This window comes from Conger conger, chromosome 2 (genome assembly GCF_963514075.1).
Source record: "Conger conger chromosome 2, fConCon1.1, whole genome shotgun sequence".
Taxonomy (NCBI): domain Eukaryota; kingdom Metazoa; phylum Chordata; class Actinopteri; order Anguilliformes; family Congridae; genus Conger; species Conger conger.
Genome location: NC_083761.1, coordinates 72782878 through 72927056, shown reverse-complemented (window position 1 = coordinate 72927056; position 144179 = coordinate 72782878). Strand labels below are relative to the sequence as shown.

Below are 144179 nucleotides of genomic sequence, written 5' to 3'. Positions count from 1 at the left end.
GGGCGACGCGGCCCAGACAGCTGGGGACAGCGTGCGCCAGCCTTTGAACTCACCCCGGCGCTCGGACTGCCGCGTGGAAAGTCCGCCCTTGAAAGAACTTGAAGGAAAAACAAAATATTTTCCGATTGTCCAGCGAAGAGGAAGGGAGAGATCAGATAAAGTGCCTCCCCAAACCCCACGTCCTCCATCCAGTGATGGCGGTTGTGCTGATATGTATACTGTACCCACATACCTCACACACACAGGCCCAACTGCCGTTTTTTAAACCCGTGGTTGTGCTGATATGTATACTGTGCCCGCATACCTCACACACACAGGCCCAACTGCCGTTTTTTAAACCGTTGGTTGTGCTGTACACGCACAGGCCCAACTGCCATTTTTTAAACCGCTGCTTGTGCTTTTCATACTCTGCGCTGCGCGGCAAATCTGTCGTTTATTTTGTGTTCTCTAAAGAGAGTCCAACCCTGGCTGCATCCCATCAGGCCAAGCAAACGGAGAGCGAGGAATCTCTGGATTCCAGTTCCTCATCAAAGGGTGGTGGTACAGCTGTGGAACAATAACACACTTCTCCCCGCAGCAGACAATAGGCCAATTGTTGAAGACTGGCAGAACTGGTCCAGTAGGTCTGTGTGTAAAATCCTCTAAACAGAGGAAGCACGGCCGCTCTACAGGTCTTGGGTGAGAATGTGAACACTTTGAGCCTTTTTTGAAGGGTCTATTTTAGTCAGACCATCTCCTCCTCTGTCTATAGGCCTCATTATTCATGTAATTGAATGTTACTGTCAATATTTTTGGAAAACTGATATTTAATGATGTCAATATTTAATGAAACAGAAAAATAAGATACAGATTATAAGACTTGGTCATTCATTTACATGCTATTGTCCAGTCCAAATATAAGGTCAAGAATAAATACAGTCCTATCATGAGAAATTCATAAATTAATATTTGTTGAATCCATTTTTTTGATATAAGCCAGGACAGGTAAATACGTATACTAATTCAAGGACCATTACAAGTTTATCTTCTTTTATCTATGTCGCAAGTATGAAATTCATTGCCTCATAGAAGCATTAAAGTGAGTAAATGGGGTTGAAAGGAGTCTAGTGCTGTTTCAAAACTTTCCCTGGTTTCTATCAAAGATTCAACGTCATGTTTGCTTTGATCTTTGGAGGTATCTTCACTGCTCAAAACTCAATTTCATAACTGGTGCAAAAAGCCACAAACCACTGTGAGCTTACTTGTGAAGGTGTGTATATGCCCTACATAATTGATCATTTTCTGTATCAGCTTGATAAAACAGGACTGATATTTGTTTTTGTGATTTCACAGTTAATGCTTCTGAGTAAAGTAAATTACCTCTTAATTCATTGACATTTACAAGGCTACCAACTAATATTGGGGGGATTAATTCACTGCAAGCTTTGCTCTTACTGTACATATGCATGTTTTTACATAGAACATAATTCATACAGCACATTAATTATTGAATGAATTCAGGTTAATTACTGTACCTTGCTCTAGGATAGAAGTAGTCTCTTCCCCCACCTGGAAATCAATCCAAATCAACCCCACAATGGCAAACCAATTCCCTGACCAATATGTTACTGCTGCCCTAGTGGCAGAAAATGAGATGTACTCTCTGTATACCAGGTTTAGTCACAAATATAAGAACTCTTTTGAGAAAGTTTGCAAGCCGAAGCAAAAAGTGGCACAACATGACATCAGGTGGGTCTGTCAGGAGGATTCTGCTTCTGCTTTCGCTGCTCGATATGACAATCAGGGGGGACAACATTGAGCCCACAGCTCTGCCTGATATGTTCATCTAAAAAAACACAGGCCTTAAATGTACAGCCAACGCCCTGCATATACAGTAATGGGCCAATTTGGGTCCTGCCTCCATCATGGCACAGGGGGTTTATGAGCACCAAGCCCCACATACTTGTGTGACCTGATGCTTCATCAAGTTAATGAAAAAAACTTATTTATGTACATTACATAACATTTAGCTGATGCTTTTATCCAATGTCCAGTTTAGACAATCTCCCCTGGAGCAATATGGGGTTAAGGGCTGTGCAGATCTTATCATGGCTACACCGGGGCTTGAACCAACAACCTTATGGGTCCCAGAACCTGAACCACTAGGCTACAGGCTGCCCCATACAATTAGAGCATCGATATTTAAATGAGAAGGTATCAATTCCCTGATGTTTGGGAACATTATCTGAAACAGGAGGATGGTGGACATTTAATAACATTGAAATATTGTCTTAGTGGACCAGTTCTGTACAATACAAATAATACTAGTACTGTACCACAATAAAATGCGGGTCTGGGTACACACTCACTGTAGTGTAATTGTGAATGGTTAAATTAAAGAGTTTGTGCGCTGAATGATTGTCTTATGCTCTAAATTATAATGTTATAATCTTATTTGGAGAATCTGGAAACAATAAATTCACATTACAGGCATCTTCAAATCTGTCAGTTCTTACCGATGAAGCTAAATACATCCACAGATTGACTCAGTAATATAGTTATTTGCAATTAATATTTTAATTAAACATAATTCCACTTGTCGTGATATTTGTCCAAAAAGCTATTGATTTACTGAATCCAAGAGCGATCGAAAGCTGTGTGGAGGAATTTGAATCTAATTTCATTTCGGCTAAAATAGGAAAATACTGTATATGTTAATGCTTCCAGCTTTCAGTGTACCCTTATGTCTAGATTAAATAAAGCCTTTACTTCATTCATTCATTTTGTAATGACAGGAACCTTCCATATTCCACATGTTCTGGGTAGAGATCGAGTTTGACATCAGAGACTAGAGTTCTTGTTTCACAAAGTAATGGAAAATCCCGGGGACTTGTTCGCTACAGTGTCTTGTCTATAGTTTCCAGTTTTTGGTGGAAAAACTGATAACTTACTTGCTTCCAAAGAGACAGAGTGTGAGCTTCATTCAAGAGCACTACACAGTGTACTAGGCACGGCCTTAAAAATACATTTTAAGGAATAATGCAATGTTTCCTCAGTATGAAAAATCTAGAAATCTATTTTCTAAGCTGCGCCTGAACTCTCTAAGTTAGAGAGAAACTACGTACTGTGGAGAAGCCTATTGAACAGAATATACGTAGCACTTCCGACAGGTATCCCTTGGGTGGCATCACAGAAACAAAAGCTTTTCGCGATGTTCGAAAAAAGAGAAGACTGACGGAAAGTGTAGAACTCTTCTGTTTTTCTAACATTTCAAAACATTTTCATATAAGACTGTCAATTCTTGTTATATTTCTGTTTGCTGTTTCCTTACTGAAGTTGTGTTTACCCCCAAAAAAGTTTCACAAGACTTGGACTTTAAATTCAACTCCTCAAAGTTGAGAACAAAGTGCAGTGTGGTTAGATTAAACTTAGGGCTAAGTTCACTCTAAAGATAATGACTGAGTAGGAGGCAGACATTAAGAGGCAACTTCTCCATTAAACTGTTGTGAGAGACATGTTGTTGTGGGTGTAATTTAAACATAATTACTAACTGTATGACCTAAAGGCCTGTGCTTGGGAAGTTGATTAGATACAGATTTGTAAAACTCCATTACAATTAATGCTGCTTTTGTACTTTGCATAAATTAAAAACAAGGCTGTGTACATCATGGGTGAGAGTGGAATGTGAGGGTTCAGGCCAAGCCCGTGTGAGAGGACCTGATCTTGTGTGATTTTCCATCACTTAAAAGCCTAGCACGAGAGTCACAGGTTATCCACACGAGCACTGAGACGCACATGACAGAGTTAACAGATATGTCTCATCAAAGTGCTGAGTGCCTGAAAAATGAGTCTCTCTGTGTGTGGAGGGGGGGGGGGGGGAGGAGACTCTGCAGGTGCTTGTTTTGCTTTGGACAGTTTGCTATGGGCAGTTTAACCCTGTGTGTGCCAAGTGTAATCCATATTCCTTTACTGCTAGCTTTTGCCTTTGCCTTACAAAACCAGCATGAAAAAGGAAGGGGTTTGGGGAATTCTTGCAAGACCACTAGCTCACATACTGTACTCTAATACATTTCATCTTGTTTTTTGTTCAACTGAGGAGTTGAATCAAAGAATAGCTGAATAATGCATGCGACTGTTTGACCAGATTCAGTGGAGAGGTGTTTAGTTGACTATTAATCAAGTTCATTGTTTCATATAACATCATAAAGGAAAATTGTGTTTCACTAGACATTTTCCATTTAAATACAAGGTCCAAAAATTATTTGGTAGATTTAGGCAGTGGTTTCTCAAACTGCTTCATGCTAAATGTAACAATATAATGTATAAAATGTTCAGGAACAAAATTAAAGCTTGCAAGTTACTTCCTCCAGATATTATGAAAACAGGTGAAATTAAATATATTTTCATAAAACTCAAAAAATGCACAGTGGTGATGTTCCAAGCAGTTTATTTTTGAAAGCCTATTGTTTAGCCATTGTCTCTGACTGTATTCTTTTCTCATTTCGCATAATGGATTCCTTGACTGTCATTAGCACAATACTGGGCCTCATGTTGATGCCAACATAAGAGCCTCCAAAGGCAATCAAGACTAGAAACTGAGAGCTTTCTTATACCTGCACTCAGGAAGCGATGGCATACACCTGACTACTTAAATTAAGTGTACTTCAGTGTTCTTTTTTCACCAGTGTATTCAGATAAAGCTGAGAAGCCAACCGTCCAATTTCCTTTGCTCCCCTGAAACGACTGTATAAAAAGGGATGTGATTCCTACACACTTAACCCGATATGCATGTAAATACTCTCAAATTAAAGGGGTCAGTCTGCAATGTAACCTCGCATTTGCTGTTTCATTTCAAATCCTAATCCAAAAATCAACTTGAAATGTTCTGCAAAGAGGGATGGTCAAAAATCCCTCCAAACGTGTTATTTAACCTTATCACAAATTTAATCTATTTACTAAGGGTCCAGTAATTCTGGACCTGGGTGTATTAGGCCCTTTACATCACCATCAATACTTGTTAAAACGTTGCACAAGATGGAGAGTAATTATACCATTTCTAATACTGATTGATTTCTGTGGACTGCAACGTGTGGTTTTTAAATAGGAGCAAACAGGGAATTAAAAATATTATTGGAGATAATAAAAAAATGCATTTTTGTACATATATATTATGGCATTTGAAGCATAATAAGGACTAAGGAAAAATTACAAATCCATAAACAAATTTAATATGGCCTCTTATTAAAGGGCAAATTGATTGAATCCAGACTGTTTTGTGAAATCCAAGAAAATGTTTATGGCAAGTTTCCAGATGTATCGACCAAACCAAGAGTACACTGCTCTGGGATATGAACGTTTTCCTACTTTTTTCGTACTTGAAACCAGCTGTGGAGGTTTTAAGGCATAAGAGTCAACAGCCTTCATAAATCTCATCATAACTAAAAATGGCAGAAATTAAACAGTCATATGTTTATTGACTTGCTGACAACCTGAGCTCTCGGCCTTTGCAGGCTAAAACGATGACTGCTGCCTCAGGCCAGTGCCCTATGCCTGAAGGCACTTGACCTGGATCCAGAGGTGGGGTTTGGATGAGCAAATTGGGAGTCGTCTCTTGTTGAAATCTAGGGCAATGAGAGGGAATTCCAATGGGATTTCTGTTGTATACATTGCCCCTTCCATACAATTTCGGCGCAGCCCATATTGAGTGTGAGAAGTTAGAGCCAAGATGGAGTAACAGCACAAGGCACATGAAAACAGTAGGACACAGTGAGAACAACCACTGTGGGGTTATGGCCTTTTGTTCAACTCTATATCCTATCAAGCATTGCTGGAGGGTATTAATATTTTCTATCAAGGACTCGATTGTGGCTCTGCTCGTGCTGACTTCGTTCCATCGGGGTAATGATTGCCGTTCACATAACCCATGCCTTTTGGAGCAGAGCAGACTCTCCTCTCCGTGGAATTTTGGCACCGCGCGATTCAGATCTGTCCAGCCTTTTTTAATCTTTACACTCTTTGACTTTTTTTTTTTTTTCACCTTGAAAAAGTTTCAGAGGAATCAATATCCCTCCCAAACTTCAGGGCATACAGTACACTGAGGCTGGGAGAGCACAGACGGAGGAGGGATCACAGGCTAACGCAGGACAAAAAGAGATAAAGCTTTTACAAGCAAGGGATGCAAAGCCTCATGCTGTCATTAATGCATTGAAAATTAGCATTCAGCTGCTGTCCCAGGTAAGAGTAAACACAGGGGCCGGTGGCCGCGGTCTGTCAGCAGGATCGAGTTTAAGAACCATCAAAAGCTGCCGCATCCTGCAGAGCAAACTCCCTATTTAATAATTAAACAAGGTGCAGTTCAAGCCAGGGCTTAAGATGAAAGGGGCTTCTGTCACTGAAAATTAGGCACTCTTAGTTTTATTTGAGTGTGTGTCTGCATGTGTGTGTGCATGCGTGTGTGTGTGTGTGTGTGTGTGTGTGTGGGGGTCTGCATGTGTGTGCGTGTGTGTGTGTGTGTGCGCCTATGTTCTCAGTTTATTCTGAACTGACCTCCCCTTGCCTTTCATAAGTTTGAGGCTGTCAATATTTCCGTTGAAATACGACGGTGTGCTCTGCTTCCCTGTGGTTAGTGATCCATGCCTTGATATCAAAATCTTTGAAATCTTTGTTTATCCTTCTTTTCTTTGATTAGCACACTGCATGCTGTTGTTATCTTTGCCCGCACATTAAGCAATGCACATCAAAGATATGCTACAGTGGTGATGATGTCACTGCGGCCTTTTGAGCTACTTACTGAGGAGAAGCAAAAAGGTAACAGTGCCTCATCAAAGGTTGTTTTTTTATTTCATTTTTGATCATTTGTATCTTTAAAACTTACTTATCAGTTTAAAACAATATGACCTGCCAGTCGCTCATGATTTGACGATAAGATATTGCTTTCCACTCTCAGAAATAAAGGCACAACGGAGGTACATTTTTGTTTGTTTGTTCGTTCGTTCATTTTTGCACATTTCCCAAACATACCCAGATTGTTCTCTAGGTAGGTCTACTAATAATCACATTTTTTAAGCAAAATAAGTCAGTAATATTAAACCACCCCAGTGACAAGCTCATGGCCTTTATTTCCTGCCTTTTTTTTCTGGGAGTGTAGCTACAGAAGTTATTTGTGGAAATGTTTCAGTTGCATATACATCCTTATTTACTTTGATTGACAGTACTGTATTGTTTAGTCTGTATAGAAAAGAGAAGAGATTAGGATTAGTGACTGACTCATATGCTGTGCGTTATTTTTCAGATACTTGAGTATCTTTAATCGATAAATAAGCTTAGTATTTTTTTCCCCAGGATCCAAACACAACATCAAAGGTGTTGCTAAGAAGCTCGCTCAAAGAGACTGTAAACATAATGCAAGAGCCAAAGAGCTTTTAAAAAAACCCTCCACCCTCCCTCCTGGAAATTTCTGAAATTTGGAATATGAAACGTACCTCTGTGTTCACGAAAGTTCTGCAGGACGGTCTGTGTACTTTTGGACTGACACACACGGTGGCAGGACATGGGAGAAGATCCCGTGTTGGCTGCAGTCTGCTGTGATGCTGTCCTGGGCAGATAAGAGCCTCCAGGCCTTTCATCTCCCCTCTCCCTGCAGCACAACACAAATAAAAACACTGACGTAACACTCCAAACCTTTCCACTTTCCACTCACAATGCAAAATTTTTACATTCACGCCCATTTGCTCATTTGCTTTATGATTGGTCATCCTCTATGTAATATATACTTCTCCTGTGTCCACTCATTTGCATTCAGTCAGATCCATTGTCTGGTGTGGAGATTCAGATCATGCTCCAGAGATTAAACGGTGTCTTCTGATAATCCTCACATATCCTTCAGATGTGTTCCATCTCCACATGTTTGCGTTTTTCCCAGATGTCCTCCACTATAAACTTTCCAAGTATTTTCAGTATTCAATGCACAGAATAGACAGTGGGCCATATTGGTGTGGGAGCAAGACCTGTTAACACAAAGCCGCCAATTTGAATCCCAGAATAGGCACTGTTGGATTAGGATGGTACTTAACCTTAATTACAACAGAAAATATCCATATGAATAAAATTAAAAATGCCCAGTAAGTCACCTTTGAAAGATCATTTGCTAAGTGAAAAATTAAATAGATAACCGAAATAGAAAATTGATAGCCCAATAATTAGGTTGGACTCTCCTTCTTTCCTCCATTGCTGACAGGTGTTGAGGGGGTTGATTACGGACAGAAGTGGAGTGTTCAGCGTTATTAGACATGAAAGAACCTCATAAAGTACCTCATATGTCACTGAAGGTTTCCTTTCATGGTTTTTGTTGGACAAAGACCAACTATCAATGTAAACTTTGCTGACTATTCAAAATGCAACTTCCATCAGCACCATTCATTTTGGTGAGTGCAAAAGGCCGTATGCGCACATCTCTAATCAAACATCTGTCATCGGGCATATGAACCTGCTCCTTCTGCATTCCAAAATGCTAGGAGCTATGTGTAGGACATTAGCTGCTATAATTACTTTTCATTAGAGGGTATTACAAGGAAAATCCGTTTGACTGTACCTGCCAAGAAAACCACAAACTGACTTGAAAATGAGAAATTGTAAATCTATATATAAATCTCTCATGGCTCAGATTCTTTGAAAATGAACTTCAAGGTTAGGTTGTGAAAGATTTTGCTTTTTTACGTCTGCTCTCCTATGCGGCCTGTGTGAGTACCAACTGATTCCTTGGAGCTTCTGCCGATATATTTTTCACAGCAAGGTTTCAGAACAGATTTGTAGGAGCCTGTCCTCTAGCTTTTGAATTTAGAGGTTAATGGAACCTCAAACCAGGTAGAGATGAGCTGTTTAAAGTCTGTAGGCGCTTATTGCTAACAGTGTATCTCTGGGACACAAAATTCTATTGAGGGGGGGGGGGAAATTTGGAGCTTTCAAACGGCGAGTGCTGCAAGGATCGTTGTCAGACATTGTTCGTTTTCGAAGTCCCTTCATGTTATTCTGAGTACAAATTTTGTAACATTTATATTTTGAATAGACCAAGAGATCATAGCAACATCAAAGGTAACTTTGGAAAATAACATCAGATAAAATCTGAAAGCCCCATAATGCAAGCCTCTGAACGCCGCATGACATTGGAATTGGGTTTGTGGTCCACAGTACATAACCTGCTGGGTCTGAATGGCAGGAAAAACAGGCCATTTGCACCGAAATGTGTTTCCAAAGAACGTGTCGGGTAACGTTTCTCAAACGTAAGGAGGTTTCATGCATGGCACTGAGCAGACTAAAGCAGCCGGTCCCCCATAGACTGCTCCTCCTGATTAAAAACAATGGCCCTAAACAAAGAAGAGAAAAGTACTATCACGTGTATCAGCTGAGACAACACAAACAAACCCTGAAGCCTGGGGACACGAGTCTTTGTTTTACATAATGGAGGTTTTTAAATTTAATTTTCAACTTACATTGCAAGGGGATTTTTGAGTTGTGGCTGTGGTTAAAAAACCATAATTGCTGTTGTTTAGTATGCCTTTGAATTCCTCAATCTCTAAGAATATTTGTTTTTATTTTTTCCATTTCTAGGTTATGGACTTTGGATGAAGTGAAAATTCATTCACAATCCTTATCTTTCTTGCTGTTGATACATTGTGAGTGTATGTGTGTGTGTGTGTGTGTGTGTGTGATGTAAAATACATTAGAAATATTTATTTGCTTATTTTTTTCTCTTCCTATCTTCAAAAAAGAAAGACGCATTTGGTCATGATCTTGTGCCCTGCTCACACTGAGAGGGGCAATAACTGAGCCTGTCGACGACTCGCTTATGATTCTGGACTTGTGTCCGCAGGGCCTTGGGTTCAAATCCTCTCTGTGGGGACTGCTGCTTTAACCTTCAGAAAGTCGCTTTTCTCTTACTGCTCCAGCGAAATACTCAACTGGATTAATGGACTTCAAGACATCTGCCAGTTCCTCCAAAGTGAAAGCAGAAAATGAAAAAGCTTTAAAGGCGTGAAGAACTGCTGTTGTGAAGTGCTGACCTTGGGAGCGGGAGAGGGTGGTGAGCTGTGGGTGAACAGAGCCATGCTGTGTCAAGAGTGAGTTGAGAGGGAGAGGATGGTGAGCTGTAGGTGAACAGAGTGAGTTGTGCACAGGAGAGGATGGTGAGCTGTACGTGAACAGAGTGAGTTATGCACAGGAGAGGATGGTGAGCTGTAGGTGAACAGAGTGAGTTATGCACAGGAGAGGATGGTGAGCTGTAGGTGAACAGAGTGAGTTATGCACAGGAGAGGATGGTGAGCTGTAGGTGAACAGAGTGAGTTATGCACAGGAGAGGATGGTGAGCCGTAGGTGAACAAGTGAGTTATGCACAGGAGAGGATGGTGAGCTGTAGGTGAACAGCGTGAGTTGAGCGGGAGAGAATGATGAGCTGTAGGTGAACAGAGTGAGTTGTGCACCGAAGAGGGTGGTGAGCTGTAGGTGAACAGAGAGATGCTGTGTCAGAGTGAGTTAAGAGGGAGAGGATGGTGAGCTGTAGGTGAACAGAGAGATGCTGTGTCAGAGTGAGTTAAGAGGGAGAGGATGGTGAGCTGTAGGTGAACAGAGCCATGCTGTGTCAGAGTGAGTTGAGAGGGAGAGGATGGTGAGCTGTAGGTGAACAGAGCCATGCTGTGTCAGAGTGAGTTGAGAGGGAGAGGATGGTGAGCTGTAGGTGAACAGAGCCATGCTGTGTCAGAGTGAGTTGAGAGGGAGAGGATGGTGAGCTGTAGGTGAACAGAGAGATGTGTCAGAGCGAGTTGTGCACAGGAGTTCCCTGTCGTGGCCGTCGGTCTTATCCAGAGTGACTTACAGTTGATTAGACTAAGCAGGAGACAATCCTCCCCTGGAGCAATGCAGGGTTAAGGGCCCATGGCTGTGCAGATCTTATTGTGGCTATACCGGGATTAGAACCACCGACCTTGCGTCATTTACCTTAACCACTACGCTACAGGCCGCACTTACCCACTGCAGGTATGCACGTTCCCACTGCTGCTCATCACTCCGCATCGGCCTTCCTACTGGACAGGGAGGGGGTGGTCATGTGACCCGTGACTCATCGTGGCCCTCATGGGTCACTGGGCAGGTGGGCTCAGATATTCTGAGCGTCCATCCAGAGGTTTCCAATGATATCTGCTTGTATACGTGGAGATAATATCACACCTGATATCACAATATCAATCACAATATCACAATTACGGTTTCAACCAGAAAAGGGGGTGGTTCTGAGTCTATTGGTCCCATTTATATGTGCTAGCATGCCAATGGCTGAGATGTAAGATTTGTGGATGATTTTATGGACCTATTATAGCCATGATTTGAATGAGCTTGAATTATAGCATAGCCAAGATATTAAGCAAGCCTGTTTGTTGTAACTTCACTCAACCTCCCCTCTTATGTGCCATGGTCTTGCAGACCTTTCCCCCATCCAATCGCCACTCAATTCACAGTTCTGCAGCTCGTAAATTCTGATCCATAAGAAACGTCCTCCGGACATACCCTGCCATGAGAAACACAGCCAGCCAGGACCTTTCACACATTCTTACGGCTTCATTTCATTGCTTTTTTGCCTTTGAACTTGCCTTGCTTTCTTTAACCTTAATATGTATTAAGCTAAGGGACATTAGATTCGTTTTTTTTATTCAGAGTAGCTGTCTTCTTTGTCTTTGCTTTTCTCTGAACACTCAGGAGAAATGCAATGTGGCCCTTGTGAAATTTGGGATAGATGTTGTTACTGACTGAAAGTGTGCATGTGTATATATGTCTCCTGTAAGAGGTGCTGGGATCCAGATCCAGGCCTGGCGCTGTAGATATCCTGTCCCCGCAGATGGTCCCCTCAGGCTACTTTTCTCCAGTTTGGGCTTGATGATAACAGTTCTCACTGTGAGAGAAAGAGGCCATCAATCAAAGAGCCAATATGTACATCGGCACTTTATTAGTTATTTATTTGACTTATTTCTTCGACTTATTAAGTCTTCTGCTGCTGTAGCCTATCCATTTAGATTGGCTGATATGATAATAATATTAATAGGCAAGTGTAGAGGTGTTCCTAATACAGTGCTCAGTGATTGTATATTATTGGCATTTCACTTCGTTCACTGGTAGCTGCATAGCTCTTGAGTGCACAACCAGAATACTTAGACAAGCCAATATATTTTTGTAGATTTTACATGTTTGTGAGCCTATGCATTTGTAGCATGCCCTATGTCCGGCTAACCACATATAAAGGTTCAACTTAATTCACCTTTTAGTTCGACTCTTCTCTATATACTGTATCGACTTACAATTGCATGTGTTAAACATAAATTAAATGAGTGTGGTGCATATGTTGAGATCAGATGGGAGAGTATTAGTTTGGGGAGTACACTTCTGTGAGAAGATTGTAATATTTAATCTCTGTCTGTGACAAAATCAACACATTTCAGATCAGTCTGGCCGACGTCAGTCAGATATCAGTCACCGATGACTTGAAAAAGTTTGTGCCCAAACTGAAATAGCAGTTGCAAGACATCTAGTGCAGAATGAAGCAGCCCTGTGTGAGATCAGAGGCTCCACTCAGTTTTTTCATGTTTTCTAAACCAGGTCAGATTATCCTTACACCGAGTTCAGGGTGCGTTCACTGAGAATGCGTCAGCTCCAGAAGAGGCATTCAAAGCCATTTCCTAAAGCCAGCCCAAGACACCCACAGTTTTCAGAAGTTCACATGAGAATCCTGTCAGACTGCCGTGTGTTTGTGCGGAGTTGGTTTTGGATGCAGAATATAGAACACCGGAAAAAGAAAGAGACGTCTTTCATGTAACTGTCGACATTTGTCTTCTTATTTTTTAAAGCACCCTCTTGTCTTTTTTTAACCAGAGACTAAGAGGGCACATTTCAGCGGGGGAAGTGGGATCTTCAGCATATGTGACCACAGCCAATCAGGCTTGTTTATAACAGTTTCTCAATTTTTAAACAAGGAAATGCCTTCTCTATATAGAGTGATTTATGTTTCTACACACTAAAAAGGGAGTACATAAAATAAATAAATAAAAAAGATAACTTCCAGTGAATCCCATGGAGCTGCACAATGCTCAGGTGTGTTTTCACTGGTGAGAGGGAAGGTGACAGAAGTGTGTGTGTTTTTGTGCTGGCGGGTGGGGCGGGCGGGGGTCCAATGTGCTCTTGTAAAATGCAATGAAAGGGACATGTCAGAAGCACAGGGTCTGATGCAGATGTGTTGACAACAGTCCCTGCAAAGATCAAATGTGCCTTGGACAGATCAAAGCAGACAGAGCCCAGTAAAAAAAAAAAAAAACTGGGGAAGACGCCGGCTAAATGAATTGGGCTTAATGCACCACATCATGTGGCAGGAGGAAGACTTCATCTTTTGAAGGTGGTTTGCTCCCGTTCTCTGGATGTAGCTGTAACTGGGGACAGTCAGGTGGCTGCCTGTCATGTGCACAGCTGTGGCTTGTGCACCCCTGGCAGCTACTAGATATCTAAGCCACCTCCAGCCACATCACACCTGCGACTGACAAGCCTCTGAATGTTGCTGAGCAACCAGGCTGTCTGTTGCTGCTCTGCTTGTTCCGTTTGTCTTGGAGTGCTAATTAGGCTGCTACTGTACAGGTTTCCCTTTGCTCCGGCGGACATTACGTTACTTTGATTTAGACAACACTCTCAGTTGTTGGCTAAATCAATTCTGCATCACAAAGCAAGGTACATAAATGCACATAGCCTTGCAGGAACAACTGTAATCACAGAAAGGGCAAGCAATAATCAGTTTCACTGCAATAGTAAGTGCGGGAATCATACCACATTGAACAAATTAATTCTTGCGTGGGTATATTTTTTTAAGAAAGGGGTTTGGTCAGATATAGAGACGGGGGAAACCTGGGGAATGATTTAGCGGTAAGACCCAGACCCAGACCCAGAGTGCCACAAGCAGTCCAATCCCCTCAGGCGAGTGTTCGTCCCAGCCTCCTCAAACCAAGACCTTTATTTGTTATTTTTTGTTTTAGACACATTTGATAAATTCATTAAGTAAATGTAATTAAGGCTTCCTCCATTGGCAAATTTGTTGTGTCTTGAGATACACCTGTCTACAGGCCAGTGACTGTTTTCTACGCTACAAGCCACATAGCATACCAGTGTCTTTCACTGACTGCAACCTGCAGTCTACAGGTTTCCGAGTGAGAAGCTAGAGGGCGCTTTTGCCGCAGTGATCCTTGGATTCCTGACCAGCGGAAGCCTCTCGTACCCCCGGCAGATGAATCAAATTGTGACCAGCCGCTGAAGACTCCTGCTCTTTATTTGGCAAACGAAAAACTAGCAATGTCTTCACAATAGCGCTGCTATTGTGCGCTTGTATTTTTAATGACTCAGGAACCCTGCTTCCTTCAATTATATATTTTCCTCCATCTTGTAATCTGCTATTCAGTTCCCTTCTGTTTAAGTACAGGTCCCATCAGAAAATATTTTCCTGTCTTAATGAGTTTCTTTGTATCAGTTCTCTTTGCGTTGAGAATGAATAATTTATTTAAGATGTATATGTTTCTCTCATGCGCCCCTCCAGTCCCCAGTAGGGGACCACATTCTTTGAGTGTACACACATGCACGCATCATTACGATGGTATAGGACCCGCCTACCCTGGTAAATATGCAGAATGGACCCCCGTTCCCATCTTTCTCTCCCCCCATACAGAGCAGAACCACTGCATGTTACCCACACCTGTCCCTCCAGGGGCTGTACGCTGTCACTGGGAGCCAGTGTGGAGACACATGACAATCAAGGTGTAAGTTGCATAATCATTTGTATGTGCTTTATGGACCTAGCTTTCCTCTAATTGGACGCTCGCTACAGTGATATCTTCCGAATGAATTGTCAGTTTAAGGATTAAACTGATTTATATTCCAGCTCTCTGAAAGTTTGTCTTAGCTATGCAAATATGATGTTTTGAAATCGTGTTTTTGTATAAACACAGATAGGCTGTTAATTACCTGTTCAAGCACAGAAGAACTTGGTTACATTTCTGGCAGTGACATAATGTTTTTTTTCTGAGGATCATGTCACATTATTTCATATTCAGCTGCACAATTAAATATAACCGCATATTTTCCTTTCAGGCATTTTGGACAATTCTCACTTTTTTGCTCATATGAACTCATTGCTCATTTGCTCATTTTTTTTGGACTGCATTCTGATCAGTATATCTGTGGTTCAGTATTTTCAAAAGCAGGCTGTCATATATTTTGCCATCATTTTCAATTACTTAATCAATCGCACATCAGTTGTCCATTGTGCAAGTCTATCTACAGCTCTTGGGTATGTGGCATGGTAGGAAGAATAGATTTACTTTCTCCCACTTTTCCATACTTAGGGTACAGCAAATTACAGCAAATGTTAGTGGCTTCTTGATTGTTCCATGTAATGTAACATTATAAAAAAATGTGTTTTCTAGAGATTATCTTACAAAATCAGAAAATTAGATACGCACTATTGTTAATAATGAGTTCATGTAGCATATGTATAGAAGAATCTTCTATATTTTTATCTTCGAGGTCGTCAGTTGTACATTTATGGTTAGTTACAAACCTAATTAATTCCAGTTCCAGCGCTATTCATTTTTCCCTCCGTTAAATTCGTTATAACTTGCCTATTAATTAGGTAGAATCTACATGTCCGATTGATATGCTAACATAAGCGCTTCATGAATTAAATTAGATTAGAAATGGTTAGAAATTTGTTCTTTTTAATTTTATGCCAATCTGCCGGTTCACCTATTGTTCCGAGAGGTACATTGGAATTCTGCTGGAATAGATATGATTAACAACTTGGTCTTGCAATTTTGGAAATGGCAGGTTCAATTTCTGGCCAGAGTGACCTCTCTGATTGTCACTCTATCAGGTTATCAGTCAATGACCCTGTCAGACCCACAGGGTGAATTCAATGTCGCTGTGCTAACACTCCAAAACCACCAGAAGAAGCTTGTGTGAGATTATTGGGAGAGCGATGATATGAAATGAAAACAACTGACTGTTGTTAATTGACTGTAGTCTTGTAGAAATGGTCATTTCATTGGTTTACGGTATAGTGTTGTCGTTGGCATTTTTGGCGAGTGCAGTCCTTCATCGCTTCCGACCCAAGAGCCCACTCCTCAAAAGGTTTGGAGTGATGTCATTTTTTGGTTTGTTCCGACATATCCTACCCATGATGTCATTGTTTACTGTTTGTTTGTTCGGCTTTCGTCTGTGAGATATCACACTCTACAAGCATTAGCTTTCCAGACGCAATTACTGCAAACGCCGCCGTGCTCAGACCAAGTCCTTATTTGGTGCCAGTGTTTGGCCTGGGAAAACAAAGGTGACATCATGAAAATACATTTGGCTGCTTGTTTCCAGCATGGAGAGATGGACGTCCTTCTCACCAATTTCCTAATCCCATTTAGATCCTTTAGGCCTGGTAATATTAGAGCTTAGTGTTCACCTGTACTGGAGAGAGCCCAGCTGAGGGACCCTGGGGTTCTCTAACTTTTCAAATCAATATCCCACCTGTCTGTCCTGGCATTGCAAAGATGTTTCATGGCGTCTTTTCACAGGGCTAACACTAGCCTACTCAAAGGCATTATACTTTGCTGCTTATAAGTTTACTCTTGCCCCGATGAAAGAATATTGCTCACTCCCATCCTATGGGAATTTTTGTGGGCCCCGCCAAGCTGTGGGCCCCCAGAATTTGTCACCCCTTTCCACTAGCAATAGCCCGCACTCTTCTTCTGATATTTTTCTGTGATTAATATCAAATATTGTATATTATATATAACAGCATCATATAGAGCATATGGAGCCCCTGACTACATTCCTGGCAGGCATCACACGAATGGGGCGGCCTGTAGTGTAGTGGTTAAGGTAAATGACTGGGACACGCAAGGTCTAGTCTGGTTCTAATCTGGGAGTAGCCACTATAAGATCTGCACGGCCGTTGGGCCCCTGAGCAAGGCCCTTAACCCTGCATTGCTCCAGGGGAGGATTGTCTCCTGCTTAGTCTAATCAACTGTACGTCACTCTGGATAAGAGAGTCTGCTAAAATGCCAATAATTAATGGCAGTCAGACTTGCTTTGTTCCCTTATGCTGTGGCTACTACTACACCGTAATGTCGCTGATCTTGTGTTGATATTGAAAGAGCTGCTGTGAATTGCTCATTTCCCGTCTCTAAATGTCTGACGGGATTGGAGCAGACCCTTACCCCGCCCACATATCACAAACTGCATGGTCCCTCTTGGATGAAGTTCATAACTCAGCAGGGAGCGGGAACCAGCCCCACTTCCACATGTTGGTAATGCGTGATTAGCCAGTGGAAACAAGCGTTGGTTTGGTGCCAGCCCCAGCTATATAAAAGATTGCTCAATGCTAATGAACAAGCAAGTGCCAGGGAAAGAGATGCTCTTGTCATGACATCAGCACACCCTGGCTTCTGCCTTGTGTTTTCCTTTCCTTTTTCATTTTTAACATGTTTTTTTAGCAGGATTTGATTACATTTTAGGAATCCAGCAAAATGCATTTCATATAATAGTACTCATACTACTACTACTACTACTACTACTACTACTACTACTACTACTAATAATAATAATAATAATAATAATAATATATACTAATAATATATAATATAATAATAACAATAACAATGAATATGCCATGTGATGGACCAGGATGCATGCCCAATGCATGTTGGGATTGGACCCCCCATGACCCTGAACAGTAATAAGTGGGTTAGACAATGGATGGACTGCTACTGCTATGACTACGACTATGACTACTATTACTAATAATAATACTACTAATACTATTACTACTACTACTAATAATAATAATAATAATAATAATCATCATCATCATCATCATTGTAAAACAAACTGTGGGCATCTCTGAAATGGACTGGCTTTTAGTCTGCTCCCATAGTCCTCACAGGCAATGAGGACAGCGATGCTGAAATTACAGACAGATTGGAATGAATAAATTACCCATCTTCAATAATGAGGTGCGCAAGCTGGGATTTGCGTAAACTGCAAAAAATGGCAAGTGGTGCAGTGGGCGCTGGGGAAATGAAAACACTCAGCAGGTCAATGAGGTGAGCTCTGGGAACAGTGCGACTCCGAGTTAGACTCTGAGTTAGACTCTGAGTTAGACTCTGAGTTAGACTCTGAGTTAGACGTTAGACTCCGAGTTAGACTCCGAGTTAGACTCCGAGCTAGTAACGAGCTGTGACTCTCCAGCACACCCGGGCCAGAATCTGCCCGCTTTAAAGCCTGCCCGGCACTTCAAAGCAGAGCGATCGTATGCATATCAAGTGAGGACGAGGAGGATGTGAGGACGAAGACCAGAATGAGAGGGAAGGGAGTGCTGAGCGGAAAAAGGAAGCTTCCCGTTGTTGATGCGGCGTTAAATTCGCCATGCCCGTGCCGTTTCGCAGCATAGACTGTGCCTGCACTCGCCACCAGTGTGTTCTAAGGGCTTACTGCTGCTGTTGTTGTTGTTGTTGTTGTCATTTATGTATTGCTGGGCAAGGTGCCTTTCTTGGGCAGCAGATTCTGGTTCGTCCTTGTCTCCCTCTCGTCCTCTACTTCATGTCTCCATGCAAATGAGAGATGGCGCATTGATTTGATTTCCAGTTTCATGTTACTATAGCAACAGCGTAAAGAACTACAAAGTGCAAAAAAAAAAAAAAGAAGAAGCAAAGTTTCTTTTTCTCGGCAGGGCTTTCATCCGCGTACGACTGTGATCATCACAGGAAATGAGCATTCTGGGATAGCGGGAGCTCGGTGCGGAAAAGCAACTGCTACTCTGGAAGGCTGCTCTGGCTGCCTGAGCAAGAATACGTTTGGACTTATAAAATAAAATAAAAAATAAAGAGGGAGTAGAGAGAACAGAGCAGAATCAGGAGGGGGAGAAAAAGAAACACCCTCCACTCACTCAGGAGGAGGTTTCAGGGCGCTGACGTCTCCTTCTCCGTGAGGAGGGCGGCCGTGGGAGCTGAAGCCTGCTCTCCTGCCGGGCCCCTCCCTAATGGAGGCCTGCTCTCCTGTAGGGCCCCTCCCTAATGGAGGCCTGCTCTCCTGCCGGGCCCCTCCCTAATGGAGGCCTGCTCTCCTGCCGGGCCCCTCCCTAATGGGGCCTGCTCTCCTTCCGGGCCCCTCCCTTACGGAGACCTGCTCTCCTTCCGGGCCCCTCCCTAATGGAGGCCTGCTCTCCTGTCGGGCCCCTCCCTAATGGAGTCCTGCTCTCCTGCCGGGCCCCTCCCTAATGGAGGCCTGCTCTCCTGCCGGGCCCCTCCCTAATGGGGCCTGCTCTCCTTCCGGGCCCCTCCCTTACGGAGACCTGCTCTCCTTCCGGGCCCCTCCCTAATGGAGGCCTGCTCTCCTGTCGGGCCCCTCCCTAATGGAGTCCTGCTCTCCTGCCGGGCCCCTCCCTAATGGAGCCCTGCTCTCCGGCCGGGCCCCTCCCTAATGGGGCCTGCTCTCCTTCCGGGCCCCTCCCTTACGGAGACCTGCTCTCCTTCCGGGCCCCTCCCTAATGGAGGCCTGCTCGCCTGTCGGGCCCCTCCCTAATGGAGTCCTGCTCTCCTGCCGGGCCCCTCCCTAATGGAGCCCTGCTCTCCTGTCGGGCCCCTCCCTAACGGAGGCCTGCTCTCCTGCCGGGCCCCTCCCTAATGGAGGCCTGCTCTCCTGCCGGGCCCCTCCCTCACGGAGACCTGCTCTCCTGCTGGGCCCCTCCCTCACGGACGCCAGGCGCGTCTCAGAGGTGTGGAGCCGCAGCCCTGCTCTCTGCAGCAGCTCCACCTGCAGCCCCACAGCGCAGAGGCCAGGGCGGTGTCCGCGGGGGGCTCGGGCGGGGGCCGGTCACGCAGGGGGGAGGGGGCAGGCCTGGGCAGAGGTGATCTGAAGGCCGACATCAAACAGCGGATCAATTCATTAATTCTTGCTCGATAGGCGGAGGTAGAAAAAAAATATAAAATGAAAGGGAGAGGAGGAGTGGAGGAGAAAACATCCAAATGCCATGAACTGGGGATCTTCGCCAGCGTATGCGATGCAGATTGCTCTGAGCTCGGTCTGTGAGCGCAAAGATTTGTGTTTGTCATTCATATTTCATAGAGCTTCAAAAGGAACAAAGCCCAAACTCAGAATGGAAGGAGCTGGTTAGAAGTCACAGGAGTGCCCGTCTCAAGGTGTGTTTTGCCTCTGAATGTAGAGGGTTTTTTTTTTTTTATCGCTATGAGGAGTGAAAACTGTACGCCGAGAGAATTTTAGGCTGTGATGTGCACAGCAATTAAAAAATGTTGGAAAGGTAATTTATAGTTATTATTTTTTTCATTACTATAAAAGCAGGTTGGACACAGTTGAAAGGCGTGCATTTCAAACCCGAGGCTCTCTCCCAGAAAAAGGCAGCCTGACAGCTACCCAGCATGCAATTCTGAAACAAAGAGCCCCTTTTGATTTCTACACAGTGTGAACTTTTTTGATTGGGAGAGATTGGTCGGCATGGAAATCAATAAGCCGATGCGCATTGAAGCCGCCTTATCTCTCCCCACATTCCTCCACGCTGTCTGCAGGTAGACAAGGGGAGAGCGGAATAATGAAACGCTCCTCATTGGCCGGTAATGGAGCCTCTCTGCGCGCTGGAAGAAATTGCCTGCTCGGCACCTCAGGGGGCCTTCATAAACAGCGTTTACAGAAGTGTAATTCCGTCTGAAACCGGTCTGAATGGGGACAGGCCTGCAGAACCGAGGCGCGGCAGGACCTGCGGTGACCCCCCATGATTGGGCCTATTCCAGCAAAAGCCTCTGATTGGTCGAATGGGGGCTGCCTTATCACATTCATCAGCTTTATTTTAGGCCTTTGAACAGCTAGAGTTGTCACTAGCTGGCAGGCAGACAGACACGTTATGCTCAAACCTGCAGGCTACTTTTAACACACAGCCTAGCTGCGGTATACTCCAGATACTTCAGCAAAGGTGCGGCTCTTTGCAGTGTAACTTCAAGGAGGTTTAATCTGAGGAGAATTCAAAATAAACCAATCCAAACAAATAAACTTGTGTGTGTTTATATTTTTTATACTTTCAGTACGTAGAGTAAAAATACCCCTAGAAATGTGTAAAAATGATAGCTCGCAACAGCCCCGTTTCTAGTCTTTTCTAAAATGCATTCAGGGATGATGCGATGAAATCAAGAGGGGTAAGCCTGTGCCGAGTGTGGAAATGAATAAAAATGAGCCAAGAGCTGAACTAAGATGGTTGATGAACAGCATGCTTTCAAATCAAAGCCCATCAGCGTTCAGTTGAGTTGAGTGCGGGAGGTCAAATTTGTGTTGAACCACAGAATCAATTCAGTGGCGAAAAAATGATTGAAGGAAATGGTTTCTCTCTTTATTGAGGATTTGTTCTCGTTTTAATGATTAAAATAGCAAGCTAGAGTACATAACTAAAGTGAAGTTACTGTGTACAGGTGCATTCTGGTGACTGACCTGTAGCCCATCTTTTTAAAATATTAATTTTTCTAGATGGCTAGATGTTTTACTTGACGTAAAGTTATTTTGTGTTACTTTTGTCATTGGCTAGCAATGTGTGCATCCGAATAATAGCAACACATTTGTCTGCCTTTTCCCATAAGGGGAGATGTCCATCTCGCCCTCCCATGGTCTGACAGACCCTGCAGATGATACTAGCCCTTTCTGTCCTTTCCTCTGTCACCCAGGGTTCTCTTTGAATCTCAGCTTACCTAAAACATCTCACCTGCTGGACGGAGGAATTCTCTTCATTCATAAAAAAGCTCAACCCGGCTAAAACTGAAGTACTACATATGCCCTCCTAGACCTCACCAATGCTAGACCTTTAATCTAGTGTTGTGGGAATCCTTTAATCTTCCCCATCTGTGTACTGTAGCAGTAAGACAGGCATGAAGACACTTTCTAAACACTGTCCAACGAGCCCACCCCTTCCTCGCCACCTACACCACACAGCCCCGAGTCCAAGATGCTGCTCTCATACTATTATAATTATTATAATTCCCTTCATAAGGTTCCCTAAGCATGCTCACATGCTCATCAATCTTTTTATTTATTTAATCTTTATTTTCACAAGTAGTCTCAATGAGATCAACCTCTCTTGCAAAAGAGACCTGCGAACATGTATGAAAACAATTCTATCACACATTAACACTCAGCAGTCACATATACAAAGATATGTTAAAGCCTCTACAATTATGAATGGAAGTAAGTACATATGACATTAAGAAAATCCACGTACAACATTTTTCTCACTTCGCTGGTAAAAGCCTTTGTACCAGCCTGGAGGGCAGTGAATGGAATGGCAGCACCATACTCAAGCTCCAATCAATTTTCACCCTACTCCGCGGCCAAGACCTCTAAGCAACCTCTAAGCAGCCTGCTCTCTCCTCCCTGTGTGGTCATAATGTCTGGCTCTACTGGCCCGCAGCCATGGAACAAACTTCCCAAAGTGCTCAGGATAAAATAATCTTTGGTCATTATCTTATGGAACCACCCCCCCCCCCTTCCCCTCTTGAAACTACATCTTGGTCCCCTTCCCATTTTTTTGTATTAAGTCAGACAATGGTATTCATTCGCAATTAAGTTCATGGTTTTATTTAATTGATGTAATTTATGTGTTTTTAAAGCTAAGTATTGTATTGCTTTGCCACCTTTCCCCGTTTGAGGAATAAATATTCAGGCTCGCAGTATAGGATTCTGTCATTGTTCTTGCCTTCAGCTCCTTTTGAGGAAGGAATTATAGCGCAGTTGTTTGAGAAATTCTGGCACCCAATATAGCTGGAGGGCTAATGCTCAAAGACGACTCAAATTGATTCCGACTTCAATCCATAAGTTTGTGCCTTCCAGGTAAACGCCTAAAAGAACCGGCTGTGAAGGACCTTTTGAACTTCCTTCAGTCACAACAACCGTCTTATGCCATTCTGTCAGGACTGCAAAGCTTAATCGTGTCAAATTAATACCCTTTCATAGTATAGTTGCAGAGCCTTGCATAAGTATTTTGACTGGGAGACCCTTTGCTATGCACACCCTTTGCTATGGAAAAAATCAGTTCAGAAGTCTGTTCGCAGTGATAATGGCTCACAGAGAAAGCAAACTGGCCTACAACCATCTTTGTAAAGCCGGCCACGCGAGCAATTAATTTCAAGTAAAGATTCAACTTAGGTTAGCCATAACAGTGTCCAAATACACAAATAAATAACAACACTTGGAAACAAACCACTGTATAGGAGAGACAACATGCCCATTATACACCTAATTTTGCACTACAACGAACAATAGAATAATGGGCTTAATACTTACACCATAGTTACACCATTTACTTTTGATTGCACCCACAGACGACTTACTAGCAACAGCTTTAATGAGTATTTTGTTCCTGATCACGCACTTAGAAAAGATTTAGGCTGAAGTTCTAATTGCATTAGACTGTTTGAAGAGCTACTTTAAATTGCAGTTCGGGTGAGGCTTTCAAATTTTACGTTTTAAAAAACCCAATCAGTTAAGCAATGAACCGTAATGAGAAAATGCAGACAGATGCATTTCAAACTACCTTGGATGTTGCTTGAACCAAGAATTTTATGTTAGGGTTACAAAAAGGACTATGGAGATGCAGGTGTTTACCTGTGGTGTATAGAACAGTAAAAACAACCTCCTATTAGTTAATACACGTATGTATCCTTTTCCTCCCTGACATTCCAACAGCAGTTTCAGGATTAAACACTTCTTCCTCATTCAATTCTTCCGCTGTTTTAAGACAGAGGAACATGAGGTAAGCGGAACAGACACATAAAATGGCAGAAATTCACTCAAAAAGCTGGCCTGTTCATCCTCTTCCTCTTTGGTTAATGTTAAGAACGCAAAAAGGAGGGAAACGTCCGGGTTTGTTTCTTCCCTGGTCACTTCAAATAGGTTTTTGAAAAGTTTTCAAAAGTCAACAGCTTTGTAGGAATTTGGCCAGTGAAGAAAACATGGGTGTTGGGAGCTCTTTATAAAGAGAGCTTCAAGGTTTTATCGAGCCACTGACTGTAGATGAAAACACTCCCAACTTCAAACCATGCCATTTAAAGTCTTCCTGAGGTGCTTCTTCAGAAGAATATGCCTTTGAAGATGTATGTAGCAGCCCAGTTTATCCTCAGTCAAATCCTGGTCAGAAGGCCAACGCGGAGGTTAACCCAAATCATTCATGTTTTAATAATTCAACCACCAATTCCCCCAGCTCCTCCCTGGAGAGACTATTCACTTTCAAACACTAAGCGACAGAAAAGCCTTTTCCTGAAATTGTATCTCAGCATCTAATGAAATTATCTTGAATTAATTTCAGATAAAAACATGTATGAATTTTCCACAATAAAATTCTCTTTAAAATGTGAGTTCAGACACATAGAAATACGTTTGTATAGAAATACAAAAAGGCTGTTAAGTGTTTAAAGGACCAAGCATGACCGACACTAATACGTGTGTCTTGACTTGCTTAAAACATGCTGCATATCTAAAGGAAAACATAGAACACATGCATGCGTAAGGAAGCCCGTGGAAAATCTCGCTCATATCTCTACATCTGTATGTGCTCATGTATGATGCAAGGCAGTAAATGAGGGAAGGGATGAATTCACACGCACAGAGAGAGAGAGAGAGAGAGCGAAAGATGAGAGTATTCTCAGATCAGATGGATGTTCCTTCTCCTGTCCAGTTTCCCTGCGCGAGATGATATGCACAACAACCCCCGCGCGTTTTTCTTGCGCATATCAATGAAAAGCAACCAGCTGTTTTTCGCTAGGCCTCTCTCCGACGGGCATCTGAAAGCGTTTAAATCAAAAGCAGTCACAGTTTCCACAGTGTGTGTGTTATAGGCATTCCGTCGGCCCCCGACGCTCTCCGTAGGGGGCTCAGCGTAGCCGGGGCGCACTGCACTCAGATATGCGGCCCGCTGGGAGCCCATCAGGAGCCCCTGCCAGAGCAGCCTTTGACTCATTGCCCCGGCTTAGGGTGCGAACCCCGCTGAACTCCGAGAAGGCCTGCCCGCTCCTGTGTTCCATGGGAAAAAGCTAATTCTGTATATAAATTCTAAATGTGTGTCTGTGTGTAAATATGTTGAATATCATGCAGTATAGAAATATCATGCTGCACACTTAAAATGGTCACATTTTATTGATTTTATTTATTTTATTTATGGCTGTTTTACAAAAAAAAACAAAAAAACATAGTATTGCATAGTCTCCATGTGTCCTTTAAAACATAAGCCTATTATTGGAACTACATATGCTGCATGCAGACTTAAGCACTGTGTCCTTGAGTAATGATTCAAATCACAGGTAATCTCGCTTGATGTTTCACACGAGCGGATGAAAATTAGTTTGTCCTATAGCAGTTGAAATAAATGTTTTCTCACAAAGGAAAAATGACATTGCTTTAGTGCTTTGATTTTTATAGGAGTAATGAGGGTGGCAAAGAGAAAAGACAATGGAAAGTTCCACACTGTTGAATAACAGAGAAAGATAACAACAAACACAATATGCTAGTCTCCCTTTGTTCCTTATTGAGCGATGTTGAGAAGTGGAAAATATATCAGAAAACACAAGCATTTTGGTAAGAGATTGGCAACCAATTATTTATGAAACTCAGCCAATAAATTGCGTTAATGGCTATTTTTGAGGCGATCAATAACGTGTTGTGGGAATTATGTTAGCAGTTTCCCACAGAGGGCTAATTTTTCTGTGGAAGTAACAGAAAGCAGAGCAGCAGCCGAAGTGATAATTTCATAAAGGCACCGAGGAGGGCCGTCTTCTCTGCTGTGCTGTGGATCTCGCTAAAGGCATAAGTGTAATTTATTATACAGTAAATGAGCTAAAACATTTTTCAGCTAAGGGCTAGAGGGTAAAGCGTAGAATTTCTAATGTGGGCAGGCCCTGAGCTGCAGTGGTGTTGTCAGCATAAACCATATGACGCTGATCTATGTTCCTACCATTTTCCTTACACATAGAGTCGGAGGCATGGATTGAATCGATATTCGCTTATTGTGTTGCTTATTCATCGAGGACCACTTTCGTTTTCATTCATCTACACTGTCTGTAATTGTAATTGTATGCAATAGTTCAACTTAAAGACCAAGCTAAGGACAAATATTAATGTGAAATATGGGGGAATCTATATTCTTTGGCTCAACTAATGCTAAACTGTGAATGCTTAGCAGGACTTTACGTACAAGCCATGCTAAATCTATGACTATATTGACTAACCGATGTATTCCTTATTAATTGCACATTCTCCATTTCCCTCTGGCACCTATGATGATATCTAACTTCATGTTCTCAGATTGTATATTGGCTGCTATACTGGTTGTGACCCTGACATAGCATTGCAGAAATCGAATTTATGCAATTATGTTATTTGCAGAGGGTAAGACCCTAGTCATATTGAAAATTAATTCACAAGTCAAACACAATGTAATTCACCTGTAATGAAACTAAAGTAAAAAAAATAAAAAGGTTGATCTCTAGACTCCTACAATGGTGGTGCCCTCAAAGAACTGCAGACTCCGACTCAGACCCCAGCTCCCACCCAAGTGGCCGAGTTTAGCCTTAAATGTGACCAGAGTTGCCTGTCACCCGCTGAGAAGGCATCTCTTGCACGGTGGTCTGTGGTTGTATCATTTTTCACTGGAGTGTCGAAGTCAAGGAACATGAGGAACCCAACACATGCTGGGGAGTTCACCAAAGGTGCCTTCCTACACCGCCCATTTGGAATAACAGAGAACATCAACTTTTCCACTGCATTAATGTTACTTTGTCACACAATGCTATATTCAGGACGATCAAAAGGACTGTATTTTGCGGATTGTCGTCTGTCACCACTAGGCTAATTTCAAGAAATTGTTTTTTTTACGTCATCTTTTAAAGGCTGATTGCATATCCATGAAGCATGACGGTTACGGAACTGAGGTTGTAACACAGAGCTTGTAGGTTTGATTCTTTTGTGCGGCAGTTGTTCCCTTACGCCAGTCACTTAACAGCGACCGCTCACGGCGAACTATGTTTACAGCGAACAGTTACTGTCAAACGATTTTAAATTAGCATTCCATTTACTTCGCCACCAACACCATTTTTAATACAAATGGAATGCGACTTGAGTCTAACAATGCCAGCTAGCTGATTCGATGCTTTATTTTTTATGGTAAGAACAAATATTATTGATTAAAGTGCATTATAACAGTCAAATGATTGTAAACTTTTTTTTCTCTCTGGATTGTCCCCATCAACAGCCATTTTCGTTCACCACCCGCTACCTTTTCAAACTGTTAGCTAACATTTGCAAACAGAAAGAAATTAGAATATGTTCACGATCGTTAGCTCATGTTCACCATCTTCAACGTACCTCTGAGTTTTTCAGTAGACGTCTGGCTGCATAAACAGGTGGAATATAAAAATGTAAGACGTGTGAAATGCTTTGGATAAAGATCTCTGCAAAAATGCCAGAATGTCAGCATAAAGGCAGACCATGAACTGACTTAAAGGGTCCTGGTACACCATAGCAATCTTTTAATTATGTCTGGAACCTAATCTAGAAGCATCATCAATGTGGTTAGAGTGCTTTTCACTTGTAACATACACTCTTATATCAATATATGCTGTACATGTGCAATATAGCTTCCTTTCTGGCCAATGGAAAAAATATTGTAACGGTATTGGAATAGAATCAGTCTATTTGAAATGTTTAAATTAATTAAAAATTGGTTTGTCATTTCAGGTAACATACATAGTTTGTTTCAGATAAATTGTTAGCATTACATTATAGTTATTTAGCTTACGCTTTTATCCAAAGCGACTTATGTGTAGCGTTGATTACACTAGGCAATGGCCAATCGCCCCTGGAGCAATGCGGGGTTAAGGGCTTTGCCCAAGGGCCCAACAGCTGCACTCATTTTATTGCGGCCACACTAGGGCTTGAACCGCCAACCTTCCAGGTCCCAGTCAAACAACTTAGCCACTTGGCTATAAGCTGCCAAAATCTGTCAAAATTTGGTTACCAGCAAATCAGCCGACAGCCATCACAATGAACTCGATCTGAACATTGTAATATATGTATCCCTAATATTTACTGACTTTACATTAGAAATCAGCAAAACTGAACACCAAGCTGGCAACAAAGGATTTTTTTGTCAGTGTTATGACAGAAGTCACAGGAATTGTTTCCTTGTGTTCAAAGACCCTTAGATGCTGAATTAATTTGCCATCTTTGTAAATCCATTTGATATGAAATAGAAATGCATTCAACATGGCTGCTGGGAAGCATGAATAAGCTTTGCCATACTTCTGCCATGATAAAATAACATCAGAAAATGAGTCACGGGTGAATCACTACCACCAGTTGGGAACAGGGTCTTTTTGATGTCTTAAGCATGCTTTACATGTTTGCATGACGACGATTGAATTACGATGATGACTATTCACAGTAATTCTCTAATGGTTGCATGACTCATTATATGTTCTCTACATGTGTTGTGTGTTTTCTCACAGTCTTCATTGGGAAAAATGGAAAGTCAAACAATGTTCCGCTTCTTTAACCCCTTAAGTACCACTCCTTTTTGTGACACAAGCTTGAAAATGACATACCCAAAATAAAATGGTTACTATTCTTGAACTATTTTGATGACAGGCAGGTCAAACACAGTGAAAGTGGAAGCTTTTTTCTTCACTGAAAAGATTTTTTGTTTTTGACTGGATGCAGATTATTGTAGCTGTGGCTGTTGCAATTAGAAAGACAGTGGAGCAAAGTCAACATTCTGCATTATTTTTTCTAATCTATGTCTATGCAATTTTCCACACATGGACACATGGAAACTAAATAATATTATGGGTCTTAGGAGGTGTAAAATACTGCATTTTGCTTCCTAAACTATACAACACTTTTTAGAAGTGTTTGCACTTCCCCCCGCCTGTCGCCCTCATACAAAATGAGTACAATAATCACAATAATAGCATCTTGTCTACTAATATATTTATTGAGGTCCATTGATAAAAGTTTTTGTCAAATACCCAACCCCCATCAACAAGTCAAACACATTCCACAATTTCACATGCTTTTCATGATTCAAAATCAGGCTGACTCCTTATTTATAAGCATACTGAATAATAATCAAATATTTTGAGAATGTATTTAGATGCTCACCGATATAAAATGGGGTCACGTCACTGAAAATGCCCTCTATTGTGTTGTCAATGGTGTTTTCACTGTCTTCCTCAGAAATATTCACTTAGATGAGAGAGTCCTTGGAACTCCTCCAAAGGAAGTCCTCTCTTTCAACATAGGCATCGCAAAATAAACCTTTTTGGCATAAAATCTCAAGAACTGTTTTTGCCAAATGCAAACAGTCTCAGCGTGCATATTTAAAATGGTACAGTTTTGTCACGCAGGTATGCAAGCCTAATAGCCTATACACCATTGGAAACTTAATGTCATTCGCTAAAATGCTTTTTAGTCGTCACTTCAATAACATATGCCCGTACCCGGAGCATAAGTTAAATTGAATTTTCTTGCACATAGATGGGGGTAATGCATTTTCTCTGCAACTATATTTAGGTGGCCATAGTTGGTCTTATTGTGTTCTAGAGAGCCTATACAAAACTTACATAATAGCATTTCTATGTATACGTACTTTTGTAGAAGTATACGGCGAAATGGACAAGAATGATCATTCCTCTAGAGAAACTCTGAGTAAGCAATGGACATTTTCATTTCATTTCATCAACATGAGTTAGCCCATTTTTAGAATAAGAAACTACTAATGCATTTGGTCCGCTCAACCCTTGTCATGAAAAGGACACTGATATTAGCTTATTTCTTGAAGTATGTGGATTTCCAAAATGGAGAGAACGTGAGGTCCCCCCGCAATTGTTTTACCACCCACGTTACATGAAATGCGGAGCTGTTGTCACTAAAGCAATGCCATCTAAAATAGGTAATACAGATAGGACCGTGAGTTTTAACGCTTTCAAATGGTATATCCTGTTACCATAGTGATTGAAAATTGCAACCCGAAGAAAGGACTGAATGCAAAAAAACATCTCATCGGCCCAGCCCTGGGCCAGTGAGACTTAAGGGGTTAAATTAATATGCAGCCAACACTTTTATGTTTATATGTGTTTATTATTTACTATTAAATGATAGGTGATGGCACCTTCCTAACTGTCCTGCGGAATTATTCTCCAAATGCTTCCCCAACATGGCAACAGCATGTTTCCCCAGGTCCACAAAATATTTATTTTGCATTAAAAAAAGCATGTTTCCAACTTGTAATGATATATTACCCCGAAGGTCACATTTTTAGGCATTGCTTCCAGATGAATTTATTTGTTTTCCTTTGCTGACTTCAACCAGAATCTCTCACCTAAAGATAGATTCTTTTTCTCCTATTCTCCCTCCTGCTGCCATGATTGTTATGTTTGAATGCATGTGTTTACTTGTCAGTTATGAAGCATCAGAGTCGTAACGCCTCACTGGCAGCCCTGTATCTCCATCTCTCGGGAGGGAAAAAGAGCCCTGTTTTCAAGCAATGAATATTTCAGTTTTGCAATTCTCTCTTTTCTTCTCTTTTTTTCAGGAGTCCTTTGATCTGGCTTTGGTTTCTTTATCATTCCATTTGGATGAGTTCACACAGCCCTTATTCATCTGCTCACAACAGAACGGAGCATACGCAGATTTTCATATGTTCCTGCACTTCTTCAACACCCACATATATTTACACCCACAAACCCTACGTACGCCAGGGTGAATCAGAAAGTTATGGGCGTGTGGCGGAAGATTCCCGGCACCATCGATATTCCAGCTGCTCCGTGCTTACAGACTGATCTCCTGCAGCCCAGCCAGAGATCAGGAATGTTCCACCAATTTCATACGTTCACATGCTAACCTATACAATATGCTGAACAGAAATGGAACAATGTACAGTAATTAGACATTGCGTTATCATCCTGTGTGTCAAGATCCCAGTTTGAATATGCATTGTCCCATGTGTACAAAAAACACTGTTGAATATAATGGCACAGGGTGGAGGTAAGCATGCTATTGCTTCATATACAGGGCTTGACAGGTTTTTGGCTCACCAGCCATTATGGCTAACGGCTTCCCAATGTCAATGTTTGATTCACAAACCACCCCATCTGGCACCAACAAGCATTCCACAGTCAAAATCTGATTTCTTCTCCATTCTGTTGTTTGCTCGGAACAACAATTGAACCTCTCGGCCATACCTTCGTGCCTCTATGCATTGATATGCTGCCACATGATTAGCTGATTAGATATCTGCATTAATGAGCTGGTATACAGGTCTACCTATTAAACAACATAAATGCACACCACTCAGATGGTTTCTGACTATCCTGGACCCAGAGGCCATAGGGCTTTCTTATCCCAAATTCACATTCAACAGATATGTAGCCGTAATGAGCCAAAAGAAGAAAGACCACAATTGTCACTAATTGCTGTGTTAAATGTTTTGAATGTTTGTTGGTACTGATGTCCTTGATGGTAATTGTGCGAAGAACGCTTATTTAAGTTCAACTTCACACCTCATTAATGACACCCAAACAAGGTGTATTTTTATTTAATCACTGAGTTTAAAAGTGAATACATTTGCATTTTTTCCCAACCTTTTGCAGTCCAGCCGCAAAAGTAATTAGTAGTACATGAGCAAGCATATTATATTTGCATGTTTTATATGCAGTGAATGCTTTCACGTTGCTTAATTCTTTGTGTGAACATTTTTTCAACTTTTGCCACATATAGTGTACATAGCATATTGTAATCAAACAAGATCCCCATGCTAGATATCGAGTGGAAATTATATAAGGTCTTCATCACATAGAGAGATGTTGTTGTTGCTGTTCTTTTGCAGGCTATAGTGTATAAACAGCACAGATGCCAAATAGACTAACCATACATAAAAGTATCACCACCAACGAAACCCTCACTGGTGATGATTCAGAAGATTTTTCATCCATGTAAAAGTATGCAATTAAACTTTTGGCCCTGAAATTTTAATGCAAGTTTTTTTTTGATTGCAAGCACACATTATATAACAACACATTTTAAAACCAGAATACAATCAGCCTGCCAGAGGAAACTGCCCGCACTTTATAAAACTGGCAGTTTATCCTGCTGCTAGGTAGCTGCTAAATACATTTCTAACTGTTAACAAATTGAAAGTAAGCATTTTAGCTGGAATTTTAGAATATGCAATTAATCGCAAATACTTTTTTTAACATGTCCATATTGTATGTCTAAATAGCCCATGTTAACAAATGGTACTTTAAGCTTTTATAATAGTATTATTGTACTATTTGCAGGTAAATATTTTTTGGTCGACCAAAATTTAATTACACGGATTACCCCTTACTTACGATCTATTTAACTGCTTTAAATAGTGACATATTTGTGAAACACTATGGAGAGTCGACAGTAAGAATTTACAGTAATTTTAAACTAATCTCGCTCTTGTTGTTGTGGAATTCGAGAACAGCATCTTAAACTGTCTTGTTAAGGAGTAAATATAAAAATTGACCACGGGGATGCTTTGAAGGCTCTGTCTCTGAAGTTGTCATGTGGTTTCGGAGGTTGGGAAAATGTGCCACGCAGTGGGCCCTCCCGTCTGGTCCTCGACAAGCGCTGCTGGCCTGCCCTCAGACACTCTGGCGGAGCATCCCTCTGCCCTGGAAACCACAGCTTGAGGGATGAGAGGAGTCCGCCGATTCCGATGAGGCGTCTTTAATTTGGGTCTCTTCTACTGCCACTCGCCTGACCAGAAACCATTTTAAGTCGCCGGCCGCAGAGAAGCTGGCATTCCCCTTCTCCTTCCCTCACTCTCTCTCTTCACTCTCTCTCTCTATCTCTCTCTCTTCACTCTCTCTCTCTCTATCTCTCTCTCTCTCCACTCTGCTTTCACGTTGGCAGTGATCGACGGTCTGCACCTCGCGCCTCGACACTGGCTGTCAATCTCACCACGCTTTCTGTCTTTCTACCCAGAGTAACATGTAGACAAGAGGAACAGCGCCACTGGGGACTCAGAGCTGTGCTTATTAAGATGCTCCCTCCAAAAAAAGAAAATATTCAGCAACATTTGTTAGTGCTGTTTTTTGTTTTTTTTTATTCGAGAAAAATGAACGGCTGCATTTGAAAGCAACTGTGTCCCCAAGAGTCAATCAAAGTTATCGAGTCATCTTAAAGGAAAGTACTGTTCAATGAAAAAAAAATGTAAAAAAATGACTGTACTACAGCAAAGTGACCCCTGAATCCATTGAAAATCGTTCGCATAATGAGAAATGGTTGCTCTTGCGCAAGGTGTAATGGGTGGTATGGTGAGGGGGTGGGGGGGCAGGGCTGTTGGGGGAGGGATGGTGGCTGAAGCAGGTATCAGGAGAGGAGTGAGTGACAGGACAGGGTGTATACTGTAGGAATGTTTGTATTGTGATTTATGACTTGGATGTAGAAATCTGGGATGGTGGGAAGACCATGCCAGAATTTTATATCCAAATCATATCCCCACCCACACACTGAAAAAATGATTAACTGACAGGTCACTAATATGATTATGGTTCTAAATAGAATGTGAGTGTATTGTGTAAGCCGTGGTGTAGTGCAGCAGGTGTAGCCCAAAGCCCAAGGATTGCAGATTCGGTTCCTATTGTACATTTGAGCTACTTACCTAGCTTAATTTGCTCTCTGTAAATAACCATCTGCATAAATAGGTAAGATACAAGTGTGCACTGGATGAGGGCATTCACTGAGCCAAAAAATGAAAGCATGTTGTCACTCATCCTCTTCTTCAGATTTCCCGACATAACTTTCGCCCCATCTGAAAGTTAGAAGCTCAAAAAGTTCACACATCTATTTTGGAAGCAGAATTTTTCTTTTTTCGTTTTCTTTTCTTTCTTTTTTTTCTGCATTGCTCTACATCAGAGATGCAGAAAAGGTCCTTTTGTGTCTGGGTTTTGCCCTGAAGGGAGTCGTGTTGTGAGGCAGATTAATAATTACAGAGTACACAACATCGGGGAAAACAATTTCTGGATCTTTGATGTCAAACATGAGAGAGACCAAAATTACAAAGAAAACGGTATAAAGGTCCTATAGTTTTTCTTTCTTTCTCTCTTTCTTTGTTGGCGATATTTCCTGTTTTTGTTACTGTCTACTGTTTGGCAGTAGATTAAGAATTTTAAAAGGCATCTATAACGAAGGGGCCTCTTTCCCATGGGCTGGGGGGAGGTTTCCCATATTTGTGACTAAAATATCAGGAGAGCCGCAGAACAAAGGCACCAATTCATGTTCTTCTTTTAATTGTATTCATAATGTTTGTATGTTTTTGTCCATTAGTCACCTCCCTCTCTCTCTCTCTCTCTCTCCTTCTCTCTCTCCCTCCCTCTCTTTATCTCTGTCTCTCTCGCTCTCTCCCTCTCTTTATCTCTCTCTCGGCTATGTTTAATTGGCCCATTCAGCATTGTGGGTCACAGATTGGAGGGTTTATTTAGAGTGGAGCCGGCTTTGTTCTCCTTCTCCTGTGTCGCCACATCCTGATCACGAGGTCCTCCTCTCTCAGACTCAGGTCTGAGGTCACAGCTTACGAGCACTTTGCCCTCATGACACCTCCAATCTAGTATCACTGGGGATGACGTTTCTTTGCTGACATAAACACGTTGCCACAGTTGTGACCGTGGTTTTTTTTCGGGGGTTGGGGCCTGTGACTGTATACTTGATAGTAATTTCACGAATTTACACATTTAAACAAAGAAACAAAAAACTCTTAAGTCGAGAGAAGATAAAATGCTCCCTGTCTCCCACGGACTCATTGCACCCCACCGGTTTATCATGCGTATGCGTGCACATTTGTGGCTGCACGCTGTCTCCTGTGCTGATACAGTGGGGGGTTTTTTTGTTTGTTTTTTTTGGGAAGAAATGTGTCTATTTTGGGGAGAGAAGGTGTGTGCTCGCTCTGCATGATATTCCCCCTCCTGGAGACGCGCGCAGACGAAAGGGAGGCAGTCAGCAGCGACATGGCAGCTGCTCTGTAGGACTCCCTCCTCCACTGAAGACACTTTCCAAATGTGACAGTGTCTCTGACTGATGCCAGTCAGCCACGCAGGCACCGGGACCAGAGTGATGAGACTTTGTTTTGCACTTCACAAGCAACACGCCAAGTCTGATGGCCCGTTTGAAATACGGTGAAGGAGAGGTAACGCATCCCCCTCCAAAAGAAGTGTTTATTCTTTATTACAATGATGACAGTTTAATACACTTTCTTTTTTTCTTCCAGTGTGCATGGCGACAGAATTGTTTACTTTACAAATAAAAGACCACATTCTCTGGTGAATATTCCACTCTTATTCTGAGGACTGTGCATTTTTTGCCTTTTCAGTATTCAGTATTTTGGCTTTAATTTTACTTTCATTTATCATCAATTTACCAGGCTTTATGTATCGCAATGTATCGCTACTCAGTTACATTCTACTGAATATCAACCATTACTTCAATTGAACTTCATTGAACAATATTACCCAGGTTTGTACCCTTTCTCTTATACGAGCAAATTATAATCCAGGCATACATAAACAATACGACATGGGGCGACATGGCTCAGGCAGTAAGAGCAGTCGGGCTGTGTCGAAGTGTCCCTGAGCAAGACCAACCCCCAAATGCTCCTGACGAGCTGGTCGGCACCTTGCACGGCAGCCAAGCGCCATTGGTGTGTGAGAGTGTGTATGAATGGGTGAATGAGAAGCATCAATTGTACAGCGCTTTGGATAAAGGCACTATATATAAATGCCAAAACATTAACATACGCTTGGGCCAGGACCAGTATTTCAGTGCTGAGCAGTATTTAAACAGGTGCTGCATTTACATTTCTACAAGTGCATTCACTTACAAGATAAGACAAGATGCTTGATATACACTCACTGAGCACTTTATTAGGTATCACTTAGATGACCTTTCTTCCATTCTGACATGTGGTCTGTATCACTGGGCCTAATAAAGCGTTCACTGAGTGTACATGCTGGCTAATAAGACAACACAGAAAGACAAAGCGCATAAAATCCTCTCCACTGATCTGTGTGTGTACCTGCACGTGCGTCTGTGTGTGTGCATGTGTGTACCTGCATGTGTGTCTGTGTATGTGTGTACATGCATGTGTGTGTGTGTGCGTGTGTGTGTGTACATGCATGTGTGTGTGTACATGCGTGTGTGTGAGTGTGTGTGTATGCATGTGTATGTGTGTACATGCATGTGCGTGTGTGTGTACATGCGTGTGTGTGTGTCTGTGTGTGTGTACATGCGTGTGTGTGTGTGTGTGTGTGTATGTGTCTGTGTGTGTGTACATGCGTGTGTGTGTGTGTGTATGCATGTGTGGGATCAATCTAAAGACAGCATGGTGCACTGACTGCTCTGCGGAGACAGAGAGAAGAATCTAGAGAGATGTGGAGACACTACAGTATCAGGCTAAGAACACAGTGTGCATCGCAGCAGAATTAGAAGCAGGTGGAGCCCAGTATAGAATAGGCAGAGTAAGAGAACAATCCTAATCAGACATGATGGAGTAGTGAGGGAAGAATAACAGAACATGTATGGAGGATTACAAGAAGATGAGCAAGCTTTGACAAAATTTATGACTTGGTCACAAAATATTTTTGTGCCAAGAGAAAGAATTGATCACAGAATCATATTCACAAAACATTTTAGATCTTAAGATATTGGCAGATGGCTGCGATTACCAATGAGGACTTGTGACTTGTTGGGAAATGAGTTGTCTGGCCTCCAATTGACTCCAAGTAAACATACTCAGAGAGCTGAACCCACAAGTCAACCAGAAGGGAATTTGTTTGAGGTCAACGATGACAACGATATAAGAAGATACTGATTAAATTGGGCAGGGATTTTGCAGATTGAAGTCAATTATAGTCATTATATATCTGATGCAAAGGCAATTTTCATAATAACCGTGTCAGTTAAATTTCAACGTAAAGTAGTATTCGGAAGTACATAAATATATGCAATATATACAGCATCAGCCAAAACTCCATCAACAAAGGAGGGTGCAGTGGGGTAAAGTTTTGGGATTTCATAAAAAGCGTGCATCAGCGGAGCCAGCCAGAGTCCTGAGGCGGTATGGAAATGGGCAGGTCGCAAATCACTTTTTATATCACGCAGCACAAGCGTCTCCGTCTCCTCCACAATGGTGATCGCAGCACCACATGCTGAGTGCCTGCGTTTCCTGTTTACCAAAAAGATCATGGAAAACATCTATTTGAGAGAGGAAAGGAAGAGCACGACAAAACAAAAATACATGTTTGCATATTCAAAGTTGGCATAAACAGACGCCCCCCCCACTAGTCACGTTGTTTGTTCCTGCTGACACTTTTAGTATATATGAAGCAATGTGGAAATGCTTTGAAGAGTTTTTTGCCTCTTGAAATTATCTGCCCCGATCCCCCCCCCCCCCCGCCCCCCGCCTCAAATTACTTTCTCTACTTTCCCGGCTCATCTGGCTTCACCACAAGAATTTAAATAAGGAGTCACTTCTGATCAGGCCGAGATAGCGCGGATGACCAGAGGCCTGTTCCTCTCCCCGCTGAGGGAGAACATCCCCCCGGCAGATGTGTGTGATGGACAGGGACCCCGCTCAGCCCGGCACAGCTGGCTCAAACGGGGGCCTTCGCCACTCACGGGCGTGGCCCCTGCCTCGTTGGCACTTCCCTAATTCCCCCTATAGATTTTTTTTTTTGGGGGGGGGGGGGGGGGGGGTGATATTGATGATCATAATTGGGTCTCTATGAATTTCGGGAACAAGAACAGAAGAACGCACATTGGCAAAAAGAACACAAACACAAAACAAACGACCAAACAGCTGTGTTTGATTTCCACACACAAGATGTTTCAGCCATTCAAGGCATCTATTTTGAAGGTTAAGGAAAGCCTGCTAATCCTGATCCTGATCCTGATTTTCTCTCGTGAGCATTTGTTGACATGATGAGACACATGTAGTCATTGCTGCTCACCCCTCGTGTTCATCCTGTAGGTTTCAGAAATGCTATTTAAAGAATGCAGGAGGGAGTCGCTGACAACTAAAACAGTAATGTGGATAGTGTGGGTGATACAGATAATGTTTTTTTGTATGAAACCAATTTTTTTTTAAACATTGTATATAGTCTGTACACTCACTGAGCAATTTTGCAGGTATTTATTAGACTTATTATTTTGACTTATTGGCATTCTGCTGCTGTACATATCCACTTAGTTTGACACGTTGAGTGTTCAGAGATGCTCTTCTGCATACCATTGTTGTAATGCGTGGTTATTTGCGCTACTGCCACCTTCCTGTCAGCTTCGACCAGTCTGGCCCTTCTCCTCTGACCTCATTAACAATGCGTTTTTGCCCGCAGAACTGCTGCTCACTTGATGTTTTTTGTTTTTCACACCATTCTCTGCAAACTTTAGAAACTTTGTGCGTGAAAATCCCAGGAGATCAGCAGTATCTGAGATATTCGAACCACACTGTCTGGCACAATCAATCATTCCACGATCAAAGTCACTTAGATCACATATCTTCCCCATTCTGACATTTGGTCTGAAAAAACAGCTGAACCTCTTGACCACGTTTGCATGCTGTTATTATTACATTATTGGCATTTGCAGACGCTCTTATCCAAAGCGACGTACAGTTGATTAGACTAAGCAGGAGACAATCCTCCCCTGGAGCAATGCAGGGTCAGTCATGTACCTTAACCATTATGCTACAGGCCGCCCTGGTACGGAAGGAAGTAAATAAAAAAAGTACCTATGAGTACCTATGAGTCATGACCCATAATTTGTGTAATCAGCTTCCCTTTGTTACCGTCAAAATGAAGAAAGCTTTGCAATCACTATACTGGCATGATTTACGATATCAACATAGAGCATGTACAAGATCTTTGATCAAACTTCCACAAGTTATTTTAGACCCCAAACAGACTGCAAATCAGTGTGATCTGAAAAATCAACATGTTTGCTGTTCACTCCCTACACAACCAGCACAAGCTCGCCTCAGCCGCTTTAGAGTAAGACTTTTGTTTTTGGTTCTTTGTTCATTTATAATTGTATGGCTAAGTACATAAATGACTGAACTTACTGGAAGTGTGTGGACATGGAAAACCAATCAACTGCACAGAGAATCTACCCAAAGGCATTAAAAGTACCGTAGTGTGCATTACTCCCCAGTGAATGTATTTGGTTTGAAATATTGAGTATTTAGTTTATGCAAGTCCAGTAAGGTCCATTGACCTGAGAAGTGTGTTCTTACTCTGGGTTCCTTCTCAAATATATTACATGCTATCAAATGTGGGGGACAGCAAACTCTACTATTTATTTTACAGTAAGGCTTTATTTTACCACCCGTTAATTACCTTGTCTTTATTGGGTAGATATACAGCTACTTGTGCAATTATTAGGTAACTATGATTCATAGTACTTACCTCTGAAATCAAAATTTATAACTACCAGTAAATACTACATAAATAACGGGCTGTAAAATGAGATGTAAAAAAATGTTAACAGAATATGTCAGTTCAGTTATACTTCAGTGTCCAAATATTAGGCATTATTTCACCTGCACAATGTCATATAATGTGTGTAAGAAAAGGAACAAAGCATATTTCCTGTTTGTCTATGAAGCTAGTGTGACAGTGTCTCTGTCAAAAAAAAAGTAACACAAATAAAATGTCATTGAATAAGGCCTACCTCCCCAAGGCACCCATATATACTTTTAAAACAATTCCCCACACCCAATGTCCCCCCTCAGTATAGCAACATCCCTCAGATGTAGAATGCAGTATTGTGCCTTTCAAGTTGCAATTGTGCCACCCACAACCCCCAGCATGGCTTCAGGTAAAGATCACTCACACCTCTAAAGCCCTACTGCTACAGATAGAGACTGGAGACTGTTTCACACTACAGGGTGCACAGTACCGACCAGGTGTGAGCTGGGGAAGGGACATATATCCACAGCTAGACATATACCATATATCTGTAACACATTAACTGTCTACATAGCTTTATATAATCTGTGTACATCTGCCTCATCGTCTGGAGGAACTTACTCAGCCACTATGGAACTCCTACTGACTAAACCCTACCCAAGTGTAAGAGATGACATCTTCTGTCTGTTGTAGCTCTTTCCAAATTACTGTGAAACTCCAATGCTGAAGTGAGGGTTTGATGTAATAAAGGTGTACATATACCAAAACAATTACCAGCATACTTCGAGCTGCATACCTTCAGACCTGAATTATGGTCTAGGGATGGAAAAAATACAAAACCAACTATAAAAGCAAACAGTAATGAGATTTAAAATGTAAGGAATATTGCAAAATGATTGCAAATGTGGCGGCTGATCTGCTGACAACCTTATCTTTCTGTCAGAGGCAAACTGAAGTGTTTCATCGACTCTAAAGCTCTAAATGACTCATACAACCGGTTTACACAACTCAAAATTCTCGGCACAGCTGTTATCATTCATCTACTCAATTTGTTTATGTGACACTCTGCACGTCTAACCTGTGTCTGTCAGTCAGGCCACTCATCCATTTATTTGTTCATGTTTTTTTATCTCTCCTTCCCTCAATACTCTGATTTGAGGGAAGTTTTCTATTCTTTCATATCGCTCGGCGTTGTAATACAACAATCTGCCCATCTTTCTGCTAATGGCTCCAATTTGCAAATCGATGGCAGTTGTGTGGTTCTGAGCAAGGGTACATTAATAGAATGTCAGATGAGATGACTTTGATAGAATTTGCATTCCAGTTTTATATATTCCTTATTCCTGTATGATTATTCATAGCTTCTTAAAATATCTAGCCATTTAATATTCTTTAGGGCAATCTAATCTAATTATTTTATCTTTTTGGCTAAGGCAGACATAACTATCAAGAGAAAGGCTGATCTTCTGATGAGATTGAAGCATTAGCCAATACGAATATTAACAAATAGTTAGCCCAGATGGGAAATATGAGCTATGGTTGATGGTTTATCTGATCATTTTGTCTTCATTAAAAGACTAAAAACACTATTTTATATATTGATTAAAATGTAAGATGATGATAATTATTTGGACAATGGAAAATGGCATTTCTTTTGTGGTGCTGGAAGTCGCCTTTGATCCAAATGGAATTTTAATTAACATGCCAGAGTGTCTATTATCTCAGCGACTTCATTTGAGAGAAAGTGAGAAAATTCTCAGGTACCAATGCCACAACTTTTTCCTGGATCGCTAACTTTAGAATCACCCTAGAGGACTACATTTCCCTTGTCTCAGCAGAGGGAAGGTATTAAAGCAGAACCCTGGTTTAAATGTCATTCATTTTAAATATGTGTATTTCTATTGGGAGGAAATAAAAATACATATATTGCTGCACCTACAAATTTTTCAGCCGTTGGAAGGCTCTGAGGCACCAAGCATAAGATTATATGTTTCACCTTGTTTCAGGTGTTTGAACAATGCAGTAGAGCATCAGATCAGAATATACAAAGCAAATTCACAGGAGTGAAATTTCAGTACGTATTCACTTGAGAGTAAAATAGTAGAGTAAATAATTGATTTTTAAAACAGCAAGCTAAAACACACAAACTAAGAATCAGGGATGATAACAGGCAGGAAGGTGATCAGGGAACATTGAAACCTGAAACTCCTTCAAACCCTTGTGCTTTGTATTACTTATTTGTTTCATAACACAAGTCTGTTTATTTTGCCTGTGTGTTTTTGCTTTTATTTATTTATTGTAAATCTTACCTGATGGATTTTGAAACCTGTTTGAAACTTGTCTGATGCATTGCCAGGTTTGTGACATCACCACATACTGTACACAGCAGACCCAGTTCCTGAGGCCTTGAACTAGCACTTAGACTTACTGCTGACAATTAAAAGCAAACGCATAGTTAGCCCGCAAGTGTACTGTGTATCTGTACAAGATAAAATACCCAAACCTGTTCACCGGTACCGAAAAAATAATCACCGCATTCTCTGTTGTAGTATATACTATTGTGTATATGGTAGGCTGAATACAACGCATACAACAGAGGCATTGCTGAACCACATAACATTAGTATAAAACAACTATCCACATAATAACTGTAACCTGTAACTCTAAAGCATGTCACCATTGTGCCGGAAGACTTTGTGCCTGTGTGTTTTGCAATCAACTAATAATGTAAATCATAGTCAATCCTGTAAATCCACTGCCACATGGTTTACTTTCAGCAGATGTCCAAAATGTGTTCCAGTGGCAAAATTGTCATCTGATCGTCAGTTGCTCTTGGGAAGTACAGACGGTCCTGTTTGCACAGCCCAGCTAACAGCAGGAAGTAAGTTTGCACCATGACTATTTCTGATCTCTTTGAAGTCTTATTTTACTCTGCCCCAGGGGGAGCAGCTAAGGCACGGGCACATACTGAAAGGCTTGATAACCCAAACAGCAAATCTCATGTTCAGCGCTGCTTTTCCAGACCCGAGGAGGTGTTGGCGTGGAGTTTTGTTTTGGGGGATTTCTCAGCCGAGCTCACAAAACTGTTTCTTAGCGTTGATGGTACGAGTGCATTTCCGGTACATTACATACTGGACTGTTTTACTTACGATGCAAAGATTTTCTGAAGCCCATTTTTCCAAAAGAGATGTAAAGTTCTGCACACAGACACACATTACACACAGCTAACTGCCCAGCGTTAATTTAACTCTAACAGAGTACATATCAAGTATATATCAAGAGTGGATATCAAACTGAACATTTTACTGCTCTACACACGTTTACTTTCACTTTCAACATTTCCTGCTTCTTTTTTCTCCAGCCTTTTCCAGGAGAGTTGTAAAGCACTGCGCTCTACATCCCTGCAGAATTGCAAACCCATAAATAGTTGAAAGTGCAGTGCTCTGTCCTCTCCCCTGCGCTGTGAATGGGGACCCTGAGGGGTTTCATCAGAAGGCCTGGAAGCAGCACATACGCAGTGGATTTCTTCATGTGAATCCCATCCCTTTCCCTCACGCCCAACCCATGAAACTGTGTGCCATCGTAGATATGACAGTATTATATTTTTATATATGAACAGTTTCATCTTTTCTTAGCTGAGAATGTATATGGTATGCACCCCATTGCTGTTAAAAATAAAGCAGGGCTACCCACAATCAGCTCTGCGTATGCTAGTTTTTGTTCAGACCATTCCTGAGACAAGTCAAGGTAATACAGTAAGGAACGTGCATTTGCGTGCATCAATGATGTTTGTTATCTGATTGACTGGAAATAGTGGATTAGCTCAGTGCTTTTTTTTTTACAGGTAACCACACTTCCCGCATTCAAGAATACAGTGTGATTTTGTTTGTCAGTCAGTACATCCAGCATTACTTAATAAAACTGATCAATCATTTGGATGTACTTAACAAAGCCCCCTTCAGAGGCTATGGGTCAATTAATAATTCATTAAACACTGGGAATGGTTGTTTCAGTTGTGGAAAGAACAAGTGTACACTGGGGTCCCCAGAACGGTGGAAGTCAGGAAGGATTTCAAAAGACAATTCTATTGAAAAGAGGATGAATGCTACATTCATAGGGTAAACTCTGGCAATCAATGCAGTTATTCTACTATACAGTATACCAGGACATCTGTGCACATTCACCAAGAAACTGAGCCATGGGCTGTTTCCCTTCAAGCAGTGGAAAATGCCATAATGCGAATCAGTGTGGTGTCAGAGCAGGGATCAAAAAGGCACATTTTGGGACCACATGACACAACTCCCAGACAAAAAACAGGATTAGCTCACTCTACAGAAGTCCAACCCTTGCTGAGGAACATAATCAAGGTCTTATCTCCAGTCCTGGGTTGTGGGTGGATGATGTCACTGTCTGCAGAGGTCTTACGTACACACCACCGAGGCACTGATACTGAAGTGAAGTTGGGAGGTGACCTCCCAATAAATGCTGCTGACTTGCAGACAGACATTTAATATATAGATTTTTGTCTGCCTTATGCAGGAAATGCATATTAAAGAAATTTGGTGTTAAATTATGTTTGATTTTAGTTATATGTTACCAATGTTTACAGTTTAAAAAGAATAGGTTTTGATTCACAAGTGTACTGTACATTCTTGCATTGGACATTTTTTGGAATTTTGGATAAAGCTAGATAGCCTGTCTTTGTAGAAGTTAATTAGCTTTACCTTTGTTCCTTGCCAATAAGCTATACAACATGAGCAAACACTAGAAAACTCATTACACAGGGTTTTCCTAGAGATATGTCAATGGTCTTTCTGCTTCGTGCATCTGCACACCACAGTACTTTGTTTCCAAGGACAAAATTGCATCACAGAAGCTTGGGTATGGATCGCATCACATCCCCAGCCAATCATCAGCTTCATCGGTCATATATGTAACATCGCATCACATCCTCAGCCAATCATCAGCTTCATCGGTCATATATGTAACATCCTTTCTCATCCCATTTTCATGCAGTAAAAGCAAGTCAACCAAGCAGTTGTGGTGGTCCAAAAATGTATCATCGAAGTGCTGAAGAGGATTCTGGAAAAGTACTGTTAAAGGGAAAAGACCCTGAAGAACTGTTTCAGGAAGTAGCATTTAAATTCTTAATGAAACTAAAAATAACCTTAAGTGTGATTTCGCTGATCACTGTTCTCAATGTCTGTGGTGTGCAATAGCGGATCTGTTTTTCTACAGCACTGAACCCCCCAGCAAAGTTAAATTTTATGAAATTAGTTGAATTTTTCACAATGTACATTTCATTCTGTACTAAACAACGTATCAGTGTATCAGCATAGTATGCTTTTGTCTTAGCTGTCTGTGTGGAGAGCGTACAAGCCGGCTTGATGGAACAACGTGAAGAAAATGAACATCTAATCTTTTTTGAAAGTCTTTGACCAATCAAATTCATTATAGTGATACATTTGCAGGGGCGCGCTTTTAAAGCAGAACTTTACTACTAGTTTGTAACATTTGGAATGTAGTCTGTAGCAAGTTTTTAATGTCTTGGATTTCTCACTTGCTCGTCAAAAACTTCGAGTGCTGACTTTTAGATGAAATATTAGGTTACTTTATCATCGATACATAATTAAAGCTCTCTTGTGTTACTATTTCCGTTCGTTTTACTCAAATCGTACAATTTCCTACCTTACTTTCACGTATCCTTGTTGTTTGTCGTCTTTTTATTATTGTAGCATCCGGATAAAAAGCCCGGGTATAGGGTCTACTACCGACAGGCCGCCTAGTAGTCTACCACAGGTATGTCTCTCATCAATGAACAAGATTAATCTACGTCTTACAGTAGGCCAATATGCATTGTGGCTTGCTATCAAAGTACCGGTAGCCATTTTACATTAGCCTAGGTTGCGCATGTTTCGTCATCATGTGTTTATCCTCGTTTATCCTCGCCTAACCAAGATCTATATTTCCATGTCACATTCCATAATATATGCACTCTTACTTGAAATAATATGCTAATATGTTATTTTATTAAGCGTACAGCGGGACGTCGGAGACAAACCTCATAATTATTGGTGTAATGGCCAGTCTTTCAAACACATAGGAAACCATCCATTGAATTAAAGAGATATGACTAACATAACTTGGACAAAGAAGCATGTCTATTTGTAGAGAACAGGATTTAGGTCCAGACGTTTTGCAGCAGTGGTAGCAGTAGTAAATGAGGTCAGTAATGGCCACTGTAACTGAAATACTCAACAGTTATTTCACAATAAAATAAAACATCCCCTTCCACTTATTTTAAAACAGCTTGTTCTTTTTCATATCACTGGGCTCTAACTGTCCCATTCCCGTTTTGCCTGAATAAATGGCTCATACTTTAGCTCTGAGTATATGTAGCTGTTGTAAGCCTTGTACTGCATGTGTTGCTCATTAGTTAGCCCTGTACCTGTTGAGAGATAATTTGGCGCAGTTGAAAAAAGCAGTGGAATATATTTTTTTATGTAATAGCGTAAATTGGGTCACGTTTGCTTATCCCAAATTATTTATATCCATACAAAATTTTGGCAACTAGCACACAGTGATTTAGAAAATATGAAACATAAGAAAAGAAAGAAAAAATGACATATTTATGAGGAATTAGTTTGTCCACTTGTTGCTCAAAGTAATCCAGTTTTCTTTCTTTTTTTACATAATTGCATTTTCAGTGACAGAGGATCTATTATAGGATTTTATTTGAAAGTTCCCAAAATTAGCTCACAATATGCCGGTCTTAGCTTTTGTGAGAGGAATGTCTGTCATTCGACTCGATTGACTCTCGTCCTGACTTAGACTCAGGGTCATCCACAGTGTTTTCACAGAGCGGGATATCCTAAAGCACTTGCTACTTTAGTGTAATGGGTGAATGTTAGGTAACAGTTTGGCTGTAAAGGGTAGACAGTGTGCAGATGCACGGTGTTATCTCCAGTAACCCCCCGCTGGCCCAGCACCATTCAGGCCACGTCCAGACAGCATCAGCTTTGTTCCCTGACACTGAAGCGATGTCGCGGGGTTGTGGGCTGGGTGAAGGGGTTCCCACTCCCGGTCCGTACGCAGCTTTGTGCCGGCCACAAATTCATCCACCGACAAATTCGTCGCACTCCTCAGATCTTTGCGAACATCCACAACAACAACAGAAAAAAAAGTTGAATCCGTGCACCAGAGACTCCCTCTCTGACTCCCCCCTGTGAGGGATTTGAGCGTCCCGCTGGGGCCAGGGCGTCCAGCTCTCACTCTCACTCTCTCTCTCTTTCCCTCTCACTCTCTCTCTCTCCCACTTTCTATCTCTCACTCTATCTCTCTCACTCTATCTCACTCTCACTCTATCTCACTCTTTCTCTTCCCCTCTCCCTCACTCTCTCTCACTCTCTCTCCCTCACTCTCACTCTCACTCTCATTCTCTCACTCTCTCTCTCTCACTCTCACCCTCCCTCCCTCTCTCTCTCTCCCTCTCTCCCTCTCTTTCTCCCTCACTCTCTCTCTCTCTCTCTCTCCCTCCCTCCCTCTCTCTCCAGGCTGGGACGGCCAGGGCAGCCCATGGTGCGGTTTCTTAGCCTCCTCTGCGCTCCAGACAACTTCACTGTTCCTGCCCTAGCAGGGGGCGATAATCACATCAGCCTCCCTGACAAGATGTATTGAATTCGGCTTCGGTCCCCTTAAGAAGCAGGCACCCAGCATCCCTTTCTTCTGCGCGATGACGTTACAATGAGGTATCTGTGCCTCCGCTGCTTCCCTGCCTCCTTTTTTAGTCGCCTCTTTCGCCCATTTGTTTTGATACGGATAGACGATTTCATGTCAGGACGCAAAAATTCACGTCGTTACCTGCAAACGTTACCTCTGGTGCTCTCTGATAACGCAGTGTATAAAATAGTCCCTTTAAATTCGTTTTTTAAGCAGGGATTTTTACACTTGAGATATTTGCTTAAGAGATGAAGAAAACCTGTTGTGAAAAACACATTTGCTAAATATTTACTCTGAACCATATAGAACTTCAGCATTTTTTGTGTTTTTTTGTGTTTAAATTGCTATACCCAAGTTACACATGTATCAAATGCAAGACCAAGCATATTTGAAAGCAGTCGAGGAATCAGAGGTACACAGTTGATAAAATCCAGTCACTTAAATAAGTTACCTGCTGTGTAGTTCTTTGCCAGGCGCATTTCCTCTTTTTCGAGCGAAAACCAGAAAGGCGGCGTTGTTGAAAATGGGATGCTACCACTTTAAGACAAGAAGTCCAGGCGATATCCTTTAGAATACTCTCAATCAATTCATGCAGTCTCCTACGGTTAGCTGCTTTATATTTCTCTAGTTATTTGTGTGTGTTAGCTAGCATGTGTGCATATACAATATTTGTGTGTGTTTGCGGGTGTGTCGTACGTACGCAAACACACGCGCACTGGCGTCTTTCCGGGAATATTACATTTTTCGCGCATTATATTCCATTCAGATAGACATGCATATATTTGCAAATCAGAAAAAAAAAAAAGAAAGAATGCGTTCCGTTTTCTTTTGAAAATCCACCAAATCTGAGGAGAAATGCAACTGACTGTTTTAAGCAGCTTTTGTGGCCTGCACTTCTGCCGGGGGAATCGGGGCTTCCTGCAGAAGTCCCCCATTCATCACCTGCTTTCAATGGCCGCCGAGTCGCCTCTCGCTGGCAGGCCAGGTAGGGTGCCGGGGCTCACAATGTGGGAGGATTAGTATCAAAGCCGCGGGACCCGGGCCCTCGGTGTGGGGCTGCCTTTCAGGGCTCGCTGGGGGAGAGGCAGGACCGGCCAAGGTCACCGTCTCCAGCGTGGAGGGGACTGGGAAAGGTCCCTGGGAATCGGCGGCTTTCCGTCTGGCCGCGGCGCGGGCTCACAGCACAGCAGGTGCCTCTCTGTTAAATGTACATCTGTTTGTGCGGGGATACCGTAGCTGACAACGAGATAATGCCGGCGCTCTCCGCCTCTTTCTTTTTTTTGTTTTCACGTCTCTCTCGCTTTAGTTTCTTATTTTTATTTTTCTTTTCTTTTTTTTTTGTTCTCGCGTTTTCTCTCTCTCTCGCAAGTGACAACTGTATGTAGCGTGCCATGTCACGGATTTACGCATTGTGCTCGGAGCTACGAGCCGGGGGGAAATAACAGTGTACTAATGATAATGGGGGCGATATGGAGGAAAATCAAAAGGATTTCATGATCGGACTGGGGGGGGTGGGGGGTGGGGGGGGTGTGGAGGGGGCGGGGCAATTGAATAGAAGAGACGGGGCAAAGGCAACTTTTTGAAGTGCGATTGAAATGAGGAAAATGCATGAACTGTAATGGCATTAAGGATAGATTAGACCTGCAAAGTTAACCCTTGTGCCGCGTTCTTCACGCTATTTCCTGTGTGCGGTCTGTCGAGAGGAATCGGATTACAGGTAAAAAGTAGTCCACAGGAGCGCATCTCGCTTGTGTCGATTTTTCAATTTTTTCCCCTCTGTTCTTCTACCGCCTTGTATTTTATGAATAAAGCGTATAATAATGATTACAGGCATGATTCTAAGCCGATTTGCCAGTTTAGCTATGCGCTGAATCGGACGAGGCTAGCTAGACGCGGCAGATGGCTAAGGCTGGAAAGAAGCCCCACAGTGGCCTACTCTGAAAGATCGCAGGATGTGGAGATTAGCGACGAGGGGTGGGGGAAAACATAAAGAATGAGGTAACGATGATGTAAAAGCGAGCGTCGTCGTTTTGGATTTTGAGGCAAAAAGCGAACATGTTTTCTTTTTTTTTTCTTTTTTTTTCTTAGCGGGGATATGGGCAAGTTGTCATGACGACAGGGATGTTCTGCTGATGAAGTCTTGCTCCTCATTGTCCAATCAGATCGTGGAACTAAAACTGCAGCACGAAACAGGGGAGGACGCACCTATTCCGGCAGCACAATGCCGAGAAGGGCAGCCTGGTCCTGGACCACCAGCGGGATGCTGACAGTTTGGGGCAGCGGTCGAGGGCCACAATGGCTCCCCACGAAACACAAAACCAGGAATGGTGGATGCGGAACAGCCAGGTAGGGGGTCGTTGTCATGTCCGGTGCGGCTAATACCCGTTTGGAGCTGTTATGAAGACTGTTGAAGACATGGCTAACATTGCTTATGTCTCATAACATACGTCTTTATGGAACATTTTTGTGGGAGCGACTTTACGTGCGACGTGACTTTTGGGGTAGGGATTAAGGCGAGAACAGTTATGTGCTGTATTGTTTGGTGTAATTTGCAGCGCACTCTGGCAGGTGGTTTTGGTCATGTGGATGGCGGTTAAAAAAAAAACGGGCGAAATACGGCGAAAATGAAAAACCCGCTCACTTTCGCTAAATTCTGTATTTTTTTTTTAGTTCCGCGGCGGGTTTTAAAGCGGGAACAGAAAAGATTAATATTCAGAAACCACAGGTTGCCGAAACGGAGAAAAAACTCTCTCGGCACAATGTAATTCAGGCCTTTTATTCCAAAACCCTGGGTTGCATTTTCTTTTTTTCTCCCGCGGTTTTGGCTGGATTTGCACCAGCCATGTTTAAGCTAAACTCTGGTGCGCTTGGCGGGGGCGCCCTCCGTTTCTGACAACCCTGCGTGAGTAGCCATTACGCTCACCCTTCAAAACACAATTTCTCCTATTTATATTCAGCACTCCTTCTCTAGTTCACGTCTTACGGACCTGGCAGCGCTTAGAATTTGACCATTTTTAATCAGCAGGTTTACTCCACCCCATGCCGCCCTCCCCCTCTCGCCTCCTCCTCATCCCTCCAAAAATCTGCTGTCATTGGGTCTCTGTGGGACTCCATTTGACTGACTGACCCCCAGCTGTGGATGTGTTTGACTCTTCAAACTTGAAGATAGAATGTGTATTGTCAGCATGGAAAAACCATCTTTATTGGCTCCGGGCTTAAGATCAGCGGAACCGGTGCTGTACGGAGGACAGTGGACTAATGGCGGCATGCTAACAGAGCTCGGTCACTGCGAAGGAGGGTACTCACTATTCCTAGCGATACACAACATACACATCCACACTCACGCTGCAGAGTGGACATTTTATGCGTACATTGTATGTTTTTACAGCAAACGATAGTCAAATTCGATCCCATTCCGGGAAATATGGCGCAATAATTTGATGGCTTTAACTAGAATTATTCGGCGAAGACGTTCGTCTGTGTTTAAAGCCAGAATCGCCCAAAAATATGATAGAATGAACCGGAAACATGTCTCAAAATAGTTGAAATCGTCTTTGTGCGTGACAATGTAAAGTGTTTGTTCCTGGAAAAAAATGAATCACAATGAAGCATATGATCTTTAGGGATGTATGGTAAGTGGGAGTGCTCTAGTTGCATGGGTTTTCAACCTGGGGTGCATGCACTTCACCCATGTGGTTTCCTATGCTCATTTACATATGATATTTCTAGAGCTCTGCATAATCATCCGCAAAACCATTTCAAACAAACAGAACTCAAAAATACAGTGATTAACCCACACGGCTCAGTATTACCGTGTTACAGTATATCTTAGCATGTATATGACTGTGGACTCGTGTGATAACTCATACTTGTTGTGGGTACATACATTAGCTACCACCTTACATGTAGAACATTCAACTCGCAATGAGTTGGTGTTTAACAAGCAGGGCTTTGCAAATTTAACCAGGATGATTTTTGGAATGTTTGGTCAATGAAAGCACAAGGATTACTGTTTTTGGTCTGCAATAGTTGACATTAGCATTACATGAGCAATACATTAATATTTGTTGATGAGTAAATGTGGCTACCAAAGGCTATAGGAGCATACTACTGAAGGAGATTGGCAAGGGGATAGACAAGGTGGAAAGCCACTCCACTGGAAAAACCCGTCTTTGTCAGGAAAATCAGGCGTCCTCATTGGACAGGAGTAATCGTTGGTTGGGGTGACACCACGCCCATAAATTAAGGTTCATTGGGCATACATTTCCGTTCTTTAAGCGACAAATTTCCCAAATGCACCCTGAATGGTACAATAATGTTCTTTGGGTACTAAGCAAAAAAATGAGTAATTAATTATTATAATTAATTAATGGATATGGGTAGAAGTTCATGAACCTATAGGGTCCCACCACAGTGACAAGCTTTTGTTCCTTTTTAGGCACATTTCTTCTGAGAGTGCACCAAATACTTACAAATCAATCATGTATGGACTATGATAAAATGTACTTTGAGCATACATCCATGGCCCAGTCTTAATATGGATGTAGACTTCAGACTTATCTATTGAGTTTTCCCTGAGGCCTCAAATTGTTTCACTCTACAGTAAGTAGTGAATTTAGTACTCTGAGTCAACCCAGAGAACAGCTTTTTTAGGCAAGGATTATGATGAGGTGACGGCTGGTTGCAACTTTGATCATCTTTTTCTTCCACAATCTGTGTGTGTGTGTGTATGTGTATGTGTGTTTCCTGAAATTCTCTGAGTCACATTTTTAAGCCTGAAGCATATGTAAGCTGTTTACTGGCAGGAACTTTAAGCAATCTGAGACTTGACTGATCTATTTGGGGATCTTAGTTTTGAGATTGGATTGAGGTCAGCAGTGCATTAAACTTCCTCGCCTCCACTAGCTCCATCTGAGAGAAAAGCGCTCGGCTGCATGCTAGCCCATGTTCTTTGTGTTTTGATGTGCTATCACTAATTTGTGGGAATAAGGGACTGTTAAAATTTGTGTTCGATTTTTGATTTTTGTTTGTCAATAAAATGTTGTTTTGAAGCATATGATTCATTCAGGAAAGCTGAGCAGCATCACCAGCATGTTGTTCTGTGCTCCATACAGTGAGTCTCAGTGTCCACCTGGTGTCAGAAAAAGGACTTCAATCAAATGACCAAGTGTCCAGCAGCATTAGTCCCCAAGACCTTTCAGAATGCTGAGGTGGCAGAAAATTACATTGAAAATTAAAGTGCATAATGTTGGAATATTCGGGTCAGGTGCGAAACCTATCAGAGGTCAGATTGTATATCCTCTCCTACTGTGCTTAAGTAACAGACGCATTCCCTGTTGACAAAAAAAAACAAAAAACAGCTCAAGCTAGGTTTTGAAACAGCTGGTGGCTGGTTGACCAGTTAGACCAGCTCCGTACTCAGCATGGTTTGACCAGCTCAAGCTATGTTTTGAAACGGCTGGTAGCTGGTAACTCAAGCTAGTCATAGTTGGAGTTGGGGTTGGCTAAGCATGTCAATCTTACAAACCAATTTGAGGCTCAGCGAGCAACAATGGGTTTGTGTATTGAAAAGGTAGACATGGAAAGGGAAGTGGATTTAGCTGAATGCTCCTGGAGTTGTAACCATCACTCGGAAATGGCTGAACTATGACCAGACTTGCATTTGTTTGGATGGCAATCAGGAGTGTATGGGATTACGGACAGATGGAGAAGCAGCATGTTTTCACAATCCAAGCTTAGGGACATGGCAATCAGCGAGAGTTAAAGATTGAGGGATTGGAGGGTACCGAAGGAAAGAATAAACCTTTGAACTATATATACTGTGTGTGCTTGTGTATGTGTGTGCTTGTGTGTGCTTCTGTGTTTCTGTGTTAGCATACACCATCCCACATATCTCTTTATACTGGCTGTGCACAGGCTATGTTTATGAATTTATTCATATAAACAAAATACACTTTCAGGCTGGCAGCAGTCCCAGGTCCTTTATTCTGAAACAGCTTCTGAAAAAGTAAAGTGAAGTATCCGATAATAATGCCATCACCGGATCTAGGGCAGAAAATATAGAAATGTATTGTATGATTCTTTTAGTCAATGCCACCGGTATTTCATTGCAACATATCTTCCCCAATTTTATTATTTTTAAAGCTAGCTGAATCTGTACTCTTTTTGAAGTCAGGAAATGTGCTGGAAAAATGCAAGTCATTGTGCACTTAGCAGCACAGCCCTGATAACATTTAAAGCAATTTCATCTGTTTATTCCCCTATTTAGTGAAAATATGAAATGTCTTGTCAGGACAGTTAACATGTTGATTACTGAAGGTCAGGGTTAGATGCCTCCGCTTTACTAAGAGCAACAAAATGGTGCCATACGTGAAGAAAATCCACCAGTGGAATGGTTTGTTTTGGGAAAGAGTTTGGGGAGCGGCCTTTCCCTGAAAATGAGTAAGTATCCACTTCCACCAGACGGAATTCACACTAATCTTTTGATGTGGTGAGTTGTCTTTTGAAAGGGGGGTTGTCTGGCCCTGAGTTGTGGGTGAAGGAAAGAATGAGTCTTGCCCATGTGCGATCTTCCTGGGAAGCACGGGGGCTCTTGTCTAATAGGAAGTTGCGGGCTGTGGCATTCCTGTCCCAGGACAGTGCTGGGAATGTCCCTTTGTTGAATTGTTGAACTGGAGATCAAACAGAGCTGAATCAAGGCTTTTTGGCACGAGGAGATGGGGGGGGGGTTGCAGTATGATGTGACACTGGAGGGGGTGGGGGTAGGGAGGGGTATGACTTGACCCCCTATTGTCTTGTGATGGATGGAAATGTTTTCAAACTGCTATGTCCCGTGAGTCAAGAGTCCAGAGTACAGTATTTTTTGTGGCCCGCCTCAGCCCCTGAGTCCTTTGTTTGTTACTCTACTCTTGTTACGGTAAGACCAGGCCGTGATGTCACTTCCTCTAAGTGGACTTCTCTACCTTACTCTGACTTTTAACATGTGAGTTGAGGTGACCGAGAGGTTAGACGCGGTGTATGGCCGGGACAGCCCCAGGGGCCACATCAGCCTGTTTTGTAGGTAGGAGGACTGTTTCATTTCAGAACCTAAAAGTGGAAGCTTCACGCCCCGAGGCCAAGATTTTCTTCTTTCCTTTTTTTTTTTTTTTTTAAAGATGAAAGGGCGAACAAACAAAATCAAACGTTACAGTAGTCTCTGAAGATGGAGGTTTCACTGTTGGCAACCACTGCAGCATAGCTGTTTATATAAAAAAGAAAAGGTCGCCTGGGGCCAGCTCTCAATCCACACTCTCTGACCCAAGAGACTATGAGAGCTCCACATGCTTTTAATACAACTTTTCTAAATCCAGCACTTTTCTTGTACAATGGTTACACTTTTCCTGTGCCTTTGATTTGCGGCGTACAATGCCTCGCCTTCTGAAGGACACACGTAGATTTTAGGACCAGGTTGTAATTCCAAAACAGTAAGTGCTAAACTCTTTCAGCTGGGGCTCTCAAATTGAAATATCTATAGTGCATGCCAGAATGACAGATGTAGTATAACATAACATAACATAACATAACATCATTTAATGATGAAAACTGGTCATTCAGCCAGCAATGTTCTTACCATGTTCTTACCAAAGTGTGCCTAATGCTTAGTTTACATAATTACTCGATAGTATCTAGCTCCATATCAAGCTTGGTTCCTGCCTCCACTACATTACCTGGAAAACTATTCCACCCAGTGATCACTCACTGGGTGGTCACTGGATAAAAATGCTTCATGCAAAATGTATCCTTTGATAATTTCCATTCATGCCCCCTCGTTCTGCTAACATAACTCAACCTGAAGAATCCTCAATAGTTCACGCTGTTGAAGAACTGTTTCAACCACAGTTATCAATCTCTTTAGATGCTTGTGTTAGTATCTACCTAATTAGGTTGAGTGGCCCACCAGAGCATTTCACATTAAAAGCCACAGAGCTACGGTAATGGCAGTTAATGAACTAGACCTCCAGTTCAGCACACACATCTATTGCCTCACCGTGAACCTCTAATCAAGGTCTCAAGTTCCTCTAAATCTCTGCCATCACAACAACAGGACCATCTCATTCATAATGATTGCACTATATATCTTCCAAGAAGGAAGCCATTACTGACTTACAACTTACTGTTGTAACAAGGTCAGTGCCTCTGTTGACCCAGAGCCTGATTGTGAGCTGAAAACGGATGATGCGCATTCAATGACGGCGCACTGAAACAGATGCTGCCTTCCACTGATTGGGTAGGCTCTGTCAGTGCTGACCGTTGACGCTGCCACTGCATTTTGAAAGAGACTGGTGTAACAAAGTCGGGTAACAGACAGCTCCGCGGCTGCACGAACGGATCGCGCGGTAAACGTTCCGAAGCGGGAAAGGCGCCGTCGCAAACAGGGTTTGATCTCCGCCGAGCTGTCCCCTTCTTCTGACAGAACGGAAAGAGATAAATCAGTTCTGTATCTTTAATCCTGTTTTTCTACCAAACTTTCCTTTGCCTTTTTTTTTTTTTTTACGCCGACAGCAGTTTCGGATTCTGCTCTGTCATTTACTGTGTCCGGTTAGATTTGAGAATTTAAGCTTTGAAAGGGAAGAAAATGCAGCAGGAAGACACGGTTCCCTGGAGGCTGCGAAGCTGTTTTTCCTATAAACAGCATTGTAGGAAATCGCAGCATCACTAGCTAGGTCCGATTATTCTGCCTTTTAATTTCCCCCAGGACAAGGACAACCCGGACAATGCAGTTATTCACTTGCCATCCTGTGGATCAAGAGATGTTACCACAACATTTTCTGGAGAAACTGTTCCTCCATGCCTTAGAGATCAACACACTACATTCAGAAATAAATATTGTCTGTTTCTATTTCTCTAGGAATAGCAGTATTTTAAATTCCATGATGGAAGAATCTGAACTAGTGTTTTTAAACTCACATATGCTTGGTATGGATAATCATGCCCTAGGTTTATGCAGCTCTCCAATAGAGCCTGCAACATTGTGTGTCTTTCATGGATTCTCTACCATTACATTTCTTACACATTAATGTGAAGCATTAAGTATCTTATTAACACGTGAATACATTGGTTTCTGTGTCTTGTCCATGAATGTCAGCTAGTGCTAAAACCTTTAATGTACCCTTTTTAATTGCAAGGAAAACATGCCTTCATTAAGTCTTGTTACAGGCCTATATTAACATTCTCTTTGATACCAATGGATTTGGATTAGTGAGCTTCTGTGTTCCACAGACAAAAATGGACTAACAATATGAATTCTTTAGAGCTGTTGTATTTAGTAACATAGTTAATTGGGTCAGTCCAAATCATTGTCTTATTTCTTATACTTATGGCTCATTTCAGTGATATTTCTCTTTCTATTTTTTCCAACAAATTATTCCTGTTCTTGGTGCCATTAACACCATATGGTCTTCAGACAGTTTTGCAAGGGATGAGATCACAGGCAGATAAAGAAGCGGCTTTTTTTCCAAAGCTAAGATTGGCAAAATGATGACTGTCAGACTTTCTTCACAAGTACCTAATTAAGACAGGAAAAAATGTGAGGCTCTGCCAGAGAAAATCCTGCAGTATCTTAAGATTTCCGATTTTTTTTCCACAAAATGGCAGACATCACATCTAATAGACTCAATCTACCTCTTTTTCACATCAGAGTCATATGCCAAGATATCAGAGTTGTCTGCCTTGATCGCTTTGCTAATTTTGCATGAGAAGACTGATCTGTTGATGTTTCTTTTTCTATTGACTCATCTCATCTACAGTGACACCAATGCTGAGCTACTATACACATTTCCACTGCTTGGTTTCTGTTTTGTTGCTTTTTTCTTCTAAGTTTGTAGTCTTTACATTCCATTACATTAGCGATGTACAAAACTGTGCACATCAAGGTCATACAACAAACAACTGAACACGGCAGCTGGGGTTAGATTTCTCTTTACTGCTATTGCTTTTTTATGTTCTAAAATGAAAGTAGTTCTGATGGCATGATAATGAATCACTCTGCTGAGGACTTTTCATATCTCTACGTAAGTTCTCTGCAATTTTAGAACCTAAAGGTGCTCTAAAATCGCTGCTCTGTTACAGTCGAACTTGGCTGAGAAATGGCACATGGTGTGCATTACATTCATGAACTGTGGAAGCATTCCTCACTGCGCGATGACATCACGGGGCAAAGGGTAAACTAAAGGAACACATTCCTGCTTGCTTTTGGATGTTGTGGTTTCCACTCCTGAGATACACGTAGCTGTAAATTGTAAATGCGGCAAAGTCTGCCTGGATTCTCTTTCCATGTTTGTGTGTAATTGCCACTGCAGCGAACCCACAGGAATGGTCCCCAGCAAAGATGGATACCTTCATATAGCAGCGCTCGCTGTTTTAGGAATAGACTTTCTTTGGTGGCTCGAAACACAGAAATGATCTTTGAGTGATATTGCAGTTCTGCCCACATCGCTCCCTAAAGTATTAAAATAAGTTCACGTACAGTATCTTCATCTGTTAAAGTCAGAAAACCATGAAAGTATCCCAGAGTTCTCTGGGTCACCGTGCCTTTCCAGAAGTCGAATGACACTGTTCTTTTCTCTTTTGCGTCGGCTCACTAGCATATAAGAAAGTTGTAACATCTGTTGGACCGAGGGCCACTGGTGCAGTGGAAGAGGAAAGGGGGGAGTGGGAGGGGGGTTGGCATCCATTTATCATGCTTTCATGTCCATTGTTTTTAATTATAGCCGGCCCTTCTCGGGCTGGAAATGGGCCCAGTTCGAATCAGCGCCGTCCTGTCATGTTACGTGTGTGTTTGCATGTGTTTCAGGTCATGCGTGCGCAATTCACATGCGTGTGTATGCACGCGTGCATTTCGCTGTGCGTGCCTGTGTGTGTATGTGTTGTTTTTTTTTTGCACAGCTGCGATAGGAGTAAATTGATGTGGAATCCAAGCCGGGACTTTAAAGCCAAAGGCTCCGACAGACGAGGTCTTGGTACCAGATGGGGCTTCATGATGAAAAGAGTTTAATCCCAGCCTGGGCATCACTTCCATCAGTCCGGCAGTACAAAGTGCTTCATATAGGGGTTTCGCAAGAAATTATCTATTTTTTTCCCCCAAATAGCGCAAGTTTTTTTTTTCTCTCTCTCTCTCCCTCTCTCCCTCTCTCTCTTGAAGACTTGCAAATGTGACATTAGCTAATATTCAGAGAAGGGCTTTCCTTTTATCCAGCCGGGACCTCTGATTGCGCTACAGCTTTGGAATGAGAAATGAGAAGAGCGGCGTGGGTATAAAGCGCTGGCCTCTGATTTGTATTCAGCGTACATGTCACTGCAGGACATGCCTGTCGGAGCCTCCTCTACCCACTCGCAGAACAGGCCACACTTTCCCTCCCTGCAAAGACTCTGCAAATCCTCTACATGTGCAATAAACCAGCAAAGATGCGTTTTGCATGTGCGAAGCAGTTTTTTCCGCATTTTTTTATTTTACGATATGCATACCGTGCATATTAAATATGTATGACTATGCTTCCTTGTCCAGTCCCTGACCGGCTGTGGGTTTTCCATATCGCACAAATTCACACAAAAGCAAAGGGAGAGGGATTGCTTTCTTCGAGAGACCACGCCTTTGATGCGTTTGCAGGGTTGTTGTATTTGATATCTTTCGCTGCCTCGTTCGCTGGTGGCCGTTGGGATACGAGGTCAGGACTGAGGCAGTAACAGCCTGACGTAGAGCCCAGCCCTCTGACAGCCCCATGCTGAGATTGAGCCCCAGCAGGGTGGCCCTCCACCCCACCACCAGGGGGGGACTGCTGGTGAATTCACCATGGGGACAGAAAAAAGCAGCCTTTATCCTGGAGAGACGCTGACCACTGACCAAGGATTGTATCTAAAATGTTTGCTGGTTACACAATTAAAGGTTGATTTGCAAGATTCAGTGTGCAGGAATCCAATTTCTTTTTGTATCCTTGAATGACAAAAATGCATCAAGATGTTCACCTGGCCACATTGGAACTTTCTGCCCTTCCCTGTTTTAATGAAGGAGGAGAAAAATCACCCGATCCGATTTGAGCTGGCCTCCCTCCAGGTGGGGAACCGAGGCGTAAACAGTTTATGAATCCGGCCGGGAAGGCCCCGTTCCCCGCTGGAATGTAACTCCAACCCGACTTCACAGGGAGGACGGGAATGTTCACTCACGCATGCCGTCAGGTTCACGGGAAGTGGCACTCTGTTCTAGGGGACCCACGTAGATCTGACGCAGTTGGAGCTTGTGTTTTGGGGTGGGTTTTCGTGAGTGATGTGGCCCATGGGCTTATGGCTCAGGCCCCCAGTCAGGGGTTATCCAGTTTGAACCCACATTCCCTGATTCATGGCCGTCTTAAATCATGTGAATCACATGACCAGGTCCCTGCTGGGTCTCCCTTAAAGTGTCTCCACTGCTTCAGCCAATTAACCGGGACCAACAAAAGAGTGCGCCCAAAATAGATAGGGTCACTATAACACAGAAAGGGTATGAAAGGATCCGAACACAAAGGACAAAAGGGTATTAAGCCAAAAAAAGAGAAAGATAGGAAACCTGGCAGCGTGTTCACTCTGTCTCACCGCCTTGAAGGCTGACGTTTGAGCAAGGGAGCTGGAGGTCTCCTGAGAACGCGGGGAAATGACGTCCCCTGTCCTGACAAAGGCTAGCTGAAGCTGCATTGAAGTTGAGCTAATACAAAGTAACACAAATCTCACTTGGTTATCTGCTTTGAAGATATTTAAAAAATAAGTTGAACAGCTTTAATCTAATGCTCAAAGGCCCATTACAGTGGAGATGAACAATGAAGATATCTTTGTGTCTTCCCAGCTGTGGTTCTTTTTTTACATAAGTCACAGGCTTGTTTTCCCTTCTCTTTAAGCCTGAATTCCAGATTGTTTGCGGTTTGAATATTACTTCATACTCTGGCGTAATTATAGTTCGATTGTTCTCAGCAAAGCATTTAATTAAAGCTTTTGCTTTTGCATTGCATCATTCCTTCTTTAAAAAAATCAGTTATCTTATGTCTTTCCATCTTCCGTCTCATTTCTTTTTTTTTAAAGCACAGTTGTTTCCAAACCAATGAAAGGAAAAGAAAAGCCAAGTGGAGATGAGATGACCGCCCTGCTGTACAATCCAGCTATGCTCAAGCTGGTCATTAACTGGTCTAGCTGGGATTAAGCTGTGGTTTAAGCTGCGTATTAGCTGATCGATGTGCTAGTGCTAGTAGCACGTCTGAGCTGGTCTCATACCCAGCTGTTTCAAAACATAGCTTGACCTAGTCAAATAATGTCAAGCTGGGAGCTGGTCTGAACTGGTCACCCAGCTAGCATGTCTGAGCTGGTAGCTGCTGATTTGTTTCACCATTAGCATGTGAATGTTTTTGGGATTGAGAGGCATTAATTGTAAAGCGCTTTGGATAAAGGCGCTATATAAATGCCATTCAACTGGTCTATCAGCTACCTGCTATTTTATAACGTAGCTTGAGCTGTTTTTTTCTGCTGAGACACATCAAAAAGAGACATGGGTCAAATACGTAATTGTTTTGGATTCAAAAACTTTTCTGTGCTGGAGTGATCTAGCCTTGGGCACTTGAGGCAGCCAGAAGGACCAGACGGTTGGGTTTGCCCTTTTTGAGAGTTCCAAAAGACCAGACATGCTCAATAAAGCATAGAAAAAGATTTTATTCCGAAACGTTACGTATTTGACCCAGGTGTGATCAGAAAGCACAGCCTTAGTAACTGAGCATGCGGACAAACTCATCCCAGCTCCGGCACTCGATGGTGGCCCGCGATTGGGGTGTCTGCGCCCCCGGCAGTTTGAAGCAGCAGGGGCCGGAAAATGGCTTCCACGGCCTTCCACGATTCCCTGGCAAGTCCCCGTTTTCCGGGGAGGCTGAGACAGGAAGACCCGGGGCGTCCGCCGGAGTGGCGGGAAACGCCGGGCGAACGCGACTGACGGTGGGTCCAGCAGCTCCGAGCCCAGGCCGCTTTCACGTCACAGACGCGCGGCGTCTCCGTCCTGCCCCCACCCTCAGAGCGCGGCGTCCGCGCCTTCACGCCCACGTGACGCGATAATCGCACGACACCAGTCCCGCTCGCGTTTCATTATTTTTATGGAAATGAGGCCGGGCATTTATCCGTGTGCGTAATCACAGGCGGCTCAAGTGATACATTTTCATACGCGGGCCTTCATTGCTCTCGAGCAAACAATTTCTGCAGTGATCCAATTTTTATGATTTCTGCAATCTACGCGCCAAATGACTGGTTAGGCTTTGAAGAGGAAATTGCATGCATTCCTCCATAATCTTAAGAGTTATTTACATATACTTCCCAAATCATTATGTGGTGTGCTGCAGCATCAATGGACTTCGCACAAAAGCATTTTCTATTATTTACATTCCTAAAATGTAATGTGGTTTACTTATGCGGCTGAATGCGGAATCAAAGCGTTCATTCTGAGCAAAGTCAATGCTGGAGAAAAAAATCAAAGCTTGCAAGGTCAACCATGAGGTCGCTCTATCAGAGACACTGTAGCAGACATGAATGCATAACTACCAATTGACTTTCTAATGGAGGTCCTCATAAAATATGCAGTTTAATAATGGTTATCGTGAGCCCTTCTTTGTTTCTTTTTTTTAAATCCACCAGCAGTTAAGCGAGCAGCGAAATGAATAATGGAGGTTTGCCGGCTGTATTCGGTCCTTGTTTTTACTTGTTCTGAGATATGAAGTGGAGACAGCATTCGTTCCTCCTGGATAACCAGCATTAATATGTTTGCTGATTGCTTTCATCAAAGCAAACCCCTGAAGGTGTCGCGAACGTTCCCTCTCATCCTGTAACCGAGCTTTGTCATTCGTTCTGTCCACATTTGGAGAGAAGATACTCCCTACTCCCATAGTTCTGCTGCTGTCGCTGTCTGTGAGTCTCCCATAGCTACATTATGCATTAACATATGCATTAACTTTTCTTTTAGCAAATGCAGAAAGCAGTTGTTTTCACACCAAGATGGGTGTGAAGCTAGTTCCTTAAAAACCCAGAATCGTTTTATACGACAGTTATTCTGGAGGACGTTAAGGTAGACTTAAATCTTGATGTGCTTTGTATTCATGTAAGAGAGTTAGAGTACAGGGTATATACATGTCAACAACAATGAATGCCTTTTTCTGGTATTGGCATTTTAATTATACGGAGAGTTTTCTCATGTACACAGTACAATTCTCATGAATGGATTGTATTTATGCCCCGTAAATGAATGCATTGAGGATACAAAAAAATACAACAGAAATCATATGCAGACAAGCATGCATTCCCTTCTTATGTGTGTGGTAACAGTTTACATTTTTTCGCCCAGTCTTCAGTGTACCAGCTGAGCTGTGGAGTTGTTGTTTTGGAGGTGTGCTGTACACTTCATTCACAGCTGGGGCTGAGTAACGCTGCCAACTCAGATCATCCCTCAACGGGGGAGGCTACAGCCAACTATGCACTGCCATGGGCGCTGCCAGCCACTGTAGCTAATAGCATGGGTGTGATTCGCTATCAGACCATGGGGAATGCCTCTACACAGACCAATGTGGTACCAACCCTGCTGTAGAATCCAGCTATGCCAGCTTGATCAGCTCAATTTTCATGCTGGCATATCTTGATTTTACATAAACTGGTCTAACTGGGTATATGCTGGTCAACCAGCATGGCCAAGCTGGTCATGAAGCTGGTCTAGCTGGGTATGAGCTGGTCAACCAGCTAGTGCTGGTAGCTTTTCTGTTTCAAAACATAGCTTGAGCAAGTCAAGCTGGTAGCACTCCATGTCAACCTGGTTCTGGTCAAACCATGTCAAGTTGAACTGGTAAACCAGCTGAACTGGTCTGGTCTGGTCTGAACTACCAGCTGTTTCAAAACCTAGCTTGAGCTGTTTTGTTTCAGCAGGGAAGACAAGATACCCAAGAGACCGAGGGTTGGTTTTTTTTTATAGGTGGTTTATATTAAATGGCCCAGTCGAGCTGGCGGACTGTCCCTCTCATCGTGAGTTATGATGCAGAACATGCTGTGGCTGATTTTGATTAACAGGCTCATTCCATTGGTCCAGCTGTTGCTCTATAAAGACTAAAAGTGTCAGTGTTGGGAGCTTAATGGAGGTTGGTCTTCATCAAACACTTATTAAGTTGTGACGGTGCGAACGAGGACTGAGGCTTTGGCAGAAGGGAGCACAGACGTGGAACAGGGGCTGGTTTGGATTAGCTTGGCAACAATCAAGACTATGGCTTGGAAAGAAAGTTCGCTGTAGGTTAAAAGCCTGTCATTGTTTACTGTACTTGCCATCCAACACAATAGAAGAAAACTTTTAGTTACAGAAATGGCAGACTAATGAATTTGATTTGCATACTGAGATCAGGCATCAGTAGTGGGCAATTAACTGAACAATCACTGCTACTCATTGGCCAGACAGAGATCCGGTCGTCAGTTCTCAGCCCTCGAGAACCGTGATGTGATAATGACCGCAGTTGGCTGGATTTGGGGGACAGATTTGATTATCCCTGCTGTGGATTGTTTATTGATTTCATTGGCACCAAACACATTTCATCATTCTCAGAAAAAAATATGTAATATGTATCTTCACACATATCTCTTGTGTGATTTCACTTCCATATGTTTCCATATGATTGAATTGAGCAGTGAATCCTGTGATTCAAAACACAGTTAAAGGGGCAGCACTGTCTTTAAATTTCAGTACCATAATGTGCTTTGTATGTATACTAAATGAAATCACCTTGCATTAAATGTTTACCAGTAGAAAGATGGGGAATGTATAACCTACACCTGTCACAGCTTAAATGCCTTAGTTTTCCCTCTCCATTTTATTATATTTACAAAGTGCTTTATATTGGTAACAGGAACCAGAGTTGTGACACTGGTAATTCTGTGCAGATCCTACAGAAGACTGCATGAAGGTTGCATTGATCATGTCTTGCAGGCCTGATTAGGCCCATCTAGGCGATCGTCTTTTTATTAAAACACAGCCAGTGTTAGCAAGGCCCCAGAAGACATCTGGTGTGCATTACGTCGGCATGTGAGTGTCTGTAAATCCCGACTCCATTTTGGGTCCATGTGTGTATTTAGCTCTACGCTCCAAATGAATCTCGATAAAAAGCAACTCCTGTTGTTTGCCTAACTTTTCCAGTTTGAGACCCAAATGGGCAGTTAGGCAGTATTTTCTGCCTCTCTAATGCACTGTACTACTCATTGACATTGTATTGGTAGCTCTTTGTATTAGGAAGGATTGTAGAGTACCAGCAGAATGAGCAGTGAGTGGAATCACAGTAGAGGAAGGCAGGCCCCAAAATGAGACCGTCTGGACTGGACTGACATGGCCAGATCTGTTCGTTGACTTTCTCTGTTCTTGCCGACTGGATGGAAGCAGCCATAGAGCAATTAAAGGAGATGAGAGGTGAACCGAGGAAGAGGTGTATCACAGGCTGACTGAATGGTGCTGAAGGCTCTTCCCAGCTGTCAGGCTGACATGATTATATAAGGCTGGCGGAATGGAGAGGCGAACGGAATCATGGCGATTATCAGGTTAAAAGGGAGCCATTGTGGCGGTTGCCATCACAATTTTGAATAGATCAGGGGAGTGATAGAGACTATTACAGTCTAGAGCAATGGCGATTGCCTAGGGTCCTACAAGACAGGGTTCATCCAATCCTTGTCAAAAAAAGGACTTCAAACAGAATCCTTTAGTGTGAGCATTTCCTAGTTTGTTTTCCTGTGAGCAACTTTCCAGTTTAGACCTGGATGTAATAGCCTGACATGGTCGGTTCTGTTCCACACCACTTTCTATTGCAGTTCCACTTTTCAGTCGGAAGCAATTCACTAGGTTAATGCACATGATTACAAGGAAATTACACTGATTAGTCAAAACAGGGCAACAGTGATAATAGTTGTGAGAGTTTTCACCTTTTATGAACTACATAATTTGGCCATAAATAATCTGTCATCTCTTTTCATTAATACATAAATAAATAGAACAGTAAACCAAATTAGCTCAGTTTCTGAATTCATGCTAAGTTCATCCCTGTTGATCTGATTGGGAATAAAGTCTGTCAATTTGGCAATTTTGCTCAACTGACACGTTCTGTAGATGTTAATAGCTTTTTTTAAAAGAAGTGACTTGGTCATGTTCTGTGAGTTGAATTTCTCCTTCCTTTTTTAACGCTGACAGAAATACTCTCTTCTGGAGTCAGCAGTTCTTAAAACGGGCTGCTGGAACTCCGGCACATTCTACAAATCCAGGAGAGAAGAGAGAAGAAAATCCATTAAATCCATGAAACCCAGGAATGTATTTTCATTAAATAAGCTTGTTTGAAGGGATTGTGGAGAATAATACCTAGAAACAGAGTATCATAAGCGATCAGATCGTACTCTTGATTGCTCCAGTGTCTGAGCACTTTTGAAAAGGAGAGAGAAAGAAAAGATAAATGAGAAAATAAAAGATTTATTTTGCAGGCTGGTTGCTAACGAGGTTTATGGGCCTGTGTGAAAATCCTGGGCGGCCGGATGGAGGGCCCTGGACGGGCTGATAAAGCTGTCCTTCCTCTGGAGCAGACATTGCTGAGTTCCCACACGTTCTCTCGCTTACTTATTTATTTATTTCCCTTTCCTTGAGAAGTAATTACAAACCAAGGAGAGCCAGGACTTCCTTGAAGGAGCTCAGCTTATCAGAATGTGCTCCCACCCAAGAGTGCGTTTAGGGCAGGTGTGACTGAGGAGATACACGCCCACCCACAAACGCATCCACACATATATGCACGCACACACAAACGCATCTGCACACAAACACATCCACACATACTCACACTCACACGCACATACGCACGCACACACAAATGCATCCACACACATATGCACGCACACACAAACGCATCCACACATACTCACACTCACACGCACATACGCACGCATACACAAACGCATCCACAAACACATATGCACGCGCACACAAACGCATCTGCACACAAACGCATCCACACATACTCACACTCGCACGCACATACACATGCATACACAAACGCATCCACACACACATATGCACGTGCACACAATCTTTATCTCCTTCACTCTTTCTTCCTTAACTCTTCCCTGTAATGTTCCTGCTCTCAGTCTTGGTTGGGAGAGTTGAGGAAAGACGCCTTTCTCAAGCTTTCCTCATAGTCTTCTTTGCTCTGAACCCAAAATCCACAGGTCCATAGGTCCTTCTTTTTATGACTGATCAGCAAGCTCTTAGCCTGTAAACTTTTATTACTTGCGGTGGATCAACAATTTCTTGTAAAAACAAAAATACATTTAGTAAGGACTACGTGTTCCCACCCATACTGTTAAAGAAATTTCCCAGACAACAAATAAGGAAGTGATTTGTTTTGTTTTATTTTCAGAAGTAACATATTTGCAATACCACTTGTTTTCTTCTACAGTTCAGCAAAGTCAGTTGGCTTAGAACAGGCTGCTGGAGCACAACGTGTCATGAATATTTCAGTTTTAGTCTGCTCTAAAAGTTTGCCAGCGACAGTTTGTTTATGATAGCAGCAATTTTCCTATTGTGTGCCAAAACAGTTCCAGAATTGTGTAACCTAAGCATTTCCAAGACCAGTCTTTGGGTGAGTCCATGAGACTTTCTGATGGATCTCTTCAGCTTGCCCTGTAGAAGTCACAGTGAGACTTTCTGATCGATCTCTTCAGCTTGCCCTGTAGAAGTCACAGTGAGATGTAGCAGAAATCATGCTGCACTAGCTATGGTATACCAGCAAAACTGAGAGGAATGGGGGAACTAAATGGACTATAATGGAAAGGAGTTCTTCTTAACCCAGCTTAAATAGAGTGGCAGTTGGTGTGGAACCCCTGTTAGAGCCACACTTTAAAATGGAAGGGAACAGGCTGAACATCACAGGGAAGTATTATGGGACGTATTATATCCACTTGCAGGCAGAACCCACAAGAATTTCAAATATAGAGTAGTGTGACTTCCATAAATGTACTCTCTACTTCCCTGCCCTACAAAAAAAAAAAAAAGGTGAGCAAAGTTAAATTTCCGATACCATAAATCCTGCACACTGCATTTACCCAAGTCTCGGGAGTGTTTCTCTTTGAAGTGATACAATTAAGTGGAGGTGTGCTCGCTCCTTTTGTTCTGGTACATTCTCCGAGTGCTTGGGAAGGGCATTTGCAATGCTAAAGTGCACAGGAATAAAATGAGGAAACCAAAGATGATATTTGACCCCATTCTTGACCTGAATTCTCAAACAGGAAAGCACTAGCGAACAGTTACAGGAGCCCAGTTGGCACACTGATCAAAAGACGAGATGAAAGAGTGCAAAACAAGTGCTATTTCAGCCGTAGATGAGTCACAACACACGCTATCGCTGAAATGGAAGTGTGGAGATCCCTACGAGGGCACTTCCCGTTCCCCACTTCCCCTAGCTGTTTTGCCCTTGAGCCGGCGGTCTGAAGGAGACCACCCTCGAATGAAAGCCCGTCTTGCCCCCAACCTTTCCCTCCCCCCGCATCCCACCACAAAAAGGCCCAGCCGGGGCATTTAATAAAGCCCAGTTGCACCAGGTCTCCGTGATCAGAGGAGACGTAAGCTGACACGCTGATGTTTTTCCTTAAATGTTTCAATCTGCTGACCATATGAGCTTCACCTACAGAAGTCCACGGCCTGCCTGTCAGCCTTCTCCATTCCTGCTATCAATCTGGAGTGTGTGGAGGGAACCGGCCCAGACAAAGAGCAGGACCTCTAACTACCAGGCAAGAGCTCTTTTTGTGTGTAGCTCTTCCCCTCGTGTATTTTCGGTCTCTCCCTGCTTTAGCCGATAAAACAGCGGATCCTCTGCTCTGTCTCAACGCTGCAATCTCCATGGTAACCGGGTTGTACAGTACACAATCCGTGCAGATATTTTTAAGTTTCAAAGAGATGGAAACAACAAGGATGACAAAGGGAGAGGAGAAGAGAGCGGGAAGCATTGCAGAGGCAGCGCGGATAAGTGCGAGCAGATGTACGCTTTCTGGACTGGGGCTGTTGTTCCGAACCATCTGCAGCGACTCTCCTTGCACAGGGGCGGCGTGAGTCGTGGGCCGCGGCACATCAGAAGACGCCGGAACAATGCGCCGCGGAAGTGTACCTTGGACGTCTGAAAAACGGCTTTGGAAGCTGCTATATCTCAGCGCCTTTCGCCCGTATTTATATTAAAGAAAAGGAGAAAGAGGGAGAAGACATGGAGGGAAGTGGAGAGAGAGGGAGAGAAAGAGCGAGAGGAAGAGAGAGAGTGAGAGAGAGAGAGGGGGAGAGAGATGGACAGAGAGAGGAGGGAGAGAGAGAGGAGAGAGAGAGGGGGAGAGAGGAGGGAGAGAGAGGAGAGAGGGAGAGAGAGAGAGGGGGAGTAAGAAAGAACGGAATGCTCCAATGAGCGTTTCAAGCAGCAGCCGCCTGCTTCCTCTGCAAGCAGCAGTGCCCATTATGTCCCTTCCTGCCCCGTGCCCCTTGCCAAGTAGCAACGTGGGACCCGGCAGAGATACGGGCCCCGTACCCCTGGGCCAGCTGAGAGCGGGGCTGGGAACGGCGCAGGTTTCTCTGACACGGACCACCAGCCACGACGGCCGACAGACGAATTAACACCGTCGCAGGCTGCTCCGCTAGCCCGTGTGAACGGCGTGCGTCACCACGAGGCCGAGACTGCCCACCATGCCAACAACGCCTAATAAATACACAAAAAAAACATCTGGCCTACCCCTTTTACAGAATCTTTATGGGTTACGCACCACTTGACGTCTTTAACAGTCCCCCTTGTGGGGAGTTCTCCATCGGGTCACTCCTCTTAGCCCTGATCTTGACCATGATGCGCAAGCAGAGTGCAATTATGCCATTCTGTCTTTCATCGGTTTGTCAGATTGTTTATTTATGAATCTTTCCCGTATGAATGAACCTCCTGAGACCCGGACCCAGGAGAAGAAAAGCTTAAGTACTTGACATAATACATGTTGCAGTGCAGTGAAATATATTTTAATTGAAGTCCCTTATGAGCAATACTGTATAGAGATCAGGGAAGCCAAAATGTAATGTCCTCGTTTGAAGATGCAGGGCCTCAGGAGATTAAATAGGCCCTATTTAAGGTGGTACAAAGCAAACCCTGCCTGTTAGGCTCCAACAGAAAGTAAATACCCCCTCCTAATAAACCTTCTTCCAGGAGCATCTGTGGATGCAGGCATATGCCCCAGAGAGAGACAGAGAGAGCTGACATGTAGGGTTCAAAGTCGGAGAAGAGGAGGACGTTCACGCATGGCTACCATTCAGCTTGGAAGCAAACTTAAAGAGAAGTGGTGTCCAAATAAATATGGTCACTGCTGGCTGTGCACATTCTGTAAATACCCTTTATTATGTTTTTTTAGAGAAAGCTGGAACAGAACACTACCCCGCAGAGAGGGTGCCAGCCGTGACTCAGGCCAGAGACGGGAGGCTGGGTTCACCCCGTGTTTGCGTTACTGGATACTGCGTGCTCAAGTGTCTGAATGGTGATTTGTGTATTTTGCTGCCAGTTTTTTTTTTCTGCCTTCCTTATGCTAAGTTATTAATTTCTGTCAGCTGGTTCTCTGCCTTTTGGAGATACACTAAATCACATTATTTTTTTGTCATGGATTATGTAGAGCAATAAATTTGGGAAAAAAAAAGATCAAAGAAGTTTCACAATCACCTCCTAGTGGCAGAGGGAGGAAGGGGAAGGGGGACTCTCACCCAAGAAGAAAATCTGATTAAAATGACCGTTTTCTGGATGCTTCCCCCGATTGCAAATAAAGTTTTTGTTCTCATGGTTGTTTTTGCTAAGGATCTCACTCCCTGTGTTGGAGTGCAGCAGTCACCATGTACATCAACTGAGAAAGGCCAGAAAACCCCTTGTGGTTATGTTAATAATAATTATTGGTTTGGCAGTCCTGTGATAGTTTGGTTTAGCACTGAAATGACGTTATCCATTGGGTTTCATCCTGGATAAAGCGCAATGTGGTCACATGCCAACTTGTGACCAAATTGCAAAAACGGCTCGATGGACGTCCAGTTTTGAAGCCCTCACTCTCCAGCCTCTCAATTCTATTTTCTGGGGATGATTGGACCACTGTTACTGTTGTCCGCGATAGCCAGCCTGCCGGTGAAAAGATGAGACGTGTTCCCTCTTTTCTGTCTCTGATGAGTATACATCCTGGCAGCCCTGACTTGTTTTGTCAAGTCACTGCCAGTGTGCGAGAGGCGTAAGAATCCTGGCTGCCCGGCTAATGCTCGGAGGATGGGGCGACATGGCTCAGGCAGTAAGAGCAGTCGTCTGGCAGTCGGAGGGTTGTCGGTTCGATCCCCCGCCCGGGCTGTGCCGAAGTGTCCCTGAGCAAGACACCTAACCCCCAAAAGCTCCTGACGAGCTGGTCGGCACCTTGCATGGCAGCCAATCGCCGTCGGTGTCGGTGTCGGTGTCGGTGTGTGAGTGTGAGTGTGTGTATGAATGGGTGAATGAGAAGCATCAATTGTACAACGCTTTGGATAAAGGCGCTATATAAATGCCAACCATTTACCATTTAGGAGGGAGATATGCAGAAAGAGAGGCCGCTGAAGGGCTAACGTGAGACCCACCTGACCGCCGATGAGGCCCAACAGAGACTCGGAGCTCCTCCACCTCTCGCCTTCACCGTTGATCCTTCTCTGTAACTTCAAAAGGCCACGCGATCGATTCCGTCAGCAGTCCCGCGTCTTCTGAGCCGGCCCCGTCTGCGCGTCATTCGAAGGGTCGTCAAACGGGATGACCTCCAGGAGGCTCCGTGTTCGTAATGCAACATAACGCATGTTTCCACATCTCTAAACCCAGTCCCGTAGTTGCGAAAAATCACTTTTTGCAGCTTGCCCAAGCCTTGCCCTCACCCTCTCCGCCCCCTCTACCAGTTCTCTGACGACTGAACGTAGGAAGGATTCCTGGCCAGAGAACATCATATGTAAAAAAATCAGTGTACTGCCCACGTTTCTGAAATGCAGTTTGATTTTCATAAGAAGTGTTCTGTGGATTGAAGCTGTCACTTTGTAATTACTGCTGCAAATAAAATCTGGGGGGGAAGGGGGAGGGGGTGGTGTGATAAACCAGGAGAGGCTGAAAGGGGAACTCAAGTAGAAAATCTGAACTGACAGACCAAATAACATGATGATGTGGGATGCAAATAAATAAAGTAAAAAAAAGAAAGTGTCATCTTATTTAGAGGCTGGATCAGGGAGCTGAGCTGTTCTCCAAAATAAAAAATGAAATCTTTGACATTTTTCTGGAAATGTAAAAAAAATCATCTTCCTCCCTATAACATCGGGCTTATGTTATACAACACAATGTATTTTGTGACGTGAGAATGGTTATAATGAAGAATTACACTTCCAATTAGTAGGAGAGCTAGTGGGGCAGTTTCCAGGCGATAGTGTGTCCTGTGAATGTAATTTCAATGAATAGAGTTATGAATCAGACATACTTTTGGCGGATAATTCTTCACCATTTTTTCTTTTTGTGTGAATTCATAAAAACTTTATGAAGAAATAAATCAGAAAGAATTAGCAGACCACTCGCTATCTCTGAGATCTCCTCCATGCTGTTATTCATTATTTCTGAGAAACGGCCAGTGCAATAACCTCCTTTACAGGAAAAGAAGAAAAAGAAAATGTCTACAGAAATACTTCTTCCCTTTTCCCCAGTGATGTTGCTCAGTCTGCTCTCTCTGAGATAAAGACCTTGGAATCTGAGGGATCACAGAACCTTTACCTTTCAAATCAACCAAAGCAGTTTCCCTCCGCTTCGTATGCAACACTGAGAGGGAAAAGAGAGATCTCTAGCCCAGACTTGTGTGTCATTGATTTTATGTGTATGCACGTGTGTGTGTGTGTCTGTGTGTGTGTGTGTGTGTGTGTGTTTGTGTGTGTATGTGCGTACATATGTACGTGTGTTTGTTTTTATGTCTATTCCTCGGAAACATGCAACTGTGTTTACAACTCCAAAGTGTTTGTTTTTTTTGGTTTTTTTTCTGGGCTGTGACTGTTCAGTGGCTGGCCAGGTTCCAGCTATAGATTGTTAATTAAGTTTTTGTAAGCGGTGTATGGTCTTGCTTCCAAATACTACAGCAGTGTTCTTTTACGGACTTCAAAGCCGTAGTGCTCCATTCCAGCAGGATTAGTGATGGTAGTATCTGATAGGGCCTCCTGACTGCCTTCAGCCTTAACTGCCAATGGCCGGGTGCAGGTACACGGCTGTATGAAACACACACGCAGGTGCCGTTCAGCTTTTAACGCAGCTCAGCGGTGTGTGTCTGTGCCTCCGTGTCCTCTTGTCTGAACACGGCCCTGAATAGTTCTGCACATTTGATAGCAAACCGCAGTAAAAAGCCATTATTTTTGACCTTGCGGTAAATTGTATTTCGGTGTTAGGCTACGTTTTGCCGTAAATCGCAAAATTCCACGCTTGTCCTTCACCCCGGTATCACATTTAGATCCTCCCGAAATAAATTGGATTTGTAAACTGCTGCTTTTTGATCGTGCTTCTCTCCATAATTGATTGAAGTTGTCTTTTCTCTCCAGAAAACCTAATGATACAGGAATCAGTAGGAATGGTCTCTATAGCAACAATGGCAGCGATTGTACAAAGCTGGAATGGCAAGTGTTTAAAGGGCTGGAGGGGTTTTAATGCTCTGTTTTGTTTTCTCTCTCATCAGCTGAAAGGCCCTCTGGAGACGGATGAGCAACAAATGAAAGACATTCAGAACCATATTCAGAGAGAAAGAATCTTGTCCTTGGCGATCAATGTCTCCTTTATTCTGCCTGTTCTTTTCAGCCACAGGACAGGAGAAAGAAAGAATGTTATAAATGTTAGTCTGTATGGACTCTTATATGTATTTAAAGGTATATTCAATACTAAATATACACACGGTGAGCTCTTTATTAGGGACTTATTTTTTACTTCTGCTGCTGTAGCCTATCCACTTAAAGTTATGATGCGTGGTGTGTTCAGGGATGCTCTTCTGCATTCCGCTGTTGTAATGCGTGGTTATTTGAATTACTGTCACCTTCCTCTCAGCTTTGACCAGTCTGGCCCTCCTCTGACCTCTCTCTAACAGCACGTGTTTGCCCACAGAACTGCTGCTCACTGGTTTTTTTTTTTTGTTTTTCGCACCATTCTCTGCAAACCCTAGAGACCGTTGTGCATGTAAATCCCAGGAGATGAGCAGTTTACTCAATCAACCCTGTCTGGCACCACCACCATTCCACGGTCAAAGTCACTTAGATCATATTTCTTCCCCATTCTGACATTTTGTCTGAAAAACAGCTGAACCTGTTAACCACGTCTGCATGCGTTCATGCCTTTAGTTGCTGTCACATGATTGGCTGATTAAATATTGGCATGGACAAGCTGGTGTACAGGTCTACCTAATAAATTGCTCACTGAGTATATATTTTGAAGTGCCTTCAATGGCAGCATTTGTGTTTCTCCCCTTTTCTACATATATTCCTTTTAAGGCTTATGACGGTATGTTTGCGTTTGTTGTACTTTTTTCCTCCCAAGAGGTTGTATTTGAAAATACTTTCATGATCAACTATCTGTCACCTTTAAGGGAAAGAAAAACTGGTTTTAAATTGGCTTCGATCATATGAAACACGAAACTGAGACTACATGTATGGGAGAATTAAGAAGAGTTTAAACCCAAATGTGATCCAATAATTATGATCGATACATTTGTAGAAATAAAACGATTCCCAGCATTTGTTTTGAACACAGAGAAATGTTCAGTGTTAATTTAACTGCAGTAGACTTTATATGAGTTCACATGGAATCAACCATACTCTACTAGAGTAAAATCTGCTCTATCATAGCTATTGTAACACTGAACATTTTACTGTGTGCCTTTATAATTATGCACATGGAGGAGTGTATCTCAACAATATCCTATCTCAGTATACCAACATGGTGAGAGAGATAGGTATATTATATTTTAAGTTAAGTTACTGAACTTAAGTTACTGCAGCAGTGGACAAGCACCGTTTCCCTACCATGTAAGAGGCATTTGCGAGTGATTGATGTTGCTGCAAATGTTGCACCAACACACACACATACACTCTCACATACACACATACTCACCCATACTCTCACACACATACTTTCTCTCGCTCTCTCTCTCTCTCACACACACACACACACACACTCACACACATAATCACCACTGGGCAAGCTTGTGCCCTTACAGCCTGTATCGGGAGGTCTCATTGGCTTAGCTGGAGTCATCCTGATAAACTTGTGTTGTCGTTTTTTTTTCCTAAACTCCTCCTCCTTTCTCTTTCCACAGAGGCCTTGATGTTTTTCTAATAATTGGCAGCAGAGGTTGATTTTTTTTCCCTCTTCTTCTTCTTCCTTTTAAGTGATGAATAGTTGGCCGGGGATCAAAGGCAGACCCCTGTGCTGCTCTGGCTGCCTCAGAGGGGCGTCAGGGCTGGCGTTGGGCCTGGTCCTCCGCGACAGGCCCGCAGATGAGCCGCAGGCTCAGGGGTCAGCGGAAAAGTGTCTGTGCGTGCGTTTCCTGCAGGCCAATCCGGTCTCATGTTTCTCTCTCTCTCCCTCCTTCTCTCCCTCTCTCTCTCTCTCACTATCTCTCTCTCTCTCAACACTCTCTATTTCTCTTTTTTTCTCTTGCTCTTTCTGTCCCAACCCTCTCTATCTCTATTTCTTTCTCAACCGCCTATCTCTATTTCTTTTTATTTCACCATTTTTCTCCCCCCTCTCTCTCCCTCTTTTTCTCTCAACCCTCTCTATCTCTATTTTTCTCTCTTTCTCCCAATCTCTCTCGCTCTATTTCCCTCTCTCTCCCAACCCTGTCTATCTCTCCCATTCTCCCAACCCTTTCTTATCTCTCTTTCTCTCAATCCCCTCTATCTGTCTCTCTCTCTCTCTTGCTTCCTTTTTGTTCTTTTAGAACAACCGTGGGTTGAAGCAGATTGACAAGGATTACAGACAGGAGCTTGCAAAATCTTCCCAGGTAAACATTTTCTTTGTCAGGGCCATTGTTTTTTAAAAAAGAAGTAACATTCTGTGGAAAGATGAAAAAACCCACCCCACTCCCCTCCCTTACCCCTGTTCAAATACACATATATACACCACATCCCTGTCAAAATTTATATATTATGCTAGTACAAATAAATTGAAGCAGATAAAACAAATGTGCAAGTCTGTCTAACACAAATATATGCTCAAGGCCGTTCAGGTTTTCTCCCCCTGCTAGCCCCCGTGTGTTTAAGACAAGGCTCCACTGAGCAACATCGAGGAGAGGAGAGCGAGCCGGCCTATAGTGTTTTTGGCCATTGCCCTGCACACACCCACCATGGCTTCCCATCTTGTGAACAGCAGAATATGCAGCCATTTACAGACACTCAGTGAGCACTTTATTAGGTACACCAGCTTGTTAATGCAAATATTTATTCTGCCAATCATGTGGCAGCAACCAAATGCATAAAAGCATGCAGACGTGGTCAAGAGGTTCAGCTGTTCTTCTGACCAAATGACAGAATGGGGAAGATATGTGATCTTAGTGATCTTTGACCGTGGAATGATTTTTGGTGGCAGACAGGGTGGATTGAGTATCTCAGAAATGGCTGATCTCCTGAAAAATGAAAAAACATCCAGTGAGCAGCAGTTCTGCGAGCAGAAACAAGTTGTTATTAGGATAGGTCAGAGGAGAAGAGTCGGATTGGTCAAACATGACAGGAAGGTGACAGTAATGCTAATAACCACGCAATCAAACAGCAGTATGCAGAAGAGCATCTCTAAATACACAGTGTCAAACCTATTAAGTGAATAGACTATAGCAGCAGAAGACTTAATAAGTCTAATAAATACCTAATAAGGTGCTCACTGAGTGTACATCTGTTAAAAATCAACACTGGGTACAAGTGAAAACAGTGTTACTGTCAACCTCATTAGCTGTAGTAATTATCATGGTGTTTTGTGGGGTAATTATCACGGTGTTTTGTGGAGTCATTATTCTGGTGTTTTGTGTGGGGTCAGTTCAGCTTGTTCCCCAACCTGTGATTTCTCCCTTTTTCCGACTAAACGTTTTTGTGCTAACGGATCTCTCAGCCCTTCTTCGTTGGGTTGGGTGAACTTGTTTGAGCAATACGAAATAAAAAGCAGGTAGATAAATGACTCAGACCTCCTTTAGCGTGGCTAAATGCGTAGCAGTATCCCGCACTCACCAGAGATGGCGCTGTCTCTCAGAGCGGGGAGCCGCCGCGGGGCTTTGTGCAGGTGCTCACACGTGTCCGCAGGTGTGTGAGAGCTGGATCGCTCCCAGCTCAGTCAGGTGGCTTCGTTTAATGCGCTGGGGCCCTGTTTCGGTTCCAAGAATTTGGACATCTGTGTTTGGTTCCCCCAATAACGTGGCACATTTCCACACTTCCATTTCATGCTTTATAACCGTTTTTCTGCATTATAAAATGAATCTTCAAAAACACTTTGTAGGTTGTTTTAAATGTGTGTGTGCGTGTGTGTGTCTGTGTGTGTGCATGAGTGTGTGCGTGTGTATGTCTGTGTGTGTGCATGCTTGTGTGCATGTTTCTTTGTGTGTGTGTGTATGTGCGCATATATGTGTGTGTGTATGCGTGTGTGTGTATGTATGAGTGCGTGTGTGTGTATGCATGTGTGTGTATATGTGTCCAGTCAAAGGCTTATTTCTCTCATTATAACTTACATACAAAGCTGCAGAGGTATCAGAAACACTGGTATTTTTCCATACACAGCATGCCGTCATGAGCAGATTTTGTTTTTGAAGAAACTCCTCAACTCCAGCCATATGTTTAACATTAGATGTAATCTGCTTGAACTGAATGTAGTTAACCCAGTTTGTTTCTACACACTGCTCATGAATCAAACAATAGTTGTTCCTTACCCTTGCCTAGTGTGTGTATGTGTACTATTTCAAAGGATCCTGCGGCCCTGTTGTAAAGTTTAATAAACATTTCACTTCCTAAATGCTGGGCAGTGAAAGATGGATCCAGGCTGGCGTAATTGCACCTCATGATCTCAGGCCCAATTTCTAAAGTTTTGCCTCCATAACAGCTAGAAAGGCTAACATGCTTATCAGGTTACACCAAGCCCAACATCAAAAGGGCTAGATTTTGTGTGAAAATGTCTGCCTATATTTTCTGTGTAGCTAAGAAGTTTTGGTGAAAACCTAAACGATTAAGCCTTTTCTTGTCAGAGAAAGCTGGCACAGGATTATGAGGAACATTTGTTTTGTTGCTGAAAAAATTGCAACTATAGCCATTCTGTGTAAATACTGTGTTATATTACAGGATATTATATTATTGTTTGTTTAATTAAACTGATTGTGCCTTATCCTGTAGAGGTATATTTTATAATACTTGGAGACAGTTGAGGTTATGTACTAATCAATTACCATAAATACACATTTCAGAAAGTGGGAAATGGTCGATGTCCCCATGTATATACAGAATGAATCTGTTATTTGCTCTTGAAAGGAGTATTCATGCTGTGCATTGTGACTAAATGCAAACAAACACTGTGTCGTATAATCCCACATACTTGAGTCCAGCCACAAATAACACTTTTTTCATCATAATTATCTTGCATAGGAAAGGTAAGAAGTGAGTTTGGTAAAATATCGACTTCATGCATTTACTGCCATCTAGATACATTACTGCTAACAGAGTGTATCTCCTGTGAATGACCAGGCTATTGAAGGCCAATTGCAGGCCATTTTCAGAAAATATGACTTAAAAAACCAAGGAAATAGGAACTGCAGTTTGTGTGTGTGTGTGTGTGTGTGTGTGCCAGCATGTTTCTGCAGATACAGTATTAATTCCCATTGTCACAAGACCTGGTTTGTTAAATTGATGTTTTTTAATATTTGTTGACTGAGACAAATAGATTTAGCGTTGCCATGAGAAGGTCATTTGACATATGCCGGAAAGCATTGCAGCGACCCTAAAAATGAGCCAGATACACACGTTCGTGTATCGCAAGTAACATTTTCCTGATTTATTTTCTCCATACTGTCAGTCAGTGCTATTATCATACGGTCCCAGTTGTTGCAAAACCAGGCTAGGCTATTTCTAAAGGGTGAAAAAGTGCCCACCCATTGGACTAAATCACTCTATTCCTTTCTGTTTGTTTATCCCCCTCTGTGTAATGCTGATACTTTACTTCTAGTGAATGCAACATTTGGGAAATATCCTTGAACCTATGGGCCTGCATGGGCCATGTCACAAATACTGTAAATACAGCCATATGTTACTGTGGAATGGGGGGGAGATCACCACAAATACTGTAAATACAGCCATATGTTACTGTGGAATGAGGGTGATAACACTACATGAATTCACTTCCCAGCTCTTGGGAATTTTATGAAATATTTTCATAAATATGTCTGCTTGTGTATCTGTAAAGCATACGGTACCTTTTCACTGTCCTTTTTGCACAGTTTTCAGGATTTGGGGAAAAGCTGTACTAGCACGGGAGGTGCAAGTGTTGTGTTTTTACTCTTACATGTTTGGTTGTTTTATGGACATTGCCAAATCATTTAAAAATATATATTTTCTTGCGGTTATCAACACACATGGCTGTCAAAGTTTGAGACAAATTAAAATAATGTCAAATAAAATAATCGTGTTTGGTATTTTGTTGTTTACTGTTTGCATGCCATGACTTCCTGAAGTCTGTGACCTCTATCAACATCACCAGAGTCTGGATATCATATTTTCAGGTTCTCATACAAGTGATACAAAAATCTTAGAACGGGTCTCTCTGGGAACTGGGGGGTGGCACTAGATTCAGCTGTACATTATGCCAAAACAGTGCATTTGTTGGTTAAATGGCTCTTTGTCTTCGAGGGTCTAAGTTACCGATGAGTCTCAAACCACCATGCTGCTGCCAGATATGCTGTAGATAATGTTCCTGTTGAACTCAATGGAAGAATTATTCAGGAGAAACAACCCTTGAAGTATCTACTGTATATCTCGTAGCAGAACAGTCGTTTGAGGCTGGTTTGATACCTCAGACCCTTGATGACATTTAGCCAACAAATGTGTTCCATACTATACAGCATAATTTACAGTTGAATCTAGTCCCATCCCCAAATTCCCATAGAGATCCATTCAAATGCAAAGAGTTATAGTATCGCTTGTAGGACAACCTGAAAATAAGATATCCAGATATTCAGATGTTTATAGGTCACAGACATGAGGAAGTCATGGTATGCAATGGATATGCAACCAAATACAAAACATGACTATTTTATTGGACATTATGTTAATTTGTCTCAAACATTAAAATGAGGGGGGAGGGGGGAGAGGCTACATATAAAAAGTGCTATAATTACTACATTATGAAACCAAAATGTATAAAAAAAAGTGGTTTAATAAAAGCCGATAATCTGCACTTTGACTGCATATGAATTGTTTGATTACAAACAGTGAAAATAAAACATGAATCAAAAAAGCCTGAAAAAGGCAAGGTGTGTCCAAATTCTGACTGGTGCTGTACTTACAAAGAAAAGTGATGTTACCATAATAATGGGCCAATTTTTATACTTTAATGTGGTTCTCCTACTGAGAAATTAAGCCTAATCTCCCCCTTTGTGGTTCCTCTAGCTATTCCCCCCACTTCCCACACAATGAATGTATTCTAGTAAGATTGCTTCTCCAAAGTTTGCACACAATAAACAATTATGTGACTTGCCCAAAGCCGGCTGCAGTGCCCTGTTCTCCGTCTCTTGGCTGCAGTTGAAATAAAATGTTAATTTTGACTGGAGGAGGATTTCAAAGTGACAGCCCATACTTTTCATCTTAGCGTATACCGCAAGTTCACCAACACAAATCTGCTCTGCTTGTTCAAAGGAGGTGGGATTTCTGTTTCCTACGGAGTGAATCCTTTTTCTTCCCCTGTCATTTCTCGAAAAAGGAAACAAAACCCTGGGACCAGGAGTCATCTCCAGGTGTTTCTCCTAATGGCTGGGATTTATATGATCTCCCCTTCCCTCTGCCCCGTTTCTGTTTGACAGGTGTGCTGCTGCTCAAGGCTCCTGCAGTTTACTTGTTTGCAGTCTCAAATCCCTTGAGACAATGCACCGGTACCATGGGAAATTCCAACGGCTGCAGCAGAGAAGCAGGTTGTTCAGTTAACCGGCGTGTCTGTCCACTGTGTGATAATTGACTGCTCTAACTTGAAGCTCCACGTGAGGAATTTCTGAATTTCAGGTCCATGAATGAATCATGCAGCATTGTAAAAAGGAAGTACGATGCACTCTATATTTTGACTAACTTGGTATACTTATACAAACAGTTGGAGAAAAAACATTGACTGGAGTCTGAAGCTTTTCATGTGTGTTGTGTATTTCTTATGCTGGACAGCTGTGATGTTTGTGAAATGTTGGTATATATTAATTCTTGCAACTTCTATTAAGATATTTTTGGTTAAAAAATGGTTGTCTTAGGCTTCCACCTGTTGTGATAAAAGGACCTGTTGAACTCTTACCATTACTACACCCTGAAGGAGGCATAGTGCTGAAACATGTCAGTGATGTTCAAATTTAAAATATATATTTTTTACTTGCATGGAGAGAAGTTCATTTTTTAACATTTGAATCAAACAGCAGGCCATCCCGTAGGAATGTAGTGATTTAAGCACGTTTCCAAGAGAAGCATTCTTGTTTTGCTACTGTACATGGGGTGGCCTGTAGCGTAGTGGTTAAGGTAAATGACTGAGACCGCAAGGTCGGTGGTTCTAATCCCGGTGTAGCCACAATAAGGTCCGCACAGCCGTTGGGCCCTTGAGCGAGGCCCTTAACCCTGAATTGCTCCAGGGGAGGATTGTCTCCTGCTTAGTCTAATCAACTGTACGTCACTCTGGATAAGAGAGTCTGCCAAATGCGACTAATGTAATGTATATACTTTCTTATCATTTATTTGTAACTTATTGCAATTCAGTCTGCAAGCAAGATGCCTTCAGAAGGTACTCACATCAGAAATGTGATCTTAGTGACTTTGACCATGGAATGATTGTTGGTGCCAGACAGGGTGGTTTGAATATCTCAGAAACTGCTGATCTCCTGGGATTTTCATGCACAACGGTCTCTAGAGTTTGCAGAGAATGGTGCGGAAAAAAAACAAAAAACAGCAGCAGTTCTGCAGGCAAAAACATGTTGTTAATGAGAGAGATCAGTGGAGAAGGGCCAGACTGGTCAAAGCTGACAGGAAGGTGACAGTAACGCAAATAACCACACATTACAACGGGTATGCAGCAGCAGCAGACCAATAAATCTCATAAATACTTAATAAAGTGCTCACTGAGTATATTTCAAAGTCTGTTTTTTTATTTTTACTTGCTACAAGATTCATCAAAAAAGGCGTTCTTTATTTAAAAAGCACAATCCAAATCAGACCTTGACAGGATTTGTTGATTTGATGATGGCGAGACAGGTATACTTATGGTCAGGTGTGTGTCCGTGTCAGATTTACATACTGTATAAAACTGAGCTGAGTATGTCAAAGGCTAATAGGGCGAGTCTGACTCGAACCTAAATCTTAGGCTTCAGTATTAGATCATTGCTTAGTGTTCATGTCAGATGACTGCCCCCTGCACATGTAACACTTGCAAATATGAAGAGGAGGCTACCGATATGGAGTGTTGCGTACAGTGTGAGTGGAAATGTTTGCAGTTTATTTTGATACAGCGGACTGAGTTGTGTGAAAAGGAGTGTTAGTTCTGCTGTTGTGTTTGTATAAAGTGGCGTGGGAATAGCTCCAGGATCCGGGGCGCAGGGGCCTTGCCATGCGGGGCAGGCTGGCTCTGCCCTGATCTGGGGGGTTAATTACAGGCAGTACTCAGACATGGCTAATTCTCCGCTCGGTCACATCCTGAGTTAGGCAGCGCTGGCACCCGTCCAGGTGCCCAGCAGGGCCCCGGAGCCGCCCCATTGGCCCAGCGCTTTGAGGCGGGGGGCAGGGCATGGAGCCTCCCCATTGGCCCAGCGCTTTGAGGGGAGGAGTCAACCAGGCATAATGTTCGCAGTCATGTCTGTTTGGGATCGGCCCGCGGATAACTGCATGGGAAGTGCCTAAACAAGCACAACTCCACTCTAGTTTGTTTCCCCTTTAGCTGTGTTTATTTGATCTGCATCTTCCTCTACTGGTGTATCCCTGTCTTATGTGTTTCATATATTATATCAGTACAACATATTTGCCGTGTATATACATTTATTGTTATTTAAGAGCCACCTCTGGCTGTCTGCCTACGCGCGCATTTAGGAATACAGCTTGAAAATCTTTTATCTTTATGAGCCAGTGCCAAAGGTGAAAGTACAGTCTCACATTCGGTGAGGTAATTGAGAGCTCAGTTAGGACAGAGCATCCCGAGGGGTAGCCTCAGGACACTTTTCTAAGAACTGTTATTATTGTATTTGCGGTATATCTCCACTGCGCCATTATCTGCTCCCCACACTGCTGGCTACCCAACAAAACAAAGAGATGATATAGATGTGCATCATCTAACGTTATCGCATTGCGGCGTCGTCATTGAAATGGTAATTCATTGCCTGACGCCTCAGCATTCATGTGCTAATGCCCTTCATCTGGGCCTGTGTTCTGTGCCGGTGATATAGAGGTATGTGTCTTCTTCTGGTGATTTCAGATCTGCAGCCCAGCCTCGGTGTTGCCATGGAGAAGAGGTGCGTTCCAGCTCCAGTGGAAGACAGTGGGCTGGGAGAACAGGGAAGGACAGGCCACTCCCAGCCTGCAGTCAACAAGGTGCGTACGTGACTACAATGGTGTGATGTCTGCATTGATTGCGCAAGCCACAACTTCATTTAAATTGTGGTCACATATTATATGAGCGTAAGTTATGGCTGCAGTGTCATTAAATCCGGGAAGCAGTCATAAAAAATACAAAATGAAAAGTCATCTTTCAACAGTTTCTGTGGCTGTCAGGGAACTTTGTAATTGCATCAATCCAGTTTGTGTGTACGTGTGTGTACGTGTGTGTGTGTGTGCGCATGTGCGCATATGTGTGTGTGTTTGTACATATGTCTGCGTGTTTGTGTGCTAGTGTGTGTGTGTGTGTGTGCATATTTGTTTTCAAACAAAGACCCTATTTGATGGGACCTCATGCAGATAGATTTTCCCGCCTGTCGCTGCACTCATCAGAACTCCTCTCCCAGAAGTGCTGCTCTCCGCACACAAGCTGCCCCTGTCTCTCATTACTGCGTGCATTCCGCTGTGGGAGGCTGCTGACGGGGGTTTAATTAAGCGATCCCCTCCCAACTCTGCACCTTCACTTTCCACACGCTTTGACTGACACTCGCAGATTAATAACGGTCCTCTCCCATTCCTGTCCCCCATCCGGAATATTACAACATTCCCGCGGTCATCCCGTCACATTCCAGTCATAATACGCCCCGCGCGCACAGGCGCTCCTATGACAAAGCCGCGGCTGTACGTGTGTGTGTGTGTGTGTGTGTGTGTGTGTGTGTGTGTGTAAAGAGAGCATTCTTGGGTGTCTTCACTATAGCCGGCTCTGAGGGTTAAATGTCAAGTTATCGTGGCCAAAATCAATCTGGCTTGTTGATTAAAGCCCAGATGCAGAGGAGGAAAGTACAGGGGTTCATAAGAGGGGGGGGGGTGTTGCTGAGTAAGATGTGCTGGATTGTTTCTGGGCTACAAGAGTAACCCCACCGTCCTGTACGACTGTTTCCATTCCACTAGCTTCAAAGACAGCTTATGAATGTTACAGGGTAAAAGTAAAAAACATAATAACATCAAAGTATGATGAATTCAAGTGTAAGAATTCGAATACAGCTGTTCTGATTGCGCATTCTCATGTTACAAGATCCCTCTTTGCGCCTTGAAGATTACACCGCCATTTGTTTTTGAGTTGGTTTGAAGTCCTACTTTCTCCTCTCTAAATCTCCAGAAAGGAAGACTGGAGACTGGCTTACACGCTCCTCTTTCTGGCTTTCTGATTTCTCCGTCTTTCAAAAGAAGCTTAAAGCTAAAACAACTGCACCTTGCAACATGTCACCGTCCCTGCTTGTTCCCTGTCGTGTATTTCAGATCTCGACAACCGTGAGGTTCAGCCTGTAAGGGACCGGCACTGTTCCCGTGTAGAGCAGGATCACGGCTGAATTATGTGTCCCTCTTGTGTTTTTTTCCCCTGCGCTAATCTCCACAGCGAAGGTGCTTTTGGCTGGAGGTGTAACCTTCACCCATTTTGCATAGCAAGTCATGCTTTGTTTAAATTCCAAAGATCAAAGGCTCAATGCAAATTCCTGCAGACGTTACCACATTTGATGTTTTGTAACACAAATCGCCGTGGTGATTACGGGCCTGGCCACGCCGCCCAGCAGGGCCAAACCGGCTCCTTGTTGTGGCTGTCAATTAAGCAGGATGGCTCTCGGAAAAACAAACAGCCGTCTGAAGCCCTTCCACAATAAGAGAGCTGTTTCTGTCGATAAAGTGATTTGGCTCCCCGGCCCTGTCATCTAGCCGACATTGGGACATTTCGGGCTTGGCTCCTACACTTGAAATTCCCAACGTGTGGACTGAAGACCTCCCCTTTCGTAACAATGCGTCACTGTATTTCCCTTAACGGCTGAGGCCAACCGACCAAGCCCTCGTTTATCAAGTGGGCCATGAAGTAATCTCCATTTAGTTATCAACAGCAGCTTGGGTATATGCTAATACACCAATACACTCCAAGTGTACAGTACGTCTGTAATCCAGGAGTCTACAATGTTGTGTTCTTAAAATAGAATACGTCCTGCTGGGACTTTACCTTTCCTACCAGGTGTTGTGTTCCCTTTGCTCTATTGTTGAATATAGCAGAAGTGTGATTGTTTCATATGTACAGTAAGACATTTCTGCATATACATATACATATACATATACATGCATGCATTATGATTTATTCATACTTTTAGTTTATGCTGCTGCTTGTCAGGTTTTTGAATAAATATATGTTAAAAATAATTTCTTCCTCAGAGAAAACATCTTTCTAAAACCTCAAAAGAAAGTGAAAAGTTATACTCTATACTTTAACCTTTGTTTATCTAAGTCTTGGTACTGTAGTAATATTTAAACCTTTTTACCCAGTTGAGCTTCCTCGATGAAATAATGAGCAAAAGACTCAACAGTGACAGAGAAAGAATTTTTTTTTTTTTGTGGCAGGTTTGGGGTGGAGCGCAGCTCTGGGTCATGTGACACATTTCCCACGCCACTCGGAGAGAGGGCTGTGTGAACTGAGTAGGGCATGCCTAAGCTCCTGTTATCACAGGGGGTCCGTGGCCTGCTCCCCTGTGCCCTGCCAGAGAGCTGGGACCGAGCCTGACTCCCACACACTGGAGGACCCAGTGGCTGATAAACACCACGGCAGACTCCCCTTTGATCACACACTCTCAGAAATAAAGGTACGAAAAGTGCCTAAAAAGGTACAAATGTTTGTCGCTGGACCAGTACCCTATAGATACATAAAATTGCACCCCTAGCCAGCAATAAATAATTAATTTGTACCTTTTTTGTGTGGGAAAAAGTACACATTTGTACCAAATAGAACATGGCTGTACATTTAGGAAATTTGATCCTTGAAGAACAAAAATGTGCCATCACTCCCACTTTATTTCTGTGTCTTTCATCCATCTTACAGTTTCACTTTCTGCAGCGAAGTTGGATGTTCTGCTCTGTAAGGACCAAAGGTCACAAATAAGAAGAATTTTCCTATTTTCTGGGCTATTGTTGCTTGGAGTTTGTCACTAGGAATGCCAATGTAGTTTTATTGTATCCGACAAGGAAACAAGAATGCTATGACAAAACATTTAGGGCCTGCATTACTAAGACCTTTAGCACATGAAAAACCTTTTAGTGCACGCAACAGCACTAACACGGTCCAAGGATTGGTCATGCTATTTGTTTTGCAGGAATCGTTGGTTGTGTTATTAGTTTTGTGTGTGCTGAAAAGTTTTGCATGTGCTAAATGTGTTAGTAAATCATGCTGTTAGTGTTAATGAAACCTGACAGACAGATTGTGCGGATCCCACCTCATTTATAAGTGAGAGGCATGAATAATAATAATCTGTTTGTGTGTGGGATGGCATAACAGGCATTTCCATGTTTGTGTTTTTGTGTGGTGATAGTGTGATGTGTGTGGGCATGTTTTTATGCGTGCCCTGGTGTGTGTATTGTCATGTTCATGCATAAAATATGTATAGAAATTGGCAGGCCTTCGGATCCTGAATGTTACACAGCAGTGTGAAAAGTCATATGTCATACGCTTAAACATCATTTGATTTGAATACATCATGCCCGCCAGCGGAACAGGTAGGGTCTTGTTCAAAAATCACTAAAAAGCACATGGACACCCCAGAAATCCATCATTGCTCTTTATTCTGCTAATTCCACATTCCCTTTCACACTAAACCAAGGTGGGATGTTTGAATATAGTATGGCTCAGAATTCAGATGTAGGCATTAGTTACATCTGAATTCTAGATGCATATACATTCAGCCTGTCCTGGAATGATTGTTTTTCTATGATTTTTCATAACATTGTTTTACTATGTCGGCGTGGGTTTGTATATGTGTGTGCATTTGGATTTGGTAGTGTGTGTGTGTGTGTGTGTGTGTGTGTGTGTGTGGGCTTGACTGTCTGTGCGTGTGTGTGTGTTTGTGTATGTGCCTGACTGTGTGTATATGTGTGTGTGCGTATGGGTGCCTGACTGTGTGTATGTGTGTGTTTGTGTGCCTGACTGTGTATATGCGTGTGTGCGTATGTGTGCCTGACTGTGTGTATGTGTGTGTTTGTGTGCCTGACTGTGTGTATATGTGTGTGTGCGTATGTGTGCCTGACTGTGTGTATGTGTGTGTTTGTGTGCCTGACTGTGTGTATATGTGTGTGTGTGTGTGTGTATGTGTGCCTGACTGTGTGTATGTGTGTGTTTGTGTGCCTGACTGTGTGTATATGTGTGTGTGCGTATGTGTGCCTGACTCTGTGTGTGTCTTTGCGTGTGTGTGCGTATGTGTGCCTGACTGTGTGTGTGTGTATGTGCGTGTGTGTGTGTGTGTATGTGTGTGTGTGTGTGTTTGTTGGTCCATGTGTGCTTTAGTGTGAGTGATCACATCAGCAGGTATTTTGGCAGAGGTTTAACTTTTAGTTATTTTTATTTGTCAGTTATTGAAGGCAGCAGACAGCGACGGCTCTTTAAAAGATAACTTTGCCTGTGGGAAGGACTAGCTGCACAGGATCAAGCCCCGCTTTTTTTCTTTTTTCTCTAATACTTTGCATTCCAGAAGCACAATCCCTGTTCTGTTGCTTTGATTATCTCTTTAATGCCACCCCCACCCCACCCCGCCCCCTCGGTATAAATTCACTGGGCGATGGAGGTGATTGGGTGACCGTGTTTGCGGTGCTGGAGATGCGGACACGTTTTAGACGTTTTAAACGTGTTTATGACCTCTGACAGGTACCACGGTCCCTGAAGACCGTGAAGGAGGCTCAGAACGCTGTCTGTGGGAGGGAGACAGGAAGAGCTTTACCTAGAAACTGCGCTTCTTCTCTTGTAAGGGCTGACATATTATCTGGATAAGGGGCATGACCAAACGGTATGGCAGTCTCATTTATAGATCAAAGATAAGATTTAGACAGATAAAAAAAAAAACAAAGAACAGACACTCGGTCACAGAGTTCATGCGTGAGATTCAGTAAGCGCAGAAAGAAGCTCGTCGGTGACAGTGACACGCACAAGCCTGAAAAAACCACCGCCCGGTTCTGCGCATCCTCGTTCACTTTAGCGCCGGGTGCCTCTGCTACGGCGGAGCGGTGTTTAAAACCACACTGCGGAACGGGAGAGCAGCACATCTTAATTAAGAGTAATTAGTGCGTTTCCCAGTCTGACGCGGTGCAGTGGGACAGCAGGGGAAGACGCCTGTAGGCTCTGGAGCGGGGGATAAATAATTCTGTAAGAAAACCCGAGCAAACTCGCACACCACCGGCAAGTCAAGCAGCACTAAATAACACCCCCGCTATCAAAGCAAGGCTGCGCTCCACCTTGTGCAAATCGCCGGTACGCAAACATTTGTGGTCGTGCGACGTGTCACTGTTTGATGTTGAGAAGAATTCAAGAAATAAACACCAACAAAAACAACTGAGACTGAGACAAAAACAACCGCAATCTTTTCAATTCTACTGCCATATAACATGCAAATCATCTCAAATATGAAATATAATAATATGAACTGTGGTAATATGCTTTTAAATATTATTACCCAGTCAATTATTACCCCACTATTTTGTCTTCATACTAAAAGGTCAAAGGGCATGTGTGTAACCTTGATAGAGAAGTGAGTTCTGAGTAGCATCAGTACATCATGATCAAATATTCACAATGTTACACCATTAAAACATTGGCTGATTGATTGTAATATTTTGTGTGATAGATCATGTGATGATATCATGTAGTGTTATTATTTCAGGATTATCATTGCAGATGCCCTTCTTCTTGTGCAATGTGAAGAATCGATTAGTGCCTCTGTGTGTATAACACCGTCTCATTAGCTCCAGCGCATAAACTGATCCGGTGTCAAAAATGTGCATAAAAACAAGCACACAGTGACTATTGCACACAAAAATGTAATTTTGTGGAAAATATTGAGGCTGAAGCAGATAGAATATAGTGTTTCTCATACAGGCGCGTACTTTGGCATTGGCGTTTTATTTATTTAAATATAGCGCCTTTATCCAAAGCGCTATACAATTGCTTCTCATTCACCCATTCATACACACAAGCACCGACCAGCACGTCAGGAGCATTTGGGGGTTTGGTGTCTGGCTCAGGGACAGTTCAACACAGCCCGGGCGGGGGATCAAACTGGCAACCCTCCGACTGCCAGATGACTGCTCTTACTGCCTGAGCCATGTCGCCCCCGCACCTCACTGTCAAGGGCTATATCAAACTGTTGTTTGGTGAATAGTTGTGTAGCATAATAACTATTTGGCATACAATATTTGTGCACACAAAACAACACAAAACCAGAGCAAGGAGACTGGCAGTATATTTAGAAATAGAGAGTGCAGTCTCAAATCCCTGGTGGCATACAACTACTGTACCACTGAACAAGACACCTGAATTGCATCAGTTTAATATCCAGCTGAGTGTTAGGAAAGGAGCCAAGTGACACAAGAGTTAGGCAACTGTCTGCAAAACAAATAAAGAAACGACAATACAAGCTTTCGCCATCGATTCATGAAAGCTGTCGACTCAGCGTAGCAACAACATGGATAAAACATTCCGATATGGCTGTGGACTGATGTTTTCAAAGGGCAGGAGCGGAGACTGAAGAAGTCTAAGCCGGCGAGAGCGTGTGGGCTGATTTAAGAGTGTGCAGGATACGCTGATTCCCAGGAATGTTTGAACTTCGTGTCAGAGAGGAAGTCAAGTGAGATTGTGCAGAATTGCAAAAGAGAGAATCCAGAGAGTGCACGTTGCATTTGAATCGCGCCAATTACCGAGGCCGTTTAGCACTATTTAAAGCGCACCTGCGTTTTAAAGCTGAAATAATGTTCATTACTGGTTTTATGTATCGCGGTGATGTGATGTGGTTTCCCTTTAATTTCGCCAGTGGCTGCACAAACCCAGGGTTTCCATAATAATACACGGAGTAGCAAAAAAAATGTTGTCCATTGTCAACCGAAATATAACCATATTAGATTTACTTTAATTACACTGTTCAGTGGATGGACTCTTTTTATTTCAGTAAATGCTTTGCGTTTGTAGTCGGTTCAAGGATTTATAAAGGATGTGCTGGCATGCCGGAGCCTTGGCAGCGGAGGCAGCGGGCTGTTATTGTTTGAAAAGCATGTAAGCGGCCTTCACAACGGCCCAGCCACCACCGAGAATGAAAACCTTTGCGTGGCTTGACTGACGCTTTAACAGGCGAAACAGAATTTTCGTCTTTGCATCGAGACGTCAGATGCCTTGCCAGGAGAGAAAGAGACAAACCACAAAATCTCTTTCCCCCCATCCCTCTCCCCCTCTCGGTCCCTCGCTCTCCTCTCCTCTGCTTTAAGTCTGTAACTGAATGAGAACATCAAAGGGTTTGTCCTCAGAATATACATTGTTGTTGCAGTAACCAGAAAAAAGACAGGGATTTTTACAAAAATAGAAAGCTACAGAGGATTGGGTTCAAAATGAGTGGATTACCACGTTTGTTTCCTCGTTTCGAATATCTTCTTCTTCATCTCCACCTTCGTCATCCTCATGTCTGTCCTGCTCCCCCACAAAGTGAGAACAACATCCATTAAAGCTTGCAGACATAATCCTGCCCAAACAAGATGGATAAGTTTAGCAAGACCCCAGGGCTGTTAGGTTGAAGGTTTATATAGTTTAAAGTACTCATGCTCCCTTCTTGTTGTCATTAGATCATCTCTTTAATCTGACTCCCAGAAACGGTTCATACAGCAAACCACATGCAGAACTTCCACACCAAGAGAAGCCTTGATGCTGACAAAACAAGTGCTGGAATTTGAAACGATCCCCAAACTTGTGCTTTTGCTTACCTGGGGGTTTAGCATACTCGCCTTATCTTCACACAAAGACCACCCAGGAGACGACCGCTCAGGTCTCACCTTTCCTGTGCGTGTGTGTGTGTGTGTGTGTGTCCAACAGCTGGCCCCTCTTTGTAGATATTCTACATACTTTTCTCAACATATTAGCACTGAGGGCTGACTACAGCTGTGTGAACAGAACCCAGAAGAACCTCCAAGATTCTTGATGAAATTGTAACTGACGTGGCTTTCGATCCCCCCCCCCCCCGCCTTAAAACCACTGAAAAAAGAGGCAAGGGTATGTGGAGGGGACATTCTTCCTGGAATATGTGGTTTTGCAGCCACTTCATGATCCCCCCAGTGTGGAATAGTTTGCGCATAATTATTCAGCCATTACATCTGCGGTGTCAATCTGTGTTTTGTGTTTCCTAGATGTCAAAAGCCAGGCTGCACTCTGATTCGGAGTGTAGACATGAACAAGCATTTCAGTAGGATTGGACAGCTCTGTGGCAGGTGTTCTTTATTTGGCTGCTGATATAAATGTTACTCTGACAGTTCTGAGGTCGTATACCAAACAATATCCTCTGCATACTTGTACTGTATTTATCCAATAAATGTCAATGTAAACAGCTGGTACTTATACAGTGCTTTTGTCCAAAGCACTGCGCAATTGATGCTTCTCATTCACCCATTCATACACACACACACTCATTAACAGCGATTGGCTGCCATGAGCTCGTCAGGAGCATTTGGGGGTTGGGTGTCTTGGTCAGGGACACTTCGACACACCCAGGGAGGAATTGAACCGGCAACCCTTCGCCCTGCCAGACAACCGCTCGTACCGCCTGAGCCAATGTTCAATCTCTCATTGGACGACGGAAGTACATGCACTGTTCAGGCTTATGCTTCCAACAATCCGATCTGTGGCAACATATTTCTTAGGATTTGGTCGGTTGTGTCTCCAGTGGTAAGCAGTAGGTCTATTTTGGTTATATGGTTTGTTGACATTCCTACAGTAATTCTCAGTGTGCATAGTAACTCCACCAGCTTTTCAGGAAAAATATTTTTATGGTGGCTGAATATTGATAAGCCTGCCATCAGAATCCTACCTACACAAGACTGCGATTTGTCAGAAATGGAAACTGGCCATTGGTTTATTAGCAACATGCTTTCATCAAGATGCGGTGTTATGCCGCATTGGCCAGAGAATTGTGTCAGGCTCATATTATAAGCCTAGCAAGTAAGGGTACTAGCTTTCTAAGATTGCCTTGCCTTGTGAAGGAGTGCATTTTAATGCATTTTACATTTTCGAGCAGCAGTTTATTGACTTAATATTTCTGGTTTTGGAGAAAACAGCTTTGATGGTTTCATGAAGGGGAGATCATTGTGGTTTGGATTCTCCACTATAGTACCCTTAATGTTGCTGCTGTTGCTCAGAATATCAGTTAATACACAGTTTTCAGTGTCTGAAACTCGAAAAACATCCATTGGCACCACATCCATAAACGTTTGTTCTGCGCATGACTACACTTTGCTACTCCACAAGCACTTTTCCATACAAAATACTTTTCCTAAATGTAATATATTATTTTTAAAAGACATAGTTTTTCATTAAAATTGATGCCTTCATGCTTGACCCTAGTGCTTGTCTAGACTCAGGTTCACATTGCTGGATTCATGGTCAGTTTAGCTATAAATAACTTTCTGTGAGAAATACTGGAGATTAAGTGTTTTCTATGTTGGGCTTCCCTGTGGTAAGTATCCATCATTTTATGATCGGTGAAGGAATGAAATTTAGCAACAAAAACAGATAGCATAACCCTTCAAAAACAGAAAGCTAAATCAAATAGATGAGGCAAGTCACTCATAGTTTGGTAAAAGCATAAGAGTAGTTCATGAAAAATGGCAGAAATGTTTTTCTTCTTTTTTTTAGGGTGATCCTGTGCCCCCACGCTGCCCACCTCTCAGTGGCAGAAGCGGAGAAGTGCATTTGTGTGATATTCCCTCATGGTGAGCATTATTTGAAACCTAATCTCAAAGTGCCTCTCTGTCCGTCTCCCCGCTGCCAGCCCTGGCCAGTCATTTCGCAAGGTCAGGATTGGCACCGCGTAGCGTGTACAGACAGGCTACTGGGAATCGAACCGCGCTCAGCCCCCCTGAGAGGCTGATTACGAGGGCGGTTATGAAGGCATGCTCGCGCAGGGCTCCAGCATGCTAATGGCGTGGTGTGCGTGGTTGTGAGTGCGGAGGTGGCTGGCGGGCGAGGGCGGACGAGCTCCGGCTGGCTGGAGCGGGGGCCTCGCTCCCTGGGCAGAGTGACCGCACCGTGGCCTGGCATTCAGCTCGGCAGGAATGTGTGGAGTTACGCAGAGCTCCTGACTCACCCACATGGCTGCTTATCAGACACTGCGCTGCAGCAGTTCAAAGGCAAGAGTGCGGCCAGCCTCTGATCTCACTGCCAGATTGGGCCCCTCCGCTCCGCACTGGAAACACTGACTCGTGTGTGTCCCCCCTCACCCACCCACACACATTCACACACACACACACACACACACACACACCCTCACTTATACACTCACACACACATACTCACATATACACTCACACACATACTCACACATTCACACACACACCCTCACATATACACTCACACACACACACGCCCTCACATATACACTCACACACGCATACTCACACACGCACACGCACACACACACACACGCACACATACTCTCACCCACCCACACACACATGCGCACACACACACTCACACACGCCATATTACCACAATGTTTACTGTCCTCTCTACTAGCACAGAGAGCCTTATTGATGAGAACTGATCAAAATGTACTAGCACAGAGAGCCTAATTGATGAGAATGATCATAATGTGCCAAATGAACCTCATGAATTCACCGTCACCTCTCTCCCTCTCATTCTGCACTAAATAAGATGTTTTTACAGTGTTGCGCAGCAACTGATTTCCATTATGTGGCCATGGCTACGAAAATTACACTTCACTAAGAGGAACAGCTGCGCCGCAGTTGCCGTTCAGGTGGACGCAAGCGTTTTAGGAGAGACGCTCTCACAGCCCACTGTTCTGTGTGCAGACAGTCCCTGTGTGCATGGAGGAAGGCCTGTTCCTTTGGGTGGCCAGGACAAGCAGGCACAACCCTAGTGCTGAGGTGCGGTGTCGCCCTGCCTGTCGGTCCGAAGATGGCATTGGGTGTACCCACCGCGTGTTACTGGGAGCTGCATGGTAGCGTAGCTCTGTGGGAACAGGAAGGGACTCCCTGACACTCTCCAGCTCCGTTATTCTGAGGCACGCGGGGCCAGTTGCTCAGGAAGATCTTCCTGAGTGAATAGTGTCACAGCGACCCTGTCCCCAGCCCTGGGCCATGAAAGACACTCAGGGCTCCTGTTACGTCTCTTAACTAATGTCCACTGTTGTACGTAACGTTAATGTGTGAACTTGACGCATATTACGAGCAGACTACTAAGGGACTGGAGGAAGTCAGCGCTACCAAAACGTATGACCAGAGGTGGAAAGTCCACGGGTCAGAAAGTAAAAATGTGTTTCTTCCACCCATTACCTCTGGCAGCTTATTTCACTGATTAGCCATACGTCTCTGACGTTGTCATTCAGCTCTGAGGTGGGGATATATAGTACACTTAAGTGATTTTAGAAGTCATATGCAGAGGTGGAAAATCCAGGTTTAGACCATAAAAGTCTTGACCTCATGACCTTTCCACAGCTACAGTACACTGTATTTTCCACTTGTCACTCACTTCTTTTGTATTGCACTGTTTTTGTGTTTGTGTTATTTTTGTATTGTGTTGTATTGTATTGTATCGCAATGTATTGTATTATAATGCATTGAAGTGTATTGTTCCATGATTCTTTCATGACCTTTTACTGTGGTTGTATTGGAAGAGGTAAAAAGAAAGCTGACGAAAACACCTGTTCCTCAGCCTTTGGACGTGAAATACGTCACGCATGGGCAGAGCAGACTCCAGCGAATACTGCCGTGTGTTGCGCTCTCTGGCATTCCTCTGTGGGACTGAAAACAGGAGCGCAGAGATGTGTGCTGGAGAGATCTGTTTCTGCTTCGCATTACTCAACAGGAACTCTGCCTTACTTTCCACTGCTCTCTGTTCTCTCTCTCTTTCCATCAGCAACAAGGGAAACTAATTTTGCCTTCCTCATACCCTCACAAAGACCCAAACAGATGTCACATTCCCCATAAAGAACAACCCCCCCCCCCCCCCAACACACACATGCATGCGCACACACACATATACACACACCCACACACACACACACACACACACTTACCATCTTTATGTTATAAAGAGTATAGTTTTAGACAGGTCGGGAGTCTTTCACCTACAGAGCTGTTTGAAATCACCATTGAAAGTGGCCTTCAAATAAGCACATCCCTGTTTCTCCATTGTCAGCTCACTGTACGCCCAGTCAATGTGATTGACCACTCGACACTCTCTCCTTTTGCCTGACCCTCTGGCCATTCAGGAGGAGGTGTGGAGGTGCTGTGCACCGTGGAGATCAGACGTGGGAGGCGCGGAGCAGGAGGACCAGGAGGAAAAGGTACAGGAAGTGCTTTATTACAGGCTCTTAGTCACAGCCCCTGGTGAGGGGGAAATGGCAGCCTTTCTCACTGAACTTGATACGCCACTTCGCCCCCTCGGATTGAAAGGCAGAAGCACGCCTAGTGCAAATTTCCCAAATTCCTGCCGATTTTCAATTCAACAGTTAGCGATGGGGGGTGGGGGGGGCAAGAGGCACACAAGAAGTTCAGAGGGATTCGCCGTTTCCTGTGTTAAGGTGGGTTTTAAAAGTTTACATCCTCAGAAAGGAATGGGCAGGCATGCAAGCAATATATCTCACACCCTATAAACTCCCTCTGACCCTCAAGTATATCACACACACTTTGAAACTGTTGCTGTCTTTTGTGTCACGGAAACCAATAGGTTTTAACTGACAACACATCCCTGGTGCCAAGCAGGAGTCTATGTGTAGGAATTGAAATTGGCTTGCAGTAGATTAATGTATGCTGGAGAGTAGTCCTAAGACTGACTAATAGAGCCATTTTATATCACATGTTGGGGGTTTAATACATACATTACATACATGACATTGCTCCTCGACTGATCTAGAATGTTGGGGTCTCAAGCAAGCAATTTGGAATGAACCTATCATTTTGGTACATCTATGTGTAAAGAAAAATGTAATATTGAATATCTGTGATACAGTGTTTCATCAATGAGCTGCAGATATGGTCTTTACTGGAGCACAGCAACAACCACAGGGGCAATATTCCGCTAGGGGATTGTAGATGCTGCAGGACTTCCATTTAGCAATCAACTCATTTTACACAATCTCCTTCACAGAAAAGGATTTTCTGCATAACCACCTTCGCAGAACGGATTAGGTTCTCCAAGGCAGGAAAAACAAAGGTAAAGATGTTTCTGTAAATAAACTGTGAAGCCTATTCATACACACACACATAAACATAAATATACTGTAATCTCTCAGCTGATTCAAGTATGGCTGAAGATCTGTGTTGAATGCCTGCATGTCTCCCACAAAGTAATTTTTCTTCTTTTTAATGTGGTACCTTCCAAGGCATGTCTGGGTAATATAATCCCTCACATGCAAAAAGCAATCTTTCAAATAGATGTTCTCACACACTCTGAGAGTTCTAGGTGTGCCAACTTTTCCTCTAAAGCCAATGTAATAGATAGGAGTCTGATAGATAGGCCAAATAATTACATACACTCAGCAATTTATTGTACAGCAGCTTACTAATGTGAATATGTAATCAGCAATCAGCATGTGGTGGCAAATGAATGCATAAATGCATGTAGACGTGGTCAAGAGGTTCAGCTGTTTTTCAGACCAAATGTCAGAATTTGGAAGAAATCAAACTGACTTTGACCATGGAAGGATTGTTGGTGCCAGACAGGGTAGTTTGAGTAACTGCTGATCTCCTGGGCTTTTCACGCCCAACAGTCTCTAGAGTTTGCAGAGAATGGTGCGAAAAACAAAAACAAATCGAGTGAGCAGCAGCTCTACAGGCTGAAATGCATTATTAATGAGAGATGTCAGAGGAGAAAGGCCAGACTGGTTAAAGCTGACAGTCATGCAAATAACCACACATTACAACAGTGGTATGCGGAAGAGAATCTCTGAACACACAACACGTCAAACCTCTTCAGTGGTTAGGCTACAGCAGCAGAGGAACAATAAGTCTAAAAAATAAGTCTAATAAATACCTAATAAAGTGCTCACTGAGTGTATACATACTCTATAATGTGTTGGAAATTAAATGGGTCTTATCTGTCTTTTCTTCATTTTTAAATGATATTTTAATACATACTACATCAAAAAGCCCTCAGTTATCCAGTGGATAGTGCAGTATAGATAGCATACTTTTTCTGGAATGCTATAAGAGTGTCACATCTGGAATTGATTTGATGTTCTTTAGGACCAGCTACAGAACAATTGCTTCTGGTAAAGGCACAATGGGTGACCCATAGCCACATGTTGAATCTCATTATACATGAAATAGCCCAAGTCTTCCACCTGGTCAACATTTCATCTAACTTCTCAAGAAAACAAAAATGATGACATAATTTGCTGCAACTGTAGTCTTTTTTTTTTTCCACCGGCAGTCCTATTCACATTCAAAAACAACAGCTTGATGTCACGTGGGCTCCTGGTTCTTGCTGCCTGGAAAGTGTTGTTTGCATACTGCAATTATTGTTCAAACACATGCAGGCACAGGACTCCAGGACATGAAACTTGATCTTTACTAATAGCTCTGCACAGATCAAGATGGAAACCCAGATTAAGATCAGAGGAGTCATGCCATATGTTTGCATGTCAACCTCATGTGTTTTACTCTGTGATCCGATCTCCTCTGGTTAATATCAGGTGGTGGTTGGGGCGGGGGAGGATAAAAAAAAAACAGGATAAAAGGAATTTTTATTCTTTTTACACGACGATAATTTATTGATTCCATCGAGTATTAAGTTGAAAAAATGAGCTGAATTCATACAGAGGACTGCTACCGTTTGAAAGCCGTTCTTCCAGTGTGTTTTACGTTGAAACGGAGGTGTGGGATTGGTGAGATTATGATGTGATATGCTTGCAGGGTGCAGATGGCACGGTGGTTACTCAAGAGGCAGTACTTGATGATACCAAATTGTGGAGAAAAACCGGGAAAGCATATTTGCGAGGAGTACTGTTTTGTAAACATGCACTCGTGTGCACAGCGGTCTCAAGTTATCCAAGGCTAAACCCCTTTGTAGTGTTCGAAGTGTTCGACACCCCACCACCTGTCCTATTTTCCCCCCTAACATGCAACGATGCGGAATGCAAATCACCGCACGTTACTTGAGATCTGGAGACAGAAACTTTATGAGCGATGCTTATTTTGATGTACCTGGGAGTTGCGATTGACAGGGTTTTGTCACTTTCAAATTTGAAAAGAACGTGCACGTTCTCTTTGCCACTTTATTAGTACACATCAAGCCCTCTGCGGTGTGACAAACTTAATTTAAATCCTCAGAGCATCGAGGCCTTGCTTCTTTCAACTGGCAGCTGTCAGAAACATCAACATGTGACACACGGCGCGGGGGAAAGTTGAATGGAAGTACCATTTAAAGGCTATACATAGATGACATGCTGTCACTTTAAGAGAGGAAAAAAAAAACACTTTTTCATTTTTAAGCTGGGAATGTGCAGAACGCTTTATCAGAAGCAAAAACTTTTCAAAAAAGGGGGGAAAGATGAAAATGATTTCGCTTTAAAGCCATAAAGTGAGATCATTTCTAAATAAATGGATGCATTTGAGAGATTTGCTTTTTGATCACTTGTCTATCAATGAAAGCAGGCAGTACTTCCTGATGTGCCCGATTGTTAAGTGTCCTCAAAGTGTCTCGAAAGCTCTTTGTTTTCATCAAACATGTTGACTTAAGAGCTGGGTATCATTTATTCATTGTACCGTTCAAAAACTGGGTTGCAGAGTTTGAACACAATTGTGTCAAATTGATACCTACCTTTACGAAGTGAGCTTTTTTCTTGGAGGTACTGAGAAGTAGGGAGAATGAGGGGGCATGTTTAAAAATGAAAGATATATAGCACAATTCAGCAGAAAGCAAAATGTATTTGATGAACATAGTGAATTGTGCAACTGTGTTTTTTGCTAAATTAACTTTTGTGTTTAACTTTTCCCATATACACCCTGGTGTAAAATCCAGCTTTGACCAGCTTGAAATACCAGCTACCAGCTATTTCAAAACATAGCTTGAGCTTTTTTGTCCAGCAGGGCAGTAACTTGTTTTGTGGAGTAGACATACATTACAGCCAGTAAAACATGCTGAATTTGTAAGAGGAATTACATAGCAGTCTAAGGTGAATAGGTTGAACTTATGAGTGCAAACATTTGTTTAATGTGTTTAATTTGCATACCACAGTTAGTGGGCTCCATCCAGGGACTAGGGAGGACATTTTGTTTGAGTGTGCTTCTCTATTGAAGGACTGCAGAGAAAGTGCATTCAACATCCACCCAAGGACAGAGTGACTTAGAATACTGCTGAGTCCATACATGGCTTGCGATTACAAATATCCCAGCTGTTGAGGCATGGTCTACAGTTTGTTGGCCTTTTAACATGTTCTATGCAATCTATTTTAATTAAGAGTTTGTTTTGAAGTATTTGTGTGTGTTTCTAAAAAGTAAGAATATGTAAAACTAGTATCAAATTACCACAAGTTGATAAAGGCAATACTGTGCACAGACTGAACAAGGAGGAATTGACTGTGTCTCCTAATCTAGTCTTCTAGTGAAATTGACCTAATTAAAGTCCCAGTCAGGTATAAGCTTTAGTTTGGAGCTTATCTCTATTATGAGCTCAGCTTTAACTGGAATTGATATCATGAAGGATCCATCATAATGTTTGTAGAGAAAACATTCACTGAATTTGTGCTTAAATTATATGTATACAAGCTTCAATCCAGTGGTATTGATCTGAAAGTTTGATGAACCTACTGTATGCGTCACTGGTTCTGGAGGCAAATGATAGTATTTATGACAATTTAGTCATTTACAGGACACTGTTAAGCAAAGCAACTTACAAATGTGCATTCACGTGGTAAGAAAACACAGCAATGACCCAACCATCTTTAAATTCTCAGCAATTTGCGAACATCCAAGCAGGTGGTTTTGTGACTTCAACTTTGAATGACGATGTGGTTTTCCATTCAGAATCTGGGCTCAGCACATTAGCCATGCTAATTGTGTTCCCAGCTCTGCTTAGATGAGGCTTTCATCTTTCCCTTGAGTTAGAGCCTACCTCTGTATTTGCAGACAGGGCTTTAGAGCAGGCAGTGTGTGGATGATTTATGTATGTTAATCTGACCTGTTTCCATTGTCAGAAAATATGCTTCAGGCCCTAGTAACACAAGATGGAATTATTTTTTTTATTATACAATTAGCAAAAAACTGCATTTGTGGCTTGACAGCAGTCCTTTGTGATTACACGATGATGATGTGCAGAATATCTCACAAGCCACATTTTAATTGAATTGCAATTGCACAGGATGTGCTCTTGAACAAAGGGAGGTGAGAGCTTTACACTCCAGCCATTTTAAGTGAACAGGAAGAGCTCGATTTTCGTGCTGTATAATGATTCAGTACTAAAAACGTCCTGTTTTTACCCGAAAAGATAAATGTAATTGGGACAGAGAAGGAAAGGAAAGGAATCTAATAGTTGGCTTTCTCTAGTAATACTGTACCGGCTTTCTGCCTTAATTTAACCTCTGTGAGAGTAACTCTTCCAATAACTGTCAACCTGTACAGCTACTGGATGAAATACGAACTCCAACTTTAAAAAATAGTTTTTTTTTATGTTACCTGTGTATTTGAAAATGTTTCTCGTCTCAAGTGTCTCAGGTTTCCAGGTTACCTACAACCGGAGAATGGAAATTGATGAATTTTTGATGTTATTGGCCTGACACTTTAGATCAGGAGGGGAGAAATTGGCAGAGTGGCAAAGCCCTAATCTTCTGCACACTGAGCTTGGACAAAAAAGTGTGCGCTGGGCAGATAATTCATACTCACCCGCTTTGAAGCGCTTCCCAATCCTTTCATTGTGCCCAGGAAGATTAATTACAGAAAGCCTGAACAATCAGTTAAATCCACAACAGGAAAATTATTTTAGGAAAATCAATCATCTTTTTTTTTTCTCTTTCTCCCTCACTTCTTTCCTTAAAAATTTACATCTTGAGAGAAAAAAAACTGAAATGAAAGAACAAAAACAATTCAAAGGCTGACATTTTGTGCCACTGGAGACACCTGGGTCCGTGCGCAAGCATGTCTGCTGTGTGAATTTCCCCGGTGTTTGAGTTTCAGTGTGTCCGCTGGAGTCTTCTGCTCACTGTGTGTCACTGATGAACTGCAGGGCCTGAGCTAGGCCAGGAGTGGATGTGTACCGGGCACTGTCCCGCCCGCTTCCTCGTTTAGACTCGACTGTACCGCATCTCCACGCCGGACCATGGCTGGCATGAAAGCAATAATCCACCAGCATGGGCTTCAAAAGGGAGGGGATGCCCCACAGAGTCCGCTCTCCTCCTGGTGTAAATCTGGCGTAAGACCCTGTTTTGACTGTGGGACTCTTGCCCAGGGAATGGCACTCACGTGAATGATGGTTGTGGGAAAGCTTGGAAATCTTAAAAAAAAATACAAACAAAAATAAACATCCCAAAGCTTGTTCCCAAGTACGACAGTCAAATTGTCTGTCTGTACAGAAGGGTGAGCTGAAGCTTTGGGAGTGGGTCTGTGGGTCGTGTGCCTGAATACTGTTGATGTGACAAAAAATAAATCAAGCCCTGGACGGTGGCATAATTACATTACAATGTAATGTAATGTAATGTAAAAAAAATGTCAGCTAGCCAGCTATTGACAATTAGATATAACCAAACAAAAAAATTAATAAACAAACATATAGTCTTTGTCTGTAGGGCTTCTTAAAGCACAGATAATCACAGTCTTCTGCACTTTTTGAATAAAGGCTCTTGTTATTTGATCAATCTCTATCTTACCTGTAAACATGTTGAGAGCATCTAAGATCCACAGAATGCATCCATGGAGAACAGGTTGGTTTCTGTGTGGGTCCCCAGTGGTGCCTGGGCTAGTTACAACGTGTGAGTGTCTGTGCTTCTTTCTGAAGGTCCCTCTGATGGAGGAGCTCAAGATGGAGGAACAAGAGTCCAACTTTGCTGGCCTTAGGACAAGAGCTGGAGGATGTGCCCCCACCAATCACAGGTGAGAAAGCCTGACTTTCAGCACAGTGCTGATGAGGAAAATAAACAGGAGAGCCACAGATTGGTTGACCGAAGGTACATAATTAAATTCCCATGCAGAAAATGCATTTTTTGCTTGCCTTGTACCGACGACTTTCAGCAAGAAAATGGGTTTGGTTGGGGATTTTCTCAAGGGAACAGCATTGGCCAGGATTGAGCTAGCTTCGTCTTTCACTGGCCTCAGTAGTTTGAGCTGTAAGCTTTAGTCCCAATCTCTGCTGTTTGCAGCTCCAATCCGTTTATTTCACAATAACTCACATGCGGGACATGCAGGTATGGGCCTGGGATTACCCCGGTGCTTTGAGCAGACACAGGCAGAAGCCCTTTTCTCAAGGTCTAAGCTTTTGTGTGGGATATCAAGCCATTAAGTACAGTGAGGTCTCGCAGCTGTGAGACCAGTGAAGCTGATGGAACAGAGCGTTCTCTAAATGCACAGCACTTCTGCCTAATGCTATGTTGGCAGTTTTGCGCACGGATTATGGCATCATCACAGAACTTCAATCATTGTGAATATTTGTGAAATGAATGGTGGGAAAAAAAAATCTAAAAGACTGCCAAGAACTTGTTACTGACCAAAAAACAAAATTGGGGGAGGGTGGCGGGGAGGTGGCGGATGAAAGACGCACTTGGTGGTGAATTAGTATGATTTGTCACAAGCATGTCTTTCAAGTCGTCCTAATTCTTTTCGGTCATTAACATGTAGTGAAAGTCCTCTGTTGAAGACATGAATTTGATTTAGCCATGGCACTTTGAAGTCTCTGGATTGCTTCATCAGTTTATAGACAATTATATCCCACAACTACATTAATACAGGCTTCAAGGACTCAGTCAAATTAGTTATTAGTTCCAGTGGTCCTCATTCTACATGCAACTGTGGTAAAGATTTTTTTTTTTACATATTGAAAATCGAAACAATAGCTGTTTTGTGCCCACTGAGTTCTGGGAGCCCTTGAGTACTTTTTAAAGGCCAAAACTGTGTCATATTTATAGCTATAACTAGATTCTTTACAAATAACCACTATGGCTTTCTGATCAGATGTTGTTTGAACATTGTAAATTACGGGCAGAATGGATTCCTCTTTTATGGTGTATTACATCCTTGTAACGTAATGTGTTCTTGTCAAAAAACCAACTGCATTGCGGCCAACTATAACCAAAGTTTAATGTAGCATATTTTTATATCGCGGTAACAAAGATTTTCAGTGCCTAATACAAAAGCCTCTCTCCGGAGTTTTCTTCAGCAGTGCTCCCACAATTCCCTGCAACTGGCGCTCCCTTACAGAAGGGAGAACGCAGGGTTATGCAGGGTCGTTCTTTGATGTTTATATGGCTTATTGCAACAAAAATATGCTCCCCTATCTGAGTGACTGTCTTCATCTTTTTTTGGTTCATCAGTATGCATTGTGCAGTAAATCAAGTTGGGCCCTGATGACTGCAAACCAGGCCCACAGGTCCTCAAACTCAAGATTCCTCTGTATTGTGTGGCGGTAGCTTTGATCTTCTGTCATTTCGCAACATCCTGTTAGCGGTTAGCATTGCGAGCGGCTGCTTATGTCATCACGGGCGACACACCTGAGTGTAAGGCCGGCATTACATCACCTCCGCTCCGATCCGCTCCCAGCCTTCCCAGCCCCGCTCCTTTCAGACCGCGGGAACACAAAGCCGCGCGCTCTCAAAGATGCAGATTGCGTTTCACCTGTGTCCAAAGAATAACAATGCAGGACAGGAAGTCTGAGGAAACTGAGGGCCCTGACAAACTAGAGTTACAGAGACAGCTACCTTTGTAGAGCATGGGGTATGTGCTGGTCTGTGAAGAAGAAAAACATTCTCACATGGAAAGTGGACAAATCCAAAAGCCTGCTTACTCAGTGATCATATTTCACCATCTCTTTACAAAGATGATGGCATCTACTCTAATTTCGAATTAAGAATCAGTTGCTCACAGGCCCGTGTACAGACTTTTAGAGGGGCAGGTGTGCAAATTTGGAATTTTGCCTCTCTTCGTGTAGTCTTTTGCTGGTGGCCAGACGTTTTCAGTTAGTCAGGAAGACGCAGCAATGGGAAAGTACGCTACCTGATGAAGTCAGAAACGACTGAGTGCATGCAGCGGGCGCTGTTATGACAACAGTTAGAAGGGGCATTCCCTCATTCTTTATATATGTGTGTGTGTGTTTATGTGTGTGTGTGTATGTGTGTGTACGTGTGTGTGTGTGTGCGATTGTGTGTGTTTGTGTGTGTGTGGCTGATGTAGTCTCAGCAGGGCAGAGATAAACTGTGCATCAGTTTGGGAAGAGAGATATGATATGTGTGTGCGATTGTGTGTGTGTGTTTATGTGTGTGTGTTTGTGTGTGCGATTGTGTGTGTGTTTGTGTGTGTGTTTATGTATGTGTGTATGTGTGTGTGTGTGTGCGCGCTATTGTATGTGTGTTTGTGTGGGTGTGTGTGCGATTGTGTGTGTGTGTTTATGTGTGTGTGTTTGTGTGTGCGATTGTGTGTGTGTTTGTGTGTGTGTTTATGTATGTGTGTATGTGTGTGTGTGTGTGTGTGCGATTGTGTGTTTGTGTGGGTGTGTGTGCGATTGTGTGTGTGTTTATGTGTGTGTGTATGTGTGTGTTTGTGTGTGTGTTTATGTATGTGTGTATGTGTGTGTGTGTGCGCGATTGTATGTGTGTGTGTGTTTATATGTGTGTATGTGTGTGTGTTTGTGTGTGTGTGGCTGATGTAGTCTCAGCAGGGCAGAGAGAAACTGTGCATCAGTTTGGGAAGAGAGATATGATATGTGTGTGCGATTGTGTGTGTGTGTTTATGTGTGTGTGTTTGTGTGTGCGATTGTGTGTGTGTTTGTGTGTGTGTTTATGTATGTGCGATTGTGTGTGTGTGTTTATGTGTGTGTGTTTGTGTGGGTGTGTGTGCGATTGTGTGTGTGTGTTTATGTGTGTGTGTTTGTGTGTGAGATTGTGTGTGTGTTTGTGTGTGTGTTTATGTATGTGTGTATGTGTGTGTGCGTGCGCGTTTGTGTGTGTTTATGTGTGTGTATATGTGTGTGTTTGTGTGTGTGTGGCTGATGTAGTCTGTAGCAGGGCAGAGAGAAACTGTGCATCAGTTTGGGAAGAGAGATATAAATGAGAGACCGTATGTAGGCATAAGAGCACTTTCTCCTGTGAAGACTATCATTAAACACAAAGATGACATCAGCCGTGAGAGCTGCATCATGTTTGGGAGAGTTGGCCTTAACACCTTCTGCGCACCACAGTGTAGAAATAACAATAACAACTCTGTGATCTGACAAACATCTGTGTTAACGGTAATGCTAGGCATTGCTTCATGAAAAACAAATCATTCTTTGAAAATAAAGTTCACTCAAAGTGCAAACCTTTTTTTTACTTCTGCCTCTTACACACTTTCCATATTATTATTCTAACTTTAATTTTAAAGCGCTTTTTCTTCAAGGAAACAAGCCACTGAAAGTGCTTCACAATGCACAATTAAAAAATACTGACAAAGTTCACATGGGCTTATTACATAATGCTGCTGATAACCCTGTGGCTTTCATGGGTGCCGAGGCCCTTCATCCTGCAGTGTCAGGTTAGGACACGCTTGAAACGGCGAGAGTGTCCCAGCACACGTCCGTACCTTCGCATGTGTGAGCGGGCATCACATTTCTGGTCCCAATTAGGAACCTGGAGCAGCGCGCCATTGACCCTAGCAGGGTCATCAGTCGCATTTAGACCCTGAACCTCAAGGGCCATCCGACTCCTCCAGACCCACAGCTGCTGAGCTGGAGCCACTCTCCATAAAAGACTGCAGGTCCTGAAGCTCCGCCAGGTGTGGAGCTGCCCTTTTGATCCCCCCCCTTCACCACACCAGGAAAAACAAACATTCAGACGCGGCTTTATTGGTGTTCGCGTCCTCTCGCCCCTTAATTTGAAGCTGTTCTCGTGTCAGTTGTGCAAATAATGCCCTCCTTGAGCTGGGATTGAAATGAAAGAGAGGTGCTGCTCGGGCCTTAGTCCCAGGCCTTAGTCCCAGGTTCAACTCTGGAGACCTTGAGCTGGGATTGAAGTGAAAAGGCATGAGAAGTGCTATCTGGCCTTAGTCTCAGGCTGTAGTCCCAGGTTCAGCTTTGGAGACCTTGAGTTTTAACTTTGGATGTGATGCTTTAACTTGTGGAAGAACCTATGCACCTAAATCGCTTTGGATTAAAAGCATCTGCCAAATGACAAAAATGTAAAAAATGTAAATGTTGAGCTGGAATTGAAGTAAAAAGCCATGAGAAGTGCTATCTGGCCTCAGAGTCCCAGGTTCAGCTCTGGAGACCTGGAGTGGAGCGGCCTGTAAAGACAGGTCCCGCGTGGAGTTTGACTGCAGGGGAAGGAATGGGGACCTCCCACCCAGGCCCCTCAGCTGGCCTCGTCCCTGGCTGCAGTGCTGCGGCCATTTCTCTAATAAAGCATCAGACGCATGGACATTTATTCATTTCTGTTAATGTGCTATGTTTTTCATTTCACATTTCCATTTATGTTCATCTTGTACATTTTGAATATTGTGCCTGCAAATTGTTTCAGTTCAATTGCGTAACATGTTTTCAGGATCACCTATAATCTCTTAGCTAAATTCATAATGTTACGGTATCATTTTTCTTTGCTTCACTCTTCTTTGCTTTACAGTATACAATGTGTGTGTGTGTGTGTGTGTTTAGATGTTTTACAATGTGTTTGAAATGCATAGTTATTGACACCTTATGTTATGAATGTTAATTTATTGTATTGCCATATGCAGCAGCCAATGTCACCCATTTTATTTCATTTCACACCCTGTAATTTGATGCATTTGCAAATGCATTTGTCCATACTTTTTATATTGCTGAACACAGATGTCATTTCATCATGTTGTTTTCTATAAATTAGTGGCCACACATTTAGTGATTTTAGCGAACAATAGATAGTAAATAATATTTAGTGAATAATTTGGCATATGCTCATGAAACTCATGGCAAAAAAAAAAAAATGTTCCGCTGGAGCAAACTTTGCTTCTGGTATGAGGTAAAATTGCGTATGCATGTGCAGGTGTGTGTGTGTGTATGAAAGAGGGCACATGTTTGGTTGTGTGTGCTTGCATATCTGTGTGTGTGCAAGAGAGAGCACATGTATTTGGTTGTGTGTGTGCATGTGTGTGCGTGTGTATGTGTATGTGTGTGTGTGTGTGTGTGTGTGTGTTATTTTGCTTTGTTTAGTCATAGTGAGTGGGCTGTTGAAAGGGATGGGTCTCTGCGTTTATGTGGAACTCCAAACGGTACCTTTCTCCTCTGCCTGAGCAGCAGTTTTATGACAGCCACACATTCTCCCCCTGGGCCAGGTATGGCTGAGTGTTGCTCGCAGGTATGGCTGATGTAGATCCTTTCTGAAATGAGAGGAAGTGCTTTGAACAGCTCTGCTGAAACAGGTTGTATCTTAAGGTGCGGTGTTGCGCTTTGAGGGGCGGAGGTCTAGCTGTGAGGAGCGCGAGATGATAAAAGGCTTCGCTTTTTCAAAGTTGAATTGCCGTTGTATACTTGACTATGATTAACTCGGAAGGAAAACAAGACCACCTGAAAAACGAGTCTGTTGTGCAAACCAGGTTATTTACCGATGCCACTGCTGCCTTGGAGGGGGGGGGAAGCCTTTGGACACAAAGGGAGTATTTGTGTCAAGCTGGTTTCTGTTTCCTACCAGGTGTGATGACCACTGCTTTCATCTGAAACTATTTGTTTTAACATTTAAAAAGGCTACAATCGAGGTTTCCTACAGGAAAGAAGGCCCTCGTCTTAAAAAAAAACCCGTCTGCAAAAAGCACTGTACAAAATTAAATTTACTTCAATTTCCATTGAACTTTATTTCAGACGCATACTGTATGTCTATATGAAATTGAATTGAATAGTCCCCCCTTGACTATTGTCATAGTTCTCTCTGACTATCATCATCATCGTCTTCCCAAAGATACATTGCATACCACTTTGGCTACAAATATGCACAAGCAGGATGGACATGTACAATGTAGCACATGTAACAATAACAGTATCTGTTTTCATTCATTTTACTGGAATAACAACCGAGTCAATTATCTGAATAATTCATCAGTTAGCAGTACAAAAGTTTTCTCTGAACTGTCACATTGTTGTGTTTTCTGTCTTCTCATGAAAATGAAGAATGTAGCTACTAGCTAGATAAACACACTTTGGAGTTCACTTCAGTTACAATAAATAACTTAAAATATGAATGGATCAGAAACCAAAGTGTGATCTACATTCAGCCACAAATTCAAAAAATGTGTGGATTCAACAATATGCTGCACATTTTTATCCAAAGAAAATTGCGCTGTGATTTAGGCAGCAGTATATCATAAGTAAATTATATGTACATCAGTTATGTAATTCATGTGTACCTATCAGCGTTTCATCAATGTCAGAAACACCACTGTATACAATTACTGCAATTTGACCTTATGATTTTGTTCTTGCATTTACTTTTGAGTAGGCTCTCATCCTGATCATAAATTCCAGGGTTTTCAAAGGATGTTTTGAGCCATAATGAAACTGCATGTATTGCTAGGTCTCTCTTGAAAAATAGATTTTTAATCTCAATGGGACATTCCTGGTTAAATAAAGGTTAATAAATAATAATACATTGTTTTTGGTTACATTTAAACTACAAAAATGTATATTTACAAACTGAAATTTGCAGATCTCATTTCATTACACTGTAAAGATGTAAAGGTGAATGTAGATCGAAGAACTTCATCAAGAATAATTAAGTCCATTCAATAGGCAATAAAAAAGAAATGTGTGCCTCACTTTACTTTGATTGATCTGAGCTTTCCCAGTCTGAACCGCCAACAGGCCAGGGGGGTGTGGTGGTGAGTTACCTGGTGTGTTACCTGACTTGTGTCGGTGTGGCAGGGAGCTGTTAGGTCCATAAATCAGTGTTTGGATGAAGTGCAGCAGGGAGGTAAAGGCCAGGGAAGGAAATGAGTGTCTGTCCTTCCCCCTGCTTTCATGTCAGGTGCAGGGGCAATCACTGTCCACTGATCAGCTCATTTACATTTTAAAACAAACTGCCCACATGCCGGGGGAGTGAAGTAGGGCCGGGGGGGGGGGGGGGGGCTCACACTGTTTACTCACCGCTTTACATTTTACGGCCCAGGTTTCAGGGCTATTCCTGCCTCTTTTCTCTTTCCCTTCATCAAACATGTAAGGCCCACAGAATGCTCCCCTGATCAGCACAGTCCGTTCGGTAGATCAGCACAGAACACTCCCCCGATCAGCACAGTCCGTTCAGTAGATCAGCACAGAACGCTCAGCCAATCAGCACAGTCTGTTCGGTAGATCAGCACAGAACACTCCCCTGATCAGCACAGTCCGTTCAGTAGATCAGCACAGAACACTCCCCTGATCAGCACAGAATACTCCACTGATTAGCACAGTGCTTTCTGTAGATCAGCACAGAATGCTCCCCTGATCAGCACAGAATACTCCACTGATTAGCACAGTGCTTTCTGTAGATCAGCACAGAATGCTCCCCTGATCAGCACAGTCCATTCTGTAGCTCAGCATCCGTATTCAAAAAGTGTAAGAGAACATGGCACGTCTGCTCGGAATATTAATACACATTAGATATTTTCACACATATACTGACATTGATAGCTGGCTATGTGGTATGCCAGTTCTGGACATATACACTGAGTGGGCACATAATTAGGTATTTATTAGACTTATTTTCTAGACTTCTACTGCTGTAGCCTATCCACTTTTTGACGAGTTGTGTGTTCAGAGATCCTCGTCTGCATACCACTGTTGTAATGTGTGGTTATTTGCGTTACTGTCACCTTCCTGACCCGTCTGGCCATTCTGCTCTGACATCTGTCATTAACAAGACATTTCTGTCTGCAGAACTGCTGCTCACTGGCAAAAAAACATTTTCACCATTCTTTGTAAACTGTAGAGACTAGTGTGCTTGAAAATCCCAGGAGATCTACAGTTTCTGAGATACTCAACCCGCCCTGTGTGGCACCAACAATCATGGTCCATTCTGATGGGTGAACTTTAACTCTGAGCTCCTGACCTGTATCTACAGCTGTGCCACACAACTGGCTGATTAGATAATCGCATGAATAAGTAGGCATAATAAAATAAGAAAATATTCTTAATAAAGTGTTTGATGAGTGTCGTATGTATGTGAACACAAATGTATTTTGTCCTTTGGCTATGAATACGGGATATTGTAATGTAGATAATCAGATATATAAAGGTTATCTAAGGCAGGCAGACTACTTCAGATTATCACTGGGGTATATTGCTTATTCTACTGTAAACACCATTGCAGGTGTGTGGGGGAGCATGAGGGATTTCAACACCTCTACCGTTGACATTTTGCCATCTTCATTCGAAATGGATTTGTGTACATGTCAATGCATTAATCCTGTTAATCTCTGACATACCTGTAGATAAATTTGCGGTAAGCCTTTAGAAATTATTTAAATTGAATGCATAATGATTTATTTCGATGTCTTGTTTCACTTGGAAAGTAATACAGGGACAGACATGGTTATTTAAGGTCCTGTATTGTGTAAATCCTTATAAGTAGTTCAGTCATATAGTCTGTTCCCCCGATTTCACTTTATCAGTTACATTTCGGTCCTTTGTGGAACAGTCGCAGTGAATTACATTTTTTCGGGGTGTTTTTTTTTCTCTCTTCCTTCCTCTGTCTGTGTGAGTGTTTTTTTCCTAACTTTTTGCTTCGGTGCGCTCAGAGAGAGAGCGGAGCAGAGCACAGAAGAAGTTGCCCGTTGTTGTGCTTTTCTCTCTCTCCGTAAGAAGTGTTTTTGAAGCTCAGCCCCGGCACAGCAGCGCCCAACTGAAGAACAGCGAGATGAATCAGACACGAGCCGGCATCCCACACCGCGGCTGTCTCATCTTCTAACCGGCTTCTCTTAGCAGAGAGACTCTCTCCAGAAATAAAATATCAAGCTGGTCAGAGGGAGGTCAGGGGTCACCACACCACCTCTGCATTCAATTTGAAGTTCTGACCCCCGCAATCCCACGGACTCGAAGCTCCTGCGGGGTACACCGAGGTGTTTTATAACAACATTTAAACATACAGAAGACCGGTGACTGGATTGTGCTGGTGGTTCAGCTAAGGAACAGGTTTGGCACATTTAGACAGAATAGGATAAAGGAAGTGAGGTGCAGGAAAAGTCAGGTCATATCCTGGAAAATCACATTTGGTGGTATATGATAGGGGTATGGTGAATCGTGTTAATGTCTTGCCTGCAATGTTTTCCTTACCCTGCTGAAACAAATAGCTTAAGTTTGGTTTTGAAACAGCTGGTAGCTGGTTGACCAGTTCAGTCCAGCTCCCACCTTGACATGGTTTGACCAGCTCAAGCTGTGTTTTGAAGCATCTCTTTGACCAGCTACCAACTCGGACAAGCTACCAGCATTAGCTGGTTGACCAGCTCATACCCAGCTAGACCAGCTTATGACCAGCTTGGCCTGTTGAAGTTGGCATAGCTGGATTTTACAGCAGGGTACTCATCTGTGTTGATGGAAATAGTGTAAGCCCAGGGTGACCGTGGTTTATGTGCCGTGTTCTGAAAGATATTTTTCAGGCTTCAGGCCAAAGTCAGGCAGAGTGGACAGCTGACCATCAGCAGGTTTCTCAGGTGGCAGCGTCTATTGTATTGCAATCAGATGCTGCCACTGCAGATCTCACAGTGCACAAATGATTATCTGCTTATAAAGCCCAGGATGTCCTTCATGCCGAAGTAAGTAAATTATTTATTTTACAATATAGTCCTGCTCCCACGCGGCCATCCTGAATAAGATGCGTTGTCAATTTCATATGCACCGTACTGATATGGTCAGCTGTTTTGAAAATCAAAAGCATGGAGGCAACAGTACAATGTCACAGTCTGTGCCAGTACCAACTGGCAGCACTGTGGACTGGCAAATAGTTGGCGATAGCGTTGTGCATAGATCATAGGTGCAGTTTACAGGGGGTGGACATGTCTGTGACATAGCTAGCCACTACTTGGCCATACAAAAATAATTTAGAGCCATCGGCGAAGAACAGTATTTTTTGAAAAGCATTTATAAAAAAATGACAGCAGGGGACTTGCATGTTTTCAATAGAAGAGACCTCAGCCCTACAAAATGGCCTCCTTCCTGCTCCGCACACGCCTGCTTTAAAGACTCCTGCTGTAATCTCCAGCAGGTGTGCAACTAGCCTTAACCAGTCACAGGTTTAGACCGTCAGCAGTTTAAGGTAGACTGAAGTAGCGTGTTCAACCATGAAAATATATATTTTTTATGTATAGTGAAGAGGACTTCATCGTCACAATGTCCCCTGCACTTTTACAGACGACTGTAACACAAAGTTAACATTAAGGCCCCGCCCCCCCACCCACGCTCACGATACCCCTGGGCATAGATGGAGGGTTTCAGCAAGCAAGGTCACAGAAAGAATTGATGAAGTTCCCCATCATACTGCACTCTACTGATTCTCTGGCCAGTAGAGGTCCCGCGGTCTGCATTCCTCATCTGTGCAGTTAACTGCAGTCCTGTGCGACGGCCGTGTAGCTCTGATAGCAGACTGGATAGTGAAAGGAACTGGGGCTGTATTTTTCACAGAGTGTACCTGCTAGTCTGTGCTATACTGAATCAACGGAGGATGTTTTGGCAAAGGGATAGGTATACCAAGTTAGGAGTGGGTAAATATGAGATGCATAATGGCTCTGTCTGTCTATCCAATCACAGAATTCCTGATTTCTTGATATTGATTTGAGATTACAGTACTCTTCCACATTCTGGAAGCTGGTGCTTGATGATAAGCCACTTCGTTTTAAAAAATCGTTGAAGTTGTCTGTATCATTGGTGACCACTGGCTATCTTACGCATTTCATTTTAACCTTCGACTCATCACATACATTTGCACGTTCAGTTAGTTTGTGACATTAGCTTGTGTTAATTCATTTTATTGTAATTGTGTTGGACGACAAGGTATTTTGGACATTTGGTCACATTAGTCCTCCTCAACTTTTTTCAGTGTATATGAGAACTATTGAAAATGGTTTTATTTTAGTGTCATTTTCCATTAAAACCAATGGACATTTTTGGAGTGAAGAGAAGAAACGTATTGGGTGGCCAGATTAGCTGGGATTGTGGAAATACTCGCTAATGCTTCGTACCCCAAGGTGTTTTTTTTAACTTTCTGTCAGGATGTAGCATGACATTCAGACTGTAGAATAGACTCTGTCATATCACCATATGGCTTGCTGCATTAGAAAGTGTTCTGTAAAAAGTACATTGTGCTTTTTATAGATTCTGAGTGAGATCTTGGGAGGTGTTTTTCTGTTTTCCCCTATGCATACTCCTTAAAAAGCTGTTAGTTCGTGGGCCGTGTTGTGTGTTTCTTCCTGTTTTTCTCTAAGTTTTTTTTTTTTGTTTCATTTGTTTGTTGGCATTTTTTTTTTCAGATCATCAGCAATCTTTCGGGCTGTAGAGCAGGCTTGCTGCGGAGCAGGGAGAGTGTTGGAGGCTGAATCGTGTGATCAGGCAGCTCCGCTCTGTTGGCTCATTGAAGTACCGTGGCCAGGCTCAGGGGGGGGAAGGAGCACGAGTGCTCTCTCAGTTCAGCCCATCATGAGTGATGCTTCCCCAGCACCGCGCGGCTCCCTTCTCTTCAACTTCCCCGTCTCAAGAAAACTTTTTCCTGCAGAAATTCGCTTCACACGGCCAGGATTGTCACACTGTGCTTTCACACCGGGATCTCGCGGTTCATACAATTTAGAGCCGGGCTCGTGGGTTAGTCTCAGAAATAATGGAAGAGCTTCCAGTCCTTATAGGGTAGAAGCTGCTACTTGACAGATCTGAAATTGCACCAAGCTGGGCAATCGTGCATAAGGGAAAGACCTGTAGCCATAACTTTCTTTTTGGTGTGAAAGTCGTATCAGTTTGACAGGAAGAAAATATTGTCTAATGACTTCAAACTCGATTAATGAAATCTGCACCAATGGGGCAGCTTCTAGGCGGTTGAATATCTTGTTTCAGCTCAGCATATGTTCAGCATACGTCACGAACAGGGGCAGCCTGTAGCGTAGTGGTTAAGGTAAATGACTGGGACATGCAAGGTCGGTGGTTCTAATCCCGGTGTAGCCCCAATAAGATCCGTACAGCCGTTGGGCCCTTGAGCAACACCCTTAACCCTGCATTGCTCCAGGGGAAGATTGTCTCCTGCTTAGTCTAATCAACTGTATGCCGCTCTGGATAACCTCTGGTCTACCAAATGCCGATAATGTAATGTAATGTAACGTCCGCAGGTAGCATTCACATTCTGGACTTGTTCGGAAGAGACAAGTAGGCCAGAGCTGAAGAAAAGGCTTCATATTATCATGGACATTTACATGGTTCACTTCTTCCATAAATTAACCTGGCATACTGTTCTTCATGGGTACAAAGCCAGATTACAAAACTACAGAACTGCCGTGTAGGTGGTTATTCATTATTACTCCTGACTGAGTACTTGTTGTGTGCGTTTGCAAAGTACCAAAGGTGGGCTAAAGTCGCAGAGGGTCAGATTCCTCATTTACTGTAGGTGTAAAAACATCTTTTGAAACAGTATTATTTTAAAAATTATGTTTACACCTTATGTTTTTCCCCTAGGCTAAACAAGAGATTCTTGTTTTTGTTTTTCTCTGGACACATGTGTTTCTCTCCCCTAGCTCATAGGAGGCTAAGGACAGACAAACACAAAAAAGTACATCCGCCACAAGGTCTGGCTAAAATTGGCTGGCGAGTTCAAAGAGAGCATTTTTTCATTGGAACTGCTTTGTTTTTGATTTTGATTTGTTTTATTTTTGTTTTGAGTTCTACTTTAAACCTGGAGTTTGAACTCCCCTGGGTTGAGTGAGGGTGTGCAGGGCTCCTATGGCCGATACCCTCAGCACAGTTGGGTTTAATTACATTGAGTGCCAGGGCTCAGGGTTATGTTTATTCAAAGCAGATCAGCACTGTAGCCATAATCTGGAGGATCCTTCTGGAGGCATTAATGAATATTGAAAAGTAAAACCTTTAAGACGTATTTTCATCACCCCATCAAAAGAAAGGAAGGGAGACTAAATGAAAGCCATATTGCAAGGTTTCATTAACGGACCCCAAGGTTTCGGGGAGAGAGGGATTAGGATGCACATCAGACATTGTTTCTATACATTGTCCAACTTTAAAGTCACCGCAAAATGGGATTAAAACAAAAAAAAAAAGTCATGAAAGTCATGAAGGCAGACACACAGCCCTCCTGCAACGCACACACAACTTCGGCTAATCAAAATGTATGCAGAGCTGATATATTTTTACCCATTGCCCACTTCCATCCTTATTTAGAGACTATTTCAAGTTGAAATTAAAGTTTATTTTCTCAAATTGGCCCTTTTAACTAGATCCTCTTAACAGCCCATAACAAGCCGCTGAATGGTAGCCCTTTCTAACTTTAAGGGTGTTATGTACCATGGCCAACTTCAAAGCCCGTCTTAACTCCACACTTTAATTGTATCTCAGCCTGCTGCCTGCATGACATCTGATTCTGCTGACAACTGCACTCCTTCTCTCTATCTATCGCTCCCACTCTCGCTCGCTCACTGTCATCTCATCCTTCCCCCTCTCTTCTCGCTCCCCGCGTTAGCTCTGTGGCGTCGCCTCTCCCTCGCTCTCCTCCCGCCACACTCATTTCACTGCCAGCCGTCATTTTCGGCTAATTACCTGCCTCTTTTGACAAGGACATAAGTCACACAAGACTAACAGTTTGTAGCCCCTCGCCCCCCCCCCCCCCCCCCCCCCCATCCCGTCCCGTCCCGTCCCCTTTCCGGGGCCTGTAAAAACGGACATCCGCACTCCTCTCTCCCCGTAGACCTCCTCCATAATTGTCATAAGCCTCCCCCTTGGTTTCATTTTCTATTGTCCTGAGAAGTCTTCAGTCTGGGTTGAGATAAAGGGATAATCGCTTCAAAGGGAGCTGCTAAGAGTTTAACCCCGAGCTGAAAGAGAGGTGGACAATGCCATAATTGAGAGCAGTAACTGATCACAGGGTTGGTTCAAAGAGAAGAGCAGGCACACTTTCAGATGCACTTTATTTTATTGGTGTTTACAGCAGTGCTGTGCCCAAAATGCCCAATATGGCCACTCCAGTCTCTTTGAAGATACAGTATTAGTGTTACTTGAGTTTGGGTCGTTTTTTTGGGGGTTTTTTTTCGATCGGACCACAATTAAATGCGTATTTAAATCCGGTTAACATTTGTTTACCTACCGGAATGTATTCCGGTGAATAATTAAACATTATATTTAAATCCATGGTTAAACATGTGCTTTGAACTGAAATAAACAATTGGAATGTGTTATTTGCTTATATGGCTCTATATATGGATTTTCTCTTTTATCTATGCTGGAAAATGGCAATTATGTGTAATCAATAATGAGCAAGTGGCAGATGTTTTATTGCATGATACCACAGTTACCCTGCTGGTAACCCCGTTTTATTGCAGCTAAACAAATAGCCAGGCCCTGTACTGCACTTCCCGTGAAACACTTTTGATTTGCCTGTGAAATGGTGAGTGTGGGATACAGGGGTCATAGAGAGGGTTAACATCAAATAGGGACTGAGGACATTTTATAGTACCCCCCACCTATATCTAAATAATGGACTTGGCATGAAATAGTCCCCAGTCATTTTCTCATGGTTTGAGCTGTGTTGATGTTTTTAGAGGAAATTATTTGCAAACATTATGTTTGTAAAGGGTGTCTCCAGTCACTTGGCTCAAATAAACTAAAATTGACCCTAAAATGGTTGTATAGCAAAGGGCTTTAGTAAGGCTCAAGATTGTCCCTTTTGGATTAAATAACCATTGTACATTTTATTGAAAGTATACTTTAGAAACGTCTCAGAAGTGACTTTTTTATCCCTTCTCCTTTTTATTCCTTTCTTTTAAATTTGTACTTTTTATTACAAAGGCACAGGACTGAAATACAATATGGCTCTTCAGTGAAAGGCGTTACTTTGATGCAAGAGCCAGAGTCTTCAGCATTGACAATTACACTCCCCTCTTAGTTCAAATCAGTCTACAAATAAGCAAGAGTCAACATTCAGTAAGAGTACAATCATTCACTGGATTTCTTTTGTGAATGTGTATTTTGATTTTAATTTAATTAAAGCTAAGCATCTAAGCTGATCAAAAGACTATGAGAACCAACTTTACATTACACTTTTATCCAAAGGGAGAACATTCACATGGTTGTATGAGCAAACAATTAAAAGGCTTTCTTACTTTTTTTTCATATGTATTTTTCCACCAGACTTTCCATTGCTTCGTTTTTAATGTCCACACACAAAACAGAACAGTGATAACAACTCCAGTTTAGATATATCTTTAGATATATCATTTATCCCAGAAGCTTTCCTGTATGGTGCCAAAAGCAAGCCAAAACAATCTGATTCTTTAAGCTAGAACCAGAGAGCACAATTCATCTGTCCAGCTAGTGACTGAGATTTGTATCATACCGGTGTGTTCACAATTAATTTTTACAACATGGAGTGCAGTCAAACTCATAGGTAATGTAATGTAACTGAACACAGTCTTAATATGGCGTAAACAGCAGTGGTTAAAAAAGTAGTGGTCATTTTAAAATAACAGTCATCACAATCAGCTTTGCAGTGATTACTTATTGTCTCTTCTTTCTTTCAGTATGGCAAATCTGACTGTGTAACTTCCGTCAATATATGTATTTTTAAAAGATGCATTGTCCACAGTTAAAATATAATGATGCAGGCAGCCAAAACATTGTGGCTACAGTGAGTAGCTCTGGGGATGACTGTGTGATTGTCAGATATGCTTACCTTTCATTGTACAATTGAAGAAGGCTATCTTACTAGCTACTGAAAATGTTGATGCAACATAGCTAAATTTAGCTTCCGCGCTCATGTATCATCTACCCAGGCAACATTTCAACGTTTTCAAGCGTGGCTGCCATTAAATCAGAACGGGGATTGTGCTTGGTTGAAACCATCGCATTTCAATTCCAGTTTATGAACATAAAAGACTGAGAGAGCTGGAAAGGAATCATAGAATGACATAGGTAGAATAATAATTGATTCAATGTATCAGCACATTGCAGTGGAACATCCATTGAAAAGTAATTACAGCGTGAAAAATAATTGCTGATAAAGTGATATATTTGTAACCACTTCACTAACGGTGTACTTTAGCATATGCATGTCAAAAGCGATATAAAATATTATTACAGTTATAGAGTGGCTTTGTCATCTTGTTGGTACATGTAATTTAGTGATGAATGGAGGAATCTTCTCAGAAATAGTATCTCTTTTTCAGAACATCCTCATACTGAGGAGTGATTACAAAGACTTTGTCTCAGGAAATGCATGGACAATGTGTAGGTTGCAGTTTTTGTAATGCAAATTGTTAATCATTTGTAAGTTACCAACACTATTGTCTCATTTCAGGTTTGAATAGTTAAATCTGTGAATATACTGTATATATGTACATACTGTATATCAGAAAAGCATTTTCAAATTTCAAGATAGAAAAATGTAGTATCGCCTGGATGTAATATCTGATGGCAAGTTCACTCACTGAAAAAAACTATTTTCACATTATTATGAGACCACTTCAGACTATCACATCTGCACTGTATGGCAGAGGAAGGAAATTGTGCAGTTAGCTGAATGACGTTGAAGGTAAACAATCTCTGTGGAGAGGACATTTTTTTATTGTGGAAGAGACATCTGCTTGTGATGTTGGCAGTGGCAAACAATGCCATCTCCAGTGAAGTTCATTCAAAGCCCAAACCCTTTGACTAAGCAACACCTGGTTTCTATATTTCTGGTATAGTTTAGATCTCAGCGTTCTGCTTGCCCATATAAAATCCAGAAAGGAAGTGGTTTATTAAAAAGCAGAGAATAACAAAGGAACAATGTGTCATTGGGGTTTACTCCATGGCTTTTCCGGTTAATACGCTGGGTTCCAGTATAATGGCTTGCCCCGTGTCTGCCCCGAGCCTTTCAGGGCATAGTTGGCAGCGGGAGCATCAGCCAGGGAGGGAGGGTTTCAGCGGAAGGATTTCTCCCGTCTCAATGCTCAAGAGTGAGCGCTCAGCCTTGCTCAGCGTGCCTGCAGCAGCTACGCACGGAAACTAAACTCCACTGCAGGGACAGAACTTTCACCGTCTTTACTTTGCTCTCTCTCTCTCTCTCTCTCTCTCTCTCTCTGCCACCCACTCATCCCGTCCTCCGCTTCATTCCGTTCCTCCCCGTTGCCTTTCCCCTCATCCCTCGCTTCTTCTTTCTCCTCCTCAGCCCTGCCAGTCTTCGTTCTTTTTGTTTTCTCCAGCGAGCTACGGCAGTGGCTGTGGCGGCGTGTGATTCAGCAGAGCGCGCGCGGGGTTGTCCGCGCTCGCCAGGTTCGAGGGAAGACATTTCACTGATGGGACAGGCTTGACGATTTGATTGGGCCGTCCACATTCGGAAGGGAATAAACAAATCTTTTCTTGGTTATAGTAAATAGGACAGGTCCTGGACTGTCGAATAGATTACGCATACGGGATATTTAGCAATTTATAAGTCTTTGATTTTTTTTAAGCTTGAGAGAATATAAACACATTTGAGGGCCCTATAGATAAACTGCGAATATTTTTTAAATGTATAATATTATGATATCAAAATACAACACTCAGGGCTAGATTCACAGACACAGATTAAAACTAATCCTAGAGTAAATTCAATTTTGAATGGAGATTATCCATACAAAATTCATTTCAGACCAGGACTAAGGTCAGTTTGAATCTGTGAAACCAATCCTTGGAGTTGTATTACATTCAAAATGTGCTTGTTTTATCGTACACAATTTACACAGATTAATAAACAATCGTCATACCGTTAAATATATGTTCACTGTTACACTCATAGTGATCTGTAATCTGTCATTTTTTTTCCCACATACTAACTCCATTAGTTACATTTTCCTTCAGAATCCCATGAGTTTATTTGCAGAAGTGTACTCAAAAACTATTCTTGGATAAGCGTTCAACTGATATCAGCTCGTTTGAACTCCTCAAGATCTGGGTGTCGTGTTTGAATGGGCATGCATGTACCTTAAAATCTAAGTATCCTGATTTGTTTTTCATTGCTGTTGGACAGACCCTATCTCACTTTAATCCACGTTCCCAGGCAAATGAAGCAAATAAATGTTCCCAAAGCCTCACTGGCATCATTAACTGCACATCTTGGTTCTATTGGATAAGCAATGCTTGTCAATGCCTTTTACCTATCAAAGTAATGCCAGTGCATCCAGCCCTTTCTGTGGACAGCCAGTGTTTGGTTTGAGGAAACTAAAACTGACTTCCTCCCACTTACATAGTGCACGGATGTTGTCATTTTGAGAACAACAACAAACAAACAAAAAACCCCACTTAATTCTCTCAGACAAGAAAATTCCCCATTTATCTGGATGTGTTTTGTAGGATAAACCGTAGCCCGCTCAAGGTTGGGGCGTCCACCTCCCCGATGAAATAAAATACAGCTGTCAGAAAGCTCACAGCCCCACACTTGTGCCATAATGGGGGTGCTGTGTTACAGTCTCACTGCATGTCGAGATCAGCTGTCACCGGGGTTCCTCCACTGATGTTCAGGCCAGGCTTTGAAATGGTGTCCCCGGTCCCCGGGTGCCCAGCATGGGTCAGTGCTCACTGTCAGTGAAGAACGCTGATCAAAAACCAATCCATCTTACCTAAAATAAGAAAGGGGCCGTGTGAATGCAGTCGGTACTCAGCGTTTTCAGTCGGTGGGTGACGATCCCGCAGGGATGTGAGGGACTCACCAGAATGTATCAACAAGCCGTAATGATTGAAGTGGATTTAAATTAGATTGTTGTGCGTGGATACGTCTGACACATTAATCAGTCGCTGCTCTCAAATTCTCAAGAAGAATTTGCATTGATGCCCCGGTGAAGTTGTGGCCATGTTGAGGCCGTGTGCTAGTAGTATTTTAAAATTCTCAAGTTTTATTTTGAACTGGTAAACCCCCTGCTGGTTATTTATTAAATAGTAAGAAGGATTACTGTGAATCTGTTATTTTCAGTATCCAGAAAATGTGGCTCATACGTAAACTCCTTCATACAAGAGGAAACGGAAGAATACCCTACAGAAAATGTGACCCAATACTGTAGTATAAACTGCAAAACTGCTATAGTGTTGCCTGCAAATTCATTGCAGGTGTTGTAACATTTTCACTTCGGCAAATTAGCTTAAATGAAAAGGTGGAATTCTTGTTATGGGGAAGCAGTTTGAATAGTTAATGCTAGCTAGACGTTTGAGCTCTGAAATGGCAGTGTTGGTTGATTGGGCGCAAAGTAGGCGTACAAACCGTCACGACAATTATCCTGAAAGCTTTAATTCCTTTGTTATGGAATCTGATGCAAATTGTCTGATGCGTATGTCTGTCGTGTCGTCACTCGTACATGTGTACTCAGTCAGTATACATCGGGAACCAGCAAACTGTTGAACAAGAATTCACACCAATAAATGTACTATGGAAAAAAATATTGTACTTTCATATTTCCCGTTCCTGCCAAAATAGTCCATATTTTGCTTCCAAGTACATTTCCGACATTATTCTGTTTTACTTTTTGGTTAGGATTACTTTATTTCATTATATCTTGTTCTTTAAAGTTGATGTTCAACATCAAAGGAACAATATAGTCTTTGAAGTACTATGGGGTAGGATCAGTGTCTCATCTGCTCTTAAAGATCCCCGCAATGACGCCTGGAAAGTCGTACCGTATTAAAAACCCAGAGAGAGGTTTCCTCTCCGCACTTGATGTCTCCAGAATAAAATCAAATTCATTTGGTTTAGTGTTCACTGTTGAAAATATATATATATATATATATATATATTTGTGACGTTAAATGTGAAGGCTACAAACACGTATCTAAACCAGTGCGTTCTACAAACCAAAATGCTGCCGTTTTACTCAGCGATGGAAAATAATTAATTCAGTAGCTATGATGAGACATTAAACTGATCGTTCTTCTCTTCTTATCGTCTGTTTTTTTAAAACAAGTAAATAACCACCCAATTAACGAAATTCAAAGGGAAAATTCCCTAACGTAAGCAATGGTTTCGTGTCGATTTGGATGTGTAAAATATATGCAGCCTCCATTGTGCAAAATTATGTTCCTTACCCTGCACTCCAGAAACTAATGGGTTAAATTTCAAACTATGCAAGAAGGGAGGCCTGTGTCTTTAAAGTTTATGTAGCAACAGAGGGATTGCAGGCATAATACTATTGGGGCGGCAGATCACTTACTTCTGACGTCCCAAAGCCTCAGGGAGTTGGCTCAAGATTGCTAGTCTTTGATAAGGTCCTTGCAACTTAGTAACAACTTTGTTGTTCCAGAAATAAGACAAAAATCAGTCTGACTGCTTCCCGGGCATATCCACTGATTATTCATATTTCGCGTTCGTGTTTTATCATTTGGTTGCGAGGGAATTTTATAATACAGTCTTATATATGCCGTTTTCTGTTTAAAAGCGCAAAGGAGAATCAATGTTTTCTATGTACCTTTCGGGACCAGGCCGTCGGTTCCTTACTTTGATGTCCACAGTTAAACCTTCAGCCCAGTTCGCATTGGAATAGCCTATAGACGAGATCCGTCGCCTGCTTTGACTGCCAGAAACGCTACCTGAGGAGAGCAGGAGACGCGGGTCCTTTTTAGGCGAAAAAGTCACGTTTGCATTCCCCTTTTTTTTGAGAGACTACCGCTTCGAACGGGGTGCTATCAGCTGAAACTGTGGATTACTTTTTATTGCATTATTGCAGTGGATAATAGCGAGAGGATTTGTGGTGGAGCGAACTCATGGATCGGTGGTAAGTTGCTGGAAGAATGTGTGCGATCCGAGCGATTGTCACCCTGTGCGTTGCTTTGATGTTCTGTTCAGCCGCTTTGAGGTGGGGAATGCTTTATGTGTGTAGGCGAGAAAATACGGTAGAAATGGATGGTAACAGAAATCGATGTTGTAGTTAGCGTGCGCGTTTCAATGTTTTTTTTTTACATAAGTAGCCTAGCGATATGGATCCTTCGGTATCCAGCTGGGCAAGGGGAAAACTTAGAAAAGTAGCCTGTGTGTGATTAGTTTTACCTCCTCCTCCTTGAGATCGTGACACCCCCTGTGATCAAAAAAAGGATTGCCTGTGTAGCCTACTTCGGGGTCAGTTGTCGAATGGGACGGGTGTTCATCAGACAATCCTTTTTGCACTAAGGACACACATGGGCTTTTTAGATGCATTCAGACGTCCCTCGCATTCCTGCCTTTTGACGGATTATTGTTTCGTTCAATGGGAAGCTTTTTTGTTGGACTTACAATATATCGTAAAAGAAGACTAAGGCTAAATATTCTGAGCTTGCTTCTAAGGTCGCTATCCACATTTTTACGCTGTTCATCTGGCTGTGGATTGAACACACAATGGTATGTGAGTTACAAACGTTTCGAATCACGAATTGATTTCTGCGAAGCGAGTGTGTATCGCGAATGTAGCGGGCTGCTGTGATGTGCATAGATGGGTTATATTTGATGGAATCGCTATTTGGTTATGTCTTTGCTCACATTTCTAATTGAATTGAGCCGTATACCAACTGATAATGTATGCGGTCTTCCTTCTGTTTTTTTTACGGCTGATGTGGTCTATAGCCTAACTTAAACGGTAAAGTAGGATAATCTTATGTGATCGGTAGGTGTTCGTGGGGTAGTAGGCTATTGACTTCTCATTAAGATAGCACGCTGGTGTGTTCGGAAGTTCAGCAGCGCCAAAGTCACATTTCATAGGCGTGATCTATTGACTTCATGCATTGGTAGGTTTTTATTGTTATTTTTGTGTGATTTACATCAATGGCGATTGAGGTATTTTGCATAGTTTATTTGTATTTATAGATTATTCTATTGTATATGGTTGGAAATAGCAGAGTTCATTTTAATTAGACAACGTAATGGTGCCGCGTTGCTGAGACGCGTTGCTGAGTGGGCTCAATGTCTTGTGGTAGCCTACGTGTGAGTTCATATTAGACGGGTAGGAAATCTGGATCTATTATCGATCGGTCATTAAACGCGTGGTTACACTTATCGTTTAGTTTTGTTTATTGTAACCTCTTCATACTTTTTTGTTCGGAAATCTTAGATTTTTAGAACTTGCGGTTAAGGTTCTTCAATGTGGATATCCTATGTGTGAAACGTCCAAAAATATTAAGCGCTCCGTTTCTGACGTAGGCTACAGCATTTCTGTTAATGTGCTATTGCCTAAATGAAGCACCTGCTGCAATATGTTCTCAATTTAAATTATATAAAGAAGCTAAGCGATAGGCTATATCATGCGTAAATACAGCCAGTGCTGTTAATGTTTGTGGTTTTGATATTCAACAGCCATTGAGAACCTCTGTGAACGTTAGCGTGGACTACTACTGTTGTTTAGACTATTCGATTTTCTTTGAATCTGCATGGTTATCCGCATAAGATATTCGTAATTGAGTATTCTTTCACTTTCCCAGTTCTCTTTCCTTTATTTCGTTCTGAAAACCTGTAAGAGCCTGGAAAAACTGTAGCCCACTCTTCGTGTCTTACTTTGAAGTTTGGCGGATCTGGTTTTGATTAGATCAATACTTTCTGTTTCAGAGAGAAGGGCTGAGAAGCTCCCCTGCTGACTTAAGAGAGTGAGGAGATTACAGTCGAGCTCAGAGCACGCGCACAGCACACAAGGACACAGGAGCAGGAGCCATGAGCAGGGCTCTCGCGGACCACATCAGCAGTAGCTTCAGAGAAGATGCCCCTCGTCCACCGGTCCCGGGGGAAGAGGGAGAGGCGACATGCCACAATCCCAGCAAATTTGCCATGATGCGACCCCAGAATAAGACTAAATCAGTTGCCGTGGCTACTCCCGGGTCCACACCGAGGAGAAACGAGGACGGACTAGGGGAACCAGAGGGCAGCGCTTCCCCGGACTCGCCGCTTGCTCGGTGGACCAAGTCGTTGCATTCTCTTCTGGGGGACCAAGACGGTGCTCACCTTTTTCGTACATTTCTGGAGCGGGAGAAATGCGTGGACACTTTAGACTTCTGGTTCGCCTGCAATGGCTTCAGGCAGATGGACCTCAAGGATACCAAAACGTTGCGAGTTGCCAAAGCTATTTACAAACGGTATATCGAGAACAACAGCATTGTTGCCAAACAGCTGAAGCCTGCGACTAAAACCTACATACGGGATAGTATTAAGAAGCAACAGATAGACTCGGCGATGTTTGATCAAGCGCAAACCGAGATCCAGTCAACAATGGAGGAAAATTCTTACCAGATGTTCTTAACTTCTGATATATACCTCGAATACGTCCGCACGGGGTGTGAAAACCCTGCTTATGTGCACCATAACGGGCTTGGGAGTCTCAAATTGATGTGTGGGTACCTGCCCACGTTGAACGAGGAAGAAGAGTGGAATTGCAGTGACTTAAAGGCTAAAGCCTTGGCTTCGGTTGTTGGGCTATCTGCTAAAGCACTTCGGGCTACTGCTTCCATAAGAACGGCAGAGGTGCTGGAGAATGGATACAGGTAAGACTGCTGCTGACATCTTTAATGACTAATAACTGTAGAAATTGCATGTATTATGTCAATGTCATTGAACAATTGGGTATATTTATTTAATCAATTATTTATTCCCTCTGAATGTCACATATTGTTTAATGGTGCTTTTAATCGACTACCTGCATGTGCTAGCAGTGTTAATATTGTGGATTGTTCAAACAGAAACGACCCACATTAGTAACAGCATCTGTTTTTCATTGTGTTCTGTTAATGGGTAGCCATTTGTAGTGTTTTAAGATGGACAGTTCGCTTAAATATTGAGAAACACTGAGATCATCTCCAGTTTGCTCAAACGCAATATCTTCTCACCTGCCTCGCATTAAGTCTGAGGGGGAAACATCAATGAAACTGGTCTTCCTTTTAAGTAAATTGTGTCTTGCAGGCGGCCCTCTGCTGGCTTGCGCCGGTTTCCTGCACTTTGAAATTGTTCCGCAGATAGAGGCTCATCTTGCATGAAGTTCAGAGACCAAGTCTGGCTTCAGCTTATATCAAAGTGTATGATGCCATTGCAAAGTTATGCGTCAGCCGCGCTTCTATTTTTTTTATTAGAATTTTTTTTCTTCACTTTTTATTTTTTTGAAGTCTGCCATTGGGTTGCAATTGGCTGTAAATCTTCAGTTTTGTAAATGCTCAACGGTCACACTGATCTTAGAGTAGGCTATCCAATATTTTCTTCATTTGTTTTGCAACTTTGTCTCTCTTAGACACACACACACACATGCACACACAGAGTGAGTGCCAAGGTTAGACCCTTTTGTAACTAGATGAAAGATAAGGCATTGTTGGAAAGCACCCACGCTCTTCTTAAGATCCCATACCAAATATTGTCTTGACAGCTGCTAGCAGTCTGTGTGGGGAATACAAGTTTGTAGATTTTATGCATGCGTGTGCATCAAAAATAAATAACAAAACTTTAAGGTATCCCTGTACATTGAAAAACATCTGGGCGCCAATGGAGTATTGTTAAAGTTTTTTATCTTTGTAGAAATCTAAGGGAAACGGTTAGCTTTTGATTGTAACATTCATTTTTTTTGATGGAAAAATATGTTTTCAAATTAATTTCTGAAATTGCATTTGAACTCAAGAATGAAAAGAGATTTAAGGAATTACGGATGGAACACATAAACCACATAAATATGACTAATTGTGCCATTTACACTGTACACTACTGATTTATGAACTTTGTGTTGCAGAGTAGTTTAGCAGTGTAAGTGTTTTGTGTCAGACAAATGTGAGGCAACTTGGAGTAAAATGTTGGCGCTTAAATGGGCCATTGGATCTCAGCTCCAGGGTAGAAAGTTCTCAGGCAGACGGTATGAGAACCTGGCACTTCCAGTGATGGCCATTTCTTTAAAGAATGAGATTGTTGACATGGAAGCATCTCTTCTGGTCCCGCTGTTGATCGGTGTGGTCTAATCTTTCTCTGAAGAAAGAGAGAGGGCCCCATCCTTTTCCGGCTGCTCCACACCAACTCTTTATGTCGCTGAATTTCCATCTGAAACATGTGGAACTAATTTCACCACAGCTCAAACCCCCCCCCTTACCGAGCCATTCTGAAAAACCCACCACCAGGACCGCTCTTTCACCCACCACCCCTCTTTTACTTACGCGTTTTATACCTTTCCCTCGAACTGTTTCATCTGTCCGTTCAGAGAAACAGAGGCAAAGCGTCCTTTGGAGAGAAAAAAAAGAAGGGTAGAGAAAGACAGGAAGGGATGGGGGGGTGATCATGAAAGAATGAAAGAGAGAAAGGGAGAGGAGGGGGGGGGGAATATGTGAGCCCAGCTGTGCTAAATACCTGACTCTGTGCAAGAACCTCCAAAGGTCAGGTCTGCGCTGGGGCCTAAGGCTTTAGTCATGCTGTGTCTCCTCACAGCACTCCGGCCAGTAGGCATTCTCCTAAAGAAGAGGCCCTCCTTCCCCATTTCTGTTCTCTCTTCCCTCTCTCTCTCTCTCTCTCTCTCTCTCTCTCCCTCTCTCTCCTGCCTGAGCTTTAAGCTCAAGTTTTCGTTCCCCCCCCACCACCACCCCACCCCACCCCCTTCACCAGTGAAACAGGAATGCATCACAGCAGGAGAGGGAGAGAGAGTTTGTAGGGGTGGAGGAGGTGGGGTGGTTGCTGGAGAGAGGGGGCTGAGGAGGGGCCCTGAATTAAGGCAGGGTTGGGGGGGGGGGGGGGGGGTTTAGAAGGGAGTGTGGCTTCAGAGGGGTTGAAACGTGCAGGACCAGGGGCCTTGCACAAACAAAGGGTCCCGAGATGGCCGAATCAGGGGAAGTGCTGTTGTCCGTTCACACAGCTGTGCTGCTCACTTAACTTTCCCCTGGCCTGCCCTGTTCCAGGGGGGATGAAAGGGAGAGAAAAAAGAGCCCACAGATCTTGCTGTCACATTCCAGAGGCCCTGAAGCCTTGTGGAAGCGACCCTAATTATTAAAATCCGTAGGCCCTCGCAGAATAGAAACAAAGACTCTTGTTTTCAAGTTTGGATCTGTGCACCCATATACATAAACCACACATTTGCATAGGTAATTAATTAGCATGTCTCTGTTCGACTCAAGCTTGTGTGTGTGTGTGTGTGTGTGTGTGTGTGTGTGTGTGTGTGTGTGTGTGTGTGTGCCTTTCCGAGACCGGGACATGTTTAATATGGATCGCATTCATTAAAAAAACCCCTAATGGTTTCTTTCAGGTCCCACAGACTTGGAGATCCTGCAAATCCTTATCATGTGAACTCTGGGTACGTGTTCGCCCCTGCCACCAGTGCCAACGACAGTGAAATCTCCAGCGACGCCATGACGGATGACTCCATGTCTATGACGGACAGTAGCGTGTAAGTGTCCCGTGAGTTTGCCACTACTGCTACTGTGATCGGGGGCCTCCTGTCCTAAAAACCCTCCACCGTCCACTTTCTGCTATCTGTTATTCCCCAGAAAACCAAATTTTCACTTTTGCTAATGCACGCCTCGAACCGTGCGGCCCACCGTCTCCCTGCACGCGGCTGGCCTGACGCCTAAGACGGTGGGCGCAGGTTAGCGTGCGGTTTCCTCTCCGTCTGGTTAAAAGCGGACGTCGCGGCCGTTTTGAAAGGCCGCGTTCAGCCGCCCGCTTCGGGTAGAGGCTTGTGATTCGCCGTCGGAGGCCGGTAATGAGAGATAGAGGCCGCTCTTTTGGCGGGCGCGTCCTCAGATGTTATATTTAGGAATGCGAGAAGACCGCAGCTCAGACAGACGCGCGGCGCGGCGGAAGAGCGCGGAGACGTGCCGTTTGTTTTCGGTGTCGGGCCGCGGCGCGCCCCCACGCCCTGCGATTGTGAGGCCGCTTTGGTGTGCTAATTGATACCTCTTTATGCAAACAGTGGCATGACTTTGGTGGCAGTGCTGCTTTTTCGGCTCCAGACGAAAGCCGCTTTTTCATGTCCCCGACTTCAACTCCGGTCGGACTCTCAGAAAACTCAGCGGCGAAGGCATCAGGGCTCTGATGCGCTTCCTTTGTGCTTGTCAACACATTCGCTCACATTTTGTTAACTTGAGCTCAATGAAAAGGATTTATTTCACCGACTGCGGCTGAATTCTGGCGCCGTGTCATTGTTGGCGTGTTGTATGAAGTTGTTCCTGTTCGTATGAAGTTATTTTCTAATCCAGGTCAATGACCTGTTGATAACCTCAGAAAGACCGTTGTATGAAGTGAATTCAGAAGGATACATTTGTGATGATGTTGATACGCCTTTCTGCCATGTGTAACATTGTTTGTATTTCCATGATTTTGCAAAACCGAGACCAGTTGGTTTTGTTATTGTTTGGTATCCCTATGTCTGGTGGAGATGCACCATTTATAGGTTTGCTTAGGATCTTAAGTTTGTTTTGAGGTACTACAGGGAAATGTGTGTGTGTCTATATATATATATATATATATATATGGGGGGATGTTATCCTTCTCCCAAGAACTGGGGTATCCCACCCAGAAAAAAAATAACGTATATATATTTTTTTCATCCATGTATTGTTCTCAACTCAAGGATATGGGGGGGAGAAATCCATTTGTGCCTTAAGACAAACTCATTGAAAAATGTTGGCAGTAAATGAAAGCTGGCTTACTCACATGGTGGTTTGGTTTCCTCCTGCTGAGCCTGGTATGGTGAGATCATGTGTCGGTGAGGCGTTCACGGGGCCAGTCGCCTCTGGACCCCAGGACGGGTCACCTGGGACACACAGTGGCAGGATTAGGGCAGCCGCCCCCCCCCCCCCTCCAATCGCCACACCGAACCCCCAAAACCCCTTCTCATCTCCGCACCCCTTCATACCAACCCCCCCCCCGTCCCGTCCCGTCTCCCCCTTTTGCAGCAGTGCCAATTGTAGGAGCGCATAGCCGAGTGCAGGGAGTGCGAAATAAAGTGCATGGAGGATGAAAGGCTTTAGTGAATCGCTTTCAGCCTATTGTTAGGCTCCGGGAGCTTAGGGGGATAAGAGGGTGCCTGGCTGCTTTGAAAATTACTTGCACAAGTGAATAGGAGATCCCCATAATGCAGACCCATGAAAGAAGCCTGGCTGTTTTTCCTGCCACCACAAAGGCCTGGCCATCGCTGGCTCAGGGAGGCCAAGGGGAAGCCTGCTTGATTAAACTACTGGGGGGATTAATATTTTGGTGTGGGTTTGGGAGCCGAGATTGGTGTTTGGGATGGCGGGGAGGGGGGCGGACGGGCGGGGGAGCTGAGAGTGGGATGGGGTTCCGAGACGGGGCATCGGTCCTGGTGTGCCCTCCCCCTAAAAACAGGAACGCACATTACACGAGCTCGGTATGCTTTCTGACATGTTCTCGGCCCTTTAGTGGAGGAGAAAGTGCTGTAAAGAACTTGTGGGCGCAGTTTTGTGGGAAAGGGGAACTGTGGTGGATGTATTTACCCATATCTTCACTGCTCCCCCCTGCAGATAAACGTAGTGTAAATCTCAATTGTGAAATTTCCACTCCCCCACCCCCTTTCCTCTGCAAGATGGCACGCAGGCTTCAACCGGCCGCCCTCCTCCTCTCCTTCTCATGTTGCCGTGCTAAATAATAAAATAAAAAAAAAAGCTTCCTCTTCGTTGGGGGAACAATTTGATTAGTGTGTCTTTTTATTATGGTTAAAAGGCACAGCGCAAATCTGAATCCCATTTTTAGATAAAGAGAGAAAAGGAAGGGAGGGAGGGGGTAGAGGAGGGGGGGGGGATTTTTTGCTTATATCTTATTTATGGATTTACTTGGACGCGAGGGAATGCTGCTGTGCCAACTTCAAACATTACCTTATCTTACAAACCAGCCTTTTGATGTTGCCTAGATCAGAGGCTCACTGCAGAGGCGCTGCCAAATGAAGATGGCAGAGAGAGCGTGTGCGCATGAGTGTGAGATTTCAAAGCGCCAGTTAAAACTGCATTTGGGCTAGGTCAGAACACACTTCCAAGTTAAAAAAGCGCTGAGATAATTGGCCTGGCTTAAATGGCAGCCGGCTGCTGACTTTGTTAGCGTGCCCGACGGGGGGAATGAGGAATGGGGGGGGGAAAAGTTTAAAGAAAGTGTTGATTCTTGCCGTTTTATTTCTTTTTGTATGTTTGTGTGCGTTTCTGAGCTGCAAGACCCCCCCCCCCTTATTTTTTTTTCCTTAGCTAGATACGGATATCATCAAACTTGCAACAATTCAGTTGAAATATTTATCTTATTTCGTCATGTGCTGCAAAAGGGCTAGTGTACAGCTAACAAAGCAACACTTAAACTACCCAATGGAATCATGTGCTGGTAATTGTCTGCTCGGCTGTATTTTTGGGGAGTCAATAGAGGTGTTTTGATTGGCTCTTTGATTCTCTTTCATGTTTACTTCAGGGGTGCTCATGTGAGTGTAGGGTCTTCATTTGAGTTGCTAACGGTGCCCCCGGGGACGCTGCCCTGAGCAACAGGGGTGAGGGGGCTGTGGTTGCTAATGTCCTTACGGGGGTTTTCTTGACACAAGTGCGAATGGTGGTGATCTTCTCCGACATGGTAGATGCAAAGTTTTGTTACCTCTTACATGTCCCTCTTGAGGCTGGTCAAAGACAGGGAACTGAAGGTTGTGTGTGGCGGGGGTCTTCTTCTGGAAGTTCTGGGAGACGAGGAAACTAGGAGGAAGGAAGGTTGTGGGTTGTGTCTGGTTGGGCTTTTTGTGTAGATGTCTTGCAAAACTAGGAGTTTGAAGGTTGTGGATCTTGTGGATGTCCTGCAAAACTAGGACACTGAGGGTTGTATATGGTTGGGGTTTTCTTGTGGATCTGATGGAAGACTAGGAAACTGAAGGTTGTGGGGTTGTGTATGGTTGGGGTTTTCTTGTGAATGCCCTTGTAGTTGTTCACACACTTCTCCTGGTGTCTCCTGGCAGAGATGGAATCCCACCCTACAAGCTCGGGACCAAGAAACAGCAACAGCGGGAGATGCATCGGAGCGTCAAGATGAACGGCCAGGTGCCCCTTCCCCATTTCCCCGTAAGTGTCACTCCGACCCCTTCCTGTACGCAAAACTTTCTCCTCCATGCACCCGACTGGTTCATGTTTCCACTGGGAGTGGCGGTTTTTCCTCCTCGAGTGAATGTTTTGACAGAGTACCATATTTTTTCACACAGGAACAGAGACTCATTTTCATATAAAAGTCAGTAAATGAAAGACAGAATTAGCATACCATTTTTCCTTTTCTTTTTCAACGGCCCGCTCCCATCCATACCGCCCCTTAGTTTCCCTAAAGCTGTCAAAAACACAAACCAGTCTTGTTTTCATACTTTTACCCCCCCATCTCAAAAAAAGCCATTCTGGAAACAACAACAGTTTGAAAATGACGATAAGCAACAGCAGATGAGGATGTGTATAAGGAGAGTGTGGAGTCAGGTCCGTAAATGAGCCTGTTTAGTCCTGGGGCTCCCAAATCAACCGGCTCTTGTTGATGGGGCTTTGATCAGGAGATGAATAGAGCCAGTTTGTGTAAAAGTGACAACTTCCAACAGCGCAAGCCCCTTTTTTCCACAACACCCCTCCACCCCCCACCCCCTGCCTCCCACGCCCTCCCCCAATCTCTGGATCTGAGCAAAGAGTTCCAGTGTTTTTTCTTCTTCTGGGTGGGGGGAGGGAGGTGTATGTGGGGGTATGGCTGCTATAGGCTCAGTGCATCAAAAAGGCAATCATGGGGGTTGGGGGGGGTTAAACTGGGAAGGGGGGGGGGGGGGGGGGTAGGGTACATGATGGCAAAAAAAAACAAAAAACCAGTGAAACAAAACTGTCTCCCTCTCCTTCACAAGCAGACGGTGTGTGCAGCACCCTTTGCGATGGTGTGGTGGGGGAAGCATCTTGTTGTCTCTCTCTCCCTCTCTCTCTCTCTCTCGCGCTCTGTTCTTCCCCGTGTTTTTAATGTGTCCCTCCTGATTTGGAGACGGCTGCCTCTCCCAGGGCTGCAGGCAGCAGGAGATCCGCTCGACGGAGAGACTCGCCAGCAGAAGCTGCCTTTCTTCTCTCCCTCCCTTCATCCTCTTTACAAAGAGATGAGAGGCACCAAAAAAGTCACAGCACAAAAAAAAAACCAGAAAAGAAAATGCACATATAGTTAAAAAAGTGATAGTGTCGCTGGTGTACCTCTGAGGTGCCCAGCGTGCAGTCAGGAAATAAATTATCGCTTCTCCTTCTGATCTCCAACCATTTGACTCCTCTATCTCCCCCACCCCTCTGCCTGCACTCATCTCTCCATCTTATATTTTTCTTTTAATTTTCCCCTCTTTCTCCTGTCGATATCTGGCTTTTATTCTGAGCTTTAATGCGCCGGCCCCTCCCACCCCAGAGTGCGTTTGATGTTTGACGCGGGCCCTTTGAAGCGGTGTGTCTTCAGAGCGAGCGCTGATGGCTTGGTTGTACTACAGAGGGAACAAGCGGGGGCCCCTCGGAGCGGGACCAACTGCTCACACCGACGGCAGGGGCCTGGCAGAGCCGCCGGGCGGGGGGAAGGAGAGGCGGAGGGTTAGCCCAGAGAGGAGGGTTAGCACTGTTAGGGGTTAGCCCAGAGAGGGAGGGCTAGCACTGTTAGCGGTTAGCCCCGAGAGGGAGGGCTAGCACTGTTAGCAGTTAGCCCAGAGAGGGAGGGCTAGCACTGTTAGCGGTTATCCCAGAGAGGGAGGGCTAGCACTGTTAGCGGTTAGCCCAGAGAGGGAGGGCTAGCACTGTTAGCGGTTAGCCCAGAGAAGGAGGGTCAGCACTGTTAGCTTTAGCGGTTAGCGCCGGGCTCAGTCTGCTGTGGCTCACATTTGGCCCGGGACCGGCCGGTTATGCTGGCTTCCTCCCCCACGTATAAACTCACACCCCCCCCTTCCTTTGTCGCCCCCCACAGAGGACGCACCGGCTGCCCAAGGAGATGACCCCCGTGAAGCCCGCCACCTTCGCCGCTGACCTCATCGCCCGGCTGGAGAAGCTGAAGAGGGAGCGCGAGACCATGAGCTCTCTGGAGGAGCGGCTGCAGCAGATCCAGGAGGTGAGAACCCCCAAACCCCGATACCTCCCGCTCGCGGGCTGGCTAACCCAGTGGCTGGAACCACGTCTTTTAAAAGTGCTAAGGGCAGCTTTTCCGCCGTCTTGATCCATGTATGTGTGTGTCTGTGTGCACACGCAAGCTCTTCAGTGCATGATGTTGGCCCGTCATTCCCCCATGGAAACCCTGTGCTTGACAGTTGCTCATTGTAGCTGTTATTTTTCTGTGCGCTGTTGCTAACCGCATGGGAGAGATGGCAGGGAGCAAGAGAGACAGTCTGGGTGAGCCGCTTGGCTTCGTTTAGTTACACTCTCAGGCTATTCATCCTGGGACCTTTTTCCTTATCTTCCTTGACATGCTCTAAATTCTTTAAATAGCATGTACTTAGTGGCACTCAAGTGGCATATCATTGAATGTGAGTAAAGTCTGCATCCCTTTGTGCGGTGAACTGCGGGTAATATATTAAATGTACCAAAGGCCTAATTACTGAGGCAACAGCCCTCAAATGGAAAGTGACTGGGGGCTTTGCAGTGCTACCATGCGAGACCAGCCAATTACGGCTACTGTACCAGCTACTTGTCGCTGCTTGTTACTGTGCTAACTTCTGCTGCCCGTAGAAATGTCTCGGAAGATTTGGTTTTTTTTTTGTCTGCATTATAGCGAACCGATCATGTGGAATTAAACATGAAATGCCATTGTATCAGTGGGAAATAGTGACACTTGCAGCCGGTGGTTAATGCCATGTGTCGGATTGACTGCGTTGGCCTGACCCAGTGCTTTTGTGTGTGTGTGCGTGTGTGTAGGAGGAGGAGAGGGACGAGGGGGAGGTGCCAGGCAGTGCCCACCACCCCTCTCACCCCCTGGGCCTGCTGCCCTCGGGCTCCCTGGAGGAGGACCCCCAGGCCATCCTGGACGAACACCTCTCCAGGGTGCTGAAGACCCCCGGCTGCCAGTCCCCCGGGGTGGTCCGCCACTCGCCCCGGTCGCGCTCCCCGGACCAGCATCCCGTCCTCACCAAGCCCGTCCCCGGCCCCGTCCTGGCCCCCTACCCCCTGGGCTGCGGGGCGGGGAAGGCCTTCCTGTCCAAACAGTCCACCAAGCACATCCACCACCACTACATCCACCACCACGCCACGCCCAAGAGCAAGGAGCAGGTGGAGGTGGAGGCGGCCCAGCGCGTGCAGTGCCTGTGCCCCGGGACCGCAGACTACTCCTCCTACCACAAGTGCCGCAGCCACGGCAAGGAGCAGTGTGGGAGCCCGGCCGAGTTCACCCTGGGGTGAGTGTCTGTGTGTCTGTGTGTCTGAGTGTGTGTCTGAGTGTGTGTCTGAGTGTGTGTCTGAGTGTGTGTCTGAGTGTGTGTCTGAGTGTGTGTCTGAGTGTGTGTCTGAGTGTGTGTCTGAGTGTGTGTCTGAGTGTGTGTCTGAGTGTGAGTGTGAGTGTGAGTGTGAGTGTGAGTGTGAGTGTGAGTGTGAGTGTCTCTGTCTGTGTGTGTGTGTGTGTGTGAGTGTGAGTGTGAGTGTGTGTGTGTGTGTGTGTGTGTGTGTGTGTGTGTGTGTGTGTGTGTGTGTGTGTGTGAGTGTGTGTGTGTGAGAGAGTGTGAGTGTGAGTGTGAGTGTGAGTGTGAGTGTGAGTGTGAGTGTGAGTGTGAGTGTGAGTGTGAGTGTGAGTCTCTGTCTCTGTCTCTGTCTCTGTCTCTGTCTCTGTCTCTGTCTCTGTCTCTGTCTCTGTCTCTGTCTCTGTCTCTGTGAGCGAAAGTGTCTGTCGTGGTGAGGGGGAACTCTGTATATTTGGTGGTGAGGGGGAACCTGTATATTTTTGTATGGAATATTAGTTGTGTGTATCAAAAATCTTGTAAAATGAGTTTTGTCATATCCAATGGAACAAACAAAGGAAACATCCTGTAGGTTTAATCTGTGGGAGATTGGCCACAGTGGCATACTTTTACAGCAACATAAGACTGAAAATAGGGATTTTTTCAGGTGGAATTTTTAAAATAAATTCTGTTCCCGTCGATATTAAAATTCCATTAATGTTTCTTTGCCTAACTTTAACTTTGATAGCAGTCTATTTATGTTTATGTTATAAAGGAGCATCACATTATATACAAATGCAATATTTTAGACATTTTACCTACAAACCCAGTCTCTTGTTTTGGAGGTGCTGGTAGTATTGATATTAACGTTGGCTTTGTTCATTTGTCTGCAGGCGTCCGACTGCTTTGTCCAAACGGCCGAGCAAGGCCAGCGAGGGGGTGGGCCAGCTGAACGGCGAGGGTGGAGGGGTCACCAGCACCTCCCCACAGCTTCCGTCGGATGGTACGGACCGCTCGCAGAACGTGTGGCAGTGGATCCTGGAGAGCGAGAGGCAGAACAAACACAAACCGCACAGGTGAGCCAGCAGCAACGGGCTTACACACGGTTTACACACGGTTTACACACGGTTTACACACGGTTTACACACGGTTTACGAACAAGTTACACGCAGGTTTACGAACAAGTTACACACAGGTTTACGAACAAGTTACACGCAGGTTTACGAACAAGTTACACACAGGTTTACGAACAAGTTACACACAGGTTTACGAACAAGTTACACACAGGTTTACGAACAAGTTACACACAGGTTTACGAACAAGTTACACACAGGTTTACGAACAAGTTACACAGGTTTACACATGAGTTGCACCCGGTTTACACCAGGGTTACACACGCACGCATTCCCTGAGCGTTAGGCAGCCTGCTTCCTGCTGCCACAGGTCCTTAACCGCATGCCTTTTTCACCAAAAAGTGCAACAAATAATATGCCTGTTCAGCAGCTTTCCTTTTCATGGGGGGGAGTATTTTTAGGTTACAGCGCTCGTTATATCGCAATACGTTCCAAAGATCATAAAACTCAACTTTGATGAGTTGATGGAATGCGTGTTGTAACAGGATCAAGCGGGCCGTGTTGGCGGTGAGATCCTGAGTGAGCAGTCACATGCCCTGTTAATGAGCTCCTAAGCGTGTGGGTGATATGTGCAGGAGGGCAGGCAGCGCTAACGCTGTCGTTTCCGTCTCCTCAGCACTCAAGGTATCAAGAAGCCCTACGCCCCGGACTCCTCCTCCAAGACGCTACCCAGCCGGACGCACGCGTGGGGGGTAGGGGGCGGGAGCCACGCCCGCACGCACCATCCCGCCCACCCCTTCATCCAGGACCCCGCCATGCCCCCCCTGCCCCCGCCCAACACCCTGGCTCAGCTGGAGGAGGCCTGTCGGAGACTGGAGGAGGTGTCCAAACCCCCCAAGCAGAGGTGAGGTCCTGCAGGCCCTTCCTGCCTCTGTCCTCCCCCCTCTTTCCCTGGGAAAGGCCCATGTGTGATCTCATGAAGCCAATAGTTATATCCCTGAAGTACCGGCATGCCAAAACAAATCTGGATTCAAATTTCATGGGGCCAAGTGTTTTGCAGCCAAAACGACTGAAAATGGACAAGTCGTTGCCACGATACATTGACCTCGATTAGGACATTACAGAACGTGGTTCACATCTGTCTGTTAGTTTGAGAGTGTGGAAACTATCTTGGAATGGGTCTTGTGACGGGACCTTCTGAGAGTTCTTGGAAATGCGGGGGATAGGGTATTGTGTCTGGTGCGGCATGCTGATTTGATTTGTTGGTTTGTCAGGCATTCAACATCGAGCCTTCAAAGAGACAGGAGTCATCCTGCCGCTTTCCAGAGTGGGAACGCACCTCTGTCGAGTCCCGGGCTTCAAACAGACGAGTATGTTTCCCCCCCCCCCTCTCCTACATCTGTGTCCTGCTTTTATTTATTATTTCTTCTCTATAAAGCTCTACGGAGGCATTATGGGTCAGCATGCATCCATCTTTGAACTCAATCACACACACGCACACACACACACGCACACGCACACGCATGAAGTCTTCCCTGCAAGACCCGACATCAACAACTTTCCCCCCCGTCCGTTCGGCCCTCCTCTTGGTCTTGAGCGGGGCCGTGTTTGAAGCTCAGCCCCTGCCACCTGACTGCCAGTCTTTTTATTTTTAATTGGCTGACCTTCAGTCTGCCAGCTGTCTCTGGCTAGCAGGCGCTTTCTGAAGTTGCGTTACAAAGCCTTGGAAGTGAATGAAGAGGACTAAATTACTTTGGGCCTGCCCTTTGGCGACCCCCCCCGTGACACACGCGGCGCTGGAGCACCTTCTGCGGAGCGGGGCGGCCGGCTCGGACTGCGGGGTGCCCGGCACTCCCTCCCGCTCCCGTCCCCTTAATACACCCACCCTGTCCCCTTAATACACCCACCCTGTCCCCTTAATACACCGCTCCTGTCCCCTTAATACACCGCTCCTGTCCCCTTAATACACCCGCCCTGTCCCCTTCATACACCCGCCCTGTCCCCTTAATACACCCGCCCTGTCCCCTTAATACACCGCTCCTGTCCCCTTAATACACCCACCCTGTCCCCTTAATACACCGCTCCTGTCCCCTTAATACACCCACCCTGTCCCCTTAATACACCGCTCCTGTCCCCTTAATACACCCACCCTGTCCCCCACACACACACACACACGCACACACACACGTCTGACACCAGGCTCCCGCTCCTGTCCCCTTAATGCAGCCACCCTGTCCCCTTAATACACCGCTCCTGTCCCCCCCACACACATACGCGCACACACACACACGCGCACACACACACACACACACACACACACACACGCACACGTCTGACACCAGGCTCCCACTCCTGTGCCCTTAATACACCGACCCTGTACCCCACACACACGCACACACGCGCACACGCACACGCACGCGCACACGCGCACGCGCACACGCACACGCGCACACGCACACGCACACGCACACACACATACACACACACACACACACGTCTGACACCAGGCTCCCGCTCATGTCCCCTTAACACACCGACCCTGTACCCCACACACACGCACACACGCGCACACGCACACGCACGCGCACACGCACACGCGCACACGCGCACACGCACACGCACACGCACACGCACACACACATACACACACACACACACACGTCTGACACCAGGCTCCCGCTCATGTCCCCTTAACACACCGACCCTGTACCCCACACACACGCACACACGCGCACACGCACACGCACGCGCACACGCACACGCGCACACGCACACGCGCACACGCACACGCACACACACATACACACACACACACACACGTCTGACACCAGGCTCCCGCTCATGTCCCCTTAACACACCGACCCTGTCCCACACACACACACACACACACACACACACCAGTCTGACCGGTGTGTGTGCAGGTCCCCCACGCTATAACACAGCCCGTCCCAGTGCAAGCTTTCAGCGCTTTCTTAGCTTTAGCTGGTTTGTAAATAGTTGTTCAGTGTCGTTGATCGATGGGATTGTCGCGTGGCCCTCTGAGGCAGACACACGTATTCACCCTGATCGTGCCTCTCCTCCGCAGGTCCAAAGAGCCAAAGAAACAGGCTGGTGGTCACGGCACTCTGGGCTCTGAGCTGGTGGTCACGTACTTCTTCTGCGGAGAGGACATCCCCTATCGCAGGATGATGAAGACCCACAGCCTCACACTCGGCCACTTCAAAGAACAGCTCCGCAAGAAGGGCAGTTACAGGTAATCTTTCATTTTACATGACTTTTTCCACTTGCGTCTTTTAGAAATTCTATATTTTCTTGGAATGCGTTTATGGTTGGGTAATTTTTGAGGTAAGGGATTGGTGGGGTGGGGGGTGGGGGGGTTGTTGGTGTTTTTAGTGTGTGTGTGTGTGTGTGTGTGTGTGTGTGTGTGGTAGGTAGAGGGAGAGAGAGGAACAGAATTTGGGGGGAGAGGGAGCTGGTATTTTCACTGTACTGAAAGGAAAGAGAGAATTTTAACTAGAGCGATTTGGTCACATCTGGTATTGATTTCCATGGTAAGGCACACTTAATAAGCATGTCTTTGAAGCACAGCCCTTTCATTTCATGCACAAAGACTCGCGCAATTGGTAGGCGCTCAAATTCTTCAGCGATTGTATCAGGCGGCAGCACATGCAGCTCTTTGTTTTATGAGAACAATACGAATACATGCGTGTGTATGTACACAGCCGCGCATGATTCGCACCAAAACGGAGCGCTCTCAGTTCGAAACGGGTCGTTAGCTGTCCGCCGGTGTCAACGGCGATGATGGATCTCCGCTTCCAACCGCAGGGGTGACACGAGGAGTGTAATTTTCTTAATTACCAGACCGGGTTAGATTTCCTCTTGCTTTCTGGATTTTGGGAGTACGCGGCCTGTTTGTTGATGTGGAGATAGTGCGCGTAGACGCACACGGACGGGTCGCGGTGATATCCCAGTCAAGTGCGCTTCTTTAGCGAGAGGCAGGAATGAAAAGGGGGGGAAAAAAAGAGAAACCCATTTAAGAGCGACGGCTTTAATAGCAGAATATGTGTGGAGTTGGTTAATTTCAACATGGCAGAAATTCAACAAAGAACAGTACGCCCCGCACTGCCAGACGATATTGGTGCCAGATGTTGCAGAGAGAAAATCTTGCCACATAAAACATGTTCCAATGGAAAGACTTTATTCTCCTCCTCCTCCTTTCTTTTTTCAATCAAATAAGGGCCGTGTTTCTCGTTTGAAGCTTTTGTGGGGGAGGATGTTGCTTTTTGCCGAGAAATAAGGTTGTAATTATGTGAAATGTCATACGGCCTTTATTTTATTCGATTTTATTTACAAAGTTCCGTTTGGGCTCGCTAAGGAACTGTTGACCGTTTCCGAATTTCATTTTGTCGCGGGTTTAAAAAAATCATCGGCTCTGCAGAGAAGTGAAGCCTCTCGCTTTATTCTATTCTCTTGCAAATGAGAACATAGCCCTGAATGTGTTGATTACCCCCCCCCTTCTCAGTTTTATCTAAACTGGTAGAGAGGCCTACCAGATGCCACCGTCGTCTAACCCCTGCCTTTGTTTGCCAGGCATTTTGCGTATTTTTTAATGAAAATGTACTACAAAAAAAAACACACGCACAAAAATCCCCATGTGTTGTTTGTGTAACTTGGTCAAATGTACTCATAAAACGCGAGCTATAGGAATTCCAGGGCTCAGCAGACATTGGTGAAATGAGCCATTTTCCATTACAAAGCTAATCATTAAAACTCCCCTGCTGGTCCTCTCCCCCTTTTAAAGCACGGGAAAAATCATTAGCAACCCAGCGGACTCGCCGACACAAAATGGACCCTCTGAATAATTTTCAGGCCCTAGCTATGTGACCTGCCGACCTCCCGCGGACCCTCGCTGTCTGAGTTACGGCCCTGCCCAGGTCCCCTCCGGCCTGGCCTGTTTCCAATCTGCCTGACACCAGGGGGCCAGAGGAAGCTGCTCTTCTCTTCCTCCTCCTCCTGTTCTCCGCTGGTGATTGGAGAGTTATGGAGAGAAAGCAGACAGTGTGTGTGTGTGTGTGTGTGTGTGTGTGTGTGGAGGTGTGTGTGTGCGCAGGGGGGACAGGCAGACTTGCAGGCACCCGAAATTTCAACCTTTGCAACGGAAAACCCTTCATTTGACAGCGGGTGCACTTTAGAAGTTTCTAGACAGAGGAGTTCAGAGACAGAGAGGGGTTCAAGATGGCTTCTAATTAGATTTTTTTTTTGTGTAATGAGACCTTTCTGGGTAGGGAAGGAGATCTTCAACATGATGAACAGAGTGGCTGTGGACTGGTGGCTTCTCCTGCTCAGGCTATTATTTTATTGGAAGCTGTGGTTTTTGAAATGCCGTTCATGTATGAAACTTAGAAGTTTTTGTGATTGGAGGAGTACGTTTAAATATGGGGGGAAATGACGACGGTCCTTTGTTCTCGGAAGACTCTTCTGCACTTTGAAATCGTGACAGTTGGCTTGCCGAGATTGAGTAATTGTACGTCGCGGAGCCTTGCCTGACCAGAGACGCACAGTTGCGGAACGGATGACATCACGGCGACACATAGCGGCACTTTTGTTGTTTGCCGGCCCGGTCGGCGTGTTGTAACTCCGCCCGGCGTGTTGTAACCCCGCCGGTTTTGCCGTCTGTTCCAGGTACTACTTCAAGAAGGCCAGCGACGAGTTTGAGTGCGGGGCCGTGTTCGAGGAGGTGTGGGACGACGGCTCCGTCCTGCCCATGTACGAGGGCAAGGTCCTGGGCAAGGTGGAGAGGATGGACTGAGGGAGACATCCCAAACTCAGCATCACGCAGGGAGAGAGTGACTCTGGAAGATGCCTCCATTCGGGGGGTGGTGGGGGGGAGGGGGGGAGGGGGAAGGAATTAAAAAAAATAAATAAAAAGCTTAATAGATCTAATATATCCAGCAGACCACAGGCACAAGAATCTATTGAAGGAACACGAGCCAATGAAGTACGGGGAGGGGAGGGGGGTGGCAGAGACCCTCTCCCTCTGCCCATGACTTAAACCAAGCAGCCTTACGAACACGAGGAGACGGTATCGCAGACCGCCAGTGGAGCCCGCAGCACCGCTCCACAGGACAGACCCGGACGGGAGAAACACTATGAATATAACCACTGTTTGAAGATGCAGATGACTGTTTAGTTTTTTGTTTGTTTTTTTTCCTCCAAAAAGACTGCAGTGCAGAAGCGTGCGCTCTCCCGGCGACTGGCATACGGACTGGCGTTGAGCCCAGTGCCGTGCTACTGCAACCCTTTATGCTTGTTTTAAATGTGGCTATACGTGTGCATATACATAACTGCATATGTGTGTATATATACATGTATCATATAGTGCTTTTGTCATGATTAAAGTTTTATAAGTATTTATTAAAACTGTCGTTCCCCTCCTGCCCCCCAACCCCCTCCCCCCCCCCCCCCCCCCCCCCCCACGTCCAGAAGACGGACAAGCTGCTTTCTGTAATTGGGAGAAAACAATGGTGTTTTTTCCAATGTTGTTAATGCACGGTTAGAGGTCCTAGCCCCAATGATACACTCGCTGTACGAGGAGTCTCTGAAGGCGGATGGCACTCCAGTGTCCTCCGCCCCAGACATCACCCCGCTCTGAATCAATGCTGCTGTTTTTCTGGGTGTCCCTCACTTTCCCCCTGCCCGCCCAACCTTTTATTTTCAGTCTAGTGCCTTTGTTTGTGGACCAGGCATCGCACAGGAAGAAGGAATGAAGAAAAAAATGTATAGGTGATTTAAAAAAAAAAAAATACATTAAAAAAAGTGACCTGGAGCACAAATCCGAACATGGGGCAACAGTGTTTACATTGAACAGAGCAAGCACACCAAAAAGATCTATAGCAAAGCAAACGTAGTTTTCCCTGCCGGAAGCATTGCCCGTGTGTTAAAGACCGAGAGAGTGTCTCCATATCCGTCACTTAGCTATCCACGCACCGTCTCTGAGAGAGGTCACTCCACTGCTACACCATGTTGTAAAACACTAAAACAGAGCTCCTGTACATATTGTAATTATGCATTGTAAACATCAGAAAAGGATACACTATTGATAGTGTTTTATTAGTACAGCACCTGTGCCTACATGGGCTCCAAGACCGTGTGTTGCCCTGATTCAGGGTTGAGTATTCCCTTGGTTTTCAGAGGGGTTTATGTTTAAAAGATATTTTTATGCTTTTAATATCTTGTAATCATGTTTTTTTTGGTTTGTGTTTTTATTTT

General features: G+C 43.6%; 1 protein-coding gene across 4 annotated transcripts; it reads left to right on the top strand.

The window, feature by feature from the left end:
- The first annotated feature begins 49464 nt into the window (after positions 1–49464).
- Positions 49465–142778, top strand: LOC133121884 (axin-2-like). Of its 4 annotated transcripts, XM_061231412.1 has the most exons (17): positions 49465–49625; positions 75309–75371; positions 83036–83151; positions 92867–92943; positions 95463–95537; positions 96341–96406; positions 102182–102276; positions 125070–125995; positions 128713–128853; positions 132403–132505; positions 134385–134525; positions 135326–135801; positions 136731–136913; positions 137587–137814; positions 138185–138280; positions 139996–140163; positions 142593–142778. In XM_061231412.1, the coding sequence occupies exons 8-17, from the start codon at positions 125172–125174 to the stop codon at positions 142717–142719; spliced, it is 2487 nt and encodes an 828-aa protein (XP_061087396.1). In that variant the 5' UTR covers positions 49465–49625; positions 75309–75371; positions 83036–83151; positions 92867–92943; positions 95463–95537; positions 96341–96406; positions 102182–102276; positions 125070–125171; the 3' UTR covers positions 142720–142778. The 4 variants fall into 4 exon arrangements, with proteins under 4 accessions (XP_061087396.1, XP_061087397.1, XP_061087398.1 ...); XM_061231413.1 differs by lacking the exon at positions 75309–75371; XM_061231414.1 differs by lacking the exons at positions 49465–49625; positions 75309–75371; positions 83036–83151; ... (2 more) ...; positions 96341–96406; positions 102182–102276 and adding an exon at positions 123048–123273.
- Positions 142779–144179: the final 1401 nt, after the last annotated feature.

Excerpts from the sequence above, each read along its gene's own strand:
- LOC133121884 (XM_061231413.1), top strand. The coding sequence starts at position 125,172 with ATGAGCAGGGCTCTCGCGGACCACATCAGCAGTAGCTTCAGAGAAGAT. Across the intron at positions 137,815-138,184 it reads TCCAAACCCCCCAAGCAGAG|GCATTCAACATCGAGCCTTC; the intron begins GTGAGGTCCTGC and ends TTGGTTTGTCAG. Across the intron at positions 140,164-142,592 it reads CGCAAGAAGGGCAGTTACAG|GTACTACTTCAAGAAGGCCA; the intron begins GTAATCTTTCAT and ends CGTCTGTTCCAG.